A 144,179-nucleotide genomic window follows, 5' to 3' on the forward strand; every position below is an offset into this window, starting at 1 on the left:
CTTGAACCTGAGTTGTGGCCATCTGTTGCCGAGGGCCGGGGGGGGGGGGCGTCATTGCAGCCAGGCATGCGAAGCAGCCCCAGTATGCAGTGTGCAGGCTTCTGATTTAATCCACCCAGCAGCTGCCAAGATTTTATGCTGCTACTGATGAGTAGACAAGTGAATTGCTCAGCTCAGTCTCCTCATCACCGGGCTCTCTGGCAAGATGTCTGTCGGATTGGGCCATGTGTGAGAATCTGAACAATATCCCTTCTGCAACAGAGAGCTTTAGTCCTTGAAACATTCAGGTGTTAAAGCACTGCTCCTCAACCTACAAATATGACACTGTCTTTGTTTTAGCTTTGATTTTCATTTCCAAGTGTTACGATTGAAAAGTGGAAGCCTATAAGAAAACCAGTGTGGTGTAATGGTTAGCACTGACTGAGAAGCAAGGACATTCGGGCTCAAATCTACCATTGGCCACAAAGCTCAAAGGGATACTTTGGATCAAGTTCTCTCTCTCAGGCTAGCATACCTCACAAGGTTGTTGTAAGGATGAAGTGAAGAAGGGAGACTCTTGTATGCTGCCCTGAACTCTGGAGGAATGGTGGAATAAAAAATGCAGTAAAAATGTGGTGTGCTATTCTTTACAAACATTGTGAGAAGCCTAAAGACCACTCTTAGGCAAATCCTGGCATGATGATTTGCCAATTAGTATTTGAAGACTATTAAGTTTTATCCACTAAAAACACTGAACAGTTGGCATCCTCCAGCCTGATGCAGCTGAATAATTAAAAGAGAGAAAATCAAAATTTAACCAGTCTCTGGATCCAGCTCACCGTACAACTGACGACATTTCTGCAAACTGAGCTGTCTGTATGTTGCAAACAAATACTGGAAAATGTGAAGCACGAAGCACGACCCATGAGGCTGTATGATGCGACACAAGAGAGACCCACAACACAGAAACATATTGTGTGGCAATGTCCCCCAAAAGAAATCTGAACATCGTAATTTCTTTCAGATTACCAGACACTGAATTTCCTATTAAATGAAACTCATCCCAGATATGAGCAGAGAAAGCAAGAAAACATCACTGCTACTTAACCAAGCACATGATACAATAGAGCATTATCTTCAAAGACCGTCTTCTCTTGGGCACCTCTCTCTCATCCTGAACACCTACCCAAGGCTTGCCCCTTTGCCTTTTCCACTCTGGCAAGCCTGGGCAATTCCTCTTCTCTGTCAACTGAAAGACCTCGAACTGAACTGCAGGGGAGGGGGGGATTGTCCGCCATTCTCCATAGGCAGCTGATAGGAATTCTCCATTGTTCGTAGGAAGCTGCTGGATGCTGAGACCACAAGAAAACAATCCCTCACTCAGTGAGGCATTGGCTCATGCCCTGAGGTGTGTGCGAGGGCCGGGTGTTGCGTGGAGCGAATGACCCAGATCTGCTCTTTACCAGAAGGGAGGGGGGAGGAAAGAACGAGCCAGAACACAGCAATGAAAGTGGGAATGGGCAAGATGATGCAGGGGAAATCCAGGCAGTGCTTAGCTGTCAGGTCAAGAGAAATGGGGATGCTGAGACTGTGACAGACCTAATAAGAATTGCATCTGCTTTGCAGAGATGTGGGCGGTGGGAGTCTTCACTGGGCTTGACACAACCTGGGAAAATAAGGACTGAAACGTCCCATCATTTTCATTGGAGATGTGCATAGTACACAGAGAGCTTTTTGCATGTATCACAAAAGATTCTTGATTGATCTCATATTGGTGTAGGCCTGAAGCAGTGCAAAGGGCCTCTTTTAGACAAAGCTGGAAGAGGAAATCTCAGGCCTTTTCTGGGATACTTAGACTGAGGTATCGTGGAACTATTTACCATTCTTATAAAAGGAGAGTGTTGTCAAGTCACAGCTGACTCATGGCGACCCTGCTGGGTTTTTACAGCAAGAGACTACCAGAGGTGGTTTGCCATTGCCTGCCTCTGCAACCCTGGTCTTCACTGGAGGTCTCCCATCCAATTACTAACCAAGGCTAATGAGATCCGGCGAGATCAGGCTTGCCTGGGCTATCCAGGTCAGGGCCTTGTAGAAGGTGCCAGATACATTTTGGTTCCACCTCTTCTGTTATGGATGATCAGTTACCTGACTTCTTGACATGGAATGGTGTAATACCCTTGGCCCTTCAACTCATGACAGTCATTGGAAGCTTCCATGTGTGTCTGTGAGGGCGGGGTGTGAATGTCAACAGTTAAAACACAAATAAAAGGGCATGGAATTAAGAAATAGGGAACCTTATCTCGGAAAGATGGGTTGAAATAAAGGGGACTGGTATGTTAACAGCTGATGTGGTGGGCTGTTTAACAGGATTTAGATGAAATTCTCTCAGTGATAAACAGATCATCTAGAACCTCAAAGTTGACTCATCAGCCAAATGGTCTCTGTGCATTCTTTCCTCCCTCGTGGGCTGTCTGTCAAAGTAAACAAGCGCTGAAGAGTGTGAAAAAAATGGTATATGGCAGGGTAAATGAGGGACCACTAGTCCGATTAAAGAGCAGAATGTTTGGAATATGCACTTAACTTGATTATGACAAACAGAATGCTTCTGTGAGGCAGAATCATCTGGTCCTTGTTCCTGTCTGGGAATTCTTATGTCTTTTTCAAGGTGATAAGCTCTTTTATTGCTTGTCATTTATTTCCTGTATCTCAGTAAGACTGCCTGGCTGCCAGCTCAGTTCCAGGACTGCTGTGCTTACCTTTTAGAAGTTTGGCACATTTGCATGTCTTCCTTCCCAGAACACTCCCGCAGTTTTCAAAAAAACTTCCACACTCCTGAAAGACTCCAGGATGCAGAACAAGAAGTGGCCCAGATGGAATCATGAGCCACATCTTATTCCATGGTTCCTTCTAAATACCGGTTAGTTTATTATTCCTCTCCTCAGTTGTGAACAATTTCAACAATCAGTATGAAGCCATTTTAACCCTTAGTGGTTTCACCATCTTCTCCAAAGTACTTTACTAGAGCACAGTTTTCTCTACAGAAAACTTTGGTCCTGCTGAAGCATTTTGGTAGGAAAACTTCCTTAATATGCTTGCTCACCTTTTGCTCTGCAAATCAAAATGCATTTGGATTCCTGGTGTTTTCCTATTGGTTTGAGTAGAAAGAATTGCCTTTGGCACCTTACTACAAACTAGCAAATTTCCACACTTCATCTCTCCTGTACTGTATTCCCTAGACCTTTTTTGCTCCTCTCCATTCCCTTTTAGGCAGTCAACTGGCTTTGTATGGATTTCTGAATTGTTGGTTTGCAGTCAGTTTGCATTTACACCCAGTTCTCTTATAGTCGGAAACAGATCTGAACACATTCTCTTCTAGCCTTTTCTAGGATCACAAAACTATCAGCCAGGGAGCTTTGATGAGGGCCATCTTGACAGTTACCCAGAAAAACATCAAGTTACTGAATGGCAGACTCAATAGCTCATGTTTCAGCCTAGGATAGTAACAAGATGGTAGTGGAAAGCCCTGACAACTGAACACTTCTTTTTCTGATCTCTTTCACCACCATATGGTTTTTAAAAAGGGTTCTAAGACCACTTTGACTAGGAGAGGGACCTCAATTCAGATCAAAGACCTTGAACCATCAGCAGTCTTGTATTGTAGGGATGGCCAGAGTAATTCAGACGCAGCATCCAGATGCTAGAACTTAAAAATGTTTCTATGGGTACAAGTGAGAGCAACGGCATCTGGAAAAGAAAAACCCCTCAAGATGAATGACCCCTGCACTTTAGCCCCTTGACCCTTCCAAGCAGTGGTGCTTTAAACCAACAGTACACAGGTTTTTGGTGAGCCCCACCAAAAAGAATCCTTTAATATATAGTAATAATGAAACAGGATACACAAAACTCAACAGAGCTGTCAGCACTTGGGACACAGGGACTCCCTGGCTCAGGAAACCTGGCCACAAACCATAGTTTGGTTCTTTACAGTCAGGTAACCTTTGGGATTTCTTTGCCACCATCCCAAATGCAACCTCAACTCAAGTATGTTCCTGAGTGGGATGGAGGGGAATTGCAGGCTCACACGCATACACAGACACTCGCACGCACACACACACACCTGTTTTGGACTGACTTGTTGCACTTTTTTCTGGGGCTCAAGATTAAAATGAGTTAATACTCAGCATCCAGATCCTACTTTGGTGGGACGCACAATGTCAAATGCAAGGGACAGGCCCTGGCTATGGCTAAATGCATCAAGTCTCTGGATGGTGCACACAGCCCCATGTGGAATGGTCTATATTACAATCTAGGAAGCTTATGCACATTTATACAGAGGACTCTTGCCCCAAGGCTGGGAAGCCCTAGAGACTGTACAACAGAGTGATGCGCTTGTTTTTAAATATTTCCCCCTCCCTTCCCTCCCCCCTTTCTTTCCTTCCACCCTCACTTTTGTTTCCTTTAGTGTTTCTACATTATTTACATTGTTGTGCTTGTAGACGATCCATCGACAGATGGAGACAGTCTGTCAGGTTGTATCCAGGGAACTGTCTGTTCTTTCAGGCAGAGATGCGTTGCTGGGCCGCTGTAGTTCAGAGGGAAGCACTGGAAAAGTTTTCCAGTATGAACACTCATGTGGCTCTTTGATGGAAACCACCCCTTTGGAGTAGGGAGTGTGGACCGGTTTCTGAATCCCGATTCTGGCTCATTCTGACACATCCAGGACACTGGATGCTGCTAAGACCATTTTAGCTGCTATGTCCACATCTGGATAGGCAGAGCTGGCTCCTGGGGGACTCCTGGTCCAAAGACATGCAAGAGCAAAGCAAGCAAGCTCTGTCGACTTCTCCCAGACACCACAGATCTCTGCCCCTCCTGGCAGCTGGTGGCTTCAGAACATGAGGAAACGTATAAACAAGAGGTACCAGTTCTACTGTACTGCTTTACGCGCTCAGGCAGATCTGATCTTCCCAAGACTAAGACCCAGAAAGATGTGCAGGAAGAAGGTGGGAGCTGTCAGTGCTACCAACAGTGGAAGAAACCTTCAGCTTTATTCCTTCCTTCTCCGGCTGCAGGTTTACAGGATGTCTCTTGGGTAGATCATTAGGGACAATACAGCTGCCATGTGACCGACCAGATCTTTAACCTGGTCTGAGCATCTTGATAATACCAAATTCTTCAAGAACAATCCCAACCACCAGCACCACCATTTCTCCAGGGGTCAGAAGGCTTCCCAAAACAGCTGGAGCAAGTTGCCCCAGTGTCCACAGGATCACCTTCTGTAGCGTAGAGGCAATTCTGACAACATGGGGCTACTACCTGGCCAAAGTTCCTGGGCTGCCTTATTACTGTTCTAATTTGCTGGTAGGGCCCAGGGGGCACTGCCACTGTTCAAGGCAAGATCTCTCTCTTGATGAGAGCCTGGGAGATTACGGGATGGATTGTGTGAGCATGTGTGAGTGAGAGAGAGAGAGAGAGATGTGCAGGTGTGTGTGTGTACATGGTACATGGAGCTTGGTGACTGTGTTCCACAAGTGGTGGCTTCAGTTGTTCTCAAACAAGGAAAGCAGGTCATCGTTGCTGTTGTTGGGGAGATCGGGAGGTCCCAAGTAGGAGAGTAACTCATCTGGATTTGTCAGTTCAGGAAGAAGCTGAAGAGGACACACAGAGAACGGAGTTACTATTAAAGCTTTGAGCTGCATAGCAACACAAAAAAACATTCTCACATCATCCAGATCAACTGGGGAAGGACAGGCGATGCCCTTGCTAGGTGGCCAAAATGGGGCACTAAGCATCTTATGCATAGAGAGAACTGTTTTTCCAACCATTTTTGAAAGAGCCACCGCATCTCCCGCCTAACAGCCAAGCCAAGCCCTTTTGTCCTGTCTTACCAGTATGATTTGAACAGAAAATACTCTCCCTCCTGAAAGAAGTTTCATGACTGCTGCGACTGAGCCCAGAACAGTGTTCTATCTTCCCCTCACCACTGCCAGTTTATATGAACTTTGCTTTTAATGAGAGAGAGGGATTCTACATGCCAAGTCACACAGCAGATTCTGTCTTCATCAATAAGCTGAGAAACTGTCTAGTTTTGCAGGGGGAATTTGTTTCACCAGTGCTGGGATCTAGCCAAGCTAGGGTACAACCCTCATGCTGTTTTAAAAACAGGTATTTACTGTTTGTGTGGCTTTCCTGGTGGAAAAGGAATGCCTGCACAACAGAAGGAATAGTGGCTTCTGGCAGGCACCAATGAAACTATTGCAATCCCAGCCTTTATCCCAACTAGAGTGCATGTGTCTAGAGTGTTGTGAGGAAATCTGGAATCTAAAGGGTATGATCACTGTCCAGCCAGATCAGGATATGTATGTGTGTTTATGGGAGGTGGGATTCTGCATTGTCTTAATGCATTGCAATCTTTTTTATATCACAAAATGTGGAGAGTGCCCTCAAGTCATAGTTGACTTATGGCAACCCCTGATGGGGTTTTCATGGCAACTGACCAACAGAGGTGGTTTGCCATTGCCTGCCTCTCCAACCCTGGTCTTCATAAGTGGTCTCCCATTCAATTACTAACTAAGGGTGATCCTGCTTAGCTTCTGAGATCTGATGAGATCAGGCTCACCTGGGCTATCCAAATCAAGGCATATCACAAAATAAATACTGAAATTCTAAGCAAAACAGATAGTACTGTGCTATTACAGCAATTAAAAACACATATGAAGAAAAAGGAATTGGCCACCTGAGAGAATGAGTTAAAAGCTATCTGGAGAATCCTTCTACCTAATGCTTCAAAATGTCAAAAGCTGAGGTAATGTCATGCTGACAGGAGTGAGCCAGCGGTGAGCCAAGGCTGGGTGAGACAGAGATTTTCAGTTGCAGGTGCTGATACAATTGGCTGGAAAAGGCAGAAAGCGAGCAGCTAGCTAGATACTAGAGACAGAGCAGCCCTTCCTCTTGCCCAGCAGACTGATGCAGCCAGGTGGCTCGCCTCCTATGTTTTTAGAATCCCAATAGCCAAACAGTCAACACTCAGCTCTCAGGCAAGATCAGAGAGATATAGTGATTACACTCCAAAGTGGTCTCCTCCACCTATTGCCTTCATTGCTCTGAAGGAGATGGAGAGAAAGTGCATACATAGGGTTCTCCTGGACTTCTCAGTTATCATGGTATCCTTTTGGATTGCCACCATGGGTCTGGGTGGCATCATGTCAAGGTGATTCTGTTCTTTCCTGGATGTTAGGACTCAGAAGGTGATGTTGGAAACCAGTCCTTGCCCTCGTGGCCTCTAGCTTGTGGGTTTACTGCAAGTATCAGTGCTGTTCAACATGCCTGTAAAACAGCTGGAGAAGTTATTCCAGGATTTGGGCTTTGTTGGCAACATGCAGAGGATAGCCCTCTCTTTCCCATCTAATCTTGGGAGGGCAGTAAAAATTCTGCATTGGATCAGTCATGGAGTGGATGGGGGTGAGTGAGCTGAATCTTAATCCAGACAAAACAGAGACACTTTTGGTCAGAAACACAAGCGATGTAAGGTTACATCACTTGAAAGCACCATGCCTGCAGGATGTATGCCTTTGTGGATGCACCTTGCACCAGTTTTGGCTGCTTTTCTAGCTGTGCCTCTTCCTTGACAGGGGATTGGATTCTGATTGCGCATGTCGTAGCAATATCCAGACTAGACTACTGCAAGGCACTCGTATGTGAGCTGCCTTTGAAAAGTGTTCAAAAACAGCAGCTGGTTCAAAATGTGGTTACCAGACTGCTGGTTCGATTGGGTTTTTGGGAGCGCTTGGCCTATGCCCGCTGTCAGTTAGTTTCTGGGCCCAGTTCAAAGTGCTAGCCGTTGCTTTTAGAGCCCTCTATGACCTGGGGGTCACAGTACATATAGTCCTGCCCAGGTCTCATCTTCAGAGGCCATTCTCTTTGTGTATCCACAATCTTTAATATGGTGGGCAGAGGAGGAACAATAAAAAAGACCTTCCTGGTCGCAGCACTACAATTTTGGAACATCGTCCCAAGGGAAGACTACTTTGCCCCATTTCTCCTGGCCTTTCAGCAGCTGCTGCTATCAGTTCTGTTGAACTAGCAAACTGCCTTTACTGCTGACCAACCGTGCTCTTATTGGTTCTAGTGATGCTTCTTATTCCATTTCAACCCATGGGCTTCCTGCATCTCATTTATCTGTTCTGGTCTTTTAGCAGGCTTTTTAGCTGGTTGTCATACCCAATACTAGCCTGATCTCATTGGATTTTGGAAGCTAAGCAGGGTCGTCGTTGGTTAGTAACTGGATGGGTGACCACTAAAGAAGATAAGGGTCACTATGCAGAGGCAAGCAATGGCAAACCACCATTATTAGTCTCTTGCCTTGAAAACCTCAGCAGGGGTTGGCTACAACTTGACAGCATGTTAACAGCTGTGTATATTTTTACAGTTTTAAATTGACTGTAATTCATCCAATGATCCTTATTTGGATGGATGAGTGGGCTGGAGAATGGGATAGAAATGTTTCTAATAAAGAAAGAAAAGGGCAGCTTGAGGATAAACAAGGCCTCTAATACTGGGCAGCCGGGGTGGGGTGGGGGGCACCAACTTGTAAGGCATTGCTGATCACTGAGGGGACAGATTCCAGTGGGTGTGAATATGGGAAAAGAGAAGAGTTGGTTAACAGTGTTCAGGTTAGGTGGTCTCCAATCCCTGCGTATGGGGAATAGAACCTGACCTTAAGCATAGTATGATGCAGAAAAGATCCATGCAGAGAGACTGAAATGTGTGCTGCCCTTGTATCAGCCTACCTTCTCAGAACTCTTGGGATTCCTAAAGTCTTGCCCGAAAAGGTCAGAAGCTTGCTAGAAGAACTGTGCGGCATGGTGTAAATCAGCTCTCTGACAACCCAACCCATCTCTCAACCCATCTCTTTTGATGCAACAGGATGAGCCAAGGGGGATTGCTGAACCTTTCTCCAGGAAGCACAACAAATCACCCATCCTGTGTACCACGCTGTGGGATCGACCCAGAAGTCGGCTTTGCAAGCACTTCCCTGCAAAAAAGCTCTACACTGTCCATTTGCTAGGATAGGAACAAACCCTTGAGGGACCAGTGGCTGACTCTAGCTCTCTGCTCCATGATTTACACAAACTGCTCATGCAGCTGGAATATAAAAGACAGTAGCCAGTCCTTGGATTCCACCATCACTTCAGCCTTGACTTTTCAGATCCTCCAGCCCTGGGCTCCACAGTAAGGCCTTTTTAATTCCTACAATCTAGTCATAAGGGCTTTATTGCCTTTCCCAAGGCTTATAATATACCAGTAAAAAAAATGAGGGCGTTTGGAACAAGAGTCATACTACTTACATCAAGGGAAGGCTCTGAGCCTTCCGTAGCTCCGGGCATCCCTGGCTGTCCCACCATCCCTGGGCCAGGATTGAAGGAGAGGTCCCCGCCGTGCGCCTGACCTCCTGACCCTGACTGTCCAATGGGCTGTCGTGACTGTGGTGGGGGAGGGTTCCGATGATGCAGCTGCTGCCCTGGTTGGCTGCTGAGGTTGGGATTATTTAACCCCTGCTGCACAGGGTTGTGGGAAGGATCCATCCTGCTAGATGGAGGCATCTAATGGCAAAGAAGCACAAAACAGAAAGACACAACACTGTGGGCACAGGTCATTTTCTGGGCATTGTTGTGAATGCACTGGGTAGTATATCCACTTTCTTGTACCTTCATGCCCCCTAATTCCTTGTCAAACACATTCAGCCCTAAACACAGATACGCAGACACTCTTCTCTCCAAAAATGATGAGAGAGGTAAGATCTAGGATGGATCCCTGCTTCTGGATGGGGCCTCAAAGGAGGCCTTGTGTCTACAGTACTCCACGACAGGAAGATGCATATTCTGTCTCTGCACTGAGAAAAACATTCATTTTCCTTCTTCACCGGAGACATGGAAGCAACGGAAAGCGTAACACACATACCACAGAGTATTCCAGAGATGAATGGCATCTTTGTCATGCAAATGGCAATGTTGCCATCCAGAATTCTGCCTTTTAATTTTACTCATCTAAGACTTGTTCCAGTGTTATCGGCCATCAGATAGCTTCTGCATATTTTTTGGAAAAAAACTGTTGCCTAATGCTCTGCTACTGAGAGGCAAAACATCCATTCTTACAAAAGGCCCAGAGAGAGGCACAGAAAGGACAGATTTCAAAACCTGGGCTTTTAAAATTTTAGGTCATTTTTAAGCCTGATTATTTTGGGCTTTACAATTTCCCCATCTCCTTAAATCCTATACAGGTGGCCTTATAGCTGACACAGACTGTGAATGCTGCTGGCAATGAGAGACAAAATGTGAAAATGTTATCATTCTCCCACATTTCTATACCAAAGCGTCAGGAAAGCTTCATATGAGGGTCGGTTTGGCAGGAGCTGGGATAAGCAGCTGAAATCATTCGGCCGTGTGTCAAAGTAAAGCCATGTACAATGTTTCAGAGAAGCAGCAGCACCACCAAAGGGAGCCAGGGTTGCTCACAGAGATGCTAAAACGTAATATTCCATGGAAAAAAATCAGTAACTGAATTTACATATATCCATAAATCCTGAGGGGGGAAGACATGGACCTTGCTTAATGTTTGGACTCCCAGAGGCAGAAGCTGTTTAAAAGAATGTCTGAGAAGTATGCTAGAGGATATCTGGGTAGCTGCTGAGGACACACTGGCATTGATAAGGGGGATCAGGCATCATGGGCGTGTATTGCCCTCCACCTGCTTCTGTTGCCCCTATTAACTATAGTGGGTAATGCTTTTCATGATAATACAACAAAATAATGACACAATATCAGCAACTGCTTACACAATCTAACTAAGGGAAAACCATACATGCCATCCTAAGGACCTGGGAGAAAGGGAGGGATAAAAGAGTGATGACAGTGGATGAATCTTCTTATACTACTGGCTGAAACAACTGATCATTACGAAGGATGGGTGCCCCTGGGACTGCCAGGTAATGGCTTTGGGGGAGTCTGGGGAACACTAAAACAGGACATGTTCAATATTTGTTCATGTCCCTTCCAAACCAATCATAGTTTTTTAAAGGGAGAGGATTCTTTAAATGTCTCAGATTCCTACATGATGTACTTCCCTGTGGTAGCAAAATAATCATGGCAAATATTTCAAGACCCTTCCTAAGACTCCCAAGCCAGATTTTGAATAGGATTTCACCGTCGGCTCAGGGAGCCCTGTGCTGTCCCCTGGTGGCTAGTCCAAAGAACAAAAAGCAAAATCCTGTAACCTCTCATTCACAACTGTGGACGGAATCTACAATCAAATGCATTGGTGTCGCATGAAAATAAATGGCTGTATATTCATTACCTCTGAAAAGCAGGCCTAAGAAGGACTCTCCAATTCCAAAGCTATTTCTGAAGTTGTAAACTTTATTACAAAGTTGATGCATATATAAAACAGATCAAGGGGCTCAAATCCGATTCATGGAGAGCCACCAATGCATAACTTGTTTTTTTTAAAAGGGGAACCTTTCACAGATAGACAATGCAAAACTTATAGCTTCACCGACTCCCAAAAATCCAGCAGCATCAGTCATGCAGGAAAAAAACTGGCAAGTTGCAGGCACATCTGGAAACCCAAGAGGGTTGGGCAGAGATTCTGGCAAGAACAGCTGGTGCAGAAACAAGCCTGCTTTTCTCACCCCACCCTGTCTTCTGCTCTTAACAGAGATTCTTACTGACCTGTCCAGTGATAGAAGGAGCAGGTGGTTTTTCAGGAGTCAGCATACTGCTGGGAATGTCTGATTGGTAGGAAATCGGGGGAGGTCCTGGGTTGAATTCATTTAACGTTGGGGTGCTGGGGTTCACAGAAGGGAATGAATCTGGGAATGTTCCAGGGCCAGAAAAGCTTGAACCTACAAAATAAATCCAGATCAGCTGAGCAACAAGAACAGCCCACAGTGTGGGTCACAGCAAAAGTAATTTTCCTAGTACATGATACAAAGGTAGAAGATGGAAAGCGTCTTTGGACATGAGAGAGGGGAAGGGACATTAGTGAAACACTCCTTCAAGCTGACTGATGGATGCTTCTCCACATTTTAACCCCTTATGGGAGGCAGTGAACACCTTTCTAATTGATTAGTACTTATTTCTAGTGCATAGTGGCTGGGGGTTCAGGATCGCTACTAGAAACAGGCTCCTGCATTTGCTGAGTTGTTTGAAATCATATCAATTCTGAGACTGTACCTAATACTTTGTCTTCTCTGTTTTGCGATGGAAAAAGTACACTGTACATACATCAAATTTCTGACGACAAGGAAATGACAACAGCATTGATGCTTGCTGCATCAGTGGTAGTTGCAAAGCCAACTCCGTGTGGCATAGAAAAGGCGCATCCAGGAGCTGCAAAAGACCCAGAAGCTAAAGACTCCTCATTCTAGGAAGGCAACATTCCCTCTGAAGAGAGGGCTGCACCCTTAGAGGACAAGAGCCCTTCCCCTGTGGCCGATAAAGAAGTCTTTACGTCCCAGAGGCTGACTTACTTTGGCTGGTGTAGTCACTGCTTCCACTGCCAGCAGATGGAGGCTGCAGGGGTACAAATGGTGCAGGGCCGGGTCCCAGGGCAGCAATCATCTCCATGACATTCGGCATCACCATGTGGGTGGGACTCATGGTGCGGCAGCGCTTCAGCACAGGCCCATCCTGCTCCTCTTTGATATGGATGTCAGGCTTGATGGGCACTGGCTTCCAGCTGCATGTTGGATCAATAGTGATCTCTTCGTAATCGGAGCTAGAAGAGAAGACAGGTGCAGGTCAGAGGAGAGGACTCAGGTTGCTTGAGCCAGCGGAAAACCACCAGGCATGATTTCCTTAATCTGGTACCTTCATGGAGTTGTGCCCATGTGTACTAACACTTGGCAGTCATTTCAAGATGCCGTGGCTTGGTTCTAAGGTTGCTAGCTGTAGCTGGCAACCTGGCAAGAGCATGGGAGGGGGGCAATTTCTTTGATGTTGTGCCAACACTACCATAGAGTTCTGAATAAATCCTAGAGTGGTATACTAGGGTAGTGATGTCACTTCCATTTTTGCACTAAAAGTGATGCAAATGTGCTGGTGTGACGCCAAAAAGCCCACCTCTACCACACCCTGCCAACTTGTCAAGCAAGAGCGGGGAACAGGAGGCCTTGGTTGGGAGGTCTCAGTTCAGACATAAGGCAAAACCGCAGTTTCTCTTAATAATGGTGAGTTTGCAAAAGCATGATTTGGCTCACAGACAATCACTCGAATAATGAATGGCCTCAACAAATGCTGGTTTCATTGCCATAGCTCTGGCCAGGTGCCTCTGTGGTAGGGAGGGTGGCACTGCAGAATGAGTCATGAGTCCCTAGTTTGTACACCACGTGAAGCCATCATTTCACTCTCTGTGATTACTGACCTGTGGTTTAATGAATCTCAAGCCACTGATTTAAATTCTGGTTGGATGAGCCATAACTAACCATTGATAGTAGAATGGCTGATAACTAACCATAGATAGAGGAATGTCTGACATTTGCAAGATCGCACTAACTTCTGTTAGTTAATTTATACCAGGGTTTTGTGTTATATCAGAAATAAGTGAGAAAGCATGCTTGCAAGGTTGCTTGGGCAGCCACAGAAGGGAGGAACTGAGCCATTCTTGATGCCCAAATTTGTGATCAAGCAGTTTTGCTCTAAAACTGGAAATGCCAATCTAGGAACACTGTAACTCTTTAGGATACTGCAAACTCCATTTCAGACATCAACCACCCTCCTGTTTACAAGTTTCCTTAAACTGAGATGAACAGCAACGGGTATCAAAAGCTTTCGATAAGCCCTTTTCAGCTTCAGGAGAGGCCCCATCATCTAAAGGAGAGGCTGAAGTGAGGTCAGGGATTTCCATCACAAGGTAAAGACCTTCTGTAAACAAGTGCTCTCTCTCTCTCTCTCTCTCTCTCTCTCTCTCTCTCTCTCTCTCTCTCTCTCTCTCTCTCTCTCTCTCTCTGCAGAGATCTTGCATGGGGCTGGGTCTTCTCTGCTCAAAGGTTTGTCCTTGATAGTGTTAGATCTAGGGGGGACGCTGCAGTGGATTGCTCGCCAAGGCCAGAACTCTGTTGCCTCAATGCCCAGCAGGTTTGATCTGGTTCCTCGTTGTTTATGTAAAGCAATGCTGTCTTTTTTCAGGCAGTGAAAATTGGAGCGGGAGGCCCTCAAATGGCGGAAGGGAAGTTTTGCATGTTAGCTGAACTGCTCTGCTTTCTAGGACAGGAAGGCTCATGTGTGCTGACTGACAAGGCTGGTAATCACCTAACAGGATATTTGGGGCTGAAAGAAAAATTCAAAATTACCTCACTATGAGGCAAACGGACAGGCAAAGGAAGGGGGTGGGGTGGCATTGGTGAGGGATGGGGACCGCTAGGATGTGGGCTTGAGCATGTTAATGAATGGGATGAAGATGCTGCGCTCGTTCACTGGCAAGCATGGGCAGCAGGAACTGCTAACAGGGAAACCATTATATGAATGTGGTAGTATCTTTTGGTATACAAAATTCTTTCCAAATCATTGTTATTATCACATGAATCCTACAAGCTTTCCTGTACTATAAGCTTAGCTTGAAAAGCCCTGCTCAGAGGACTCTCAATATGAATTGTAAAGCCAGTAAAAGGCACAACATGGCATGAGCTTCCGAGTCATGGCTCCACTGCTTTAGAATTCACCACCCAGGAAAGTGCAAGGAGCACAACAAAACTAGTTTTTAGAAAAAAGGGGGGCAGTGGTTAAATGTTACCTGCTTGATATTCTGAAAGTATTCTGAGAACATGGCATTCATGTTTAGAATACATCAACAGCCATTTTTTTTTCACTTGGTGAGATCTTTAGGTTTTGTGCAATTGTGTTTAATAGTGCAATCCTATGAAGAGTCACCCCAGTTGTAGTCCCGTGATTTCAAGGGGTGCAAACTGGAATACCTCTGCATAGGACTGCAATGTAAGTGTGTAGGCTGCCTAGGGCGTTTGTCTGATTAGAAGGCATATATCTGAACCCTGTGAGAGGTTAGGCTGAAAATAACGCCCAGAGGGCTGTGTAGTTCAAGGGTGATTTGATTCCAGATGGTGAAATCCAAGATTCTATTTATTATTTATTACATTTGACTTTTATTCTGCCCTCCCCACACAAGCAGGCCCAGGGCGGATTACATCAGGTAAAAACATTTCTAATAAAACTTACATATTAAAAAAGTTAAAATATACAAGGCAGCAACAGTCAACTAATCGGAGGCAATCAATCTGCGAATTTAAAACTGGATGGTGGACGCCTCTAATAGGGATCTGGATCTTCCCTTGTACTGCACCATGCTGCTGCCTCTCACCATTTTAAAACTGAATTTTTTTGTGGGGGTGGGTGGGTGGGAAATCACCTGTCAGTCCCATCCACTGTCCTAAAATTGGTCTTTCTGGTCCACACTGTCCCCAACGGCTTGGAGCAAGACCACAGCCCATACTCCATACAATAACCAAGGAAGAGATAAACCACAAGACTTACTTCTGAATATAGATCAGAATCCCCAGCATGTACTGATCCACCTCTAGTCCCTCCAACAAGGCTGTTTTACTGAGAATAAAGAAGAGAAGAGGAAGGGGGGGGTGTCAGTTAACACAGAGAGAGATTTACAGCCGGGGACTCCCTTTGAGAGTCTGGCTACATAAAGCTATTGATTCCCAGCAAGTTCTTTCCATTTCCCTCTCTCTGCACACAAGCCCTTGAGGTTATTGCACTGTTCCTGAGGTTTGTCAAACACAACAAAGGGCAAAGAGTATGAGACACCTGCCAGAGTTACACAGCTGGCAAATGGATGGCTGAACCTCTGGTCCATGCTGCTAGATGTATTATTTAAGGCCATAAGTGGCCAACCAGAGGGCCCCTGGAAGATCTACAAGCAAGGCATGGAAGCCAAAGCTTCCCTCTGTTGCTGATACTAGCTTCTGGTATCCTGAGGTTCTATTAGCCATTACCGCTAAAAGCCATTGATATCCACAAATGGGTCTCAACCGTTTGCAAAGGCATCTGAGCTCGTGGCCATCACTACCATCCTGTGGCAGTGAGTTTCATTATGTTTGTTCAACATCTCCTGCATCTCCTTCTGCACGAGAACTTTGAATACTCACTTGCAAACAGGACACCTCCATGTCCCTCTTTCACAGTTCAGCTGCAAGTAGGACTCCAAGTCGAAGCACTGAGCAAAGACAGAAAGTGGAACAATATAGCTAGAGAGAGGACATCAGTAGTTCGGGGTCCCCCACTGGCGGGAAGAATTTGGATATGGGGCCAGCAAATCTGGCCTTGGAGCATCAGAGGAGAAGATGCCCCTCAGTGCAGGCTTCTGCTTAGTAAGAATGATCTGAAGGCAGATGACACAGTTCTGCTGCTGAAATTAAGCAGATTTAGCCCTATAAGCTACCTGGATGGAAGATCGCCTGAGAAACATACATGCCACTCTGTGCTCATCACAGAACAACTGGGGTGGAAGTGATAGATAAAATGTCTGTGTGGCTGGCAGGGCTTAATAAGGCATGTCTGTAATTATACCTCTCCAGAGACAAGGGGAAGCGGAGCTAGAACTGGAGACTCACCTGTATGTGTCTGCAATCATGACCCCTTGCAGGAAGCTGAATTCTCCGGAAAGTGATGGGGCACTTCAGAGACACCTTGATGGCTGTCTGCTCCACACCATCTTCGCCATTTGGACCTGGAGTTCCAGGAATCGTGCCACTGCTGAAGTTTCGCTTTACTAGGTGATGAGAGGGAATACTCTGTTCTCATTGCCATGATATTCACAGTAGCAATGGAACTTCTGCACAGGGATATTCCACACTGTATTTCCTTGTGCCTGCCACCACCCCTGTAGCAACTACATTGATAGAAGCCCCCCAAAGAACTGCTGCAGTCCAGGGGTGGGGATGTGCAGAAGCAACCCAGGTCTCTTGAACAGTTTTCTTATGCTCTAGACATTATTTTGCATTCCCACCCAAGTTCTGATCATCAAATACACAAACTTGCTCTCCCAGCCTACAAGGGGGATGGAGAGTCCACTCCCTCTGGTTGCCCCGAAAGGGGCACAGAATTTGATCTGTTTTTATAATTGATTTTAAGCTGTATTTTAATCAATGTTGTATCTCGCCCTGAGCCCGCTTGCAGGGAGGGCGGGTTAAAAATAAAATAAAGACATAAATTGTCACAGCCTCTTTGCTTCCTATAGAGCCAGTTTGCTGCAGTGGGTAAGAGCAGTGGGACTCTAATCTGGAGAACCCGGTTTGATTCCCCACTCTTCCACTTGAAGCCAGATGGGTGACCTTGGGTCAGTCACAGCTCTTTCAGAGCTCACTCAGTCCCACCCACCTCACAGGGTGATTGTTGTGGGGATAATAATGACATACTTTGTAAACTGCTCTGAGGGGGTGTTAAGTTGTCCTGAAGGGCAGTATATAAATCAAATGTTGTTACTATTATTATTCAATTTCAAGAACATCATCCCTGCCTAGCTCTGAAGTGGAGGAAGGATGAGAGGTTTTGTAGCTCAGTGACCAAGAGATAATTTGCATGTACAAGGCTTCAGGTCCATTCTCCAGCACTTGATCTCATGAAGTGAGGAAGGAAAAAGCCAGTATCTGAAACCTTAAACAAGCTCCGTTTGAGTTGATAGTGTAAGACAACATGGACTGCACATATTAATTCACTCTCTATGCAGTGTTCCCTAAAATGCAGAGGAGCACTGTGGACAAAGGAAACAACACATCTTTTTCAGAGCCATACTTCGTATGAACAAATGATGCTGCCAGCTAGCTTGATACTATAGTCCAGCTAGCCTGATAGTCTTTTCCAGGGTCTCAAGTTCCCTAAATCTGTTTCCTTACTTATTTAGAATATTACAGCCAGACAGACAAATAAAACAATAATAGTTTATTAAAAAAACACCACAATTGTTTGCCAAACCAATATCACAAAAATCGCAGCAAACAACCAATGCCACCTCAGTCCCAAATCCAGGCCAGCAGCCAGACTGAAATGGGTCAAGGGCAGACATGTCAACCAAGGGATATGTTCATCTGGTAACGCTGGAGGATGAACCTAGAAGTTTCAGTATGTGTAATTATGATCCTTCCCCTCCATACGCCCTCCCATTTGTTCAGGTCCCCAAATGCCTGCCATTGCCATCAGAGGTAATTTTGTAGAGAGAAAGATCCAGGACTTTCTTAGTGATGGTGTATCCAGCATGAAATGCTCTTGCTAGGAAAGGCTGCTGGCTCAAATCTTTTTTGTTGAACAGGGGTTTGGGATGGCTAAACTGATTTGTGAAATTCTTTGCTACTGATTCTCCGCTGCATTTCCAATCTGCTTTACTGTATCCTATAGTTGTTCTCTTTGTACTACATTTTAAAATGTTTTGTGCTTGCGGTTTTTAATTCATGGTTTCAAAAGCAGCCCTGAACCCCTAACTTGGATTGAATGGCAGGGAATTTGTAAATAAAATCAAACACCACCAACACAAAAGCATCCTCATGCTATAAAGCAGAAATTAAAAAGTCAGGAACAAAACTGCTCACAGTCATTCGCTCTGGAACAGAAAGAACTCAAGGGCTGCAGGGGTATCCTGTCAATGCACTTCACTTCTTCCTAGCGCTGTGAAGGCCCTGAAAGAATGGGCTCACAGCCCCTACTCTGCAAAGAAGGCTTTACAATCTTGAAGAATCCAGATGAAGAATACTGACCACCTGACCCAACATTTACAGATGCCGCGGATCGGAGCATACTCACTTTTGGTGATGCAGTGCTCAGCGGGCAGCAGACGCTTTTTTATCAAGCCTTGCAAAACAGAGCGCACAGAAGGCCTGTGCACCAGTTGCAGGACAAAGAGGTGAGACTGAAATGAAAAAGAAAGAGAGGGGGTTAGCTGGGTAGACCCCGTGCGTGCAGGTGAGCTACTGCTTCTCTGCGTCAACCATCAAGTCAGCTTTCCTGCTTTCTGTGAGAGCTGGGCTAGTGCAGCAGCCAGAAGTGTGAGCTTGGAAGTCCCTGATTCAAATCCCACTTGGAAATGCAAACTTGCCAAGTGGCCCTTGGCAAACCACCCTCGTGCCGTTTCGGCCCCTCCATCTGCAGTACTGGGTTGATAATACTGACCTAGCTGACTCAGAATTACTGAGAGAATGCTTGTGTGGTGCTCAGGAAAAGCATTATAGGAATGCTCCCAATGCAAACTGAGAAAGGTCCCATTGCAAATGAGTAGTAAATAGAGTGTCTATTCCATTTTTAGGGACCTGCAGCATCAGTGGAGAAGTGGGTCTCCAGTGCCAATTCCTGAGAATCTGAGTTCCAAACCCTTAACAGCTGCAGAGATAAGAGCGATAAGGACATGTTTTTAAAACGTTGTGAAAATATTTATATCCTGCCCTTTCTCCAAACTGCTGAGGCAACATTGGCATGTGCTTGGTGAACTCTCAGCAAGCCAGGTGATCAGGGGCTTCAGACCCTGCTCCTCCCTGGAACGGAACAGCAGGGATGTTTCTGTGGCTTGTTGGGTCTTTTCCATCAATGGCCCTGGCTCCTTCTGCCCTCTGGAAGAAAGAGCCTGAAACCCAGACTGCAGATGCTACCACCACATGGAGGTTTTGATCTCCCTCAGTGACTGGAGGGGCACTTCTATGCAACATCTTTGTGCAGTCTCCTATCTTCCCAGTTTTCCCTGGCTTCAGCATTTTCCTCCAAACCTGCTTTGGTTCAATTTTTCCCAAAAGATGATGCTCAAAGCAGGTTTAGGGAGTGTATGGGATCAGAACATGCAGATTTCCACACTTACCTGCCCACATTTGCCTCAGAGCGGAACCACAAGTGACAAAAGGCACAGGTTGGACACTTGTCAGCTTCCCTCAAGTTTTGATGGGAAATGTAGGCAGCTTGGCGGAATGTTGGACAAGTGACAGTTGAAAAGTCCATTGGACAGCAGTCGGAGAGCCAAGCTGCAAGACTAGGATGCCTACATTTACCATCAAAACTTGAGGGAAGCTGACAAGTGTCCAATCTGTGCCTTTTGTCACTTGTAGTTCTGCTCTCAGTTTCTTCTTTCATCCCCCTACTGACAGGTTTTCTGTTGGTTGATTTTATTGGGAGTAGATATATTGCCATAGCAGTAAGAAGTACTACGCTATAGCAACATATTGTATTTGTTTAAAGAGGGGAAAACAGCTCTCTGATGGTGCGGTGGTGGTGGTGACAGGCACAAAGGGGAAACAGAGGTATGAATGAAGAACGCCTCTGTGTGGAAGCTCCATTGCCACTGCAAACGCCTCTGCATCTGCTGTGGCAATGAGAGCACAATGGGAAACCATCTCCATATGGAAGTAACTGGGTTATCTACTACCAGGGAGCAAAAGAGAGGCACACACATATCCTTGTATCCTTAATATATTGTACCTGTATGTTAGATTTTAACTCTTTTGCTTTAGGAGCCAATTTTGGCTGGAAGGCAGAGGATACATATCATATCTAAGGGGCATAAAATAAGCAGCTGGAAGCAGATCAGCATAACTAATCAACACGATGGTATGACTTTGGGCTTTCTTCGGGACAGACAGAGACATGCTGTGGTCAATGAGATAAGAGATCGTTCAAAAACAGATGAGCCCAAGAGGTGACTTACACAGCAGCATGCGGTGACAGTGATCTGGATGGTGTTCCTCCCAGGCTGGCACACCTGCTTTAGGTAGAGCGGCTTGTGTGATGTCTTGTTGTCTCCTCGCTCAATGGTCAGGGGCGTCGCATTCACACTGACCTGGACAGAGGCAGGCCAGTTGGTGTTCATTTGTCGATCCTCGTGGTGGTAACATTTAAATTGCAGCTCTAAGTCAGGCCTAGGACAAGAGAAAGGACAATTGGATAGCTGTTCTTTAAAAAAAATCAGGAGGCCTAGGTGCAGGAGAAGGGAGTAAAGAGCAAGGGTTCAGGGCTGGGTGGGAGAGGTTAAATGTCTGGAGTATTCCTGCTCTGCATTCCCTAGTGGAGCAAAACGCATCTGTGCAAGGACATCCCACGTCTTACAAACAAGATGGATGCCCCAAAGGTAAGGAGCCAAGGGCTGATAGGCAGGGAAAAGATGAAAGTTTCTAATCCTTCAAATGCCAAACCCATGTCAGTTTCAGTCAGTGATACCAGTTCTCAAACCACTGTGACTAGTCTTGTGATACATGTGCAGCTGCCTTGCACCAAATCAGACCACTGGCTCATCTACCTCAGCCTTATCTACTGACCAGTAGTGACTTTCTGGGGTGTGTTTGTCTTTTCCAGCACCAGCAATCTCAGATCCAGGAATCCACTTGGTCCCTTCTGCATTCAAAGCACATGCCCTGCTGCTGAGCAATGCCACTCTCCCCCCCAAAGGAAAGGATACTAGGAAAATACAGCCCAAATGGCACATCTTGTCACAGCCAAGGAGCCAGTCCTGGAATGGTACAGGAAACTTCATATTAGAGAGGCCATCTCAGCTACCTCTGTAGAATATGAAATATTCTGGCAAGCTAAGAAATATTCATATCTATCCTGAAGGACACAGACAGACAGCTTGTTCTTTTAAAGAACATAGTCAGACATGCCAAATGGTAACTCATGTCTTCCTGTTAGTGCTTCAGAAATAGGCTCGAGCTATAGCAAACCTCCAGCAGAAGAGAGTTCCACACAAATATGGAGCGGTTTCTGAGAATGCCTCTCCATACACGTCGGACAGAGCAAAGAGGATACGCTCCTTCAGGAGGAAAGGAAGGAAGGAAGGATGCAGGGCCATGCTGTAAAGTACTGTGCAACTCATGACCAGCATCGTGAGTTGTTCCAGTGTGGACTCCGAACTGCTGCAATGTAGTTCCCAGTAGCTTCTGCCCCTCACTAAGGCAAACTGGGCCCTGTATTGGCTACACAATCTCTAATGAAAAGTAGCCCTACTTCAGTTTCAAGGCCATTTCTGGGCAAGAGAGAAACAGCTGCGATTCTCTTGCTGAGCTAGAGGTGGTGAAAAGGAAGCTCCTGCACAGGATCGACAGCCTCAGGTAGAGAAGGGGAAGGGAGAGAGAGACGGCTCTCACCTGAGCATCAGGGTCTTGTAAACGGAGTCCCGGAGCTGGAAGACATGGTTGCTGACCGCCAAGTTGTGCTGGAGGCGAAAGGGCTCCAAAACCACGCCATCTCGCACAGGGAAGGTCAGGCGCAATTCATCACAAGGGTTTCCTAATGGCGTAAGAGGAGAGGAAAAACTGGTGATGGGATGGGTTGACCAGAGGCAGAGCTGCAGGCACTGGGAGGCATCGCAGAGGCACAAAAGCTGGCATTGGGCCCAACCAGGGATGCAGTAACACACAGCTTGCATCTGGGGACCTGCATTCTGTGCCAAACAGCAGACTGTACAAAGCACAGGCCCCTCCCCTCCCCCAGCTTCCTTGTTGTGCCAGAGGCCTCCTTTCCCTCAGTACACAGTATTTCCCATGCATTGGGGGATAGGGGGAAGTTTCTACCTTCCTTTTATTCCAGATTACGTGCAATGCAATAAGACGCCTAGGTGCCCCTCTCCCCCTCCAAGGCGCAGCACCCAACCCTTCACCCAACTGTCCCTTCCAGCCATTGCTCCTCAAGCTACTAAAATTCAGTGATGCTCCAAATTGCTTCCCAACCTAATCCAGAGTGAAAGGTTCCCTTCAGTAGAATCAAGTGCTAAAGCTGTTCCTTTCTTGACATCAGGGGTGTGTGTCACAAAACAAATACCAAGCAACTTTCCGCACATTAAAACATTTGTTAAAAGGAGAGCTGAGCTAATTCATAACACATTTGTTTTCTACATGGTAGGAGGTTATTTATTTATTTAGTGCCATCCATGTACCTGGTGCCTTGCAGAGCACAAGACAGATCTCTGTCCCAAAGAGCTTACAATCTAAAATCTGAGACAAGGAAGACATCAAAAGGCCGAGAAGGAGGTGGGAATAAACAAGGGAACAATGTACATTCATTCCCTGGGCTCCATAGGGAATGTGGACTAAGGGGTTGTGTCAAAAAAATTTTGGGTAAAGCCTGAGTTTTGAGAAAGGATGTAGATGAAGTGGATAAAGTGGCATTGTGCAGGTAGGCAATTCCAGGCATAAGGGACAAGCACGGGAGAAAGGGAGGAGTCATTTGAGAGGGCAAGAGATAGCTTGTGGAGCCAAGGTCACAGGCAGGAATATATCCTGATATGAGAATGGAGAGGAGTTTAAGGGCAAGGAATTTGTAACGGAGCTGGGAGTGGCCTTAGGAGGCCAGTGTAAGATATAAGGATGGGTGTCACATAGTCCAATACTGGTTTTGGCAGTAAAGATATGAATAGTGGTGAGAGGCCAAGATAAGAGAATGAGGAGGTGGGAATAATCAGACAAGCATGAAACATAGTTTTCACCGAGGAAGCGGAAAGGAAGGGCTGTTTTGAGGGGGCAAATTTTCAAGCATGCAAAACCCATCCCCCACCAGGAGCCTGAAGTGACAATCCCCAGGGAGAATTTTATCACTTGATATGGTTGGATGCATAAACCAAATTCAAATATACTCCAATAAAAGGATTCCAAATGGAATGTTGCTCTTGCCTATCACATGAGTTGTGTGGGGTTTTTTTTAAAGCAGAGCTCCCACAGTTGCTTAATAAATGCTTGGTGAGACTATTTAATTACAGCTTCAGAGGCTTCAAGCAGATAAGAATAGTCTATTAAAGTTAACATTAAAGCAAATATATATTAAAATTTGTTATTCAGCAGCACCAGAGCCTGCACAAACAAAAGTGCTTTTAGTCGTGTTTCCAGTTACGCTGGCAGCCCAAATGGCCCTGGGGGAATGGGCATCCCCTCACATACCGGGAGGCCTCCTGCAGACTTCACCCAAGCTGCTGCTGCTGCCGCTGTAGCCGCAGTGGCGGCCACGGCCACAGCTACAGGCACAGTCGCTGCTCTGCAGGAGAAGCAGAGCCAGGAGCTAAGCCAATATGGAGCGGTAAGATTTGGGCTGTGATTCAATGTGCAGAGCTTCTCAGTGTTGGGGGTGTGTGTGTGTGTGTGTGTGTGTGTGTGTGTGTGTGTGTGTGTGTGTGTGTGTGTGTGTGTGTGTGTGTGTGTGTGTGTGTGTGTGTGTGTGTGTGTGTGTGTGTGTGTGTGTGTGTGTGTGTGTGTGTGTGTGTGTGTGTGTGTGTGTGTGTGTGTGTGTGTGTGTGTGTGTGTGTGTGTGTGTGTGTGTGTGTGTGTGTGTGTGTGTGTGTGAGAGAGAGAGAGAGAGAGAGAGAGAGAGAGAGAGAGAGAGAGAGAGAGAGAGAGAGAGAGAGAGAGAGAGAGAGAGAAGGAAAGAGCTCACAGGTTGTGACTTGATGCCTCAGGAGCAGCATGATATGGAAGAGACCGTAATAAATAATCCTGCACTGGGCAGGGGGTTGGACTAGATGGTCTGTATGACCCCTTCCAACTCTATGATTCTATGAAATGCTTCTATGAAATATACCCGGGTTAGGACTCTGGGGGGGATCTCTCAAGGTAGGGTGTTCCATAAAGGTGTGGCAGATCCCGAATGCCTTTTTACAGTCCGTATTCTTCCTTTCTGACGTGAGGGTGGCATTGAAAGGGCCTTTCGGTTTAGTTCAAGAGACAGTAAAAGGGCACACAGGAAAAGAAGCAGTTTTAAAGATATGGCGTCTAAAGACTAACTTTTTGAGGAAAGTTTCTTTTTGTATGCAAAGCTGTCTTTTTAAAAGGCTTGTTGAATTATGACCAATAATTCCAAAGGTCAACAGAGGTCATCAGCCTACTAGAAAGAGATTACTTGGAGTCTTTTCTTGGGATGTTGTGTAGGGAGGAGAGGAAGAAGAAAGCCAAATTTGGCCACCATGCTATAGGAGTAGCAGATTTTGAACTTCAAAAAGCAAGTGTGCGTGTGTGCATGTGTGCGCGCACATATGTGTGCTCATGCCCAGGGACAATAATAGGATTCTCTGAGCCTGATTAGGCTTCTATCTTATCACTCCACTAAGCGAAATCTGAAGACTACTCCTCCTCCAATGGGTGAGGAAGCTGGAGGAAGGCTCCTTATGCCATAGGAACTTCCCGTGGGCCATGGTTGGATACTGTCTTATATCTAGAGAAGAAAAGAAGGGGAAAATGGTGCATTCGAGGACCCATAAGGGCTCCCTGTTCCTCCACTGCCTTGAGTACCCTATTTGGGCAGAAAGGTGGCATCCAAAACTTTTAAATACATACATACATACATACATACATACAGTCAGAGTTGTGGGGCCTTTACTTAAGACTTACCAGAGGGAGAGGGGTGCAAGGAATTGATGTTGGGTTTGATGTCTGGAAGGAAAGGTGACTTCACATCTTGCCCGGGGGACATGTATGGAGGGATGTTACTTCCAGGTGTCATTGGAGGTGTGGGGTTACCAGGTAGTGGGGAGCTGGGGTAGCCAGGCATGGATCTTCCAGGCTGAAAAGAGAAGCCAGCATTAGGCTAACAACTAAATACACATCTCTGAAGAAAGCTCTGTGCTTGAGAAAGAGGGGAGGCATAGATGCAGTTCCATCTCAAGGAAGTTAGTGAACAAAAATGGAGGATGATGTTGGGGGACTGACAGACACCTACTCAAGATTACACAACACAGAACAGCCACAATTTGCTTTCTTTTTCCTATCAGGGAATAGGGGAAGGGCCGTGGTTCAGAGGCAGTGCATCTGCTTGGCAAGCAAAAGGTCCTGGGTTCATTCTCTGGCATCTCCAGTTAAAAGGACCAGAGAGTAGGTGATTTGAAAGACCTCCACCTGAGACCCTGGAAAGCTACTGCCAGTCTTAGCAGACAGTACTGTTTTCAATGGACCAATGGTAGAAGGCAGCTCCATGTGTTCAAAGAAGATTAAATCATGTCAGTGACAGAATGCAGAAAGCTGGGGGTGGTGTAATTCTGGACTGATTAACACAAGGGTATGGGTCCTGTGCGTGTGTGATCCACAAATGCTCCCACATGCCATTTTAGAAAGTGAAGAAACTAGTCCTACAACAACAGCTCTCTCTCTTTCTGTATGTGTGTAATGAATCTATGGCATGGATGATCTGCAACCTCAAACTGTGGGAATGACAGTTGCTGTTCAATAAAGCCTTGCAGACTTAAGGTAAGTTTGCAGGTGTTTGATTTCAGCTCTGAATGTTTCTTCATGTTAAAAAAACCAGTCCAAACATAAAATGAAAAGAGGAGGGGAAAAGGTTCCAACACACTCTGCTTTCTGTGCTTAGATCTCCACGAATCCTTTTAATATAAGGGAGCACTCCAAAATGTCATTCTCCGCGACCTCCCACTGTAATTTGAAAACTGAACCAATTCCGTCTCCTCAAGTTTCTGCTTCATTTCACAATACACGTGAACCAGAAATTCAGAGAGGAAATGAGGACCATTATCTTACAAGGCACTCATTTAGTGCCTTCATTACAGCTAAGCACCCAGGATATCTATCCATCTGTCACAGCAGTTCAGGGTAGCGTACACAGTTCTCCCCATCTCCATTATTCACCCTCACAACAACTCTGTGAGGCACGTAAGGTTCAGAGAGTGATAGGCCATGGTCATCTAACGTCCTTCTTGTTTGATGGAGATTTGAAACCCCCACCCCCCAATCTTCTGAGCCCTATTCCGACTCTCTAACCACACCACCACACGAGTAACACAAGACAACTCACTCCATTCATGGTAGCCTGCCCATAGCTGTTGAAGTTGCCTCCATTGAAGTTGGCGTTTTGACCATTGAACTGATCAGCAGGCTGAAAAAGAGAAAGTTCCAAAGACCAGAGTTAGCAGAGTGATCCATGCCTCCCAGACCACTCCAGTTTCCAAGACTGAAAATGGCTCTCTCTTAACCATGCTATTTTTCTCCTCAGCTTTTTAGAGTGGATAATATACTACATCTCTGGGCTGTCAGTGACCCACAGGGCAATCCTAAACAGAGTTATACTGCTTTAAACCTGTTGACTTCAATAGACTTATACCCATCTAAGTGGTTTCATTATCTAAAATAAGTCTGTTTGAGTGTTAAACAAATATGAAGGGCTGGATCCTTTTAAAATTCCTGTTACGGGGGGACAAGAAAGAGCCCCCTCCCATCCTCTTATACAGTGATGGCTGAATGGAAGGCTAATTTCTTAGGATGTCTTTGGATAGAAGGTAAACATCTAAAATAGACAGATATCACAAACATGGATGAGAAGGGGGAAACAGAACAGAGCTGACAATAACAAAAAAATTGCCTCACTACAAGTTAAACCCTCAGTCAGACCCATAACCCCTACCCCATGCCCATCTCACAGACAGATTAAAATGACTCAGTCTGGGCCCTTGATAACAAGACTGGAGCCTCTCTTGTGATATTATACTCATCATTCCTACCAAGGAGTCTCTTTCTCCTTTTACCGGTAAAATTTCTTTTTCACATTCACCGAGAATCTTGGAAGCTGTTACCATAGTAACTGGGTACCTTATAATACTGGCCACTAGTGCCAGAGGCAGAAAGATACTGGCTCATTCCCTGTTGAATGGGCATCCTGTGGCCAGGATACGAGGGGGACGGAGCTGATGGCTGAGGTGCACTGGGGGCATATTGTCCAGCTTGGGAAGGGTACTGGCCACCCTGTATGTACTGCTGTCCTGGATAGCCCTGGAAGAGACAAAGAAGACATGACAGAATTCTAATGGCTTGTACACCAGGGTGACTATAAGGTAACCCTTCAACATCAACAGAAACTCATTGAAAAACACAGCAACACTCACAGGCTGGGACACCTCCTGCACTGGGCCTACACCTGATCTGGCATCTAAGCACAGATGCAAGTAATTTTATCTGCAAAATGCCTTGGCAAAAAAATGGTTGAGAGTGAAATCTGATCAGTATTTAGACCAAGCTGTACTGGGCTTCTTCCCATTTGAAAAAAACTCCCCTGGATAGCACAACATGGAATTTTTTTCACAAATTCCAAAACAGGTCCCAATGCATGTTCAGTTGAGCCCCACCCCATTTTTCTGCTACTTCCTGTTGTCTCTGATGTTCCATCACTGTTTGGTCCCTGAAATACCAGGGGTAAAAACCTGGGAACTACTGTATATACCATCCAATGTGGTTACCTCTTCCAGAGATTAACTGGAACTTGTACAGGGTGATCAATGGGATAAATGAGTGTCCCCCACTATAAGGATGGGGGTGGTAGAAGAAAAAGCATTCCTTCACAGAACCACTTAACACAGATAATTTCAGTAATAGAACAGTAAGCTAAACACAGAGCTGGTGACCAATGTGATTTAGAACATTTTTATGCCCCCCTTGCCATAAAAAAATATGCTCAAGAGCAGCTCACAGGGGGAAAAGAAACAATAACACTCCATTTTAAAATAACAACTGAAAAGTGATAACTAAGTAAGGGCTAATATTCCTACTCAAACGCTTTAAGAATTTTTTAAAAATTTTTTATAAAGTTTTCCTTTGTTACTAGAAGGCCTGCAGTGAGGGAGCCAAGCGCTGCTTCTGGGGGAGGAAGTCCTATAATTTAGGGGCAGCTATTGCTAAGAAGTCTTTGCAAGAATCTAGGTTTTATGTACCTGTTTTGCGTGAAGTGTGTGGGCCAGTGTGGCGTAACCATTAGATTGTTGGCCTACATTTGGGGAGGCACAAGTTCAAGTCCTTATTTGACATGAACACTCAGTGGGCAACTTTGAGCCAGTCATTTTCTTTGTGACTAACCTCAATCACAAGGCTACTGTGAGGAGAAAAATGGAGGCAGGTGTGTGTGTGTTACATGCTGTCAAGTTGCCTCCGACCTATAGCGACCCTATGAATGAAAGACCTCCAAAACGTCCTATCATTAACAGACTTGCTCAGATCTTGCAAACGGCTTGTTTTATTGAGTGTCAAGCCATCTCATTTTAGGTCTTCCTCTTTTCCTACTGCCTTCTACTGTTCCTAGCGTTATTGACTTTTCCAGACAACCTTGTCTTCTCATCATGTGACCAAAGTACAATAGCCTCAGTGTTGTCATTTTAGCTTCTAGAGAATTCAGGCTTGATTTGATTTAGTACCCACTTATTTGTCTTTTTGGCCATCCAAGGTATCCACAAAACTCTCCTCCAGCAACACATTTCAAATGAATCCATTTTCTTCCTATCACCTTTCTTCACTGTCCAACTTTCACATCCATACATCATAATGGGGAATACCATAGTTTGGATTATCTTGATCTTGGTCCCCAGACAGACATCTTTAAGGATCTTATCTAGCTCCCTCACAGCTGCTCTTCCAAGTCTTAATCTCCTTCTGATTTCCTTGTTGCATGATTGAGCCAAGGAACAGAAAATCTTGGACGATTTCAATTTCCTCATTGTCAACTTTGGAGGGAGAACAACAATTTAATAAATACAGAATCCACATTTTTGTGTGTGTGTGTGTGTGTGTGTGTGTGTGTGTGTGTGTGTGTGTGTGTGTGTGTGTGTGTGTGTGTGTGAAAATGACTTTCACCAAGTTTTCTTGTCACTCTCACATAGTTACAGCTTTGTGTTTTGCCACGTGGTTACACAATCACGGTGACACACTTGCTTTCCCCTCCTCAGGCTGGTCTCTCTTTTTAAAAATGCTCTTTTAATTGTGGCCAAATGTAAACCTCCCACCAGTCTACTATCTATAATATTCAGTCCTCTAAATTAGGTTTTAAGCATATGATCAGTAAAGTTCAAGCCAAGGATTTTCAGGAGTTCTTTTCAACCTGCCTCATACCAAAGAAACATTATGACTAGGGGTGCTGTGCATATCTGTGTATTATTTCCATTTCTTTTTAAATTCCATTTATTCTATGGTGTTCTCAGTGTTTATTGTCATGTGTGCCACACCCATCTATACACTTTTTCTCCTCTCAGGATTTCAAACATTCTTTTCTCTAAAACATAAATCACGTGCAATTGCATCTGTACCAAAGTTTGTGATGATCTATGCACAACAAAAGAAGGAGCTGGGAGGGGAAGAACACCTCGAGACATCTCTGTTGTTTTGTAAAACAGCTGGGTAGTGCAAGGTCAAGACACAACCCTCTCCTCTGCCTCTTAAAAACGTGGTCATTGATGGAGAATGGCTGGATATGTGCAAAACAGCCTTGGTTCTTTTGAAAGGGTAAGAGGCTCTGCTAATGGAGGTAAGTGGGGAGGCACAAAGGACAGGATGCATAGCATCACAGACCATTTGGTCCTAAATAACTCAGGGAAATGATAGCACCTCTTTGATGTGCAGGGGAAAAAGAAGTGAAGTGCTAATCAGGGGGAATCGTGTCAGAAAAATAGGATGGGAGGCAGACAACCTTTTCAACCAGATCCCAGGCTAATGACCTGGTATACATACAGCCTTGGCAAACAATCCATCAGCAAATGGCCAGGTGAGCATGGCAAACAGAGTTGTCATCACAAAATTGATGGCTGGAGTCTGGGCTGCCAACTCCAGGTTGGGAAATTCCTGGAGAGGTGAGGGGGTGGAGCTAGGGAGGGCCTCAGCGGGGTATAATGCCATAGTCTCCCCCCTCCAAAGCTGCCGTTTTCTCCAGGGGAGCTGATCTCTGCAGTCTGGAAATCAGATCAGTTGTAATTCCAGGAGATCTCCAGACCCCATCTGGAGGTTAGCAACCCTAGCTAGAGTGCTTTCTTCTAATCTTGCCCACTATGCTTATTTTTTACATTACAACAAATACCATTGTAAGCTATATACAGGCACAGAACATCAAGACAGACATAAGAACACATTCCATCTTTAACTTCATCTTTTCAAAAAGTAAGAAAAGAGGCCATCTCTCAATAAAACTATCAGAATTTTTCACAGAGATCTCTATGCGAGTAAGTTTTGATAAAAGAGCTATTTTCCAGACAAATGCTTAACCAATCTGACATACCAAACGCTTCTCTAGATTTCCAAAATGCTGTTATACGAATTTTAGTTGCAACAATCAAACTGATTAGTAATACCAAATCTATTATCAGTTGTTGTTGTTATCAAACAGCACAGTAGAACAACCATTGGATCTAGTGGAATATCATGGCCAGTAAGTTACAAAAATCAACTTGAAAACCTTCTTCCAGCAAAGCTGGATTTGGGAACATAACAAAAAACTAATCTCCAGCATTTATCTTAGGATATAGGATATAAATGTGCCAACCTTCTGTGCTAGTGTCAAGTACAAACTATGAATATTTTTTTTAAAAATCTCTTTTAAGCCAGATGAAGTCAAGTTTAGCATTATCTTCATCCAAATCCATTTCTAATTATTTTTAAACTTTATGTAATGCCTGATTCCATTCTTCAATGAACTTCAGGTAAGGTCTTTCCTTGTCTAGAATCATATTATAAAACTCTGCAGCACTACTGCTGTTATCAAATAGAATTTCAAATATCTTTCTCCAATAGCCATTGTACTTCCTAATTAGAATAGACAAAAATGTGTATTTCTTGAAAATACCAATCAAAGGGTATTCACCTTTTGAATGGTGAAATTGAATTGTGAATTCAAAAGGTGAAATATTACATGATACAATAAAACAGATCACCCGATGATTAAAAACACCCTTTTAGTTTTTATCATAGTTTTGTAGCATGAGTGATTTTCCTCTAAGATTGTATAAGGCAGAAATCCACTATTAAAAAGATCTAGAACCTCTCTAACTCCTGGAAGAAGTTGACACATGACTTTCTATGACATTTACTTCCGGCTGCATTCCAAGGTCATAAGCGAACAGAGGTTTGTTAATGATGAGCACAAATGTGGCCTGTTGCTGTGTTTATGAACCGTGCCCCTGCCCACGCACAGAGTGTGCATTCTTGATTTTAGAATCCTTCAGTTGACCCCAATATGCATGATGTCCAACTGTAGGAAAATGGACAAAATGAAGCTTCTTTCTTACAAACTGGGGTTTCTAAACTAGGATGCATGCAAGGAGAAGAGGATGGAAGCAGGTGAGTACAGCTACAATCCAAATTTGTGTTCATCATGGACTATCTTGTTCAGGTCCCATGGATTTCACCTGCCAGATGATCTTGACCCTGAATATACACACACACAAGGAGCCTCCTTATGGGGAGGAGCCATCACCCGTGTGCCACATATGCCTGCTGCACTGCCATCTTGAATTCAATGAAGGTTAAGACGAAGCTGTGGCATTCTTTCCGGAGGATTCTTTGAAGCTACTTCCACTATGGATTTGAATAAAGGAGGGGGGAATAATGTTGAAATTAAGGTCGACAGGGTTGCCCTTTCCAGGCTGGGAAAATCCTGGAGAGGACGGGGTTCGGGCAGGAGAGGGTACATCAGCAGGGTACGATGCCATACAGTTTACCCTCCAAAGCAGCCATTTTCTCCAGGGTATCTCCACGGCCTGGAGATCAGTTGTAATTCCAGGAGATCTCCAGTCACCACCTGAAGGCTGGCAACCCTAAGCTGGTGCAGGACTCCTTATGGCATCTGCTTTTCCTTTAGTCTCAATCATTTAAATATATAAGTGCACCGTCCTAGAAGGCTTGGCAAGATCAGTGATAACACTTGCCAAAAGAGTCAGAGAACACTCTGTATTCATAGAACCCAGGGCAGATGGAGAACACAACTGCTGCACTTCTTTCTACACCTGGAGAGAATTCAAAGATTTCCTAAGCCTGAGGGAAATCTATTCGAATTTCGTGGCTCCACACTTTTTCAGCAGGAGGCACAGAGCATTTAGTTCCTAAAATCCACTTGAACATTTCCCGCAGAGAGACAGCTCACAGGTCTACAGCCTCACCATGTATACAACCCATACATAGAGAGGGGCAGTGACTCAGCGGCGGAGCCTCTGCTTGGCATGCAGAAGGTCTTAGATTCAGTTCCAAGCATATCAAGTAGACAATGCAGTGAAACACCTCTGGGTCTGAGCCTCTGGAGAGATGCTGTTCATCTGACAATACAGACCAGGATGGTCCAATGGTCTGATTCAGTCTAAGGCAGCTTCATGTGCTTACCTCACTGGAGTAGGTTCTCTTGACGCTCTGCCTGGGGATTTGCTGGCCTTGTGGTGGGCCGGGGTATCCATGCTGGGGCATCCGTTGTCCACCATACAAGGCATTGAGGGCAGGAGCCCTGGCTGCATTCATGCTCATGGGAGACATTCCAGACGCACCGATCACGCCACCCATGTTGGCTGGATTCATCCCAGGGGGTACTGCTGGTCCTCGGGGCCCCGAGTGAGGAAGAAACTGGTTGTTGAAGGGCTGTCCAGCCCCCATCTCGAGAAAGAAAAATAAGTTTAAACAACAGGACATTTTAAAAGACCACGTAGAAGCCAGGTGTCCAGAGAACACAAATCCTTATACTAATGAACCCCATGCAAACCGCCATCCCGGCCTATTAATGGGCAGCCAGCCTCTTCGCTGTTAACATACGTACATCTGCCATGGCACCTGTAAAGCCTCAGCGCCATCTCCTCCATTCTCACTGATTATGGAAACTGAACATTTACGTTCTTAAAAAAAACTTTGTCACAAATACACCAATTGCATGAATGGCAACTAAAAGTGAAACAAAAGGAAACTGCAAATATAAACTAACACAACCTAACACAGTAACAAATCACGATATAAAAATATTTTCAGCAGAAGCTTTTAAATGATATGGAACCTGCTGTCTCTGAACAACACTACAGGCCTAGCTACAAACTCAATAGTAATTGTTCCAGAGGACTACAAAGGAATAGCCAAATAATCCAGCAGAGAGACTTTGGGGTGTGTACAAGTAAATATGCATGCCAGGTCAGAAAATCCTCTTGCAAAGCTTGCTCTATCTCCAGTGACCAATCGCTATGATCAATAATTCTAATAGTTTGACCTGGATTAAAATGCTTCTGCTCATTCTCACAGAAAATATTTGGGTTTCCCAATCCTGGTTAACAGCTAGAAATTGATTGTTTTTACAGCCCAAGAGATCCATCGAGCAGCCCAGGTGCTGTGACTCTCTGCAGTCAAAATTTGCCTAAGGCATCTCTTTTAAAAGGATATCTCAGCACACTACGATGGCAGGTCATATAACTACCCACTGGAATAAGATTCTCTGTCCACTACTACTCAGACACTGATATAAAGGTAAAAGGTAAAGGTAGTCCCCTGTGCAAGCACTGACCCATGGGGGGTCGTCGCATCACGACGTTTTCTTGGCAGACTTTTGTTACAGGGTGGTTTGCCATTGCCTTCCCCAGTCATCCATACTTTCCCCCCAGGAAACTGGATACTCATTTTACTGACCTCAGAAGGATGGAAGGCCGAGTCAACATTAAGCCAGCTACCTGAACCTGGCTTCCGCCAGGATCGAACTCAAGTCATGAGCAGAGCTTGGGCTGCAGTACTGCAGCTCATCACTCTGCGCCACGGGGCTCCTACAAGAAACTGATGTGCTTGGTGGATAATTTGAATTTGTCCAGCCTTGCCTTCAGCCCATTGATTCTCGTAGTAGCTTTAAAAACCGACAAATCCTGTCTCCACAAGTACAGAGGAAGACAGAACAAACTCTGCCCCCAAAGTGTGTGCATTTCGGACCAGCCCTGGACGTCTTGCCCTCTGAACCTCCACACAGAAGACACCTTTTCCTCTGCCCCTGCCCTGAAGGCCTGTGTGCAGGCGATGAGGGCAGGTCACATGAACCTCCAGACTCGAGGCCCATTTCATTGCACCCCGCAATCTGCTGTTCAAAGCTGGGCCCCTCACCGCACTAAAGCTACGACTGCTTGTATTGGCATCTGTATGCTACAGGACTGCCTCTCCTTGTCCTTAACCCAATGATGCTCTTTGGGGAGGTGTCATGACATTCGTAACAAATTCACCCCCCCCCCCGCCAACACACACATGACTCACACAAATAAAATTAAAGCATTTCATAGAATCATAGAGTTGGAAGGGGTCATACAGTCCAACCCCCTGCCCAGTGCAGGATTATTTATTACGGTCTCTTCCATATCATGCTGCTCCTCAGGCATCAAGTCACAACCTGTGAGCTCTTTCCTTCACACACACACACACCCAACACTGAGAAGCTCTGCACATTGAATCACAGCCCGAATCTTACCGCTCCATATTGGCTTAGCTCCTGGCTCTGCTTCTCCTGCAGAGCAGCGACTGTGGCTGTAGCTGTGGCTGTGGCCGTGGCGGCCGCTGCGGCTACAGCGGCAGCGGCAGCAGCTTGGGTGAAGTCTGCAGGAGGCCTCCCGGTATGTGAGGGGATGCCCATTCCCCCAGGGCCATTTGGGCTGCCTGCGTAACTGGAACGAAAAGGAGGTTACAGAGAAGGCCATGTACATTCCTTCTACTCAGACAAGGGGTGGAATCTAGCATCTGAAATGGAGCTTGATATCCTTGCAAGAACAACGCTAACATGCTTTGGAAAACCAAGTTTCTTTCTTTTGTGGCAATCTAATAATCACCAGCTTGAAAATGCATAGGAAGTTCCAAATCCAAAGAGGAGCTTGGGGTGGATCATACAGCAGCTGGCACTTGCCCTCTCTATTCATCCTTATGGCTCTAGGTCTCTCAGTAGATTTTCCCCAATTTTCTGTATTACTCGAAAGCTAACATGGCACAATGGTTCTGTTTAGACCACAGAAACCTGCATCTAAACCATTCAGCCACAAAGCTTACTAAGTAACTTTCTGGCTAGTCATTATCCCTCTGCATAACCTACCTCACAGGGTTGTCAGGAGGATAAAAGGGAAGGAGATCTTGTATAGCCACCCTGATTTCTTTGGAGGAAGGCTGCAGCAAAAAGTCAATAAAATACATCTTCCTAGACCTTGTTCAACATACCCCTAATTTCCTTAAAATCCCAACAGTACAATCAGAACAAATTATACAAATGAAATAATAGCTAAAGCAAAGGCAGGCATGAATTTGGGCTTTCTTGGTGCACAGTCCTAGTTATAAAGCAGGTCTGCTGCTGGGAAACTTTACAAGCAAATTCACCTCTTCCCCGTTGTTTTTCTGATGACTGTTGGACAGGTCAGATTGCTCAGCCAGTCACTAGCCAGTGTAGTGGTCAGAGCAGAAGCCACAAGATATTAACGAAGATAATCTGGCCACAGTGACACAGGACCTTTTCTCAACCAGATCAGCTGACTGTAACATGATCTACTCAGGGCCCTCTCTCTGAAAAATGTTTGGAAACTGCAATTGATACAGGACGTGACTGCGAGAGTTCTAACAGGGAACTGCCGTTTGGGAACCCCCAATTAAGTTGATGGAAGTATAAAAGGATGCACTTCGTCATTTAATGAGTAATTAAGCTATGGGATTCACTGCCGGTGGATGCATTATTGTTATCAATAAAATATTTATATCCTACGTTTCCCATGTTTCAGGCTGAGTGATGCAGAGATGGCCACTAGCATAGACGGCTTAAAAAGCGAAGTAGAGAGATTCATGGCAGACAGGTCTATCACTGGCTACTAGCCATGGCAGATAAAGAGAGCCTCCACATCCAGTGGCAGCACTGGATACCAGTGCTGAGAGGCAACATCAGGAAGGACCTCTATGCCCTGTTTGTTCACCCTGCAGGGCAGCTGGTTGGCCACTGTGTGAGACAGGACGCTGGACTAGACGGACCACCGGTCTGATCCAGCAGGTTTCCTCTTATGTCCTTATGAACCTGTATCATCTTCACTGGCTTCCAATTTGTTTCTGGGACCAGTTCCGAGAGCTTTCATCTTTAAAGTCCTGAATGGATGAGGATCAGCCTATATGAAGAGCCGGGGGGTACCAAGTCTTAAAATAATTTAGGAACCAGTGGGACTTTTAAGAGCCAGATAGGAGGATCCAAATCTCCAAGTGACCATTGCCAGGCCTAACGTTTTAGGCACCAGCGGCTACTTGGCGCCTGGGCTTTGGCATCTTAGTAAGGAACACCGATACAGGCAACAATTCCTGTTGACCGTTTAGATTTCAGGAAGAAACATGTGTGTGTGTAGGGGGCCTGCTGTACAGTAATTAGAGGCCCAGACAGGGAAAGATGACGCTACAAGGATGCAGATTATGCAACCAGGATGACTCTTTCTGCAGCTAGTATGATGCGTCTGAGGGCTTTGCTTTTCATGCGTGTACCTCATCTTAAGTCGTGTTCTTCCTTTACACAGAGAGCTGATTCACAGCTCTCTGTGTATTATCCTCTTAATGAGGGGACAGTGTTTTCCCCCCCTTTTCTTTTTCAAATAGATAAAATGGAGGAGAGGAGAACCATTTTATTGTATTTACTTCATTTACACTCCACCTTCCTCCCCAATGGGCACCCGAAGCAGCCTAGATGTATAGCCCTGAGGAAGAGGTGCATAAAAATGAGGGCTACAGATCCACTGATTTGCCTTGGCTTGTTTTCAGATCCTGAATAAAGAAGCAAGCACTCACTGAAACTGACTTGTGCGTATTTGGGACAGAGAAAAGACAGCATTGCCTCATACAATGTGTTACTAACTCGTGGCCGCTAGTTTTAGATAGTTTTAAAAAGGGGATTAGATGACAGACCCAACAACGGTTATTAGCCACGGTGGCTAAATGGAACCTCCATGTTTGGTGGCAGTATATCTCAAAATACCAGCTGCTAGAGAGGAACAGCAGAGTGGGGCCTCCAAAGACATTTTCTAAGAGATTATGCTACTGAACACCAGTAATAGGGACAGTGTGGAGAGACGGGGACTTCTTGTCCTACTTGTAAGCTTCCCAAGGGCATTCGGTTGGCCACCGTGAGAACCATACACCTTTGGTTTGGTCCTGCATGACTGATGTCTCATCTTCCTAATTGGCATAAACAGGCAACAGGGAACTCTCAGAATCAGCTTGCCTGTTGCCTTTCACTGGGTTCCCAGAGGAAGAGAAGGCTGTTTCAGACTTTCACTGCCTTATTTACTACTGGTAGCAGCTGCGATCCGCTTTCTATTAGAGGTCAAGTACACCATAGCAAACAAAACCTGTCTAATGGATCCCGACTGGCCTCTTCCCTGTGCCATTTACCTGCCAAGTCCACCCCGTAAGAACACATAAAGAGATAGTCTTAATGGATGCCTTGCAGTTGTGAACCTGCCAGACACTCATGTTTGACAGGAGTGCTGCGACGTCTCTTTGTTCAGAGTGAGTTTTAATGGTTGTGTTAAGCAGGCATGAGGGATTTTAAAATGCAATAGAGAGTTTTGTATTTTTAATCATGTTTAGTAGCTTTGTTGGGATGAGATAGACTGGAAATATATAGTGAAATCCTACGCAGAGTTGTACCCTTCTAGGGCTACTGACTTTAACTCTGCATTGCCAAACAAACAAACAAACAAACAAACAAACAAACAAACAAACAAACAAACAAACAAACAAACAATTATTTATTTCTATGTATATGCTACTTTTCTCCTCAATGGAGACCCAAAGCAGCTTATAACACCATTCTCCCCTCATCTGTCTTATCCTCACAACAACCCCTTGAGGTAAATTAGGCTGAGAGTCTTTGACTGGTCCAAGGTCACCCACCAAGCTTCCATGGCAAAGTGGAGATTAAAACCTGGGTTTTCCAGATCCTTGTCTCACACTGTAAGCACTATACCATGATATAAAGTAGCTCATATGAGCAAGGCCTCATAGGAAATGCACGCCTCACTGGTATGTGTGTGTGTGTGTTGTGTGTGTATGAGAGAGAGAGAGAGAGAGACATCATAAATCAATTAATCCTTAACAATTCATGGGCATGGAACATACTCAAGTATCTGTGGTGGGAAGAGAACACATTTCCTACAAAGACACAATACACAATCCTCACTGAATAAAACTGAGGTTCTAATCTTACCTTGTGGTAAAGCCTGGCCCTCCTGGGTAAGTGGTGCGCCCGTACATCCCTGGCTGCACATAGCCCTTGCCGGTGGAGCCCTCTGGGAAAGGCTGCTGTCCCATAAACGGAGGAGAGTTCATTCCAGAGCCGCTGCTGGCCACGCTGGGCATCATGGGATTGCCAGAGGTGTTCCCCCCAGGGCCCATGGGGTTTCCGAAAACCTGTAAGAGGTTTATAGCCCAAGAGATGCCGTGTGAGAAAGCAAGGGAGCACAGCAGAGCTTTTCACATTTTTTTAAAACTATGTAGACAAATCCCATATTCATCTGGAGTGGCAGGTATTATTCTCCTTATTCTATACAAACAGTGACCTGAAGGGTGCAGTTAGGAATGTTATCTTTTTTTCCCCTCTAGTTTTTCTTTAGTGCCTTTAAATAGCAGTCCAAGTCACAGAAATGTAGCAGGCAAAGCTTTCCCCGGGCCAGAAAAAGCTTCATCTATCTCATTTCCATAGCAATTTAAAAAATGGCAACCTTAGGTGGAGTAAGAGACAAGCGTAGTAGTGTGGCTAAGGCGGAATGGGACCAGTATCAGTAGGACGGATGAATGGGGCACATGACACAATGAATGGCACAGATGAAATGATGGACACGTGAGCTGAGGCACCACTCCCTATGTTTGCCATTCCCTTCCGCCTTATCCTCAGTTTATCAACTGATACTAAAGATTAGAAAAGGCAGGGCTTTTTTTCAGCTGGAACATGGTGGAATGGAGTTCCGGAACCTCTTGAAAATGGTCACATGGCTGGTGGCCCCGCCCCCTGATCTCCAGATAGAGGGGAGTTTAGATTGCCCTCCCCTCTGTCTGGAGATCAGGGGGTGGGGCCACCGGCCATGTGACCATTTTCTCCAAGGGCAACCCACTGAGTTCCACCACCTCTTTTCCCAGAAAAAAAGCCCTGAGAAAAGGAAAATAGATACTCAAGATGATTGGATTCATTCAGACTGTCATGAGATGATTGTGTTCATACCTCATTTTGAGTCCTTTAAACTTTTCAACAAACAAATAAAAGTAGAAATGTTCAAAGGCCAAGATGGACAGAAAATGGACCAAGAGAGTCCTGGAGAGACAAAGGGGCATCTCCTGCTTAACTCGCTTGGAAAAGGAGCCAACTGAAGGGAAACTTTGCTAAACCCTAGTTGGCTAACAAAGGATTACCAATGCAGCTCTATTTCAATGGGCTCAGACTGAAGTAACTCTGCATAGGACAGCACCACTGATATAAGATATCTGGGAGCTTGCAGACAAACTGAGCTCAGCTGTGGACTGTATATGTATTTGCTTACCTCTAACTCTGGGCTTCCTTAATTTGTTTATGCAAAGCGTTTTTACCCTGCCTTCCAGGCCACAGATTTCCACGGCAACAGGAAGAAATTTAAACCTAGTCTACATGTGCAGTATGATGTGATAAAAGTTGAGAGGTGGTAGAACGGACTTCATCACCTGGAGCTACATGTGGATCACATTTATGGGTGCTTCCCTATAAAAACAACTCCCTGAAAACAGAAAACTAGCACAGCAGGAAACAGGCCAAGCTAGAGCCTCTCTTACTGATATGCTAGCTCTTTTTTTCCAGGAGGGAGTTGTTTATACAAATAGCATTCCTCACCTACAGTCTAAAGTGGTACCATCCACTTTATAGCCCAGATTCCACTGCTTCAGTCTAATGCATGCATAGACTAGGCCCAGCCTTTTTTTTTTTTTAAAGGAGATGAATATAGGAAAAGTAGGAGGAATTTTAAAAATCAGGTGCCTTTTTTCCAAAAGGGAAGGTCTGGCAGTCGGCAAGTAAATAAATCCTTTTATTTAAATGTGTCTAGGAACAGGAGGCGGGAAAGGGATGGTGCAGGGCTTCCTAGGAATGGGAAGCCCTCCTTGCCGTTTATGTACACGGATGAAGGAAAGCAGCAGGTCCTGGTGGGAAGTTCATTTATCTTATTTTTTACATTCTTTGCAGAAGAAAGGGAATTCCCCTTCCCTCCTCCTCACCCAGCAGATTACTGCCTGAAGAACAGGGGGACAAGGCAGCAGTTCTCACAACCCTCAACTGAATCAGGCTGGGGGTGGGGGAACAGGGTGGCCTACACTACTGTCCCCATTAAGCCGCCAGGATCATCTCTACCCAGCAGCAGGAAAGACGAAGAGAGGGCGGAAACCTTCACTCCCACGCATTCCCTTAGAGAGGGAGCCAAAGAGGAGCAACTTTCCATCCGAGAGCAGAGTGGGGGCTGCTTCAGATCTAGCTACAGGCAGCATGGGAGGGGTGGCAGCCACAGCAGCTAACACCCATTATACACACAACCCCTTTGCTATGGGGGTTGCCACTACAAAACCTTTGACAACCAATGGTATATAGATGCAGAGGAGTTAGCCGTGTTAGTCTGTAATAGCAAAATCAAAAAGAGTCCAGTAGCACCTTTAAGACTAACCAACTTTATTGTAGCATAAGCTTTCGAGAATCACAGTTCTCTGTGATTCTGCGTCTGACGAAGAGAACTGTGATTCTCGAAAGCTTATGCTACAATAAAGTTGATTAGTCTTAAAGGTGCTACTGGACTCTTTTTGACAATGGTATATAGAGTTCCTTCCATGGGGGAAAGCAGGATTTATAGGGGTATCAACAATGACACATACACACTGGAGAAAAAAAAGATTTAAAAGAGGGGTTCAGATTAATAATAAAAAGGCAGTGAATATATAGGGCTGGAGCCAGCATGAGAGAAGAGTAAGAACCACATTGGCTGCTATGTAAGTAGAACACCAACAACAGGTACTTAGCAAGTATATTTCACTTTCAGTGTTTAAAGAGCATCAGGTACATTGTCTCTTTCAATAAGGTAGACCTGTACTATTATCCCCATGTGACAGATGAGACAGAGAGAGGGGCTTGCTTGCCTAAGGGCCACACAAAAATTTGAGCTGAGTATCATCCAAACCACAGCTCATCCTTACAATACAATCCGAAGAAGAGATACGAAGTCAATGGGCACAGAAGGGTGTGATTCTTCTTAAGACTGCACAGTTAACCACTATGCTACTCCAGTTCAGGGAATGGTTTTGTTGGAGGGGGAAAGGCAAATTGATGTGGAAGTGACAAGGCTTTACTTCCTGATCCAGGGTAGATCTTAAACAAAATTTTCCTTTTAAAAAAAGCTCCGTGCTGCAAGAACTATCCAGAGCCAGGCAAACACCTTCCCCGCAAGTTTTACATACCATGTACATCAGAGATCAGATATTATAAAAACTGCTTTGCGACAAGAAGGATAAAAATAAGGCTGTGACTCGGTTAAGGAGATCCTAGTTGAGTCCCAATTAAAATACATAGGACCAAAGCTGCATGAATTTGGACATGAATTGTTCTAAAAGCAAAAAAGTACTCTTTGTTTTCAGATTTTGCAAGTGTGTGTTGCTGCAGGCACTCTAAGGGCCAAGCTATAAGTGACGAATGACACTTGAATGGCAAGTGGATTGAGTGGAGGGCAAGTGAACAGGGAGAAATGCACTTGCCGTTCAAGTGTCATTCGTCACTTGTAGCTTGGCCCTCAGAACAGGCATTCCGTCCTGTGTGAGGGAGATGCAGGAGTGCCTCCCAACCAAGTGCCTGTTTACATTAAAGCCATGAACAACTTTTAAAAATCTGCTGCCCTATTAATCAAGGGTGGGGTGGGGGGGCAGAGTTTAAAAACTTAGATTTTTAATACAGAAAAGCGACTAACCGCTGCAGCCCCATTTCAAATGTGGACCAGATAAAGAATTATCTCTGAATTGTGAGCCCGGGTCTTCTGGCAGCAGATGGGATTTCTAGCAGCTACTCTGCAGGGTAGTCAAGAATGTGCCGCTCAGGTGCCACGCTTCCCCTCTGGTCTCTCACCTTGTCTCTTTCACACACATCCACACACATCCTGCCCACTCCCATCAGTTTGGAAGGCCGTCTAAGCTACCTGACTCTGGGACGTATTGCTGACTCCCCACACCGTGGTTACCACTGAGAGAGATCCTGCAGGCTGATTGGTATTCTGTTGCCAAGGTACTGACTCGTAGGCATATGAACCATCACTAGGGGAGAAAAACAACAACACAAGCACAATTTAATTAGGAGCCTTTGGGGAAGTGACAGGAAAGCAGTGCAGAAGAAAGGCTAGGAGATTCATAGCCAGGCAGGGGGGAGGAGTGGGTGAGCAGTAGGATGATAGGAGAAAAGAGAATTCACACATAGAAGTTGATTGCTCAGAAGATGCAATATATCCAAACTGGCAAATGTGAAACAGATATCACTGACAGAACCTTCATCCACTTCTTTATTGGAAATAAACAAACCAAAGAGTAAGGCTCTCAGGACAGCTTAAGAAAACACAAGGAATATCATAGAAAGGCCAGATTACCATAATATATAAAACACACAGTTTAAAAAACTCTTCATTCCACTCGTAACAAAGCATTTGACACAATGTCAAATTAGCATAAAAGGAACTACTTAGGCAGCAGAACAGAAACTGTCAAAAACCCAACGCCCAAGCCAACCACTCACTCTAACAAAAGACCTAGATCAGGCGCACGCATGTGCGCGCGTACATGCGTGCATAGAGAGGCTGCTATAGAGGTCCCAAGAGAAAGTTCCCCAATTCTAAGAGCTTACCACATGATGTGGAATTCTCACGGCAATTATTTCCACCCCTGCCAGAGGCTCCTCCTGTGATGGTTGCATTACAAGGTAAAAAGTCGAGCACAAGAACATATAAAGCTGCCTTACACAGAAGTGGACCATTTGGCCTGTCTTGCTCAGCACTACCTCTAGGTCAGAGCTTTTGAACTAGAGTTCCATGACCAAGGTGATGTGGAAGGATTCCACCAAGCGTTGCACAACATTTTACAACATCCTACATGAGTTGGTACTTATCACCAGTTTTTATTATTTTTTTAAACTTGGGCAAGGGGCAGTATCAGATCTTCTCTCCGGACACTGCGGAGGCTTTCCTCTGCTGTGGCGCTAATTTCCTCTGCAGCTAGCACTTCCCTGTGAGCAAGATCAATGTTATTTAAGGAGCCCTTACACATGTGGAAGTGAAAGCAGCAGAAGCAAGTACCACAGAGGAGGAAAGCCTCCGGCAGCAGCCAGAGAGAAACACAAGGGGAATGCTGTCACAGGATCTAAGACTAAGAGTCCAAAGTGTACAACATGGTATTACAGAGGCTTCTCAACCAAAAGGAAAAGGTTGAAAACCACTGGTCTGCTCTCCCAGCAGCTGTCCTGGTATGCAGGAAGAGGAAAGTCCTTGCCCAACACTGGCTGCCCAAGAGCTTCATCACTGAAGATGCCAAGGTTTGAACTTGAGGCTGTCTGAACACAAAAGGATGTGCTCTACCAGTGAGCAAAGGTCCCTAACTCAAGTTTTCTGTTGGAAGAGAGATTTGTATGTGAAGGGAGTATGCAAAAACGTAATCGTCCACCTGTGCTCTGAAGTGGTATAGTCCTGGAAGGAATCTGGGCTGGGATTTTTCTGAACACATGGCTCAATCTTGAATTTCTGGTGGGAAATTCCTTAGATGGGCAGAGGCACCACAGGGAAAACATTGATTAATTAGGTAAGAGATCAGTGTTTGGTGAGTGTGTGGACTTGACAGAATACAAATCTGGAAAGAAACGAGCGCCATAGTGGTGACAAAGCAGCATGAGTATCAAATCCATGGCCAAAGAGGAAGAACTGTGGCAGGAAAGTAGGGTAGCGTGGAGGGCAGAAGTTTATGGCTGCAGAACAAGATCTGCAGCCAAGGATGGTGTATGCACATGTATAGACCTAAAACAGAAACTGAGCCCAAAGAGTTGCATGACTGTGTATAGCCACGCTCCATCCTCAGCTGCAGATCACTCCTGAGAGATGGAGGGGAGCGGCTGTGGATTTTGCAACTGCAGGGGAGATGGAGCACATGCCTTCTGCCAACTCCAGTCCAGTGACTATGCAATACCGTCCGAGACAATGGCAGCACTGAGCTGTGAGATTTCCACATTACTGGTGAGTCTGGGCCAGCTTTTGGACCCCTGCCTACAATACGAGGAGCCTATCCCTACAGCTTTTCACACTTCTTAAAACTTTGGCTTCAAGACAATCCAAATTTGGTAGCAAGAACTGAATTCAGCAACCTGCATATGTCAGACAAAATCAAACTGTTACTTTGTATAATTATTTTGTTTCTGCTTATCTTAGGGGAATGGCAAGAAGTCATGCGCAGCTTTGAAGCTTTGCCCCTGACTATTGAAAAGCCCCTCTGTCTTTTTATTATTAATTAACTTCATTTATACCCCATCTTTCTCTCTCATGGGGACCCAAAGCTGCTTACCGCCTTCTCCTCTGTTTTATCCTCACAACAACCTTGTGAGGTAGGTTGGGCCGAGCATGTGTGACTGGCCCAAGGTCACTCCGCAAACTTTACATATTTTGCATCCACTTTCATGCTTCCTTGCAGTCCTTAAGTGCTGAAAACCTGATTTCCTTTAAATGAAACCTACAGTCCTCAGGCTGTTCAATTCTGTGCCCAGCACCAAATTCTCCTGCAGAACCACAGAATATGCCCAGCCCAAATCCTTCCCAAGGATGACAAAGAGGTAAGAAGATGTTCAGAGCGTGGGGATAGTGTAGGCTCAGCCATACTCACCCATGCGGGGTGGGTGGGAGCGATGGTTTCATTGGGTTCATTGAGTTCATTGGCTGCAGGGAAGTGGAGGGGTTGGGTGCAGGATCTTCCCAGGCAACAACGGCAACAGCAGCCTCCGAGTGTCAGCTCCAGCCGGGCTAGAGAAAGAGACAAAAAAGAAAGCAAGACATTAACCGCCATATGACAGCAGCCATGTTGCAGGAAGAGAATGCAAAGCTATCCACTAGCACATTCATCTGGAAAGTGTGCAGCAGAAGCGTGCCCAACGCTGGCTCTCGCAGAGCTCTCAGTCCCACCCACCCAAATACCTCCGGAGGCTCCAAAGGAAACAGACAGTAAAATCATGATATGCAGAGAAGGGCTGAGAATCGTGGAGCGTCGTGTCTCAAGGCACAGCCGGCTGAATTTTAGCATACGTTACTCAGAAGCAATTTTGCTTGAACGTTTAAGCAAGGAAAAGCTAGCACTGACCAAGAGGAGTATTAATGCTCCACCAGTGGATGGGGACACGTTTTAGTCTCTCTCAGCAAACAAACACACAGCGACATGTACCATACATAAAGCTCTCTAAAAATATCGCCCAATGGCAGCTGATGCTCAAGGCTCCACCCAACAGATGCTTCCTAATGCCATCCTCCAGAATCTCCTATCTCTGCCCATCGGGCCCCAGCCTGCTGTCTTCACCTTCCTTGGCAACTCTTGCTGGCAACTCTGGCACATTTTAAATTATCGTTTACTTGGAGTAATACAAAGCATTGCCCAAAAGTACCAGGATGAAGAGCTCAAACAGAAATGAGTAATTCCCAGGGATAGGGGTGGGGAGATGAAAGACCAGAAGAGACCTCTGAAGAAAACTACTGACATCCTGTCTGACAATTGTAAAATTTGCAGCTCTAAAGCAGACGCTCACCAAATTCAATCTTCCAACTGGAAGCTGAGTCAAGAAATCTCTTTACTTGGAAAGAAGCAAGTGTGCAGGCACTGGCTCAAAAGGCAGCACCAGGCACAGGAAGAATACACAGCTCAGCTAGTGCAGCATATCCAAAGAACAAACCTGTATCAATTTATGCTTTTCCAAGCTCTTTGTAGGTCATCTTACTTCTCACTAGTCAGAACATGGATTGCGCTGCAGGTTTACCCTGAAATCACTCTCTGTATCACGCACACACAAATACACAAAGAAAGAGACTGTCGTCATGCGTTACAAAGTATAACTGTGGGAAAGTTGTTCTGCCCCAGTTGAGTGTACCTACGCTGGCTGAGGTCACTCCACTCCTTTCTGGCAGTGGGCTTCTTCGTTTCAAAATGGGAGTACATCTAGTGTTGTTCTGGTGTCATCTCAAGCTGCAGTTTTAATCCACACCGCTCCCTTCTGGTGTATGCACCATCAAAACGGGGCTGCTTCTCAGTCACAACAGCAGAACAGCTACAAATCTGAAGTTGGGTGCTATTAAACTTCCCCCACCTCTCCCCACACAAAACCCTCCCTACAGGCACAATCACAAACGGAGACAACTGCCTTCAACAGGAACAATGCAGAGGCTCTGTCTCTAGGCCTTGATTATATGGTTGGATCTCCCTGTCCTCATATACCCTCCTCTAGCACCGTGTCAAGGACAGGAGCGGGTGGCAGACCTGGTGCCTACTCCGCATAACTGCCTTTTTTGAGCCTTTGTTTCAGATCCGAGATACTCCCTTCTCCACTGTGCCCCTTCCCCACATCTCCGCCTCTCAGGTCACTGCTCTACATTTCGATGGCCCCTCCCCAGACACCTCCAGCCGGCCAGAATGCATTCATCCTCTGCCCCCTCCCCAGTGACATCTTTGCCCCTAGTTTTCCTGAGGGGAAGTGGTCACATTTGTTCAGCAGAGGCTTTTGCTCTGACTACGTCAACTTTATACCGCGGCCAAAAGGAACTTGGCGTACTGCCCAGATCTGGCAAAACAAGGTCCTGGCAGGAGCCGGCTGGAAGGCCTGGCCTAGTTACACCAGATTAACTCTTTACTGTCCATGGATCTCTTTACAGATGGAACTACAGCTAGACAGCTGGACTTGTGGATGGAGTATTGGCTTGACTAGGTTCAAACCCCCACCCAGCCATGAAGCTTGGTGGCTGCCCTTGGGCCAGCATTCTCTAGCCTACCTCACAGGATTGTTGTGATAACATTTTATGTTCTTTGTAGGAAGGAGGGGTATTATAGTAAATAGTAATAATAATAAATAGTAATGATTGCCAACACACTACCAAACATGCTAAAATCTATATATTGCCTCTGTCCTTTAAACGAGTACATCTTTGGTACTCAGAAGATGGAACCTGAGATAATTTGGGGTAACAATACAGGGAGTGCCTGACCTTTACGGCAGAGACTAATGATGAATTTTAATTTTTACTTTGAGAGTTCCCAGAACTCAACTCTGCTGAAAAACATGCCATTACAATCAGGGCATAATTTCTCTCCCATTCCCTGTTATGATGAAGGCTGGTTTTGATTCATCAAGTAAAAGCCTGGTCGGTAAAAAGGCTGGAGTAGAGGAAGAAGAGATCAGACTATTCAAGATCCCTGAGCAAAACTTTTATTGGAAGAATGCCTGACAACCTGTGTGGTGCAATGCCCAGAGTGTCAGACTAGGATCTGGTGGATTCAGGTTCGAATACCATGGAAGCTTGTTGAGCGATGTTGGCCTGTAGCAGAAGAGCAAGATTAGGATCCAGTAGCACCTTAAAGACCATGAGTTTTTGAGAGTCAGAGCGCCCTTTGTCAGATACAGGTATCTGACAAAAGCTCATACCTGGAAGCTCATACTTGGAAGCTCATACCTGGAACCCTAGTTGGTCTTTAAGGTGCTACTGGACCTGAATCTTGCTCTAGACAGAGGAGAAGAGAATGATGTAAGCTGCTTTTGGTCCCCATTGGAGAGAAAGTCAGGGTACAAATGAAGTAAATAAAATAAACCACAGAATATGCAGACCCAAGGCAGACTCTCACCAAATCCAGTCTCAGTGGTTACTCAAGGGTAGGTGTCAAAGGCTCAGAAGAACTCACTCTGTCTCTCTCCTATTCTGGGGCTTAAACCAGGCACTGAGAATTGAATCTGGAGTATAGATCAAACAAAGTTTGGATATGAAGCAGGAATACTGGTGGGGCAACTGGGAGCACGTGTTGCCAGCAGTGGGATCTAAGCTGTAAGCTGCTAGCTGGAACACTCCAGGAAGATTATTAGAAGTAGTACTGACGACAAGTAGATGAACTGTCCATTGTATTCAATACAATCCTTTGCAAGTTTTGTTGCTTACCATCTATGTGACGAAATATCAAAATTGCCACTTCCCAAATTCGAGGGGCAGGAGGAAGATGCACCTAGTATTAAACTGACTTGCCCAAGGACAGGCCACACAGGAAGCTTCTGGTAGAGCTGCAAAACGTAACTCTGCTTGAAATCCCTGGCTGCCTCTGTTTCTGCTTCCCCCACTCCTGCTTTGATCATAGGTCTCAGCTTTGAGTGAGATAGGAAAGTAACTCTGGCTAGAACTGCTTTGACAAGGTCTTGGATCCTGTTTTTTTTTTAAACAAAAAACCTCAAGCTGAGCCAATTGCCCTTTGGCTAAGAACTGGGGAAGCAGGAATATCTTTCTGCTGCCGTTTTGTCCGCCTCCCAGATTATCTAGGCCACGAGAGTGAGGAGGAGGGATGGCAAGTCAAATGCCACTCCTAGACAGAAAAGGATGTTTGGCTATGCTGGGTCTGAGGCATGACCAATTAGGGAGCCTTCTCCCAGAGGCCTCTGCAGTAGGGCGGGCAGGGGGTTGGGACGCGGGCAAAGGGGACCCCAAAGAGATATGCCAACTTCCAGGGGGCCTCTTACCACACATCCTTCTGTTTTTTTGCTACATAACACCCGAGGGGCTGAAAGACCCAGCTGGGAGATTCTACACACTCCTATGGACCCAGCACCGGAGGCCCAATGCTCTTGGTGCTGGAGTGTCGGAACTTTCCGAGCATACTCCTTTCCTGGGGAAGGAAAGATTCCACCAGTGAGAAGGCAGAGGGGACATTCCATTCCTCCATCTGCTGGGTGAAAGAGGAGTCACTGGAATCTGGATTGGAGGGGGGGGGAGGGAAGAAGGGCTTGGAATAGCCCCAAAGGCAGGCCCCTCATTTGCTCGTGTAAGGGGGAGGGGGGCTGCCCAAGGAAGTCTGCCAAGCTCCCTCTCCCCTGGCTTTGCGGAGGCTGATTTTTTCCCCAAGCATTTTTATTTTGCAATGCTTTAGAGAGGGGCTGGCCAGTTGCTGATATTGTAGACTTGGTAGCTTTGTGCACTCTGGCTGGCTAATCTGGTGTAATGATGGGATGTTTTTCATGGTTTTGAATAGTTTGATTACTGTGTAAACCAGCTTGTGAATATAACGGCAGGGTAAAACCTGAGCAAAACAAGAAAGGCAAGATGCTAGGTCCAATGGAGGTGAGGAAGAAGAACTTCTGTGTAGAAAAGCCCTAAGCAGCAGTAAAAAGCTGTGGTACAAAACTCAGTTGGCCTCAGTTTCAGAAACGTGGAGAAGAGATATGAATTCACGTATCTTTGACATGTATATGGATTTCATTTCCATCACCAGCCCGGTGGAAACCCTCTGAATTTTCATCAGAAAGAGCAGTCCCATGATGGCTTCCAGGTAATGATTCCCTCCAGGTTCTCCCCACACAGGCTGATCTCATATGAGATCAAACCATATGATTTCCCCATTTCCATGGACCGCACCCCCCCCCCCACAGGCCTCCAGAATCCTTTTATCCTTTTAGTTTCCCTCTCTCAGTGACCTGGATGAACAGCTTACACCACTATAGCTTTTTCTTCTCTTTTCTTTTTAATTTGCTTGGCTCTCTCTTTTTTATTGACCACACACATGCACACCCTTCAAAGATGAAGTTTCAAATGAGTAGTATATACTGCTCTTCTTCCAACATGCTCAGGGTGGCATGTATGATTCTCCCCTGCAGTGCTTTATTCTCACAACAAGGCTGAAAGAAAGATTGCCCTGAAATCACTCAGTGAGCTTCACAGAGCTGAGTGGGGATTTGACCCTGAGAGCCAAGCTACAAGTGACACCTGACACAGGTTGGACACTTGTCAGCTTCCCTCAAGCTTTGATGGGAAATGTAGGCATCCTGGTCTTGCAGCTGTAATAGAGAGCCAAGCTGTAAAACCAGGACTCCTATATCAAAACTTGAGGGAAGCTGACAAGTGTCCAACCTGTGGTAGGCATCACTTGTAGCTTGGCTCAAAACTCGTCAGTCCAGCACTCTAAGCTACTACTCTACCCCACTGGCTTCCTACGACTAGCTTCCTGCATGCTGCTTCTCATCAGCTGGGTAACAGGTCCCTTTGAACCACACCCTTTGGCACCAAGGTGGCATGCTAGAAGCTGATGGCAACCATTAGGAAGTTAATCAGGCTGGTGGCGCAGGAGCATACGGGACAAACACACAGGACAGCTGAATCTGTGGCCCTTCCTTGGCTTATCTAGGATGCAGAAATAAATTAATAAATCAAGTCATGCCTTCCTCTGAGCCACTTCTGCAGAGCTATCGCTAGCCTTCTTTGATGGATGGCGCTGCCACATTAGCAGATTAATTTTTCAAACAATGAATGGGAAAACCAGCAATTTTTCCCTGATCTCATCACCAAGCCTACTTTTCTCCTCAATGGGTATCCAAAGCGGCTTACATCTTTCTCCTCTCTTCAATTTTATCCTCACAACAGCCCTATGAGATAGGCCAAGCTGAGAGTGTGTGTGACTGGCCCAAGGGTACCTAGCAAGCTTCCGCAGCAGAGAGGACATTTGAACCTGGGTCTCTCTGACCCTACTCGAACACTGTAACTGACTCTTAATGGCGGCGGGGGGGGGGAACCATCCTATGTTGTAATTTTACATCTAGGAGCCAACTAAGATTGCCAACTGGCCAGGAAAAAATGTCATGACCCTTTAATAGAGGTTTAATGAATGGAAATGGGCCGCTGAAGCTTTTTATGACAAAGTTAAATAGCACAACCTAATAATTGCTGGCAGTTCAAAATGATATTAAAGAGAAAGCTGGAAGGACTAGTTTAAAAGTTGGCAACTTGAGAAAGCAGCTTGCACACCAGAGCGTGCACATCCCTCACGATCTGAACGATCCCCGTGTATATTTGAGTAACCACATGCAATCCTAAAGAGAGCTACGATCTTCAAAGTCCAATGAAGTTAAGGGGCTTAGAAGGACACAACTCTGTTTAGAGTCCACTGCATGAGTGTCAGAACCGTAAAATAACTGTTTTTATTTAAAAGGAAATCCAGAAGCTTGCATCAAGTTATATTATACATTTTCCTTAAAACTGATGACTACTTTGTTATCACTTATTATATTTACAGTCATAAGCAGCTGAAGGGAGAATTTTTATTTTCAGGATGACTCACATATGAGAAGGGTAATAATGCTCAGAGTGAGGGGTAATCATGGGTGGGGGCACAGTGGGACAGGTCAGGTGGGTGAAATTTGGAAAACAACCACTTTTAGGGAGCACGAGAATGAATGATTCCTATTCTTCCCCCATTCCCCAAAAGCACAGCTCCTTCTTTAAAGGGAAGTTGCCATATCACATATTTTAGGAGCCCGTTTCCCCCCAAATTCCTAGGTAGGGAATATCAGGGCTTCAGGTTGGGTGGGGTGCGGATACACCTGTTTCAGGAATCTAACCATGGCTCCGTATGCTCAAAACTGCCTTATGAGCCATCTATATTCATAAGTGATGATTTTATAGCCAGAAGCTCCTTGAATGAATATATCTATGAACAAAAAAAAAAAAAAGCAGAACATGGAAAGGAGTTCTCCGTTTGAGCTAAACAAATATATAATCTGACACAGCTCCCAACCGTCAGTTCAAAACCCCATTTCCCCCAACCAAAGCCACTGCCTCAGCTGGGAGTGACCACAAGCCCTCTAACGGCTTTTTCTGTCCATTAAATGAGAAGGATGCTCAAACAGGCCTTTTTGCAAAGCAGCTTGCAAACAGAGAGGGAGAGAGGGGGGGCACGTACAACGGATGCTGCTCAGAGGGAACTCCAAGCCTCCTCTCTGCAGGTGGTGGAGAGCGCAGCGGCGAGCAGACACCTGGTAACCCCACAGAAACAAGGTGGCTACCGAATTCTGAGTGGCAGCAATCTTGAGGGGCAGGGGCAGGGGCACGGGAGAGGGTCAACAGAACAGAGGAAGAAGCAGCCCCCTCCCCAAAATTTCGAACACACAGTGGTGCATTCAGATGTTTGAGGTTGCAGCCCAAACCCACCAACCCCCCCCCCAATTAAAGAAAAAGAAACATGAGGTTTACAGTGTAATCCTAAACAGATACATCCTTCTAACCCCACTGATTTCAATTGAGGGGTATAACTGCTTAGGATTGTGCTGTTATTGCTTTAGCTGATAGGAAAACTCTACAAATCTGCCCCTTGCTTGCCTGGGAAAACAATCATTGCTCTGCCGCTGCCTCTACCCCAGATACAACTGCCAACTTTTAAAACCAGTCCCTGTGCCTTGACTCACTTCTTAATCCACAAACATTCCCGTCTGTTATCTATGCCATGAAAGGAGACACCACCGGTTTCTGTATACCAAGCTGCTAATGGCACAGGGGCAAGCCTGGCCTATTGGCAACCTTACTTATATATCGTATTCTTCTGATATTCGTTTTGTCCTCATAACAACCCTGTGAAGTAGGCGAGAGAGTGTGACTGGCCAAATGAGCTTTGGGGCAGAGCAGGTATTTGGTTTGAACTTGGGTCTCCCAAATCCTAATCCAACACTAACCAGTTTACCAGACTAGATCTCCCCTCTACTTTGGCAGCAAGCCCTTCAGAGGCCAACAGCATAGTGAAAAGCAGCACAGCATCTTGGGTCACCAGCACCTGGGGCAACTCCTGTCAGGTGGCGCCCGTCACCACACACGCGTGCACACGAAGTGCGTGCATGCTCCCAGGACCGTGATGACATCACATCCAGGAAGTGACATCACCTTATAGGGTGTGGCCACCCCCCGGGAGTGCTCCCACAACTTGGGCCGTGGCTCTCCCGCCGGCATGGCAGGCGGCCAGGGCAGCACAGGCAGCCTCCCAGCCCTTCTGCACAGCCACCAACGCAGCCGCTGCCAGCTCCATGCACCCAGCGAGCTGCCCAGTGCCCAGGGCAGCGCAGGCGGCCTCCCAGCCATGCTGCCACCGCCAGTTCCGTGCGCTCCTGGCCAGAAGCCATGCCTGGCACCTTCTCACTGGTGGTGGCCAGGGCAAGCAACACCCCCCTGCCCCCCTAAAGGGAAAGGGGAAAGGCAGGATAAAATATTACTAAAGAGAGAGCCAGTGCAGGGCAGTGGCTTTGGAATCCAACTAGGATCTGGGCCCCCTGGTTCAAACTCCTCTTTTTCAAGAAGCTTGCTGGAGACCTTGGGCCAGTCATTCTCTCTCTGTCTCACCTACTCCACAGGGTTGTTGTTATAAGAATAAAATGGAAGGAACCACATCCATTGACCTGAGCTCCTTGGTGGCACTAAATAAATAAAAATAAAACAAAAGGCTACCAGCGAACATGTCAGGAAACACAAGTTCCCATCCCAGTGTATCTTGCTTTTATTTATTCACTAGCATAGCGTTGCACAATGTGATGTGAATCCACATCAGGTGGCACAACTCACACAGGGCTTTCGGGGGCACAAAGGCAGCTGCCTCCCTTTTCTGTAGGATCTTTATCAGCTGTGACCCAGCCGCCACCATTCCATGATATCAGCCCTCTGGTGCAAAATCAAGGATCCAGCCAACACGGCAAACATATGAAGACCATTGGTACCCCCTGCTGACTATTGACTGACAGCAGTTCTGCGGGATCCCAGGTAGAGAAAAGTCTTTCTGAAGACTCCACTTTAACTGGAGCTGTCAGGGATTAAACCTATGACCTTCAGCTTGCAAGGCATGTGCTCTGCCACTGAACCATGGCCACATTAACAAGGACTCTGGAGAAGTCACAGAAAGCACAGTGCACACCATCTACTGATGGGTGTACCACAGTGGAAACTCTGTGAGAGTAATCAACTTAATAGCGTGGTACTTTCCTGGAAATCATGCTCAAGTCTACTCAATAGGGCTCCACTGAGTAGACTTGAGTATGGTTCTGAGTAGACCTGCTTAGGGTTGTTCTCTAAACAGCAAAAATATGTGTCACGTGCATAATATACACATTGCTTCATTTATTAAGAAAGTCATTGGTCTGAGAAAAAAAAAGCAACAAGTCGAGTTCTGAGGGAAATGTACATTTTTGCTGTCCTTTGTTCTCTAAATGAAGGTTGAGTTAACCAGGGTACTTTTTGTTTTTTTTAATGGCATTTCCAAGGTTTTTCATCATGATAAAAACCATTGCTTCTGCAAATTCTTTCAGCCAGCTGAATTTCCTGAAGCTGTAGCCCACAAGTAGTTTCAAGATGAATCTGCCATCTTAAAGTAGCTGTGCAAACTTGCAGGGAAAAAAAACCATTATTTCTCTCTCTCTCCCAGATTTCCCCCCAAAACAAAGCTAGCTAAAATAAATGATAATCTTAATTCTCTTCTTTCCCCTGCTAAAAACACACCATTTGCAATAACACCACAATCTTGAACCAGAAAAACAATATACATTTTAAGAAATGCATAGCTGAGAAAAGGAAATGCTAAGGGAAAGCTTTGCTGTCCACACCTTACTGAAACCAGAAAACAGAAACTAGAGGACAGGATTATCTTAAGATTCACTCCCTGTAGCAGTCACTGGAAATGATGACTGAGTTCTGAGTATGCTGGCATTTTAAAGGACGCCCCCACAAGTTAGCCACTGCTGTGAACCAGAGCTCTAGCCACCCTTCCTTTCTAAGGAAGGTTTCCGTATTTCCAGAAGGGGCTTCAAAGAACCTCTAGAAAAATCCTCACCATCTACAGAATCACCTAAAATGTGTTTATTTTATTTCAGTATTTATTAGCCACCTTTCCTCCAGAGGTGCTCAAGACAGCTATTCACTTGTCAACCTTTCAATCTATGCATACTTTGAAGTTTTTAGGCATCTTTAGCAAAATCATACTTGCAGAATATATGTCCAGAATACAACCTGCAGAATACAATATTTTAAAAACCTAATGTACCAATAAGCAGTTCTCTTTTGTTAAGTGGAATTGCTACAAATTTAAAATCCGGCTGTTTTCTTTTTTTTTTTAATACTTCACCTTTCCTCTTAGTTTGGCTAAATCTGGCTATGGCCCTGGAATGAACTTGCTAGAGATCTTGGTTAGAGATCCTGCTCTTTGTGCCCCCATCTTTGGAGGAGAGATGGGTGAGACAGGTCTTTTTCTGCTGTGGGGCCTTTTGCACATCAATTTTTAGGTATCAGGCATAGCATCCATTACTTTTCAATACTTTTGGAAATAGGTAGTTCTTGTTTATGTTCTTGCTCCTCTTTTCTATTGTGATAATTACAACTACTACTGCTACCATTTGGGAGAGGGGCCACAGTTCAGTGGTGGAGCATCTGCTTGGAATGTCCCAGGGCTCAATCCTCGGCATCTCCAATGAAAAAGATCAGGCAGCAGATGATGTGAAAATTCTCTTCTAGGGACCCTGGAAACCTTCTACAACTCTTGAGCAGATACTACTGACCTTGATGGACCAAGAGTCTGAGTCTATGTGCTGTCTGAGTTTCTTACCAGTACTTTTCAATATAGGCAATTTATTGTTTTTCATTTTTAAAAAAATGTTTAAAAAACATAAGCTGAATTCAGAATTGAGGTGAGATATAAATGTTTTCAATGAAACAAATAAACCACAGGTGGCAATGCAGAAACCTTATGCTTTGGAGCACAATCACATTTCATGTGAAAATGGTAGGCGTGCTGCACTGTATCAGAGTAAGTAAGCCTTCCCTTGCTGTTGGAGAAAGATGTGGCAGAAACCAGTCAGTGGATCCAACTGAAAAAAAGTTATAGGCTCCAGCCTATAAAAAAAAGTTACAGGCTTCATATAGGCTCCAGCCTATATGAAGGGCTGTGACTTATCAATGCATGTGTGGACAATCAATTATCCAGTATAGCACATCCAGGAAGGAAATACTGCTTAATTCAAGCAAGAAGTCATACCAAACACTAAACATTGCTACTATTTACTCTGTAGGATTAATATTCTTTCTTTAAGGGGGAGAATAAATACAAGGTGGTAATATCTAACAACACTAAGGCACATGAATTCCATGGCTTCTAGATCATATTTATTTTTCCTCAATGGGGACTCAAAGCAGCTTACAAAGTTGTTCTCCCCTTCTCCATTTTATCCTCACAACAACCACCCTGTGAGGTAGGTAAAACTGAGAGTGAGTGACTGACCCATGGTCACCCAGCCAAGCTTCCATGGCATGATGTGCATGCGGGAGGCGTTCCTGTAAGAGATGGAGGTTATCTTTTCTAAGGTGATGCTTGTCTTCTGCAGTTTTTGTACATACTTGTATTAAAATTAACATTTTAAATGATGCTTGATTCATCAGGTACACCTTTGTACAGGAACCCCCCTCCCTCCAAGTTTTCAATTAATTTATTGGAGTAAACACTGCAGCTGTACGTTTTCTCATTACTAGACTCCGTGTTCAGTTCCTTAAAATGAAATACAGCAGCACTCAAGATGGAGGTCATGCAGTTCCTTCCTTCCATACAGTTAACAGGAAAGATGTTCTGCACATGCTCTCTGGCACTCTCTTCTATTACTTTACATCGCCTTGGAATTGAAAGCAGATTGAACAGTCAAAATCCTGGACCAAATTAAGCCCTGATTAAATTGCATCTCTTAAGACTGCCCTTTTCCCTTGTATAACCCAGCAGGCTTCCAAAAGTCTTAGTGGAAGACAGTTGAAGCTGTCTCCTGTTAACTGAGATAATAAGATTCTTTTCCCGGTAGAGACTGGCCTACTCCCAGGGGACAGGGGTTGAAGCCAAGGAGTTAATTGAGGACAAATATATCCAAAGTCCAAAGTATAACAGCTGTTTATGACCCACCCCCAGCATCTCTGAGTTCCCAGTCTGGCACTTCTTCCATTTAATTCAATTAAAAGAAGCTTTATTATTTTCCATTTTTTTGTCCCAGTAGAACTGTTATTCCTTTAAGAAAGGGCCTGTCTGGTTTTTAACCAAAAAAACCAGTCAATACTAGGAAAAACTAGAATGCCGGTGGTGGTGGTGAGGAGAACAAGAGACACTTGGGTTTTCCATATCACTCAGTTGTATAAGGGCACAACCCAAACCCCCACCATCCACACCCTGGGGACAGGAAAGGAGTTTCCTATCTCGCCCTAATTTTTTTTTTTAAAAAAAACTGAAACAACAGCAATTTGGCAGGATGGAGGCAAACAGTACAGGGTAGACAGATAAAAAGTGTTCCTGCTAAAAGTAGCTTATGCCCCATTAATTCTTTTAGCCTTTGAAGTGCCACATAGCTCTGCTGTTTTTTGCAGTAGATTAATATCTGAGAAATATCATATAGCAATTTTGAGTGTCAAACCTAGCTTCAAATCCTCAGTTTGCTCTCTTTCTCTGTCTCAGACTCATCTACTCAACAAAGTTGTTGTAAGGTATAAAATGAGACAAAGAAAAGCATCTACATAGCCTTGAGGTCCTTGAAGAAGGTGCAAGATAAAAATATACTAGAGAGAAAACCATCACCCCACTTTATACCATTGTTTTCAAATACAAGGAACTTTAACAGGTATCACTTTCTTCTATCCCCCCACTCCAAGTATGACCAGAATGCATGAGAAATGCACCCTAAAAACCACATCTAGACTTAAAACCTTTTCCTACAGTAGCCAGTGAATTGTGGAGGGTGCGTAGAGTGCTTCCTATTCCTCTGAGGCAGTGCTGGATTTATGCAGAAGCTACAGTTTGGAGCCTCTAATTACGAGGGGCCTCTAAATTTAAAAAAATACTGAAAATTGCTATTTTTAAAATGTTTTGCCTTCAGCAATTCTTCATGGTAGATTTCTGAGAATTCCCCATCAGGAAAGATTCCGCCTCTGTTGGGCTCAAGTTCCTGAATAGCTACCTCATGTTTTATTTTCAGGTGGATAGCCATATTGGTCTACAGTTGAAAGCAAGATTCGGGTCCAGTAGTACCTTAAAAGACCAACTAGATTTCTAGGGTATGAGCTCATATTGTGGAACACGTTGGTCTCTTAAGGTGCTACTGGACCTGAATCTTACCCTTTTGTTATACTGTAATTTTTATACTGAGTTGACGAACTCTACAATCAGCCCTCTTTTACATAATTTTAAGGGTCACTCTGATGAGTGATTAGTCTTTAAATCTTTTATCTGACTGGAACCCTTAGATTACCAATCAAGTCGCTTGGTATCTTCCAGCTGCTCTGAGATGTTGTGAGTTGATTGTGAATGATTTTAGGTAACTTCTTTCTGCTCTTCGTAAAGTTTTTGATTATCTCATAGTGCCATTCTTGTAGTTATGTAGAAATTGGACATTTTGTTAAAAAAATATTGATTGTAACTAATGCCTAATAAAGGTTGTCGCTATTTTTTAAAATTTGGGTATTGAGTCTCTGAAACAAAGCTAAGTCCTCTGCAGGGCCCTGCTTTGTGGGAAACCAGAGTGAAGAGAGGACAGGGGGCCCACACCTCTCACACTGGTACAGCCAGCAAAGGGATTCTCCTCTCTTTGCATCCCTAGCCACCCTGCTGGGAAGGTAGGCTGGTTTCTCGGAGGCAATGACAGTGTCAGTCCACTCCCCCTCCAGGCCCCAGCGTCAGGCGGCCTCTGGAACAGCACGTCCTGCTCGCTCAATGCAGCCTCCTCCAGCTGCAGAGAGCCAGCCAGCGAGACCGCAATGAAGCGGCACCCAGCAGCAGCCGGCTGCCCTCTCCTCTGCCCCCCACCCCAGCCAGGCCGGGCAGGCAAAAACACAGCACGCCTCTCCCTGTCCCTGACATTCCAGAAAAAGAGCGAGAGAGGCAGGCCGGCCCAGAGAAGAAACAAGGCCTTTGCACTCCCACCCTTGGCTATGGGGTTCCCCCCTCCCCCCAAGCAGCAGTGAAATATGACTCTGCAGGCTCAACATGCCTTGTGCTGTCATGTGAGAGACAGAGAGAGAACAGCAGGATTGGAGTCCAGTGGCACCTTAGAGAGCAACAAGATTTTCACAGTATGAGCTTTTGAGAGTTAAAGCTCCCTTTGTCAAATACACACACACACACAGAAAGATACATTTTGCGCATCAACACTGCCTCTTTTAAAATTCATCTCCAGCTTCGTTAATAAGGGGTTTGTTGAGGTATCATTTATTTATTTATTTGGTACATTAGGGTTGCCAACTTCCACTGGTGGCTGGAGATCTCTTGGAATGACAACTGATCTCCAGACTGATCAGGAGAAAATGTTCCTCTGAGGAGTGGACTCTGAGGCATTATATACCACTGAGGCTCCTCCCCTCCCCAAATCTCCCTCTATCCAGGTTCCACCATCCAAATCTCCAGGAATTTCTCAACCTGGAACTGGCAACCCTAGCACATTACCTTTTTTTTAAAAAATCCCCTTCTTCTTCTACAGAGCTCAGGGCAATAAACAGCATTTGCTCTTGCTCCATTTTACCTTCATGAGCAAACTGTAAGAGGCAAGACAGACACTGGGGCTGGCCCAAGATCAAGCAAGTTTTATGGCAGAGTGGGGGTGGCAACATTAACTTCTTATATGCATAACAGGTCAAACCAAGAATTTCAGGGGGGAAAAAATCATTTTTTAAAAAAAAATGTAGCTGTAAACTAAGGAGACTTAAATATAAGTAATATTAAAACAGATCAATTGTTAAGCTAAATAGTTAAGTTAGCAAGCTAATATGCTGAACATAATAAGACTGAATATAATGTTGAATATAAAATGTAAAATATAAAAGGTGTGCTTGCCTTTACAAGGGACTCTGGGACTGGATCAGATCTAGGCACCAGATTCAAATAATAGTGATGTTTAGAATTCCAGATGGATAATAAGCATGTTAGTCTGTTGTAAGATCTACCTCTAAATCTGCTTTCTGGGCTTCTGCCTTCAGAGGTGAGGCTGGTGGTGACTAGAGGTAGGGCATTTTCCTCTACTGGCACCTCACATTTGAAATGCCTTACTCCTTGACGCTATCTGCTGTCTACCCATGCTGTCTTTTAGGCGTCAAGCCAAAATATTTTTTTACACCCAGGCTTTTAAGTAAGGGTTTTAATTTTTTTAAGCTATTTTATGATCTGAGGTCCATTTTATGGATATCTTCACACTGTTTTAATGACCCTGGCTGCATAGGATTTTGGCTGTTTTTAAATATTTGCAAGTTTACATGTATATACCCTATTAACATTGTTTATTGAAATGTATTTGAAACTGATGGTACTGACTGACACTGTGTAATCTGCCTTGAGTCAGAGTAAGAAAGGCAGACTACAAGTAACATAATATTGGTAACTGATGATAATTTTATATTGTTTTTCCTTGTAACCCCCTTGAACAGGTCCTCCGGAGAAGGAGATGAACATTTTCCTAAATAAACAAATAGAATAATAAACAGTAGCAAAATAAAACAGGAATCCAGGGGCACATTTAAAGACTAACAAAATTTATTCCATCATATGCTTTTGTGAGTTAGCGCTCACTTCATCAGATGTGTGAAACGTACATCCATTAGATAGACACATTTATACTAAAAGCTGCAAACAACAGCATGGGAGGAGATGATACAAAGCGTTCAAAAGAAGATTCAATTGGAGTATATTATATTTTTATTTTTCAACAGGCATGAGCATGGTCATTGCTTCTTGATCCCAGCAAGCTTTGCTGCAACCAAAAATCTTTTTGCATTTGGGGCTGAAATCCCTTGCACACTTACCCAGGAGTAAGCCCCACTGAACCCAGTGTGGTATAATTCTGAGTAGACAACTCTGCATAGTATTGCCCTGAGCAGACAATTCTGCATAGTATTGCCCTTCAAGTCTAGAAAGTGCCTCTCTCGTTCCATTTTAAGAGGTTTCAAATATCAGAAAGCAGAGAGTTTTATCACACCCTTTTTGCTTCCTCTCCTCCTCTCCGTTTTTCATTCTTACTTCATAATATTCAGTCTGACAAAAAGGGCTGAAAGATACACTTGCTGCGGCACTTTCATAAAGATCATTTTCTTTACTCTCTCTCTCTCGGCAAGATTACAAGCTAGTATTTTTTCAAAAATTCAAAATTTCACAGGGTGATGGGGAAAGGGGAAGGAAAGAGTAAAGCCCTTCAAGGTAGGTATTTCAGATACTTCTGTGTGGGGGATGCAAAAGCACTCACAGTAGCAACGAAGCCACCACCCTGGGGGATCCTTGGAATTCCCTCCCCATTCCTTTGCTCCTGCCATTCCCCACCTCCCATTTTGCCCAAGGTCTTAAGAAAATCAATAGTAGGTATATCCCTATAGGGTTACAGTGATGTGTGTGTAAAGTGCTGTCAAGCTGCAGCCAATTTATGGCTACCCCATGGGATTTTCAAGGCAAGAAATGAACAGAGGTGGTTTGCCATTGCCTTCCTCTATGTAGCAACCCTGGACTTCCTTGGTGATCTCCCTTCCAAGTATTGACCAGGGCCAACTATGTCTAGCTTCCGAGATTTGATGAGATCAGACTCGCCTGAGCCATCCAGGTCAGGACACATTGATACACCCACCACTTACTACCAAAAAAAAGCCTGCTGGCAGCTGAAGAAGAGGAATGAGACTGCAAAGAAATGGAGAAGGAAAAGTGGCACCAGATGTGGGTTCCAGGTTTAGAAATCCACACCCTTCTGTCCACTTGTGAGCTAACCTGCTCGGACTTGAATGTTTCTGGAAGCAACAGATCAAGGAAGCAGGTGCTGGGGAACATCCAGCAAAGGAGAAGGAACCATGGAAAAGAGAGACAACATTGTGCAGATGCTTCCCAAAAAATCCTGCTGCAATTTGAGAGCCAGGGTGGAGCAAATCATCCTTGCTGAAACATCCTTCCACTTGGTGGAACCAGATGCAGATGCAACCAGATGCAGAAGAGTCGTTTCCCACACAGGAGCAGAAGAGGGAATTTTGACAAGTTGCTTCTCCCCCTGTGTGGCAAAGCTGCATCGCACCCACACCTACACAAATATCCTGGAGCACAGGCACACTCGTTATCTGCAAGGTATCCTTGAAGAAATGCAAGCTAGTTGCTCCCAATATAGGCCACTTCTCCCCCCCCCCCCCGACACTATCTTCCACACCTTTACTCAGTAAATTCCTCCAATAATTGGTATACCTTTGGTGTTTCATTACATAAATTAATTAAGGACAGTAAGAACCCCAAAGGCTGTGTTGCATAGCAAGCAGTTTTATATCTCCACTTTAAAGCTGTGGCGCTGGCAGGAATACCTTGCAATGTCCACGTACCAGAGAAAGGCTGAAGCTGTCTGGCAATATTGAGTCTACTTCCTTGAAAAATGACCTGTAAGGCAGAAAAAAAAAACCCAGGAGTAGAAATGGAAGGCTAGTAAAGTACTGTATTTATGTGAGGAGTTTTGAAGAGGTAAACCCGGTCTTTTTGTCAAACAACCACCACCGATACTAAGAGTCTAGCCGATTAGAGATTTGTACACCAGGCAATGTGATATGGATGAACGATTGGCAAAACACTGCCTGTGCTTAATTAATCTAAGTCTCCAAGAAAGGGTGAGAAGTTTCGTACTCAGCTGGTATATGAAGGGCTGCACCCAAGTGAAGAAGCAGGTGTTGGATGGGTTGTTCTGCCTGGACCCTCCATTTCTGTAAGGGGAAGGAAACAAAAACCACATTCCTCCCCTCTCCCCCATCATTACAGCCTTAAATTACCAAGTCACTAGTCTCAAAATATGAAAAAGGGAAAGAGCCATGAGAAGGCCTGTACTAACATGAACTAATACTCACTCATACGCATATTTTGTGTGGGGGGGGGGGTTAACACATACGCACTTGTATTTAAACATTACTGAGGCAGAGTTTGGCACTCAGTTTCCTGCTTGAAGGTACTGGTTCCCTATTATCGAGTCTAACTACAGATGTATTTTACAACCATTCTGCAACCCCAAAATAAGTTTTGGACCAACGTTAATCATATACCCCTGGGATCAGGAGCCAGCGCTCTGGAATTTGTCATACAGCAGCACCTAGTCCAAAGCATGGATTGTGCGCAAAGGGCTACAAAGTGGAGTGCCCCAGGAATCCCACAGGGTTGCTAACAACGGAAAGGGCCAGGAAGCTGCTGTCCTCCCAAATGAGCTCTGGGCCACTTGAATCCATACATTTCCAGAACCTGGAGATAATGTTTCGCTTTGGCCAACTTCAACCTCATCCCACATCCTACTTACTGAAGCTGAGAAGGAAAATAAAAGCTTCATAGGGGCTGGTATTTGGGGTGGGTTGGGGTGTTTCAATTTTTCTGGTGCGCAGAATGCTTTGTAATTCTTACCTCCTGTTGTTATAGTGCATCATTAAAGTAAAGTGGGTCCTTTAAACATAAGAAACACTCCCCGAGAATGTGAGGTTTTTTTTGGAAGATAAGCATTTAGGACTCCATAAACTGACATTTACTTGTACTTTTAGGACACCAAAAACTGATGTGTTTTTCCTATGCTTTGCTGGGATGACCTAGAATTTCCACCATTAAACCGCAATCCCATCGTATGGTAAACCCTAAATTAATTCTAGGCGAGGCTTTAGCTCCTATCCCTCCAGATCAGCAGCTTCCAATTAGTGATTTTCAGTCTACTGAGTACTAAGTTAGCCATCATCTGTGAGGGGTTTTCCCTTTAAAATGCCCAGCCATAAAAGCAGTGACACATTGGAAGAAACACTGAAGGGTGGGTGAGTACAGACCAAACAGATTAGCTAGGAAAAGTCAGCCAAGCAAGTTTCCATCAGAAAATAGCAACTCTGCCATAGTTTGGGACTACATAATATAAGTTCACCTGTCCGATCACAAAGCCTATCAGAAACCCCAAAGATTGGTACACAGGAGCACATACTTCTCGGCTTCTTGTATCTGAATGTGTGAACCAACTTCATTGCAAAACATGTTTTAAGGACATATGGAAGCTATCCCAGTGGACTTTTATCTGTGATGTGACTTCCAACCATGTCAAACCTGCCCTAAACTCTTATGAACTATTGCAGGGAAAAGTGTCTAAATGGCTTTTAACACAAAGTCCATTTACTCTTGAAGGAATGTTTGTTTTGTTAGATCTGAGTTTCCTCTTTCCCCCAGGCAAGACACCTGGGGGAAAAGCAGCAGGCAGAAATTCACCAGCTCATCTTTTTAGCATCCCAACCCCTCCGCAGGAAATGTAAAGATATGACTGCTAAATTTATGCCTGTCAGAAAACTTTTTAAAGCGCAAAAGAATTTGTCCAGAAATAGGTGGCCAGTGAGGAGATGCAAAGGAGGACAGGGCTTCTGTACCTTTAAATAGGTGTGTGATATTTTTACAGGTATAATTTGTCATGCAGAGACAGGTAAAGACTCACCTGCTTCTAACATACCTTTTGAAAGATACCAGGCACTCATTCTCCTTTGCATATGTTTATCCAAACATCTGCAGTTGGAATATCACTTTAAGGTTGCAAATCTTATGCATATTTTCTCAGAAATTGATTAAAATGGCAGTCACTTCATAGTTCAACATATGAGGTATAAAGACTCTTACAGTCTTTATCCTTGAAGCAACTTCAAGAGCATACAATTTTTATTTATATTGTACAGATGGAGAACTAAGGATGGGAATCGGTGACAAACACCCCAAGAGCTACTGACATTGAGCTGGTATTTTAACATTGCCAATTGGAGGGGGCCACACCGAGGGAGGGGTGATCAAGATCAGAGGCGGATCCTTCTCACAGGCTAACTAATAGGGATGCTAGAACCAGGCACCAATGGGTTAAGGGTCTGAGATTCTAAGCATCTGAAACTCATTCAGCAAACAGGCTGAGCCGCTTTGTATGCACAGAGGGTGGATAATGTCTCTGTCTCTACTTTGGAGTACAAGGTTTTGTTTGTTTTGGGGAAAGGCAGCAGATGATACAATCACTGCTCCCCGGTATATGTCTAAGTGTTTACCCAAGCTGGGGGGGGGGGGTAATCTCGATATTCTTCATCTTCCAGTGTTGCTATTTTTTCTCTTGCAGAAATCCTGTGACAATGAGTTCCGCAGCTCAGGTTAATATGCTTATTTAAGAACTCCCCCAATTCACATACTTTACTTTGTCTAATTAACGGGCTACTCAAGGAGTGAATACACAACTAGTCTCTCTCTCTCTCTCTCTCTCTCTCTCTCTCTCTCTCTCTCTCTCTCTCTCTCTCTCTCTCTCTCTCTCTCGTAACAACAGGTGAATTTCCTTGACAGGGTCACCATGTTAAACAAGAGAGGAGGCTCCCCTTGCTTACTGCACAAAGGTAGTATTTTGGCTTCTTGCATTACAGAGCAGTATTTGGTGCCCAAACCTCCATTTGCGGAAAATTATCCCTTCTAAACATAACACAGCTATTACAGGCACACAAGCTGTGTCCTGAATCTGGAACTCTTGGATGAGATGGATTATCTTGACCCATTTAAATCTGGCCTTTGGACAAGTTTTGTGATTGACACTGCTTTGGTCGCCCTGGCTTGTAATAGCCAGAGCACATGAGCTCGTCAATACTCTTGAACCTCTCAGAGTGGCTTCCAGTAATCACCTGATCCTTCTGGATCGCCCGTTTAGGTTGAGAGGCAGAGGCAGCACGTTACACTGGTTCTGATCCTACACGGCAGTCAATTTTCAGAAGATGATGTTGGCAGACTTCTGCTCAACTTCATGGGAGGCATCCAGGGAGAAGGTTCCACCTCCTCTCCTGTGCTGACATCTATCTCCCTGAAACTTCAGGGGGAGGTTCTGGGAAGTTATGCTGTCCTCAGCATATAGATAACCCCCAGATTTGTTTCTCTTTTTCCTTCAAGAATGGACCGGATGGCTTGAAACAATGCTTGGGATTAATATGGGCTTGGAAGATTAAACAAATTAGTCTCAATTAAGATGAATAACCAGTTGGACTGAATTGGTGAACCATCTTCTTCCTCATGAGATCACGTTCCTCCTGAAGGATAAGAGTCACAGTCCACGGATTCTAGATCAGTTCTACAGTTTGATCAACAGCTGCTATCTGTAGTATTCAAGATACCAAAGTCCCTGTCTCTTAGCAAAAAGGTACAGCTGGTACCCCTTGGATGGTTCATCAGCTGTACCTTCTTGTAGAAGAGGGGGACTTTGGCACCCTGAATCCACATGGCATGGCAACTTTGGGACTGGATTACTGTAATGTTCTCTATGAGAGGCTGCCCCTAAAGAGCAGCAGGAAACTGCAGCAGGGCCCAAACACAGGAGGCCAAGATGCTACCGGGATTCATCCGTACACACCTGTTTCTTAAGCTGTTCCTTATCGTGCTCTCCCTTCATTGCTTAAAGCACACAATATTTCACCATAAGTCCTACATCTAACAATGGATGCCAGTGGTGCAGGAATATTACTATTGCCCATGCAAACATACATCTTTCAAGGACTATTTTAAGGTCACTCCCCAGCCACCCCCTGACCCAAACACACCTGTACTTGTTGTAGGGATGAAAAGGAGGGAAGAATAATGTACACCACCCTAAACTCCTTGGAGGAAGGGCAGGATACGTATATACTGAATAAAATACTTTAAACATGGGATAGGCAGAAATCCAACAGGTAAAGTTTTCCCCGCCACTGTACTTCTCTGTCAGGAAAGGCTGCACTTGTTCAATTTAGAGAGAAACCACGGCTCAGTGGCAGAACATCTGCTTTGCATGGAGGAGGTCCCAGGTTCAGTGCTGGGTGACGCTGAAGACATCTGCCTGAGACCCTAGAGAGCTGCTGCCAGTCAGAGTAGACAAGCCTGACAGACCAATGGCCTGACTCACCACAGGGCAGCTTCAGGGGTTCATGTGAATTCCCACCTGTCAGGCAACCATTTAAGGAAAAGGGCCCTTGCCAGAAGGAAAGGAGCCATCTTAGTTGAGAAAAAAAAATTCCAGAAAGGATACAGCAGAAAGAATGAGTCAAGAGTAGTAGTTCACACTAAACAAACAACAAAAAGAATACATCCAAACGCAGATTATGTGCTATCTAAACTTTTTAAGATGGTAGTTTTTATGCATATTTTTAACAGCTGCAAGATAAGGTCAGCTTTTTGTACTTTGAAGTATCGCCATTAATCCACAGAAGTGCAGAAAAGTTTGCAATGCCCTTGGTTTGTGACTTTTTTCCCATGTGTTTTGGGAGACCACTTGTTTGGATGGAATGGCTCCCATCTGAACAAAGGGGGCCCGGTGGAGGTCCTCCGAGTGCTTCCAGCCGCCTTTCCATAGAGCGGTGCGAGGTAGCTCTGGCACTGCAGGAGTTAATCGGATCTGTTCCAACTGGCAAGGCTGGGTGTGGGAGGCTGGGAGTTTGGAATAGAGTTGGACATGGTATGCAGAGTTTTCTAGGGAAGTGGAGAGGGAGGGGGAAGGGGGTTTGCAGCAGGGTAGGCGAAAGAGGACAGACTAGCCCATCCTTTGCAAGGGAGTATCCCAGAGATGATTAGGACAGAAAAACACCATTCCTTTGCCATAAAACCTCAGCCCAAATTCTGCAATGATGGGTGCAGAGGCACGAGGCACATCTACCACCATAAATGCAAGATACATAGTGCAGTGATGCTAAGCAGTAAAGCTAGTACAGCTCACGGGACAGCAGGCACTGCATGCCTTCCCCCCCACCCGTCCCTTGACCAGAACATCTGGGATGGTTCACTCAGGATTGCAATCCTACACACAGTCACTTGAGATTAATAGGGCAATCCTAAACAGAATTTACACCATTTTATTAAAGTCAACGAGCTTAGAAGGACGCAACTCTTGTTTACAATTGCACTGTTAGTTCCAAAGAAATCAGTAGGACTTGCTTCTGAGTAGACATGTATAGGATTATAGGATATGGCTGAAAGGTTCCAGTAAGGATGTGACTGATTTCCAGCAAACTAGTCCTCAGGAAGGAATTTGAGAAAATACTACCCACTTTTTAAAGGCAACAGTAAAATACGACATGCTCTGCCTCCACTGGGATACTCGATTATGGCGGGGGGGGGGGAGGATATGCTTCTCTCCACCTCTCTCAAGATCCTCAAGCACTGGGGACTCTTCTGTTTTCTCACCCTAAAATGTTATGCATCCTTTATATTTCTAAAACATTTGAATTAGAATAGCTGCCATCCATTCCTGCCCATGTTGGAGTAGAACATACCCCATAAACCCCAGAATGGATTTCAGAGATTGATTTAGACACATTTTAATCCCATTTGGGAGCTCAGGGTAGCAGGTATGCTTTTATCTTCACAAGAACCCCTGTAAAGTTGCTAAGGAACTGGCTCAAGGCCATCCAGTGTGCTTCCTTGCCAAACTGGGATTTGAACCCAGAACTCCACCCTGTCCTAGTCAGACAGGCTAACCATTACAGCCCACTGGCTCTTTTGCCCATCACTTAAGGGAAGGTACAGGGGCAAAGGGATAAAAGATATGAAGCAGCTGCCTCCCCCAGCATCCTCTGCCTCGGGCCACAATATTGTTGTGGAGTACATGATTCAGCCTTGGAGACAGAACAACAGAGAACCCAGCTGTGCCCAATTCTAGGGAGACCAAAGGAAGAACATCACACAGAGTAGTTAGTTACTGCCAGATAACAAACAATAGTGCTCAGGGAGCAGCTGGATACCTCTTGGCACCTATCCTCCCGCCTACTACTCCCCTCTGGTTTGCATGCCAGGCCACTTTCAATATAGCATTTCCAACCCAAGTTGGAATGGATCCATGCTGGACATCGCTGCACTGAAGCATTAAAATCCAGCACAGAGGGGTATCTGGTTGCTTGGATCTGCAGGGCTGTGGCATGTGGTTTGGGGAAAGGAGAGTTTAAGCCACTCCTGCTTCTGTTCCTCAAGGGCCAGGCCGATATGGAGAGACTGAGGCTGCCAGAAGGCTGCATGATGCTCAGTTCCATCTATGCTGGAGATGAAGCCATAGGTTGTCCTTGCGTGGCTAGACACAGGCAGATCCTCCAGCCTTCTTCCATTCCCTGGGTTTCTGCATAATATCATGTGCCATGTTTGTTCCTGCAACCTGGCCCATATCATCCGGAGCAGAGTTCAGCATACGAGAGCGATCTGTACTGACAACAGACTGCCTCTTGCTTTATTCTATCGGCCAAAGCATTGCCAGTAATATTGGCCTTAAGCTGTGAACATCACGAAAACAATCCTACTGAATCAGTAAGAGGGTCCATCTAGACGCATAACGTCGTCAGTCAGAGGCCTACAAGCATCCTCCCTCTTGCATTCAGAGACAGGGTGTCACTGGAAGTACCACTTAGTCCATGGCTAATAGCAATTTATTTATTTTTATTTAGTTAGTTCATTTATACACCATATCGCTTACCAATGAGGACCCAAGGTAGCTTATACCATTCTCTGCTCTTCCATGTTATCTTCACAACAACCCTGTGAGGTAGGTTAGGCCAAGAGTGTGTGATTGGCCTAATGTCACCCAGCAAGCTTCCACGGCAGAGAGGGGATTCAAACCTGAGTCTCTCAGATCCTAGTTCAACACTAACTACCACTCCACTCTCTAACCATTGAATGGACCAATCCATTTTCATAATCCTCTTTTAGACTATACAAAAGCCCATCTTGTGGCAGAGAATTCCATGTTACACACCGCACTAAAATGTACTCTTTTCTTGGGGGGTGGGAGGTCGCCTGAATCTGTTGCCCATCAATTTCACTTGCCACCCTCAAATTCTAGCATTACGGAAAAGAGAAAAATGTTTATCCACTGAATCTCTCATTATCATCTTTCACACAACCAAAAAGCACCTCAAAAGGAGCACAGCATCTTCAATGAGTTGTTCACCATAAAGATAACTTGAACCTAACTCAGCGTCACTAGTCAGGACCTGCTGAAGAGCATGCAGAAATGTTAAAGAGAACAGAATTGCCGGTCCACTGCAGGCACTGGGTTATGATACCCTCATTCTGTAGACCCCTGATAACAAGGGCTGCATTTACAAGAACATACATGACCCAAGAACTTCGTGGCGGAGCAGTTCCTCAGTGGATCAGGCTTCCTTGGGGCATGGTGGGCTCTCCTTCTTTGGAGGTTTTTAAGCAGAGGCTAGATGGCCATCTGTCAGCAATGCTGATTCTGCGACTCAGTATGAATTTAGGCAGATCGTGAGAGGGAAGGCAGGAAGGGATGAGCCAATGCCTGGCTTTTGTGGTGCTTTCTTATGTGCTCAGGGTCATGCTGATCACCACTTTGGGGTCAGGAAAGAATTTTCCTCCAGGCCACATTGGCTGGGGATCCGGGAGGGTTTTTTGCCTTCCTTTGGGCATTGAGCAGGGGTCACTGGGGAAGTAGGGTGGGTAGCTGGAACAGGATTGTGCAGAGGGTTGAACTAGATGACCCTGGGGGAGTCCCTTCCAGCTCTGTTTCTATTATTCAAAGTAGTGTGGTGGTTATAGTGTTGGTTTAGGTTTGTGAGTAGAGACCCTGTATCAATTACCTGCTCTTCATGAAACTCAGTCAGTCATTTTATTCCAGTCATTGGTTCTCAACCTGATCTACCTCACAGGGTTGCTATGAAGATAAAATGGAGGAGGGAGAGACCATATATGTCACTCTGAGCTCTTTGACGGAAGAGTAAAAACATATTAAAAGTAAGTAAACAAGAATGCTGTAGGGGTTATTTAGGAGGGAATGCCTATATGACTCATGCATGTATTAAATGGTAGAGTACATGATCTAGTTTGTTTGCTTTTTGTCCTAGAGGTTCATGTTCTGTGAAGACACACACAGCTACTCCAAAATTGTTCTTGGCTCTGTTTCCTACAGTAAAAGTAACTCTCCTCTTAGGAACAGATAGAGGCACCTGAGAGTGGGGGACAGCAGGGCACTCTTCTGAAGCATTCACACACATAACCCCCAAACATTTTAAATCTGCACCTCTGATCCTTTGTAGTTTATTTCCTTTCTCAGTGTCAACAGTAGAGAAGTTAAAGTGTCAAAGGTTTGCACTGCTACTTGTTTGTGTGAACGTAGCCAAACTCTGTGGAAGTACAGACCAAGAAAGACTGAACCTGCCCAGCTATCATCAAATGCTGTTAGCCACTTGGCTAGCCTTTAGGTCTGTCAGCCAACAACCCAACTTAGTGGGCCTCTCTGCATGGGGCTGGGCCTTTCTCTGCCACTGGACAGAACAGAATTTCTGCCATTTCTGGAAGTCTAAACCAGCAGTTCTTCAGTTTCTGTCCATTTTGCACTCACAACTGTACTTTTCTCCTCACTTGTTACTATAATCTATTGAGGTGTAGTAGTTTGAGTGCTGGACTGGAACAAGGGATATTTTCGTTCCAATTCCTTGTCAGCCATAATGCTTTTACGGTGACTCTCTCACTTTGAGAGCCAGTTTGGTGTATTTAAGAGCGCAGGACTCTAATCTGGAGAACCAGGTTTGATTCCCCACTCCTCCACTTGAAGCCAGCTGGGTGACCTTGGGTCAGTCACAGCTTCTTGGAGCTCTCTCAGCCCCACCCCACAGGGTGTTTTGTAGTGGGGATAATAACAACATTGTAAACCGCTTTGAGTGGGCATTAAGTTTTCCTGAAGGGCAGTATATAAATCAAATGTTGTTGTTGTTGTTGTAAGGATTAAATAGGGAGAGAAGAACCCTGTACACCACTCTGAGCTTCCCAGAGGAAGGGCAAGATTAACATGTAAATAAATTAACTAAGCACTGTATTGGGAGTGGAAAGGAGGAATGCTGGCAGCAGTGACGGCTTCTGGCCAGTTTCAGAGGAGGAAAGACGGCAGAAGCAGTACTTACTTAGATTTGACTCCCAGACAGAGGTATGGTGGGACAACTGAACTGCATTTGACTCCCTTAGACTGCATTTATAGTTATTCCAGGTGTTATGGCCTTAGCATTTAAATATCAATGGCCAGTTTATAGATGCTTATCACTCACCATCACACATCTGGGCAAGAACTCCTTCTACGCTTATTTCATATCCTTGGTTTTTCAAGAGGCTTGTGGGAATGAAGCGTTCTGGAGTGGTTAAAGTAATGCTGACTTGAGCAGTGCACGTCTCCGATAGTAGAGCTGAGTCTGAAGGGTCCAGCTATATCTCCCCTGCTTGCCTGACGGCACCCCACTCCGTGTGACACAGCAAGTCCTTACGCTTTCTCTCTGAACGCCAAGTGCCTCTGTGCAGAACATGTTCCGAGAACAAGGAAAACAGACTGTTCCATTCCATAACTGCAGCCTGGAACTACGGCACTGCAGGAGGTGACCAGCTAGTCAGGCACAGCCCTTGTGCCCAGGGGGCAAAGAACGGCCCTCTCGCCTTCATCCACACCACCCACCACCCCTTTCCAGGCTAGATCCAACTAAAGTCACGTAGAACATTTGCATGACTTTTACCAAGACTTACAAAATGGGAATGGAAATATATAAAAAGATTCCAGGACAGAAGAGAGAGGGAGAGAGCCTCTGCTCTCTCTAGCCCTGGCCTGGCTAAAAATAAAACAATATTCATGAAGTTTGGTAGAACTGAGATACTCTGCAGAAACAGATATTTCTGGAATGTCAATCACAACTAAACAAACATACCCTGCTGTCCACCAGCAGCAGCAATTTGCATTCAGTCCTCTATAGCCATCTTTGGCTTTCAAAGTTGGGGTAATTTCCCATTCTTATCCATTTCCAGATCTGCTAAATTTACGGCCATTTTCTCTGCTGGAAACTGGGTTTTGCTATTCCCCCCCCAACAACCCTCCCCCCCCCAGCATCAAAGCCACATGCTACAGATCAAGGAGGAGCTGTGCCTCCTCTTTCACTTAGCTAGAGTGGCACTAGCAACCTCTCATCTCCTAGCTATACCCCGTTTCATACACAGAGTGTACACTCATTCATTCTCCAACACGTTAGATGCTATCACCTGACAAATAGGTTAACCTTTACACAAAAGGGCAGAAATCTGATATAAAAAGGGGAAACATTCAGAAATCAAATGGAGTACATTTCAATCTCCCAGCAGCCTTACTGCTGCCTCAAGAGCTACCGCTCTTCAAAGGGAGACTCTGGTGTGAAATTACTAAACTAGAATTTATCAGCAAGTTTAATTAGGGCTAATTTCAGACCAGGGATTTCTCTCCTAGTACATGTGCTAAATTTATATCACAAAGCAAGGAAGTTTGTGTTATTGTCCAATACCAGTATTGTCGATGGTCTCTGTGTTTGCCTTCAGTACATTTGAGATTTGTATAGAATTTAGCTAGCAATGTATCTTCTATTTATTGGCTTTTACGCCTGTTTACAATCCCCTCCCCCATATCCATATGTATGCCTGTGTGTGTCTATATACAATTTTATTTACACGTATGCCAGCAGAGAACATGGGATCTAATCTCGAATGCTACAATAAATTGCATTAGCTGTTACAATGCTGCAAGTGTTTTTTTTAATTTCTCACTTTGTATCTCTAAATTTCCTTGACTACCCTTTAGCAACAACAGGTTCGTTTTTTAAAACAAACAGGAAACTTCAGTCCTCTCCAGTGAGAACCTGACCCTGGAATATAGCAGCTAATAATGCAAAAGAACAATTATTTACTTGTCATGAAAGTAACTGCAACCAGCCTTTCATACATCTAGCATTCCAGGTTAGGCGGCATTAAATTTCCGGCATGTTTGAGTCTAGCTTACGAAATCTGAGCACAGAAAGGGAGAGCATGAAATGTCATTTACTACATGCTGGGCCCCTGGAGGGAAGGGGAAGAGAAAGGGTTAAGAGGCCAGGAAGTGCCTTCAGGCTTAAGTTCCTGTTGCTGGCTGCAGTGGTCTCCCGCCCCTGCAAGCAAGCTGTGTGAGGGTTGTGAAAGAATGCACCAGCGAGGGATGGAAGGAGGGAGGGAAGAGCAATAGAAACTGTGGTGGGTGTAATTCTGTAACTGGGCTGGGGGGGGCAGGAATCAAGGAACTTGGGACCACTACCTCCCTGCGCCCTCTCTCTTTCAGAACAAGGGAAAGCTGAGAGGGGCAACAATCTGGATAGCCATGGAGCCATGAAATATTCTACCAAGTGGCCTCCAGCCTCCATCAAATCCACTCCATCTAGATAATTTGCTAAACTCAGGATCAATACACGCACTACCAAAATATAAAGAAATCTGTTGTAATCAAGAATCAGTTACCTATTCACAAAAAACGGCGGGGGGGGGGGGTGAGAGGGACAATTCCCCAGGGTTCATGATGTTTATTGTACTTTGCACAGGCTGGCAGTCTTAGTAGGGTTGGGCATCGCAAGAGCTGGGAGAAGGGAAAGGCAAAGGGTGGAAGCAATAATCTTTGGTTTATGTTGTCCTAGCAAAATACAGGTCTTTCTCTTTGAAGGAAAAGGAAGGGCTCTGAAACAAGAACAGATGGGTCTTTCAGTCTTTGAGGCCGTAACCAAGAAAGCAGACTGTAGCTCAAGAAGTGAACTCAGAGTCCAGTCTGAGGTCTGCTTCACATATTACAAGAAGCGGGCACAGAGGTGATATGGGTGACACAGACATTCTCTTCTGACACTCCTGGGTATCGCATAAAAGTGGGCAGATGCACAGACTAGACCACCCAAATTTTCTCACAGAGCAGGTGCACTAGTCCCCCCCCCTTTGGGCATTTCCCAGAACTGTGAAAAAATAATATGCAAGTCATACTGCTTTATTACCGATGTGTACTGCTACTGAGGACAAGGAGGTGTGGGGAAAGGCAGTTTGGCTTATTCCTGGCAGAGGGAAGGAATGAAGAAAAAGCTATGTTCATCTCCAGCCAAGTCTCTTGGTCACAGCACTATACTTCCTAGGTACAGCCTGGCCCTGGGAGGTTGTCAGTTGTGGATTGTCATCCAGAAAGCAGCAGCATCGCCTCTGTGTGCAGCAAGCAGCAGCAGCAGGTCACCTGATCCCAGGAACAGCGAGACACCCTGGCCTTGGCACAGATGCACCCAAGCGCAGTTCCAGCTGAGAGCTCGCCTGGCAGTCTGCCAGAAGCCTGCAAGGGCTGTGTTGCGGCTCTCCTGCGTGAAGAGCAGATGGCAGTTCTCCTTGAGTTTAACATGGAGATGCTGGCCCTGGCAACTACAAGTCCCAACATGCAACGATTTCTGCTAATGTTAAGAAGGCTGGGTGGTACACTTGGGAGAGAAACACATCAGTCTCCCATTTGATCATCTACAGTTCTCCCAGAATTCATCTGAAAGGTTAGAGAGACATAAACATGGGCACCAACTCACACAAGAGCAAGGAAATGGCTGCCAAAAAAAACCCTCCCATATGAAATAAAACCAAAGTAAAATGAGAAAGACTCATAACTGCAGTTTGTGGGCACTGGCTAATTCTGAAAGCAGAATAGGATCAGCAAAGCAACCGTGTAAATTCAGCAGGGCTCTCTGTGAGCTATTTCATTTGCCCCAATTTTCCCCTCAGGGCAGCACCCTAACCCCCACCCCCACCCCACACACACACAACTGGGGCAGCACAGAAGAGTGCCTGGCACGGTACGCTTTCATATCATGTGCCCTAAAGCCTTTTCACACATGAGGAAGGTTTGATTGGGCAACCACAATCACTGTTCTACTTTCCCTGGTCCTTGCTGTCTTAGATACAATCAACCATAACCATTTTCTTGGTCAACTTAGATCCCTACCTCAGCTTACAAGCGAGTAACAGTAGCCTGCCTTAATGGGTCTGTAGAGAGCGCACATCACATAAACGAGCGTTAAAGCACTTTCCATGCAAAGTGTTGCAGAAATTATTAATAATAGAATCAGCTGGCAAATGTTGCTCATGCATTCCTGCATAGTTATTCACACACAGTCTTTTAGGCATAAGTGAATATGCCTTGTGCTATTACAGAAGAGATCGTGTCTTCTGATGGTCTAATAGTTCAACATTCCCTTGCCTCTCTCCCCTTCTGACATCTCTCCCCACAACTTCCTTTACATTTTCAAGACAATAGGATGAATTACATTAAGAAAGTACAAGAAAAGTAATTACTAAGCAGTGGAAAAACCATTTCCCTGTTCTGAGATCTGACATCTTTTTTGAATTATCTTCAAAATTAAAAGAACTGTTTTGCCTCTGATGTTCTGAGTTCAGCTTGGCGACTCAGTATAAAACAGGGATTAAAATCACACACACCAGTCTTAAAATGGGGGAGGTCATGGAAGAGGCAGTCCTTACAAAGGCAATATTCCTTAAACCCTGTTTGCTCAGGTCTCTGTTATCAGAGGGCAAATTGTCTGTAAGTTCATCTGCCTAACAACCCATGGACTGTTACCACATGGGAAAACTTGCCATGTGTATCATCATAACCAACAAGCATGGATAAGGAAGAGCCTTGTTCAGAAGTCCACATTGTTGGGGTGACTGCTCCTTCCCAACACCAAGATTTCTCCTCCCAGCCCAAGTTCTTCAGGGATGCATTGCACGGCACCTGTAACCAATCTCACCTTTCCTGTCCTAGACCTCTGGCAAATCCAGTTAATGGTTGGGGCATAACTGCTGGACTTCAATGAGACAGAATTGTGCCCTTTCTCAGTAGACTCACATGAAAAGAGATTACAACTCTTTCCAGAAGACATTGTGGGTAGAATGAATGTGAAGGGGGGGGGATGATCACTATGGCAGGCTCTGCCTGTCTTCTACCCATTGTTTTGAAGGTAAGCATGGAGCCTAGATGTGTATGGTTCTCTCTGTGCAATCAGGAACCCTGAAACCAAACGTCAGCACTGCCAATTGTATGGAGCAAGAATGAACATACCCACTGGCTCTATGCACACCTTCCAGTAAGTATATGTAGGTCAGGGTGGAAGCTGCTGCCAAACCTCATACACTCACATATATTTGCTCTATCCAGAAGGAAAAGAGCTAAGATCTCTTCCTCGCCACCGTGAGAGCGCTGGCGGATTCAAGGAGGACACAGCTTCGAGTACATGCACACAAACACATACATGCCACCAGAGAAAACAAGACACACAAACATCCCCTCTCCACCTGTGATCCCCGCATTCCCTGGGGTGCGGCGGATGGCAGTGAGACCTTTCCTTGAGCTGCCAAGAAGGTTCACATCCCGCTGCATTTTCCTGCCAGTATCCCAGTCCTAGCCCCCATCCCCATACGCTGGTGTTGCCTGACTCCAAACCCCCATAGCCGCCTCTTGCTTTCCTCCTCGCTTTCCTAAAGTGATTCAGTGGTGTGCAGCTCAGGGATCAGACTGCTAGGAAGGAAAGAGAGCCATTGTGGTGTAGTGGTTAAGAGTGTCAGACTACCATCTGAAAGGGCCAGGTTCAAACCCTTGCTCTGCCATGGAAGCCTGCGGAGTGACCTTGGATCAGTCACACCCACTTCGCCTAACCTACCCCACAAGATTGTTGTGAGGATAATATGGAGGAGAGAACAATGCAAGCTGCTCTGGGTCCCCACTGGAGAGAAAGGTAGGGTATAAACAAAGAAAATAAATGAGTAAAATGAAAGAAAATATGCTTTCTGATAGCCCAAATTACCACCTCCCAAACACTGCTCTTTGAAACTGAGGAGAGCAAAGGGGAGAACATGGAGGGCTTGAGGAGAAGGTAAAGGGACACCTGTGTTCCCTTCTTGCCAGACCTGATGTAATCTTAGCCATTGAGTATGAGGCTTAGTCATGAACAGAACAGATATTTATTATGTGAAGAGAAAAAAATCTACAGGCCAGTCCTTAGCCAGGGCGTGCACCTGGGCCCTGCTCTCTGATGGCAGAAATCAGTCATTGTTTGAGGGGAATATGCATGTGATTCCTTCTTTTGAGAAGCAGAAGGAGGTTGAGGTCTTTCTAACCCCCACTGTTTTACTCACAGGGATAAGGAACGTCTGCTACACTATCCCTACATACGTATACTCAAATACAGAAAGTTATTGACCTAAGTCAGTGGTACTCACACTCTGTGGGATGCAGAGAGCCACTTTCACAATTACTATCAATCAAAAGAGCCACATCTACTTCCATCCACAGGATGAGGCTGTACCTCAGGGAAGCTCGCAGTTTAAAAAAAAATCACTTTATTCAAATTCCAACTTAGGTTTCCTTCAGTGATTCAGGTTTCCTTCAATGCTCCTGGATAGTCATTCCAGAAAAACTTGTTATGAGTCAAGACATTGCATTTGAGAAAGTAAAACAATGGGAGATCTTCCTCGCTATTTGTCTGACTGTTCCTGCCTCATATATAGAGATATATACCTAGTCCAGTCTTTACAGTGAATCAGATTTTGGCTAGCCCAGCATGAAACTGTGTACTTGTTAGTTGGTGGCAACAGGGATCAAGAGGGATCATTGGCCAAGACACACACAAAAAATTAAGACAACGCCAAAGATTTTCTGATAATATAGTTGATTGTGTGATATTACAACACATTTTTCCGGTCCTGTGTTGTGCTAACTTTGTATATCTTTTATTTGTCATGACAATTAAGTCTTAACAATAAATTAAATTTGTATCTAGACCTGACTCGCTCCTTTTCTAACACTTCTTGTGCAATTCTTCACATTAAGCATGAGTCAGACTGGAAACCACTTCATTCTGCCAGGGAAAATCTGGTTCTACAGGCAGGTCTACAAACAACAATAGAAAAGAACTCAAAAAAGTGAGCATGTGAGTATGCAGAACAGAAGATCTCCAATACTGGCTGCCTAATTGAAAAAGAAAAAAAAACCAGACTGAATTGAGCAAACTTCATAGCTGATGTACCAAACTGGGCTATATGTTTGGTACAGGCCCATTTCCCAAAAAGTTGGAATCTATTTGGGCTGGAAAGGGAAGAAGAACGACATACTTCCCGGTGACACTGACTCTTTACTACCCTGCAAAAGCTATTTGCCAAGAAGATACCTTCCACCGACCCCAAGGTAAAGTGGTTGTAGGATGGGTTTTGACCTATAATCATTACAGGTCTGGATACCTGAAAGGGAACCTGCCTTGCAGCCCTAAGAATTTTGTTCCAAGCCTTCCTTGGTTTAAGAGTTGGGGGTGGGAGAGAAAGAAAGAACTTAGCCTTGTCATTTGCCTCCAAAAAGACCCTAAAACTAGCAGCCATTGCCGAAGTGAGCATGTAGCTTGCTTCATAGAAGGTGTCTGTTAAATAAAAAACACACACACCCCACATTTTTTTCTTTAAGCACTAGGGTGATTAATGCTAATGTGATTATTTTAATTTTGCAATAATAGAAATTGCAAATTGCAGGTTTTTTTTTAAAAAAACTCCAATTAAACAAATAGTCAGGAGTGGGGGGGGGGGTGTGGAACAAACCCAAACGAGTCAAGTCTGCTTTAAAAATATCTGCCAGGTGACAATCCTTGGCAGAATGTCCAAATGCAACATGGCAAGCTATCCCAACTCTATCTCATCCTCCCCCTCCTTCCCAAAACAAGCCTCAACCTGCCCCAACAGGAATTAGCTGGCTAAGGGAGACAGGAAGTCCTTGAGGTCCATTAAAGCTGCCAGAGCAGGAGCTGGACTGGTAGAAGTTACTAAAGAATGCTTGGGCGTGATACAAACATTTCTGTGCTAACAATAAGGCTGAACCATGTTGTTGTGTGCATTGTTCAGTGTGAAGACATGGCCAAGCAAGGCAGTGGCCTAAGCAGATTTGGGGAGACAGGAACCACTGCCTCGCCACTTTACCAAGCCATGACATACGGCCCCACTACCCATCCCAAGCTCTGGAGCAGCCCATGCACCTTCCCTCTTCCTTCCTCAAGCATCTTTTGATGCATGCTGCACAGTGTCCCATGCTGTCTTTAATAACAAGTGGGTGAGGAAGAGGAAAGGAACATTTGCTGCTCTGGCTCGTAGATGGGGGCGGGGTTCAGGTGACACACCCCTACTTGTCCAATCGCCATTGTATGGAGACCTGCAGTGATGCAGGTAGGAAAAGCATCAGTGGGAAGTGCTAGCTCTTGCCTCGCCCAAGAGCCTCAGGGCACCATAAATGCAGCAATATAGGGTCAGGCCACAGGCTTATCTAGTCCAGCATCCTGTTTCCTGCAATGGCCAACCCGATCCCTTCCTCAGTCCCCCACCCTCACCCCACTCCAATACTCAATATTCAGAGTTACACTGTCTCTGAACTGGGAGATTCCCATGAGCTATCATGGCTGATAAGACATTTATTGACCTGCATCTTCCATGATTTGCTGTGGCCCACGCAGTGTCCTGCGGCAGCAATTTCCATAAATTAATTACACATTGTGTGAAGAACAAGTACTTCCTTTTGTCTGTCTTGAATCAGCTGCCCATGAATTTCAATGGGTGACCCCCAAGTTCTAGTATCAAGGGAGATTTCGTCCCTCTACTTTCTCCACGCCATGTATAATGTTTTCAAGAACTGAAGCTGGAGCGGGAACATTTTTTTTTCTTGGAGATGGAGGAAGAAAGCCATTCTTCAGCCTTGTCGCAAATTAGCCTTGCTTCCTAGAAATAAAACCACAAGCACATTTGCGTTGTGCACTGAGATATACATCTTTGTACGCACGCTTACCATTTTAGCATTAAGATGCATATACTGCCAAAAATCTTCTCATTCGCTGTGGGAACAAATCGTCTCAACAGGTGCATTCACATCTAACTGTTCCCCCCTCCCCATCTAAACCTGCTACTCCTATAATAAAGTTTTATCAAAATTACTTCTCAATTCTGCCTTTATGTTTTAATTACTCCCAGTGTCACTTGTCCCCATCTGCTCTGATTTCCCCTCACAACTGTTCTTAATTCCAGAACTCTCGGACCCTTTCTTGAATGCTCGTCTCTAAGGAATGTTCGAAAGCACTGCTGGGGTTTATGACAGTAAGGCTGAGGGCCTGTTTTGCACACTCTCTGTTTAATGAAAAATACTCCCCAGGCAGTGCAGAAACCTCCCACTCTGCTTTAAAAACACTCCAGCCAGTGATTCGCAAAGCCCCAACAATTAGGAATATTTCCTGTAGAAAATCCCACAGCAAAATTTACCAAGTAAATGCTATGTGTGAATAAGGCTGGGAGAAAAGCATCAAGCCCCCCCCCCACCTCCCCAACAGTGTTAAAGTGCCAGTTAACCAAGTATCGTATCATCCCTTCCCAAACTCCCTCAAAACCAGGGTCTAATTTTAGGCAGCCTTGGTGTCAGCACCCCATTTTATTTATTTTTTGTGAAATTAGTTTTTCTGGTATTATTTGTAACAACCACATATGTATGGGTTGTCAAGTCGCAACAGACTTATGGCACCCCAGCAAGGCATTTTCAAGGCAAGTGAGAAGCAGAGGTGGCCTGCAATTGCCTTCCTCTGCAGAGTCTTCCTCGGTGGTCTCCCATCCAACTATGACCCTGCTTAGCTTCCAAGATCTGATAATATCCATGCCACCTTCCCTCTGAAAGATCCTGATGCCCAGAAGATGTAATCATGCACGCTGAGAAGACAGGTGGCATTTATTGATTATTTATCTAGATATCAATATCCTGCTTTTCTCCCCAAAGGGAGACCCCCCCCCAGGCAGCTTACATCCTCTTTTCCTCTTCCACTGTTATTCTTGCAATAACCCTATGAGGTAGGTTAGGCCAAGAGAGTGACTGAGCTTTCATTTACGTGGGGATTCAAGTGAGAATGAAGAAAAAAGAAGTCAGTGGTTGACCATGGAAAGCTGTTATCAAGTGGTAACTTTCCAAAGTGTGTACCCAAGGCTAGTCACCCACATCATTTTGCAAAGCAGCAAAGAGAATCTTATCACTTCCGAAGCTGCCTTATACCACATCGGATTGCTGGTCCACTTAGTTTGGTATTGTTTACATTGAAGGGCAGACTCCTCAGAGTTTCAGGCAGAAAAAGCACTACCCTCAACACCCACCACTGAATATGCCAGAAAACAGAGCCATGGGAGGGGGGCTAAGGAGACATAATTCTAGAGACACTGATCATCCCAGGAACACATGGAGATGGGGAAATCATGCAACTTGTTTTCATATAATGTCTGGATTTGATCTCGGTAGCATGAGAGGTGGCCCAAGGGGAATCTTACCTGAGAGCCCACGGTTGCTGTCTTACCAGGCAACAAAAAAACCTTGTTCCCTTCTGCAAGCAAAGCACAAACTTATGAGCTTTCTCCTACCACACTTCTGCACCAAATCAAAAATCCAGATAAGTGGTAGAAGAGCAAAATTCACCATAAAGACCAACTAGATTCCCAGGGTATGAGCTTTCAAGAGTCAAAGCTTCCTTTGTCAGATACCTGGTAAGTGGTAGTTTCCCCTCACAGCTTGGCAGGACAAACAGCCAACCATCTTATCAAGAGACTTACATACACACAATGGCAAATAGCCCTCTGGTAAGCAGCCAACTGTATTCACCCAGCACATCTGAGCATGTGCTAAGAGCCTTCCCGTCATCACGGAACTTAAGAGCAACAAGTTTCAGGGCCGTGGACAGCCTAACACACATTTTAGTGTAAGAAGCCAAATATTGCTTTTCCTGTTTTTGGCTTCTTACACTAAAAGGGAATTGTGCACGCACACGCACACACACACACATCCCTAAAGCCCAACAGTTGGCATTTATTTTCTCTGCCTGGCATGACTCCTACCACCTACCTTTTCAATAACACAACTCAGCTATTCGAAGAAGAAAGCGGAGCAGCTTATTATATCCTTCAGCCCAGTCATGGTGACTGCTGTGCGTTGTGCCCTCGCACTGGGGGAGGATGACACAGATCAGTGGGCTAAGGCTAATCAGTATTAAGAATGTCAAGCGTGAGCAAAGCTACCTTCTATCCCCACCCTAGCACGGTATCCCCATTTCACCTCTGAGGGAAGGGCCTTTGAGAAAAGGGACTATCCCCTCTCGCTAGCAGCAGCAGGCAGCCAACAGTGACTTGCATATTTCCGATTATGCATTATAGATGCGTTTATCTCTCAGCTAGGGAAAGTGAATTGGCCGGAGGCCCTAAGAATCTCCCACCCTCCGAAGGCAAGAGGTGAACGTTTTCATCAGCCTTTATGAAGAGCACATCCAAGATACAGCCGGAGCCTCAAGGCCCCAGCAAGAGGACAGCAAGCTATCAATAAGATCAGCATCACTTCACATGAACATGGATGTTAGACATGGTGTTCAAGTGGCAAATTATGTACAATTTTGACCCACAACTTTTTTTTAAAAAAGCCATTAAATAGCTGTTTCCTGACACATGTAGCTTATTTATTTTGTAATGCTCGCTCCTCACTGTTTCTGGAGCTCAAAGCAGCAAATATAGGATTTACTCTATTTCATTCCCCTCTTTCCCTAAGAATCCTGTGAGGTAATTTAGGCTGAGGCTGGCCCAAGGTCACCCCAGCAAATGTTAGAGCTGAGAGGGAACTTGAATCCAGGACTTCTTAGCTCAGGTCCAACGAGCACTGAGGTAGTCTGTAATGTGCCATGCCTGACTGAAGGTGGAGGCTCACAGGACTGAAAGATCTTCTATTGTTTTAAACTCATCTCCACAGCAGACTAACCTGCCTTCTGCTGTTCCACTAGTAGCAAAATACTTCTTGCCCTTTGCAACATAAACTTGCAGGCCAAGGCAGCTGGAAAGTTTAATGCCTCTGATAGAGAGTCCGCCTGGAGGGTTAAACATTACTCTCCCCCCCCCCACCCCAGCACATGACTTTCAGCCAAGAAACACATTTTGCAAAATCAGTTGGGGGAGGGGGGGAGAGCTAGTTGCAAGGGTAGAGAGTTTTCCGAGGAACAGATATGGCTGTAGACTGGGGTCTGCAAATTGATTACCAGGGAAGGGGTCTCTCTCTCACACACCCCTCTTTCTTTGCAGTTGAAGACAATGAGAGCTCCATTAATATGGCACAATTATCACCCAGAGGTTTCATATTCAGCAATGGTACGGATGCTGTGAACGGAATAATAATAACAAAAAGAAATGGCAATTTAAAGGCAAACTGATTTATTGTGGCATAAACGTTTGTGAACTAGAGACCACAACCACTTGTGCCACAATAAATTCGTTTTGTCTTTGAATTGCCACAAGACTCCTTTTCCCCCCTTACTGTGGCACCATGCCATGAGCTGGACCTCACAACCACCGACACAAGCAACAATCTCCACTCATTAATAAGCTCAGAAAGAGAGAAGCAAACCCATCACATTACTCAGCAAGTAGCATTTGTTTTATTCATTTAAAACATTTCTAGGCCGCCTTTCCATGGAATTCAGGATCCCCAAGAGAGTTAAAAGGTATGGTGGGAACAGGTTCAGATTATGTGATTCTGAACTTTCCCTTTAAGAAACGATGAGCCTGAAATAAAATATTGAATGTGTGTGCTTCCCCACCCCTCCCGCCCCCAGGAATTTGGCCACCTCCTTTTGAACAATATTTGTACAAACAAAAGGAGTGGAGGTAAGGAGGAGGACTGCAGACTGATTTTCAGTATGTTGCATACATGCTCTGTAAACCAAGTTGGGCTTTTGCACCACGGAGATTCTCCAAGTCACCAGGTCCTGCCCTCTCCCACCCCACCCCCAACTGAGTTTGTATACTGAAGCCCGGACCGTGAGGTCAACAGGAACAGTGCAAACTCAGAGCTCAGGGGAGGCTTGAACAGAAGCAAAAACCTCTTGTCTGCATCCCTGATGGTCTGAAATCCAAATCCTAATGGATGCACGCTTTTTCCAACATGCATTCTTTAGCTGCAGCAGCCAAAATTTTGCCAAATTTCTCCAACCTATATATTTTATTTTATTAAATTGATTTCAGGTATTGATTTATCCTACCTCTGAAATGGGCCAAATACATCTAATATCTCCTCCTCTGTTATACTAATGAAAACAGGGAAACGCCTGTAATTCTCCATTTGCTAGTGTTGCCAGGTCTGGGTTAGGAAATACCTGGAGATTTTAGGGGAGGAGCCTGGGGAGTGTGGGGTTTGACGAGGGGCTGGAGATCAACAGATTATAATGCCATAGTCCACCATTTTCTCCACAGGAACTGATCTCCGTCATCTGGATATCAGTTGTAAGTCTGGGAGATCTCCAGACTCCACCTGGAAGCTGGCAACTCTACCTTTCCCCCCTCCTAAGCACCATCTCCACTGCACAGAGCTGAAGGCACTCTACAACAACCTGCCCTCAGAGGATTCAAGGACCACAGCATTGGATGCTTTCCCCCAGTGCATTTTTAACACATACTTAGCCCACAACGTGTTGCCATTAGTTCAAAATATGTATCTCAGCAGCTGCAGTGTGTGGCATGGCTGGTTGTGGACTAGATGAGATGCATGTACATGAGACAAGATAGCCAGGGAGTCATAATGATTAGACTACAAGGGAAGGCCCAAATTTAAATGCCCCTGGACCTCTCACATTCTCGTAGCCAAAACTACAAGTGCCAGATTAAGATCAGAGAGACCCAGGTCTGAACCCACCATGCCAGGGAAGCTCGCTGGGTGACTTTGGGCCAGTCATTCTCTCTCAGCCTAAGTTACCTCATAGGGTTATTTTTGAGAGGGTAAAATGGAGGATGAAAGAATGATTTTGAGTCCCCATCAAAGAGAAAGCAGGGTATAAATAACTTTCTCACAGGTTTCTTGAGAAGATAAAACGGAGTAGAGAAGAAAACTATGAAGCTTCCTTATGCTGATTCAGACCATTGGTCCATCAAGGTCAGCACTATTTAGATTGGCAGTAGCCTTTCACATTGCCCACAACCTGATCCTCTTACCTGTAAATTCCAGAGTTTGAACACAGGGCCTTCCCATGCCAAGCCGATGTTCTACCGCTGAGCTATGGCCCCTCTAAAGGAAAAGGTCATGTACGTTATGCCAAGCTCCTTGGAAGAAGGGCAAGATAAAAATGGTTTTGACAGAGGCATCTACCCCACTACTCAGATGCTAGAGGCCAAAGGCAACCCTAGTAAATGTACACTGATCATATTTGAATAAAGCATCCCCAAAAGACCAAACAGATACAGGGCCTTCAGGAAAGGGGGGTAAATACTTGATGAATATAACTTGTAAGAATGAGCTTCTTACGACTGCCTGCCTGGAAAAGCAAACCTAAGAATAGGCCAGATATCCCAAAGGATAAAGCTTAGAAGAAAATGAGGGAGGATGAGGCCCATCTGGCAAAGGGAAATTTGCCTATCCAGCACCTTCTTTCAAAACGAACATTTCCCTGTCAATCACGCTGCTTCTAACATTCCCTTTAAGGTCACTCCCTCTACAATCAAAGCTTAGTTGGGAGGAGAGGTGCTTTGGTTTGTTTCTCATATATGAGTCACCCTGGTGTGTGAGGAGGGGGGTTAGACAAAAAAAAACTAAGAGGGAAGTTTGGCAAGGCCTGGAGGGCCACTGGGAAACAATTTCCGCTTTCACAAGGGGGTGGAGATATCTTATGAAAGAAAGAACAGAATCCACAGGGAATTTTGGGTGAACGGAGATGTACATTGCTACTATTATCCGTACAGCACTTTTAATTTGCCTGACAATCTTTTGTGTTTGTGTGAATTAAAAAAAGTATTTATGCCCTGCTTCTTCTCTGCCACAGGGAACCAAAAGCAGCTTACACTGTTCTTCACCTTGTTCCTTTGATCTTCACAACCACCACCCTGGGAGGTAGGTTAAGCCGAGCGAGCGTGATTGGCCCAAGGTCACCCAGCAAACTCCAGTGGCAGAGTGAGGATACAAAGGCAGGCCAACCAAACCCAATACTCTAACCACTACACGATGCTGGCTCTCCAATAAGTGGCAATTACACTCCAGTCGAGTTGTGGTTACTTTCATTTTATGAATGGAGAAATGGAGACCAAGGGAGTTTCCCAAGGGAGAAGCTCTGGCTTAGTAGCAGAGCGACTGTCTTGCATGCAGAATGTCCTTAGTTCAGCCCCCCAGTACCGTCAGGATCTGAAGCGGGAGTTGGAAAAGGCTTTACTAGCCAGCAAGGTAGCTGTAGCCATGATGGCTAACTGGGACTTCTGGATAATATATTCCTGAATACATGTTGCTGAGGGGCATTAAAAGAGAGAGGCTATGACCTCTATGGGTCTTCTGGGTGACATGGGTGGAAAACAGGATGCTGGACTAGATAGGCTGTTGGTCTAACTCAGCAATTAGGGTTGCCAACCTCCAGGTGGGGCCTGGAGACCAAACTGTGGCTGGTCTCCAGACTACAGTGATCAGTGCCCCTAGATAATACCGCTGCTTTGGAGGGTGGACACTATGGCATTATACCCCGCTGAGGTCCCTCCCCATACCAAACCCATTCCTCTGCAGGCTTCACTCCCAAATCTCCAGGAATTTCCCAACCCAGAGTTGGCAACCCTACCAGCAAGCAGGTTCTTATGTTTCCAAGACCCTGGAGAGCCCCTGCCAGTCTCAGCAGACAATACAGACCTATATAGGTTAATAGTCTGGTAAAGTATAAGGGAGCTTCCTGTTTTGGGAGCTACACAGAGAGTCGGTCACAAAGGTAAGATATGAACCTGTTTTCCTAGATACAAGAGACAATACAAGGAACCACACTGTTGTAAGAAACAGATCATACTCCATTGCTGGATCACCTTCAGGCCTGCTTCATATAGAACATTTTTAACTCTGCGGACACAGGAGAAAAAACACCATATAAACATGTTTACAACATTGGGAATAATAATACCATATGGGTCTACTTTGAACCAATGATACATCTCAGAAATCTCGTGCCCATCCCCTATGCAGGCTTTGCTCTTGAGGGTCAGCGTAAAACAAAGGGGTCCTTTAAGACATCATCCAAAAATGGCACCGGATGAGCCCAATGCAAAAGGCCCCAAGGATAAAGCGGAGATCACAGGCAAACACTTGCTCAAAAAACCAGTCTATTGTTTCTGTCAGGGGATGGGTATGCATCATCCATTAACTGGTCCAAACCTCCAAACTGGTTTTCCATCCTAAGACCTCTCATAGATTAGTTGCATCCTGCTACAGGAATGAATGAAGGAGCTAACACTGGACAGAGACAGGACATCCTATTTATTTAGCTACCAGCGATCTGAGCACTCTCTGATGCTAAACCACAGCTGTGCTTTCGAAATCAAAAAGGGATCTCAGGTCAGAATTGGCTCAATGGGGCCCAGGTGGAGTTAAGGAAATTTGAAACCTCAGAGGGCACAAGCAGCCAGATGGCGTAATTAGGACTTCCCCTCCTCCCTTTAATATTTTTGTAGTGGTAGAGGGAGGCCTCCTGTTTTGGCTATGTAAATTCAGCATAAAACAGCCAAAATGTGTGTGTATTTCTTAGCATTATTTAAAAATCATTAAACTATTAGAATTGTTTTCCTAAGTTATTTTCCAAAATTATTTTAGGCAATGTTACTATAATATTTGTTAGCATGCACATAAAGTGACTTTATTAAAACAAAGAAATCCTGCCAAGATCAACACTGTTCTTTGGTCTTGAGTCTCTTAAGAAACTTGCATGAGATTTTTTTTTAATTTACTTACGTTTCTAGCTCTTGTGATAAAGAAAAAAACCCCCTTTTTTTAAACCATTCCTAAAGTCACGCAAACAACTAAAAAGGATCCATACAATAGGATATTGATAATTCTCTCCCTTTCTTGTCTGAAGAAGGGAGTTCTGACTCTCAAAAGCTTACACCCCCAAAATCTTGATGGTCTCTAAGGTGCCACCGGACTCAAATTCTGCTGTTCTACTGCAGACCCACACGGCTACCCACCTAAAACACACACACCCTCTCTATGTAAATAAAAGCCAACATTTCTGTTTTTATTCTTAAAAATAAACATGAAATTAAACATTTTGGAGGAAACCAAAGTGTTATTTTTGTAACTTCTGAGCAGCTGATAAATACCAAGATTCATCAGCAATCCAGACTGCAGAAGATTTACAATGCATATCTAAATAGAGTTACACCCTTCTAAGCTCAATGACTCCAGTGTACTCAGAACAGCATAATTCTGTTTAGGACTGTACTGCTAGATGGTGGGAAATGGGAACAATTCAGAATTCCTCCTGGTGTTGAGTGAACAACATTTAAAGAAGCTGTATATCAGAAGCTCTTTAATCTCAGGCATGTTTCAGCGGGAATGGCAAGCTGCAGTGAAACACCTCAGAAGGAGCAATGCTCTCAGTTCCATGAGCCCTCCTTCCCATCCTTACTATATAGGCACCTCCTTCCCATCACAAACTATATAGGCACTTCGTGGGTTTGGGCAAACCAAAATTTGCCATTAGAACCAAACTTGACAACCAATAGTTTCCACTTGCCCTGCAAACTACAATTGCAAAATGAGAATAAACCATGGTTTGCAATCCTGGTTGAGCAACTGTATTTTCCCAATTCGGATGTACAGACAATCAACAGTTTGCCAAATACCAGGAAAGGGCTTGAGGCAGACAAAGAGAGGCGGGAGCTCCTTCCAAGCTTCTTCATATACTGTCAATTCACAACTTGGGCTTTACCCAAGTTGCCTCAGAGTTGCCCTGAGAGGCGAAGAGAGGACTCAGCTTCTCATTCCAGTGTTGAGCATTTCTTTCCCAGCACTAAGTGCATTTTGCACACTTCAAAATACAAGCTAAGAGGCAACCTTTAGTTGTGTTGCCATTGTTTATTCCACCTGAAAAAGGGGGCATGGCATTGTACGCCAAGCACGTCCCAGTCTGCACCCCAGAGCAGGTCCAACCTGTTCTGGTCTCTTGCCCAGCCTTCCTCTGCCAGGCAGCACACAGTTCATCCCAGCTGAAGATCAGATGCTGGGGAGCAGTCAGCAATCAGCAGGTGAAGGAGCTGTCTGTGTATTCCGCTTGTGGACTGCTGTATGGCATTTAACTGGCCACTGTTTGAAATAGGTTGGTGGGCAAGATGGAGCTTTGGTCTGATCCAGCATGGGTATTCTGATATTCTTAGGAGAAGATACGTAGAGCTCACAACTGAAACCTTTCAACTGAGCTGTGAAATCTCAGTTGCACAAGGAAGCAGGATGCAGAGGGCTCCTTTTTAGCTGGCATCTTCCTTCTCAGCTAGACAAACCAGTTTCTTTTTTTCTAATCCCCTTCAGAGCCCTGAATCACAAAGAGGCTCCCTTGCAACAGCTAACCTCCAAATGCTCTTTTGCCACACCATCAACGCTTGCAAAACAGTGGGTAGATAAATCCAATTGTTCTAAGTGAGCGAAAACAGAAAGAGTCCGTCCTCTGATGGGGAGGGCCTCCCAAGCATGAGTTTAGAGCACACCCAGATTGCTGTGGGTACCCACCGCTGCTTCTCAGGTTTCTTTCTGTGGCCAGGAGGCAAAGAGCTGGAGGCCGCTAGAGCACCCTGGCCAGGCCCATGCTTGGTACACAGCCCAATTTGTTCAGCGGGGAGGTGGTTCAGAGACTGCACATCCCATCCCCCAGCACAAGGAATCCGGAGTTGCTCTGACCCAGATTTCTAAAAGCCTCCCAGGCCACAGCTGATCAGATAATGACACTCTATGACTGCTCCCCCCCCCACTGCCTCTTGTCTGCAGAGCTTCTTCTCTCTTGGCTCATGTGCATATCAGCCTCTTTTTTCTCATCCCAGCCCCCTTCCTCACCCTGCCCCCCCAAGCGCTGGAGAATCTCTTTCTCTGCAGCTTTTTTGCAGTCCCCCGGCCTTACCCTTCTGTTTCTCATTCTCTGAAACTATTGTGTAATTTTAACACCTGAGCCAATGAGCTAAAAGGAGCAGAAGCAGCACCCACCAGGGAGCATTCAGCCCACTCTCCCTCCCTCCCTCCAGGCCATTTCTACACAAGGGTGGGAGCGGGAAGGGAAAGTCGCCCAAGAGATAACAGCCCTGTCCCACTACCTGCAATATGAATGCGGCTCTTTCCATGGTCATAGATCCAGAGGAGTTAGCCGTGTTAGTCTGTAGTAGCAAAAGAGAAAAGAGTCCAGTAGCACCTTTAAGACTAACCAACTTTACTGTAGTGCTACTGGACCTTTTCTCTTTTGCTACTACCGACTAACACGGCTAACTCCTCTGGATCTATGACCATGGAAAGCAAGCATCACATTCAGCCGAATGGAGAGGAAATCCATCAACCTCACGAAGAAACTGGCACAAATACAGACATCTGCTACAGTAAAGTTGGTTAGTCTTAAAGGTGCTACTGGACTCTTTTCTATTTTGCAATATGAATCGGGTCTATGCTAGTTCCCCCATAAAACCAACAATCAGATTTGAATCTCCACGTTGCTGCTATGGGTACACCCAAGGAGCAAGAGAAAAACTCACACTTAAACCAAGTCCCACCACCCTAACAGGATGGTTAAATCAAATGCAAGATGGGTCCACACTCAAGGTGTTTGTTCACAAACCAATGGCTTGAAAGCTATTTCAAACAGCCGTGGTAAAAAGATATTTTGGGGGGAAGCCAATCTCCACGAAGTGATCTCACCTAATCAACCCACGGTTGGAAGGTTTAAAAGTTCCCCACAACATACTTCCCTACATGACAAGAAGTAAGGGTCATTGCTAGGGAGGGAAGGAGATGGTGGGTGGGGGAACAGATTGCTGTGATGAGACAGCACTGTCTTTGGGAATCCCCATGTATGGGGATTCCCACAAGTAAGGGTAAACTAGGTGCCCACAGGGCCTGTTCTGAGAGGGGATTTTTTTTTTCTTTTGCTATTCTTGTCTGACTTATTTGCCTTTCCTTGGAAAGGAGTGGCCATGGACATTTTTCAAAATGCACGCATTAAAATATACAAATAAAAACAGCAATGGCCTCTCTTAGCACTGCAACATTCAACACTGTTTTCAGAATTAGCGTTTTTGTTTTGTTTTAACCAACACTATGTTCCCTCTGACAAGATGGATGTCTCAGCACTGATGGACATGTACACGTAAACGGTTTCGGGCAAGCTGGTGGCTGTGGTAGTCTGTAGTAGCAAAACAAAATTCATCTCCAGTAGAATCTTAGAGACTAACAACATTTTCCACACATAAATCATTCTGAAGCAGGCTGTGTGCCCCTGCCTCTACAAATGCAGACGAAACAGGCTTTATTTTTGTTACAGTGTCAGACTAGGATCAGGGGAACCCAGGATCAAATCCCCATGGAAATTTGCTGGGTGCTTTTGGGCCAATCACACACTCTCAACCTATCTCACAGGGCTGTTGTAAGGATAAAATGGAGAGGTGAACAATGTCAGCTGCTCTGGGTCCCCACCAGGGAGAAAAGCAGAGTATAAATGAAGTAAATAAATAAATGATAGTTCACCTTTCTCCCTGCCACTCAAGTCGCATAGCAATTGCTTTGGACACTCCAAATAAGGAAAAGGAAGCACCACTTCTCCCCCACGCCCCAATACCCCAAGCTATCCTAAAGTCCAATTTGTATTTTAGTTGTACTTTGGGTTACCCTAGTACAAAACAAACGAGCGTGACAGAAGTCGCATATAAGACACAGCAGATCAATTGCTCTTTCCCAATGGCCCTTCGTCATATTTTAAGAGTGGCATGTCTAAGCATTCACTTTGCACTTGACAAAAAGGCCCGTGCACTTTGGTATTCACACTAGACTACAAAATGTTTAAGTGAGCCTTGGCCTTCAGGACAAGTATACTCTTCTCCCTGCCAAGGCCCAGTCTCTTAGAACCTTGAGAGACATTAAATGCCTTGGGAGCATAGCTCCTGTCACAAAAGGACCAGCTTTGTCACCAGAGATGCCTTTGTCATGGAAAAAGGACTAAAACCTTGTCAAAGCAACTCCCACCCCACCACCCCCAGTACTGTGCACCATATTAATGCCCTGACAAAATCCCCTCCCAGATAGGCTGATATCCTCACAATCTATCACAGACCAAGGACTCCGATTTCAATTTTGTTCCAAACTATGAGCCAAAACACACGTTAAGAAAAACCTAGGTTCAGCACGTGTTCTCTTACCTCAAGGTTTGCCGGGATCTGTAGGAGTCCTGGAAGCTTAAAGTAGGCGTCCTGGAAGCTTAAAGATCTGTAGGGGTCCTGGAAGCTTAAAGTCCTGGAAGCTTAAAGGATCTGCAAGCGTCCTGGAAGCTTAAAGGTGTCCTGGAAGCTTAAAGCTTAAAATACAGGCGCCTGTATTTCCCTTTCCCTTTTTGCTGCTCTGCAAATGCTAAACTTTAAGCTTCCAGGACGCCTACAGATCCCAGCAAACCTTGAGGTAAGAGAACACGTGCTGAACCTAGGTTTTTCTTAACGTGTGTTTTGGCTCTATATCACTGGGTTTTTGTTTTGTACAACAATGAAAGGGTGGGGACATTCAAGTTAAAAAACAACCTACTTTGAACCTACTTTGGAGGCCCTTTTACACATTCTTCCAGTGTCACTCTGCATTTCTGGTTATTTAGGTAAGTGGTTATAGAGTGGCTGTGTGACTTTTAACCACCCCCACCAATCCTTTAACATTCAGGGGCATTCACTGGTGTGGTTATGTATTTAGATAGCTATATCCTGCTTTCCTCCCCAATGGAGACCCAAAGCAACTTAGAAGAGCGTTCTCTCCACCTTTGTTTTATCCTTACAACTACCAATGTGTGGCACAAATCCATGGGCAGGTCCTTCAAAACAATCAAACTTTCCTAAGCAGAAAGCATATTACTGCTCTTGGACTGTGTTCTTTCCAAAAAGCTCAACAATCAAGCAGGTTTGATTAAGAATGCACAAAGGATGGGGGAAATTTGGAAAGCCGACAATTAGAGGAAGGTGTCTGCTGATACCATTCCAGTTTGGAAGCAAAGGTTGAGAAAAACGGAAGCAGCCCGTTCTCTCTCTCTCTCTCTCTCTCTCTCTCTCTCTCTCTCTGTTCCTTTCTGCAACCGAGCACATTAGCGGCCAACTGACCAGCTGCTTAATATTAGGGCCCCAGGAAAGAGGACAATGCTAGAGAGAACCTTTCGATAGAGAGACTAACCACACTAAGCTGCCTTCTCCCCACCTCCATGCCTCGGTGCTTTCTCTTCCCTTCCTTGTACTACTAAAGTGTGTAGATGCATATGTGGACCACACACATTCTCAGGCATCTCCACATGCTGGAGAAGAGCTGCTATAACTCAGGATGAAGAAACAGCTATAATTTGCTGGCAGTTGCTGTACATGAATTTCTATTTACTCTTTAAGCCGAAATAATTTGGTTGCAATGCAGCTGCTGCATTTTCCAAGGCAGCTACTGATATGGCAGCATCAATGTGTGATCACCCAGAAGCCAAGCAATTATTTTATCCTCAGCCAACTTTATAATCAGATCCATCTCTGTACTGATTTAACAATCAAGAGTGTAGCTGCCACCATATCAAGACATATTAATATGTATTGTCGAAGGCTTTCACGGCCGGAGAACGATGGTTGTTGTGGGTTTTCCGGGCTGTATTGCCATGGTCTTGGCATTGTAGTTCCTGATGTTTCGCCAGCAGCTGTGGCTGGCATCTTCAGAAGTGTAGCACCAAAAGATGTTAACATAGTTAGCTCATGGTAGCTATAACATTTATGGAGATCTCACTGGGCTTATCCAACTCCACAGTCTTTCACCAGGGTTGCCAGCTCCAAGTTGGGAAATTCCTGGAGATCTGGGGGTGAAACCTGGAGAAACCTGGAAAAAGTGGGGTTTGGGGAGGGAAAGGACCTTGGCATGGCATAATTCCATAGAGTCCACCCCCCCAAAGTAGCCATTTTCTCCAGGTGAACTGATCTCTATGTCCTGGAGACGAGTGTAATTCCGGGAGATCTCCAGCCACTACTTGGAGGCTGGTAACCCTAGTCTTCAAGAATATCAATCATCTAATGATGCAATCCTGTGCAAAGTTACTCCAGTCTAACTGCATTGATTTCAAAGGATTTTAAATGGATTGATTTAAACTAAACAGACAGAATAATATGTGGATATGGGCTAGAACTTCTGAGCAACCTAGGGCAAAATAGATACCCCTGGGGTGGTGGAAACTGCCCTCAAGTCATAGCTGATTTATGGCAACCCCTGGTAGGGTTTTCATGGCAAGAGACTAACACAGGTAGTTTGCCATTGCCTGCCTCTGCAACCCTGGTCTTCCTTGGAGGTCTCCCATCCAACTACTAGGCAAAGCCGACCCTGCTTAGCTTCTGAGATCTGACAAGATCAGGCTCACCTGGGCTATCCAGGTCAAGGTCTGGGGGGTACCCACAGAAAAATGTAACTTATAAAACAATATAAAGCAAACAGATGATATTTGCATGCTGTTTAATTTAAAACCTTGTTAGAGACAGGAAAACATTAAAATCAGGGCAGGATCTTCAACTGCTAGAATTTTAAAAATGTTACTAGAATATTTCAGAAAGTTGCCATTATTCTCAGATACAAATAATAGTATGAGTAACATATATTTTTAAAATCTTCATTACCCTCCTCCCCAACTGCCTCTGTTCCCCAGAATAAAAACAGGTTTTATCTAAGTTGCTAGTAGGAAAAAGAAAAGTCTTTAATAGGGGGCAGGGGAAGATAAGTGTATTTTGTGATTTCCTAAGACAGGTTGTTCAGCCAATCAAAAGCATTTTGGTTACATCTGAAAAGAATACATGGGTTTATGCAGGAGTCATAGTGAAGAAGGAACAGGGCAATTTTCTAGCTGGAGATCAACAGTTAGCCAGGAGTGTCTGGGGAGAATGTCTGCTAATTCCAATTGATGTAGAATCTTTATAACGCCCCCCTCCCCTGAGCAGAAATAAACAAGTCTATCAGGTGAAGATATTATCCGTTGACAATAGTGGGTTTTCAAGCACAAATTAAGCAACTTCAGGGCTTTTTTTCTGGGGAAAGAGGTGGCGGAACTCAGTGGGTTGCCCTTGGAGAAAATGGTCACATGGCTGGTGGCCCCACCCCCTGATCTCCAGACAGAGGGGAGTTGAGATTGCCCTCCGTGCCTCCCCTGATCTCTAGACAGAGGGGAGTTGAGACTGCCCTCCATGCCGCTGAGTGGCACGGAGGGCAATCTCAACTCCCCTCTGTCTGGAGATCAGGGGACGGGGCCACCAGCCATGTGACCATTTTCAAAAGGTTCTGGAACTCCGTTCCCCCGCGTTCCCCCTGAAAAAAAGCCCTGAGCAACTTATTTCTTGGTCAAGAAGAATACCCATATTTAGATGCAGAACAATATGTTTTTCTGAAATATTTAAACCTGTGTGTGTGTACAGAACACCAGACTGGAATATTTCAGATGTGCAGCTGAGTTCATTCGTAGTAGCAGAACAAAACAAGAGTCCTGCAGAGCCCCACAAAATTTATTCAAGCAGAAGCTTTCATGAGTCAGAGCTCACTTCATCAGATGAATGAGCTGTTCCAACCGGTAGGCAGAAGGATTCATACTCAAAAGGTTACCCTGATGATTTGGCAACCCCAACAGCCATCAACTTGGCAGGTAGGCACAACCCACAATCCACACTCAGGTGTCTCTTGTGCAGACCCAAGGTGAATATACTGCGGGAATAATCATTACGCTTTGCCACTGAAAGTTGGAACTAGAAGGAAGGGGGCAAAGGCAGAACAGTTTCTCTCCTCAGCCCGGTATCCTCCCTCTCCAGTCCTCACCCACACCTCTTGACTTCATTACTGGATTGCCAACTCGGGACTGGAAAATTCCTGGATATCTGGCGGTGGAGGCTTGGGAGGCCATGGTTTGGGGAGAGCCAGTTTGGTGTAGTGGTTAAGAGTGCGGGACTCTAATCTGGAGAACTGGGTTTGATTCCCCACTCCTCCACTTGAAGCCAGCTGGGTGACCTTAGGTCAGTCACAGGTCTCTGGAGCTCTCTCAGCCCCACCCACCTCACAGGGTGTTTTGTTGTGGGGATAACAACAACATACTTTGTAAACCACTCTGAGTGGGTGTTAAGTCATCCTGAAGGGTGGTATATAAATCGGATGTTATTATAATATTATTATTATTATATAATGCCACAGAATCCACCCTCTGAAGCAGCCATTTTCTCCTCAGGGGAACTGATCTATGCAGCCTGGAGATCAGCTGTAATTCCAGGAGATCTCCTGACTCCATCTGGAAGTCAGCAGCCATACTTCATTGGGTGAGCTCTGGAGATGGCCACTACAGCTCCCTCTGCTCCTAGCAGGAGGTGGTGATCTGGTTAGCTCTAATTCAGCTCTGCTGCTGCCTCCCTTCTGACAAGGGGAGTTTTGACTCTTGAAAGCTCGTACCCCAGAAATCTACTTGGTCTTTAAGGTACTACTTTACCCAAATCTTATTGTTCTACGACAGACCAACACAGCTACCCATCTGAAATGGCTACCCCTCTGTGACTGATGTGCTTCTCTGAGAACTTCCAGGCATTCTATTTTGCTGCCTAAAGGTTCCAACTTCAAAGAGGATGCCTGCCACTTGCCCTCCAAGGACAGTTTGGACCCAGAACAAAGGAAATCAAATGGAGCGCGGGCTCAAGCCACTCAGGCTAGCCTGCAGGGTGCTCCCTCTAGCCAGAGGCTTCACATGCAAACACCCAGGCTTTTACCAGGTTTTTTTTGGAAAGGTGGGAAATAGAAGGTTGCTTAACCCTTCTCATAATCCTTATTCAGACTGGGGGGAGGTGTTATAATGATTGGAACCCTTCTCCTATCCTGCCCTGCCCACCCCTCTCCGAGTTGGACATGGTGTATGTCTCAAGGTGCAAAATATCTTTGCCATTCCGCTTTGTAAAAAGGCCATTATATCAAGAGCTTGTATGGCTTTCACATTAACAGAAAATTAGCCTAATAAAATATTTCTCTAACATCACAAATGCAGGGTCAAAGTGACACTCTGTACTAATCTAAAAAGTGTGGAGGGACAACTCTTCGTTTCACATTCACAACATGGATTAGAATACACAGTCGTCCATTTTATACACACACACACACACACACAAATTCTAAATTTTACCATTCTTTAACCTCCCTTGATTGTGAGTTAACTAGGGCAGCTGAAGGATTCACAACTCTGCATAAAATAATCTTGAATAAGCACTTTTAACTTTCTGGGATGCACATTCTCTATACCAAATTACTGACACGCCTTAATGGGCGCTCTTGGCCAGCAAGCTCTCTTCAAACACATCCTTGCCGCCCTGCCTGTTTATTACAGTTAATCTTGGAAAAGGCATGTTACAGTGACATCCTAAGCAGAATTCTACCCTTCTAACTAAAAAGACTTCCCCAAGAATAAGTCTTAACGAATAGACCCAAGTAGGTTCTAATTAGATCCGCTTAGGAATCCACTGAAGTCAATGGACTAGGAAGGGCATCATTTTGCATAAAACAGCAGTGTTCAATAACAGCATCTAACAGATTCAGTCTCTGGAATTAAATAAGTTAATTTCCCATGCATATAAAATATATTTTTCCACCTCACCAGTATAAAAACTCTGCTCTGCTTCTCTGTAGCAATTCCAGTGGTGAGTGGGCACAGAGGGGAAGAGCTGGCAGCCGTTAAATGCATCTTTGACTCAGAGATGGAGCTTTCCTTATCCCACTGTTTTTTTCATTTCCTAGAGAACTTGGCAGGTTACTAGGAACTCAGAGCAACAACTTGCGCAACCAACTCCTCACTCTTCACTTTCTGGCCAACCACCTACACATCCAACAGCACCATATTCAGTGGGCAACCTAAAGCAAGGACCAAATGGTGACCAACAGGAGAGCTGGCTAAAATAGATAACTAAATGGAACCTCTACAAGGAGGCAAGTACACCTCTCAATGCTAATTATGGGGGTGGGGCTGGCAGGGAGAAGATTTGGCCTCTGTGCCCCACCTCGTGGGCTTTCTGGGGCATATGCCACTGGTGTATACACACCAAAGTCCCCCCGCATATAGCAAACTAGCATACAAGGCAGATGGCTATAATTTATTATTTATTTACTTCATTTATACCGTTTTCTCAACAATGGGGACCCAAAGCAGTTTACAACGTTCTCCCCGCCTCTCTCTTATTCTCACAACAACCCTGTGGAGTAGGTTAGGCCGAGAGTGTGTGACTGGCCCAAGATCACCCAGCCAGCTTCCATGGCAGAGTGCGGTTTTGAACTTTAATCTCTCAGACCCTAGTCCGGCACTCAAACAACCATAACATGCTGGCTCTCTCTTAGAAGGCTTCTTGCTAAGCTTTCCACATGGATTCATGGGTGCTTTCAAACAAGCAAACACCCCACTTCATTTAGAGGTGGCAGAATAGTCTATGAGCAACTGGAACATGTCAGAAAATACACATTTGAATCGGCAGCTTTTAGAAACAGTTGTTCAAAGGTCCAGAGCTGTTTCTCTTACGGCTACTGATGTCATGATAATCACCTTGAGGAAGAATAAGTGGACAGATACGTCAAAACTGACACACCTGTTGTCTATTGATGATTCATCATTTTTAAAGCCTCTGGGCAGGTGAGCTAAATATTCTCCTCAGAATGTCATCACAATGCTAACCTCTACCACCAACATGTCAAGGAAGCACATCCTTCATACAGTCCTTGAAACAACGGGCTCCTACAAATGGCTGTATGCCAGGACCCTGAAGATCACCCGCCCCACGTTGACAGATCCAACATCTACCTCAAGATCGGTTATTTGTTGCTTGGCCCTGTTGCTTGGCCATCACAGAAACTGCTCTGAAGAGTAACCAACACCGTTTACAAGATGCCGCACTAAGAACTACCTTTGACACCAGAGAAGTCCACAGGTCTAAGACTGCAATCCTAAATTCACTCACTGGGGAGAAAGTCCCATGGAACCTCTAAGAAAGAATGCTTAGGGTTGCATTGTAAGCAGTGCAGAGCAGCTTGTAAATCAGGCCAAGCAAAACCTTGCCAAAGCGATCTAATTCTGCCTGAAGAGTGGATTAATTCAAGTCTGCTGCTTCTTCAGACAGGCCAAAATCAGGTCAAATAATTACAGACAGATGCAGGCCACCAGTGAAAGAAGTTAAGAGATTGCTCGAACTCTTCAAAAGTTGATTCCCCCCCACCCCACCCCACCCCCGGTTTCTCAATCCACTTCAGGTTTTCCCAAGTCCACCTACCAACTATCTGTCCCATAGGGGTGAACATGCAGAAGGCCCTCCTACATGTGGAGATCTGCTGCAGGTGGTGAGGAGTAGAAGAAAGCCCACAGGCTCTTCTCCGTACTAGAAACTTCATACCTCCTAAATTCTCACCTCAGAGCTGTTTCACCTGTTCCTTGGAAGATAAAGGATGGCTTCACTGTCAAAACACAGTTAGCAGAGAAGAAGGCTGTTTCAAGAACCTCTCCACCTCTAGAACGTTACGCCATTTTCTCCTGTTATCCTAAAACAGACACCCTCCCATCAAAGAATCAGAGAAACTAGACTGTATTCAGTTATGGCAAACCCCACTGAAGAAAATGGCGACCCCAATTAAGATTAAGCTTATGAGGAAATCATACACTTTCTGGCTAACAGAATGTCACCATCAGCTGGAGAGGAGAGTTCCCCCAAAGCATGTACACAATCCACTGAGCTAGAAACAGAGAAGATGAAAACATAAGAGCAGAACTGCAAAACCTGCTCTACAGAGGCAGAATAGTAAGTTAGTAAAAGCCTAATTATTGGGGATAAAAACACTGACCTCATAGGGCTGTTGTAAGGGTAAAATGGATTGCAGGAGAATGATGCAAGCTGCATTGAGTCCCCATTGGAGAGAAAGGTGGGGTATAAATTAAGTATATAAATAAATGTGTCTGGTTATTGCAGACAAAGAAACTGAGAATCCACTACTCACATGTAGTTGTGTTACATTTGACACAAAACTTACAAACAGTCATGATTTCACACAGTTAATACAGATCTTACTCAACAGGCCTCTCTGACAAATGTCCTGGTGCCCCAGCCAAGGTGCAGGGCTGGGTTGCAAAGAGGGCAGGAAAACATCATGGTATGATCATGGTGTTCTCTGAAAGACTGGACAAAATAATTGTGATGTAATCACAAGAAGGCACTCCAGCCTTTTTTCACCCCTAAGGCTACTGTGAACAAGGGCTCTTGTACCAAGTAATGTAGGTGGTCACTGGGCAATCAACATCTGGTGAACAGTTAAGAATTAAGGCCTGCAAGCAAAAGCTTTTAGTGAATGCCGAACAGAACAGACAGGGATACCAGCCCATTAATACATGCTAAGAGCTGTCCGCCTGTACTTTGGGCAGCCAATTGAATGATAACCTGACCATGAGTTGTTTTTTTAGATATGTGTATAGGGGAGGGAGAGGGGGTTACTTTGATGCTAGGTATTTGCAATGTGTACAAAGGGTTTTTAAAAAATAATTTGGTATACAATGTGCATATAATGATTTTTTTCCCTAGGAGCAGCCTATACTTTGGGGGATCCAACACTGCTTCTTTTTCTCCTTTCCACATGCCACTGCAAACCTGTTCTGAGCAATGTGTGAATTTTAAGAGTATTAACCAACAAAGTCACTAGTGCAGAGCATTTGTTTCTATCAATTACATTTTTGTCTCCTTCTGAGGATCTTGGGGGAGTATATGTGGTTCTCTCCTCCACAATTTTATCCTCACAACAATCCAGTGAGGTAGACTGGACTGAGAAAGCCTAGCAGTGCAATTCTGCACAGAGTTATTCCAGCCAAAGCCTACTGAAATCAGTGGTCCTAGACTGGATTAACTCTAAAATAAGGATTGCCGTGGCCCAGGGAGTAAGCCTTTCACAGGACAAGATGCTGCATAGTAGGGACTGTTTGTTTCCAGAGCTTTGATTGTTAAGCTTCTACAAACTGGCCTGATTTGCTAGGTAGTGAAGTTAATAATAAGTTTGCTTCACACCCAGTAATACAATATAGGGCAGGACCCGTGCAAAGAACTCCAGAAAAAATGTGCAAAATTTCTTTCCTGCACACGCATGCCGCTGTCAGGACCAACCCACCAGTACCACTTCTGTTCCACCTCCACCGTAGGTAGTTACTGCTGCAAAGCACACAACCTTCAGAGGCCTCTGCCAAGAGCCCGCCCAGCATTATATAAATGAGTGGGTGGATGGCACCATGCTTAACCTAGTTACCTAGTGAACTATTTCAGTCAATGCTAGGACTACCCAGCAATCTCCCCAGGGAAGTGGGTATGAGAGCACCCTGTCCAGGGTGTAAAAAAAGAGACAACCCCAGTTTGCCCAAGAAAAGAGAAGAGAGCATTATGCAACTGGGTTTGGCAGGAGGTTTATAAGGCTTGAGCAAATAGTCCTTGCTACATTAACCAAGCAAGCCTTAATATCTGAACCGAGAAGTACTAAGGTCAGAAAAAAAGGCACTTCTCACAAGTCGCAGCCAAGTCCTTTGAAAACAGGCTGTGGTATGTCCTAGTACACGTACACAAATGAAGCTGTCTTACACTGAATCAGATCACTTGTCTATTGAGACCAGCACATTCTACTGTGACTGGCATCAGTTCTCCAAGGTCTCAGGTGGAAGTCTTTCACAGCACCTATTACCTGATCCTTTTAACTGAATTTGCTACATGATGGGAATTGAACCTGGGACATTCTGCAAGCAAAGCAGATGCTCTTCCACTAAGCCACAGCCCCTCCCTTCTCATCCCTATTAGTTGTGTAGTTCCATTTACATGTGTGTACAAAGTGCTGTCAAGCTGCAGCCAACTTATGGCGGCCCCATTGGGTTTTCAAGGCAAGAGAAGTTCAGAGGTAGTTTGCTATTGCCTGCCTCTGCTTAGCAACTCTGGACTTCTTTGGTGGTCTCCCATCCAAAGAAGAACCAGGGCCAATCCTGCTTAGCTTCCGAGATCTGATAAGATCGAGCTATCCAGGTCAGGGCAGTTCCTTTCATAGCCACCATTTTAAAAGGACAACAGCTACAAAGTGAAGTTTCTGTGTTGAAAATTTCTAATTTCTGAAGGATATGAAGTATGTCTAATTTTTTTCTCTGTTCCATTATAGGCAAACTCTCCTCCCCTCCTTCAGTATTTGAGAGGAAAAATATATCACTTAGCAGATACGGAAGTAAAAAAAAATTGACTGCGGAATGATTTGTATCTTCATACCAGATCAGACAGTTGGTTCATCTATTCCATTTCTTACTCTAATAATCTCAAAGATTCAGGTCTTTGCCATCCTGGCTACTTGAAATCCTTTAACTAGAGATGCTACCTATTGAACCCGAATGCAAAGCAGGTGCTATAGACCCTCATAACCTGTCTCAAAAGCCTCACAACTGATCAACATTCCAGGAAAAGCTTCTCAACAGCCCAAGAATGAGCTTCCAAGGCCTTGTACAAGTGGAGGCCTTTCCTGGTCGGAAGTTCCACCAGTGCAGCAGAGACAAAAGCATCTTGACTTGAAGGCACGCAAACCATGTGTACATTCTACTGGCTTTTATTCACAATACAGGTACTTAACTTCCTGGTAAGTGGAATAACAAAGAATGGAAAATGAACAGTCTTAAGAGTCACGGTCACCTGAAAGTAGCTCCTCGTCAGTGAGACGAACTTTTAACAGAAACACATTATACCATATACAGACCTACACAGGGTTACCTCCAGAAGGCACATCATTGGCTAGGACAGAATTGGGGGTAAAATTATATAAGCTGTTGGCAAACAATGTGTGATGGTACATGCGACTCACTGAGAGTGAACCTAAGCAGATGTATTTAGAAGCAAGCCCTATTTCAATCTATGGAGCTTACTTCCCAGAAAATCTCTCCCCTCCACACACTTACTCATGCCGTCTGGAAGGCGAAAATTGTAAAAGAGCTAAGGAATTTGATGCTAGCCTTGTACATGGGGCCTTTTCTAGTTTTGGAAGGGAAATTCCCACATTTTCAACGTCAGGGTTCTTATATTTAATTATATTTGGTTTTCTCTATTATATTTAGAGAAAACTATAATCCAACTTTGGTCAAGCAAACAAGTGACCAAACAACTGGAGATGTACCTCTTCTGTCTTAGACTGGGTTCAGAATCAGTCTCTCTCCCCTCCACTTCAGAATAATAAGAACAACCTCCTGATTCCATATTTACAATCTCTAACCTCATTATAGTAAAGAGTCCAGTAGCACCTTTAAGACTAACCAACTTTACTGTAGCATAAACTTTCGAGAAACACACTTCTCTTCGTCAGATCTGACAAAGAGAACTGCGTTTCTCGAAAGCTTATGCTACAGTAAAGTTGGTTAGTCTTAAAGGTGCTACGGGACTCTTTACTATTTTGCTACCACAGACTAACACGGCTAACTCCTCTGGATCTATAACCTCGTTATGAATCACACCACGCCCAAAAAGGACATGCTGGAAGTGTGAGAAAAAAAGAAACCTGTTGTCTTCCACTCTTTTAAGCCACCTAAGAGTTGCCAGATTCTTCCAAGCCCAGGACTAGGCCCTGGCCTTGTCTTCAACTGACTCACACACAGAAAACGAAGAGATGAAACTTTTTCCAACTCCGAGGTCCATAGCAGGAGAAACTGAGCCTGTGATGTTTCAATCATGCAAGCAAGAGATGCAGCAATTCCTGCCTGTTGTGTTCAGGAGGGCTCTACAGGCGTGAAAGATGATGGTGGGTTAAAGGACCATGGAAAACAGGATAAGTGCATCCTCTCTTGGTGCCTTGAAGTGTTTAGAGATGCAGGCATTATCATGGGCTGAGGACTTAATAACACTGTCCCCTTCAGCTACAGGGCAAATTGATAATTTTCACCTCAAAAATACTGAAGAGACTGTTACTTGTTTTCTACAGCTCTGGAAAGGGACCTGTTCTGAAGCATGGAAAGCAGCTTCAGGCATAGCAGGTTATTATGGGGGAAAATCTCTTCTATCTGTTGGAACTATTTTGCTTGAGGAACAAGAAGAAGAGGTTCTGTGTAGCTGTGTGCCAAATGACGGCCATTAGTCAGATACCCCTGGATATAAGTAATGGAATACATCCTGCTAAAGTTGCCAGGTTTTTTACTGTACGCTGCCACTGTGCTTTCACCACACACAAAAAGTTTCACATTCCTGTTTCTGTAGATTGAACAGATGTTAAAGCAGTCAGAACAGGGTCACTCGCTCTCCCCTCAGCTAACAATCTTACATCCTGCGCCTCTGCCATATCTCGGTCAAGTATTACTGCAAACCACCCATTTCTACATATAACACTAGGAAGAAAAGCCAGATATGAGCGCCCCGTAAGAGCCAAACTATACGATCAGCCGACTACCAAATTCAAAACTCCCTGCATGAACTCACACACAAGGGAGAAGGTGAGAATTCAAAAATTTCATTTCCTTACTGTAGCCCGAAGTGTGTACTGTACAACAGGTACATCACACAAGACTGCCAATTGTGTAGTCTATCTCCAAGCCCTTCCTAAATCTGAGAGACAGAACTTTGTTCTGGAGGGCCGGATACCAAACCCTCCAGCAAAAAATTCTGCTAAGTTTTAACCAACTTTCTGTCTAGTGTGCTTTGCATATTTATTTCCAGTCACTACGGTAAGTCCTATTATCATTCGGCACCTCTCTCATCTTACCTGTGTTCTGAGAAACCTAACTGTAGTGACGCCTACTTCCTAGGAAGTAGATCTAACAGGATGGAGGTTGTAGGAAGGAGGGGAACTGAATGAGATTGAATGAAAAAGCTCATTGGCTCCAATACAAAATGTTTCGTTGGATGCTTATGACAACGCATTCAACATTTTAAACAAATAAACAGATGAGCTGACCAGGTAGCCAACAGTTGCAACAAGATCTATCTATTTATTTAGGCTCTGAGCACCTATGTCTAAAGAATATCGTTTCAGCCAATTATTTAGCTCAAAGAAAACATTGTATGTTCCACAGACTATTCCTCTGCACCTACTATTAAAGAGTCAACACTACGTAGAATTAACAAAAGACACAAAAATATTTCCATATGTCCAATTAGGGCCTCCTACACATTACCATTTTTTCAGTTCTTTATTTTCAATTTTATTTATTAATTACAATGGCTGGTATCCAACTACACAGTTCACGAGATGTTAACTGCCCTTAGGTATTCTTTATTTATTTTCTTTATAATGTGTCTTTATTGCTGAGACTCAAGGAGCAGTAAATGCCTCAGTTCCCCTCCTGTTGCAGTCAGCTGAGCCCCTCATTGGAAATTTTGTTCCTAGAGAGCAGCAGTTGCTGCCATCTTTGGAATGTGGCTGGATATAGGCCAATATGTATACCCTGACTTTCCTACTGCAAGAGATGTGAAGACCCAGAAAACTCCTGCAAACATTTTGGGGAATGGGGGGGAACAGCGCCCACCAAACTTTTTAAAAATTCCAATAATAAAAATGGGAAATGCTGGGGCGCACTAAAAAAACCCTGAAATATTTTCTCTTTTGAAATTAGAGCGGAACTACATGTGACAAAAGGCACAGATTGGACACTTGTCAGCTTCCCTCAAGTTTGGATGGGAAATGTAGGCATCCTAGTCTTGCAGCTTGGCTCTCTGACTGCTGTCCAATGGACTTTTCAACTGTCACTTGTCAAACATTCCGCCAAGCTGCCTACATTTCCCATCAAAACTTGAAGGAAGCTGACAAGTGTCCAATCTGTGCCTTTTGTCACTTGTAGTTCCGCTCATAGTGGAATGTTTTTTAAAACAAAGTTTTGTTCATTCTAGAGTTTGAGGATTCTTTTAGTTTTTCCAATGGGAAATTTTGGGCCATGCTTGGGGGAAAAAACTATTTTTGTTCCCTTTTGGAATGGGTGAAATAAAAGACAAGGATTTTACTCAAAATATATAGTATCAAATGTTTATGTAAGACAACCTACAGCGTTAGATCATAATAATTCCTAAATATACTGTAGACATTTACAACAAACATACTTTCAAGAATTTTTGTTTAAATATAAATAATTCTGGCAACAATTAATATGCTATAAATCTGCTGAATTCTTACCAATTATAAAGAGTTCAAGGTTTTCAACGTTATAAAATTTAACCCGGTATCCAAATATGTTGGTGGTCCTACCGAGTCTGACTGTACGAGAGTGTTTCTGTCCAAGCGTACTTTCATGTTCGTTGGATACATCTTCCCCAATCTCTGAAAACATCCAATGGAAAGAAGTCCTACTTCTCTGTTCCCTGTAGTTGATCATATATACAAGGCTTGAGCACAGCCTGACAGTTAAAAAGAATTGTTTAAAGACTGTATGGATTATGGCCTGGGCTTGATCCTATTTCTCTGCTCAGCTAAGCGTGGACCTTTCTGTAGGAGGCCATGCCCTTTCTGCCAGAGAAAAGCTCCACACTTAGTTAAATGCTGTGGTAGGATCCAACCCATAATGTTCCATTTGCGGTAATATGGCTTATGTCATTTTAATCCCAGCCTTCCTCCAAGAAATTCAGGGCTGCTTCTCCCTTCCTTTTTATTCTCGCAACAATTCTGTGGAGTACATTAGGTGGAGAAAGGTAACCCTCTTTCTTGGCTCTCCCCCTCAAAATACTTTGTTTGCTGTTCTAGCAACTACACCATACAGGCAAACACCAAAATGTCCTCCAAAACCCAAACCATGCTATGACCACAGGACTAACTAGTAACACATTTAATCCTGCATGACTTTTTTATCCACTAGTCCAATAGTTCCTAGCCTTTTTTAGTATGGTTACCCACAAGTCCAAATTTACTTGGTATGGTGACTCCCTAAAATAAACCAAACATCATCCACAAATGAAAAAAACTGCATAAGCCAGGGTCCCACTTCCACAGGCGCCACGACTCACTCTTGGGTTAGGACGCAGAGGTTGCGAAATACTGCACTAGTCCACTTCTGAAATATGAACCTTGCTTATTATTTAACAGTTCCTACAGAATGTATCCTTGGTTCTGATCTGCCCTTCACCCTGAACTTCATTCAGTGCTGATAACCTTTGCAAATGATTTCCCTGCTGACATTCTAGCTATGAAAGAGGGATGCTACAGTCATGAATTTCTATCCAGCAAAAAAATTAAAACAAAATAAAACAGACTTAACTAATCCTTGCCTACCAGATCATTAGAGAAGAATCTTGTGGGTGCCAGCTTGTGTTGGATCTGAAAGTTTTCCTTTTAGAAAATATCCCAGATTTCTGCCCTAAGCAACAGTTTGCATGTGTGAAGCCACCTTCACAAACCAAACATTACAAGCGCTACAGATCGGACAATCTTCATATCGCCTCCTCACAATAACAGTACTTTTCAACGAAAGTACTTCATCGCTTCACTTGAACGTCATGAGAAACTTATGCACATGTGAATCAGCTTCTTTGAAATTTAGGAGACAAAAGTTATGATGGTCGCATCCATGCAACCAGCTCCTGTGCACAGAAACCAGCCCTCTTTGTAAACAGAACTCACTCAAAGATAAGTGTGCATACAATTTCAGCCTTAGGGTCCTACGGGAACCATGAACTTGGAGGTTACTACCCAGCCAACAACACAGCCTCTTTTAAAAAAAACTTTTAAAAACTGACTCAAACAGAACAGAAACTTGCAGAGCAGCGGAAGTACCTAAGTTGAAGGCCAGCAGGATACTTAAATATCTACTTTCATCAGGCTGTAACAACTTTCTTTCTTTAGCCTTTACTGAGTTTCTCTCTATATTCATTGCAGTTTTGGAGTTGGTAGTTTTAGACCAATGTAATGTAAAAGGATAAATACTAAAGAGCATTTGGACAAAAATCCCCTCTCTGAGCCCATATTCATCTTCCCTTTATATGTCTTTATTGGTTAAGGAAGCAAAGAAAAATGGCCAAAGAGATGGAACTTCGCAAGTTATGCAACTGGCAAAGGTTCTCCAAGCTGATGTATCACATCTGTGAATCTCGCTCTTCCGTAAACACTTGTGCCTTCCATCATTTTCTTCCCACTCTATACGTACAAATAAAAAAGGAACCACAGATTTCATCTTTATCCAGCTCCCAGACACAACATGCACCAGGATATGGTTCCAAATATGGAACTGACCAAGGCAGTTGCTGTCACATGGAATATGGCAACACTGGCAACAGCAGGCATTGCACAAACACTAACATGGTGTAGTGGCTATAATATTGGGACTAGGATCTGGGAGAACCAGGTTTCAATCCCTACTCTGCCATGGAAGCTTGCTGGGTGACCTTGGGCCTGTCACACACACTCAACATAACCTACCTCACAGGGCTGTTGTGAAGATAAGATGGAGGATAGGAGAATTTTGTAAGGTTCCTTTGGTCCTCATAGGGGAGAAAGGGGGGTATATATAAATGAATAAAAATAAATGTGTATGTATGTGTGTATGAAACTAAGGCAGATGAAAAGTTCTGGAAGAACTTCAAAACTTGCGCAGTTTTGTATTTTTTGGCTGGACCTCATTAAAAGTATTTATTTAAAACCTTTGTTAGCTGCCTTTTTACCATGCAGAAACTTAAGGCGGCTTACAACATAAATAAAAACAATTGCAGATAAAAACAAAGTTTAAAAACAACACAGTTTAGGACTGCCAGCAACATAAAAAGCATATTAATTTAAAGCAGTCCTAAATAAAAGTGTCTTCAGCTGCCTCCTGAGAATCAGTAGTGAAGGGGGCTAGGAGCACTGGATGCTGTTCCAGAATTGTGGGGCTGCCTCTGAAAAGGCCCTGTCTCCTGTACCCACCAGATGAGATTCTTTAGCTGATGGGAGAGTCAGAGACATTGGCGAAGTGCTGCTTATTAGAGTAGAGAATATGGAGCTTGAAGAGCCACTGATTTGACTGGGGTCCAAGGCAGCTTCAAAGGTCTGAACTCGACCAATGTCTTGGATGTCCAAGCTGACCGGCAAACAGAGTAAGATCCTTTGCTCAAAGACTGGACAATTCCCCTTACCCCCAACATGCAACCCAGTCAAGGGACTGGGGGGGGGAAGCAAATGCTTCACAAGCTTTCTCCAGATCCTTCTACATGCTGGTAACCCAGCATTACCGCAGCTGCCTTGCCATACACATGCACTAGCTTTACAAACAAGCAGTTTGGCCAAAGAAACCGTAATGCTAAGGTACAAGAATGGGCAACAAGCGGGACCGGCCGCACAGGCTCCTGTTCCCTGCTCTGCGGTTTCTGTCTTCGTTCAAACTCTCATGAAGCCTCAGTGCTTCTGTATTTATAGATTCAAGCAACTTCCGGGGGCCACATTCTCTTCTTCCAGTCAAATCATGGGTTAGCAAACCTCCAGAAGACGAAGGTAGCATCAAATCAACTTAGCAATCAGAGACAGACCCGTCCTTTTCAGATAAGCTGGGAAGTTCTCTTCCTGGGTGTTCCGACTTACTGACTGTTCTTCTCCAATAAAGTTAAAAGAAACCCTGAGGAATAGTCTAACCCAGACAGGCCAACAGTGCCTACGGAAGCCAAGCGAGTCTCAAGTGGCTCGCAACCCGAAGAAGAGATGCTCTTTCCCTTGGTGGCTTTCAACATTCAAGAGCAATAAAGCAAATGCCAGAAATTAGAATGGTGGGAGAAAACATCTGGCACCTGCTGTGGGTCTACAAACCCTCCACGCTAGCAGACCGCAATCTGTGCACAAGAACGTGGGGGAGGCATTCTTGAAACCAAAGGAACTTTTTCTGCTTTAAGAAGCTAAAAACAACCCCCCCATCTCCGAACTTGCTAGTGGAAATTAATTGGAACGGTGCAAATATCACCGGCCAAGGCTTTCTGGACACTGGACAGTTCCCTTGAATGCTCTGACCTGTTCCCATTCTGCCTTCACCCTCCTGACCATCAGCTACAGTGTCTTTAAAAGTTAAAAATACATTGGTGGGTCTGAAATGGGAAAGTCTCTCTGTCTCTCTCTCTCTCTCTCTCTCTCACACACACACACATAAACACAGACAAACAACCTTCAGCTCCCCCCGCCCCCAACACAGGGTCAAATATGGTACAAGAATCTTCAACAAACAAGATCACTCTGCTATTTAAAAACAAGTGACCCGATGAAGCATCCTCCAGGCACCCATTTATAAACGTCACTGTCATTTTAGGGGGACAAAATGATAGACACCCCCTTCCCCCTTTCTTGGCACTGAAGTTTTGTCAACCGACATCCCGAAACACTGGTATAGCTAAGGCAGGGAATTGCTCCCCTAGTACCAAAATTATACAGGAGTGAAGAGGCACCTTGAAGACTTTCAAAATTTATTCCAGCATCAGCTTTCCTGAGTCAGAGCTCACTTCTTCAGGTGCATGAAGTGCACAACCTGGGGCCTGGTTTTGTCTATCGTGGGGTTAAGAGTCCCTCCCAAAACAATACAGGCACCCCCATTCCCAACTTCACAATTGACCCAGGAATGACACTGCCTGGGAAAATGCCCCAAGGCTTCTACCCTCCCTCCAGAGGGCACATGTGAAAACAGCTGGCCGGCCAGCAGGTGCTCGTTGCAAACACCCCGCCAAGCCTCTTACGCCTCCCCCCAAGTGCCCACATCTCCCATGGCAGGTGCCACATCGTGCCCACATCTCCCATGGCATCCGCTTCTGTTGCCATAGAGACCCACTTTCCCTTGGCACGGCTTAGCCAAAAACACAGTGAGCCAATCGTCAACACCCCCCAAAATATTCCCTCTCTTTTCTTCCCCCTTCCCCAAGCGGCAACAATCAAACATGGCAGCTTAGCTGGGCTGGATGCCCCCACGACCCGGCAGCTCGCTCGCTCGCTCCCTCCCGGTGCCCACCAACTCTCCCAGTGGCCAGAACGCTCCGCACTGGGAAAGCCCAGCGAGCTGCGTCCGCGGTGCGAACAGAATGAGAGAAACCAGGAAGGTTTGAGGACACCGTTCGGGTGTCTCAGTGGGGGGAAAAGCAAGAGGGGTTTAAATCTCTCTCCCGCTGCCCTTCTGGGGCAAGATCCCTTTCTCCTACGAATAAGCGCCGATCGGCCACCTTGCCGGCCCCCGAAGCGCCACCCTGCCCCGCTGCCCTCCTCCCCAGCCCGAGCCTGCCCAGTACCTTCGCAAGGCGACGAAGATGGCCCTTGCCTCGCTCTGCCTCTCGGTGGCTCTGCCTGGCGGAGTGGGGAGGGCTCCGGCGAGCCGCTCTCCCGGGCTGGCTGCTTCTCCTCGGGCTCGCTGCGTGCGCGCCGCCTCCTCCCTTCCTCCCTCGCCTTACAGAGCCGTCTGCCCTTGCTCCATCGTGGCGATCGTGTGCAAACTAACAAAGCCCCGTGCCGCCGCCTCCCTCCCTGCTTCCTTCCCTCCCCTCCTTCCTCCCTCTGCCTGCCTGCTGCTGGCTCACTCGCTCGCTACTGAAGCCGCCAACCTACGAGCGCAGCGCGCCTCCCCACCTCCTCCATCCTGCCTGCGCTTTCACCTCGCAGCTCCGATTGCACAATGGAAGCCCCGGCAGGCTTATCAATATTCATTGCCTGAGCCCTCCCCCCGCCGCCGGTTAGGCGAGAGCAATGGAGCTCCTATCGCCTGGCTGGGGAGGGGGGAAGTGGAGAGAGAGAGAGAAGGAGCCCGGCCGAGCCTTGCCTTGGCTCGCTGCGCGCCTGGGAAGGCGGCTGCCCGGGGTGGAGGAGAGTCGGGCGGGGGGCGAGCCCTGCATTTAATGCTTCTGCTGGGGCTTCGGCTCTGCTGGCTGCTGCTGCTGCTGCAGCCCATCCCGAGATGGGGAGGGGAGGGGAGGGGGGCGAGGCAGACAAAAGGGGAAGGCTCGCGCGCCCTCTCTTGTCTCCATGCGCTCCCCTGCTGCAAAGATTACAAGGCGGTGCGTTTGCTGCGTCTTGCCAGAGGACGGGGGATGGAGGCAGCCGGGAAAGAGGGGGACAGGGTTGCCAACTCCGGGTTGGGAAATTCTTGGAGACTTGGGAGTACAATGCCGTAGAGCCTGCCCTCCAAAGCAGCCGCTTTCCTCACGGGAACTGATGTCGCTAGACTGAAAATCGGTTGCTCTCCAGGCCCCAGCTGGAGGGTGGCAACCCTGGGCTAGGCTTGCTCGGGAGGAGAGAGAGGTTGCATCACAGTCAGGAGAGAGAGAGACTGCAGCCCTTCTGCGAAGCCGCCGGAGACGCCCGTGAGGGTTTGAGGACAGGGCGAGTGCCAGCCTGGAACTCCCCCGGGCGGGATGAAACCGCAGCGAGGAACACATTGCAGCAAGTCGTGGCCGCGGCATCCGGCATCAACGTCTTCCTCCTCTCAGCATTTATATAGCGCTTAAAATAGCCACATTATCTTTATTGCCAAACAGCCTTGTAAGGTAGGCCGGTAAGTGATGCCCCTATTGTAAAGGGAAAGGGCTCAGATTGCAAACATTTATATAGTGTTTTCAGTATTCAAAATGCTTTGAGTGCATTTATCTTATTGCAAAACAACCCTGTAAGGTAGGCCAGTATTATTATTTCTATATTACAGATAGGCTGACAACGAGTGGCTTCTTTGCCACCTGGTGAGTTCCTGGTTGAAGCGAGATTTGAACCAGGGAACGTCTTCGCCATTACACCACACCAGTATATACAATAGTAGTGACCTACCTTACAGGGTTGTTATAGGGATCGTTGAGAATAAGTCTGGGAAGAGCTTTGATCACTAAAGAAGTGCTGTCAAATGATTGCATCCTACTAGGATCCAGAGCCTACGTGAAAGCCGCACTGTTGTTTTTCAGCTCACCTGTGGTGCCCAATATCATGTATATAATCATGTACATTATTATCATACACAGAGAGAGCGTAACACAGACTCATCCCTCCACTACACCCTGTCTCTGTTTTAACTGCTCCAAAAGCATATGTATGTGTGTATATACAGAATTCAGTATAAGGCAGCCTCATGGTTTATGTATATTTATTTGTCCTGTGTTTCCTCCAAGGAGCTAAGGGCGGCATTTTAGCCTCCAGTTTAGCCTCTACTCCAGTTTAGCCTCACAACAACCCTGTGAGTCAGAGTAGACTGATAAGTATTCTGGAGCCAGTGATTCTCTAACAAACTTTACAGCAGAAGGGGGATTCAAACCCAGGACTGATGTTCTGCAGTGACAGGCTGGCTCTTGGATATCCATGCTGGGTATCTGCTCCTGCTCCTTTCAGGTGCAGAATTTCTGGAGGGTTTTGCTTCAAACCCCGGGACCCACACAAAGGTGATAGATAGTCCCCCTTTGTGTGTGTGCGTAATCTGCTCACAAACCTTGAAGGGCTTTTAATATCCAAGTGGGTCATATTACTGCACTCAGATACCATGGCAGGCAATTAATGCAGTTCAGTAGCAGGGAGAGCTGGAGGTTTGGAAGTGGACTGATGGATTCATTCTTGAAACTGAGCAGGCCTCCGTTTCCCAGATGCTATTTTAAAGCAGACGGTTAAGACTTCAGTAATTATAAAGTGATATTATATTTATAATTTTTAAAGGACATTCTTGAGAAATTAGCACTGCTATTATCGTACAATAGAAACACACATGATACCCTCCACGCACTCTGGGTTAACTGTGAACCCTCCAAAAACTCTTCTGTTCTATATGAATGGATAGTGGTTGTGTGACTCCCAAAAAAGCAATCCCTGAGAACAAAAATGCCAAGCTGCAACCACAGGGGTCACATCCTGTTTCAAAACACTGTTCAGATTCACAACCCTGGGGAAAATGAACAGGTCTTAGGGTTGAGGACTAAAATAACGTGATTGATCCGGGAGACCCAAAATTGACTCATTTTTCTGCATTGAACTTGAGACTGAAGTAGATGCGACATTTGGCTTGAGTCGGATCTGCGGGTCTCCTGACCTATATTAGTTTACATCCATATGTTACTGTCTTGAAACAACATTTGCAAACAATATTGGAGCCTGATTTGGAGCAGAACTGTGGTACTAGGGGAAAGGAGGCTTCAGCTTCCCCCCACCTCCATACACCATTTTCCTCAGGCCAAAAGCAGCCCAGAGAACTTACTGTTTGCTCCATCGTGGGGCTGCACATGCGCCACTGACCTTATCTTTCATCCACTGTTCTCCATCAGCAACACAGGAATAATTATTTACCTTCATGTAGTTTTTCAGAGGTCAAAGCACTTTAACACCTTGCTAATTAAAAGCGATAAATGATAATGTTACTCCACCACCCCCCCCACATCCATTCTACAAAGACAGAAATTGTTTGGACTTTATATATATTTGGTGCATTCAGGTAGTCAACATTTATACCCTTCCTATGTATAATGACAAAACCCACTAAAACATCAAAGAAAAACAGAGAACAGCAGCAAAGAGAGAAAGCAACAACTGTAAAATATACAGCTGATTTAGCGGGGGGGGGGGGGAATCTGAACTACCCTTAAAACAGCTTTAAAAGAAATCTCTTAAACCACAGCCTTAACAGAATGAAAATGTGGTGGTGGGGGGGGAATATGGTGGGGGGGAGAGCCAAATCTGTCGGGGCACCTGCCCTCTGGAATGAATTGCCCCCGGAGATACGTATGGTCCCTGACCTACACACCTTTCGCCGTGCCCTTAAGACGTTATTATTCCAACAAGCGGGGCTGGCCTAAATGTGTTTTAACTGAACTGTCCTGTTTTGAGTTAAATTATTTAATATGTTTATTTTATATTCTTAGTGTTTTATATTTGTATGTTTTACTTTTGCTGTACACCGCCCTGAGTCCTTCGGGAGATGGGCGGTATAAAAATTCAATTAAAGTAAAGTTAAAGTAAAGTTTCAGAATTACGGCTGATGTCTTAAAACTTGCTTTGTCTGTAGACATATTTTACGAGATCTACTCCTTCCAATCAACGTGCTTATGCACAATTGCACCCAGTACATTGTAATGCCCAGTGGCCATGACCCCCTTGTACCTTTTCCTTTTCCTCATGTAACTGAATCCATCATGTCTCCGGCCTGTCAGTCATTAGACTTCCCAGTATCTCAAACCAATTTTTCTTCCCTTCTAGCTTGCATAGTGGTTCAAATCCTTTATTCTTTCTTTCAGACATATATGCCCATATTTCTGTTAAATCATGGTGTTGGCCCTATGCACTTTTTACCTGGGGGTACGCCCTATTGAATTCAGCAGAGTTCAGGCATAACCATGCATAGGATTGGGCTGCAAGTACACAAGACCGCTAAACAAGTAGTATTGCTATTTGTTGCTTTATTTGGAAAATGTGTATGCTATCTTTCCAGACCTGTGGAAGCAGCTGCAAATAACAGTAAAAACAATACAAAGCAAATTATACCAATGAGAACAAATAAAAACACAATAAAATCGGCCTCATTAAAAACATGCCAATAAAAGCAAGCCAGGGCATAAAAGCTCTTATAACAGTATTCTAAAATGGTGTTGATAAAACAGCCGATCTGTAAAGAGAAATATTTTGATGTTGAACTTAAATGAGAATAAGAAAGGTGTCAGGCAGGTTTCAAGGGGGAGGGCATTTTGAAAGCAAAGTGCAAAAGTGAATCACCACCATTGTAATCCTATGCACTCCTATGTAATCCTGTTACTCCCATTGATTTCAGTTGAGTTAGACTGGAATAACTTTGCATAGGATTGCACGATACATCAACAAAGCAGTAGAAAAACAGCCAGTATATATACAAAATCCAGCTAGCAGCCAAAAAAGAATTCATTTATAATCCCCCTTTCTCACAGATGCTCAAGGTCCATTACAAAAAGTAAAAATCAACACTACACCAAAGACTATAAACACAATAGGAAACTAGCAACACAGCCATGCAAGAACAAGAACTTATCCCATTTCAGAACAAACAGGTCTTCACAGAAAGGCCAAGACAAAATGGGCTCCTCATCCTATACAAGAACCCACTGACCTCAGCATACTTGAACTCCCTTGAGGCCTTCCATTTTTTCCAGAGGCCATTTGGGGGAGACACCCTGCTTTCGAAGGAAACGACACTCTCTTACCCACAGCTTCTTGGTGCTGCATTGGTAAGTCCTAACTGCAGAACCTCAATCCCTCTCTCTGCTGCGAAGCAAATGAGAAGGTATGTGGTCAAGAGCCAACAGCCAAACCTCTTGTTTTGGGGCAGATAGCTTCTTCTCTGCTGTTACCACCACATAAATGAAACATAGACCTTCAGAAGGTGATGTTCATGGGCACCTGGCCTCATACATCTGACTTTCTAATCATCTAGCCAATTTGGTTGTTGTGGATTTTCCAGGCTGTATAGCCGTTGTCTTGGCATTGTAGTTCCTGACGTTTCGCCAGTCACAGCTGCTGGCGAAACGTCAGGAACTACAATGCCAAGACTACGGCTATACAGCCTGGAAAATCCACAACAACCATCGTTCTCCGGCCGTGAAAGCCTTCGACAATATATCTAGCCAAGTTGTTGTTCTCCAAAGCCATCGCTGCTGGCAGAGTCATTCCTCTGCACAGCAAGACTTCAGCCTTTTGAGATGCATGATTCACTTTTAACCTCAACACAGAACCCATTTTTTATTTCTTTAAACTCCGTACATACACCTTTCTTCTCTCTGATGATGCCAAAGAAGGTAAAGCTCCCAGGCCTTTATTAAGGAAGGAATGTTGGCAGCCATTTTTTTCCACCGCGTAACTTTGTAACTGCCTTAATTGCCTCTGTGAGGTAAATGTTCAAAGAGTGGGGGCTCTATTTATTTGTACATTTCGAAAAATTCTAGACCAACCGTTGTGTAATATCTTTTTACGTATAGCACAAAAAGTAGCAAGTTTCGGAGTCTTCCAGAACTCTTTGTCTGGTTGGATGTTCAGTATTTAAAAAACGGAAGAGAAATTTCAGGGTTTGATGAAGCTTCTATTTGTCAAGTCTTCAAATGGAATAAAAGGCATGTTGCCATTTTAGATGGCACTGAGTGCAAAACAGATTTCAAAACATACCCAAGGATACAAAGCCAACAATCACTCAGATGTCTCCTCAGCGCCAGTCAAAATGTACAGGTCCCTTGTAAGGCAGAAAGAGGAAGATGGCCTGAAGAATCTGCTTTCCATCCTTTATCTTTTTAAAATTTTGTAACATTGGTGAAGCGTTCTGGCGTGCTCACAAGCTTGCACAATGTTTTGGGTCCATTTGGTTGATCCTAATAAAAGGTATTACATTAATTTTGTTGTTGTTTTTAGGAAGTGGAAGAAAAACTTGGTAGCCCTTATATTAATGAAATTAGAGGTTAATTTTTAGATTTAGAGATGTGCTAGAATAGTCAGTTGTGTACACATTACACACACACACACACTATAAATTAAAGCCAGAAAGTATGAGATGAAGATGGTGATAGTGAAAAGTGCTGTCAAATCGTAGCTGAGTTATGGCAACCCCTGCTGGGGGTTTTCAAGGCAAGAGACAGAGGTGGTTTGCCATTGCCTCGTTCTGCTTAGCAACCCTGGTCTACCTTGGAGGTCTCCTATCCAATCATTAACCAAGGCCAACACCGCTTAGCTTCCAAGATCTGACAAGATCAGGCTTGCCTGGGCTATTCAGGTAAGGATATGAGAGGAAGATGCCAGAATGAAATGTCTTTTGATTGGTTGCCCTTCTAGCTTTACTTTTAGCCTAGCTTTCTGAACCATAGAGCTTCATGTATCTGATGCAGCGGGCTTTGAATCTTGAAAGCTTCTGCTACAGTCGATTAATCTTTAAGGTGCTATACAATATTCTTCAGTTTTACTTGGTAATGCAGAACGACTTAACATTGCATTGACTTGAATATAGCGGTAGTTTCCTTCTGTATGCTACATGTTTGTGACCATTGTTTACAAAAGTTACTGGAGCTGGTTTCCCCCCTTTCTTCCTAACTTCACTAAATGCTGAGACATACTCCCTTGTGAATGATGTTCTCCAAGCTGATAGAATTTCCAAGAAATGGGCTACTGTCGTCCAAGCTGCCAAAACTTACTAACTGTAGAACAAGTTGAAACAAGCCTCTCTGTCAAGAAGGGCTCATTCAAACACTGTGTTTGGGCCATCTCTGCACAGGTTTAATGCTTTGGGGAATAATTTTTCCTGCTTCCTCACAGCATTATAGGGGCATTCATACACCTCCCGTGGGTTCCCCGTGGGCAATAAATCTAAGCTTTCTCACCCATATAGCAGCCATGTTCCCTGATTCTGTCCTTCAGCAGCCATTATCCTACTACTATATTGGGGGGGGGGGGGAGATTTAAATCTGCAGTTTCAGATTGTTGTATCAATATACCATTATAACAGTGTGCATAAGGTGTTACGAATTCCCAGCTTTCATTTTTTTTTCAAGCAAGTTATTAGACCCTACTGTTGCAGAGATACAAGGGGAAAGGCATAACTCCACAATGAAAAAGGCTAGTGATACACTTTTTAAAAAAATGAAAGCTGGGAATTCACAGAACCCGTTACATCTATTGTTACCATGGTATATTGATATAATATGAAATTGCTAATTTTTTTAATTGAAAAGTCCAAGGGAGAGGGGATAGATGCTGCTGAGGGAGTGGGCAAAAGGAACGGCAGGGAAATCTATCATGTGGAAGTCCTGTTGCCACTGAGCTGCATAGGCAAGAGAGAAATCATACAAGCCGGCTCCCTTTTGTGGAAACCACCCGTGTATCTTGGGTAGTTTTGATCTTCCAAGGGCAAATGCTGACATTAACAACATACGTGAACGGGTTAACAAGGGATAGGGGAACGGCTGTGGCTCACTGATGGGACAGAAGGTCCCAGGTTCAACCCCTACCATCTCTGGTTAAAGATCTGGTGATAGCTGATGTGGAAGACTTCCTCCTGGGACCTGGAGACAGGCATTGCAATCCTAAAACCACTTTCCTGGAAGTAAACTCCATTGAATAGACCTGATTGGGATTCTAAGTAGATCTGCTTAGGATTGTTCCCAAAGTGGAGGGTCTGACAGTGTGTTTGTGGTTGGCGACAATGCAGATGATTAAGGCAGCAGTTTTCCAGGCATTGTGACCATGGAAATTGCTGTAGCCATGTCTCCGATTATCCAGTTCACAAGTTACAGTTATCTTTATAAATGCATATTGGGAACAGGCAGGAAGTCTCCTATTGAGAAAATTGTATTCTCCTGTTCTACTTAACAGCACAAAAAGAAGCAGAATATTGTTCTGGCTTGCTTGTGATACTGTTTTGTTTAAATTTGTCTAGATGGTAAAAATCCAGGGCATCGCACCTTTTGCAGATCAGTGGCCGAATCCACACTACCTATTTGATTCTACGGCTTTTTCGCAAGTGGCATGCTATTCACACAGATACTCACACGCTTTCCCGTTTCGCGTGTTCCCCGCTATCACTGCACCACTATTGCGCCTTCCCTCCAAACCACGTGATATTCGTGGAAATCCGTTTTCTTCTCCTTTTTTTTAACAGTGCATAATGGTCGGTATACCGGTTAACCAACCCTAGTGAGCAGCGGTTTGCGCGAAAAAAGAAACGGTCACTGGAGCATGTGCATGTCGCATGGGGAACGTTTCCCTATTGAGTTCCCCAATTTTCAAGAGTGCAAGGTGCTAAGCTGAGCAATCCTGTATTTCCAACAACGGTCGTCTCCAGTGAACGGCAGGTGCAGGAAACAAATTCAAGATATCGGTATACCAGATAATTGACCCCTTTTTTTAAAAAAAAAAAAGGGAAGTGACGTGCGCCGTCAATTCTGACGGCAGAGGATGGAACTGCCCACGGTAACGCTGTACTCGGTGGCGTGTGGAGAACTGATTGCGCCATGAAGACACACCGGAAGGGTGGATGTGAGGATGCACAGACTGGTAGTGGAATAAAGGCGATTGCCACGACAGCGCAAGATAAGCAGAAGATGAGTGAGTGTGGATTTGCCCAGTTTCCTTTGGAGCGAGCGGGGTGGGGGGGGAACAGGAATGAATTAAGCGAGAGAGCGCTCCCGAGATTTCTGTAGCTTAGATTTTATTTAAATCGCCACACAACTGTTTACTATTTATTTATATGCATACAAACAAACTATATGTACAGACTAAGAAGAAAATTAAGAGAGGCAGCAGCAAGGTCAAGAAATGCTTCTCACAAAAGAAATAACATAGGACTCACAGCAGAACCACAAGTGACAAAAGGCACAGATTGGACACTTGCCTGCTTCCCTCAAGTTTTGATGGGAAATGTAGGCATCCTGGTCTCGCAGCTTCGCTCCCTGACTGCTGTCCAATGGACTTTTCAACTGTCACTTGTCCAACATTCCGCCAAACTGCCTACATTTCCCATCAAAACTTGAGGGAAGCAGGCAAGTGTCCAATCTGTGCCTTTTGTCACTTGTGGTTCTGCTCTCAGAGTCTCACAAAGTCTGAGCACACTAAGATTTGCTTCTCAGATTTACATTTTCAGGTGTGTACTTAATTAGCATGCACTTCCATGTGTGACTATGGCAAACCTATGTTTTCAAATACAGGTACATGGGTAAGGGAACCAGCTGGTCCTCCTCATCACATATTCAGTGGCATACCTAGGATTGCGGCTCTGTAACCCATGAAACAGCTTCTTCTTAGTGTAGCTAGGACAAACTTGATTTTTCTTTACTGAAATGTCTATCTCACTTTTAAAGTGGATAATTATAAAATAGTTATTAAAATTTCACAACAGGGTAAAAGCTCACAAGTCAAAACTCAGACATACAAACTAGCCACACACACACACACACACACCCCTCAGTTTCCTATCTCTGTTCATGGAACGTCTGACTACAGGAGAAAATTTAGACTTCCTATAGGCCAGGCTTCTCTAACCCAGGAACGTCACAGAAAAGACTCCACCTAACTGGTCTCGGCTCTTTACAAAAGAGAACCATCAGCCAATCCTTTCCAGTTGATCTGGATTTCCAGACTCTACTGGAAATCTGGTGTGAGACGACAGTTTTTCCTTTTCCAGAAAAACGGGTTGCAACAAGATCTTCAACATGATGGCCTCTTAATCTACATGAGTCGCTTCTCTTAGCTGGTGGGGCCCACCCTAGGTAGACTCGGCTCCAGGCAGGAGGCAGTGCTCATCTGGCCATTTGCAAAAGAAATGCAGCGACTCCTTGTTCTGGGTTGCATACAATAATGTCTACAGCTGCCTGAAATATTTCTCCCTTTGAGACTAGTTCCACTAGATTACATCTTAAAATTCTTTGGTCCAGAGATCCCTTCTTCCCAAACCTTCTATTTGCACTGCCTTAACACAAACGATCAGGTACCCATTAAGGGGAAATGCAGGCTTACGCCCAACCTTCCACAAATGAAATTGGAGACATTTGTCCTGTATACTTGTAACACCCCTATTTTCACAGCTTGAGGTTTCCTGCGTCCCAGTATACCTTTCTGAAAGATCTTGTCTGCCTGCTGTGTATAGTATTCATTTTGCAATAGCACAACTAGTGTGGCATAGTGGGTAGAGTGTCAGATGCGAATGTGAGAGACCCAGGTTCAAATTCCTGCTTTGCCATGGAAGTATGCTGGGTGGCTTTGAGCATATAATGTTTATCTTAACCTACCTCACAAGGTGGTTGTTAGGAGGATAAAATGGAAGAGAGGAGAATAATTATTTAAGCTGCTTTGGGGGAGAAAAACAATATAAATAATATTTAAATAAAGTAATTGATGATCATAATAGTTCCAGATGAACCAGCTGCAGAAGGTGATATGGCAGGTGTGCACTAGATGATGCCTCAGCATTTATGCGTGCACACTGTCATGCCTGTGCATGAAGATCAACTCCATTCACAGATTTCACTTCTAGAACACTAGCTTCCAACCTCTTTTGATAAAGAAAGTACTGTAATATTATGATGCCTTGGGTAACCCCTACCCCTTCTTCGTGTCCCCTCCCATAAAGAAAAAGAGTAAAAACCAACAATTTATTTAAATTCAGTGATAGAAATTTGTGCTGATTAATAATGATAACAGGAAAGCACTCCAAGTAGGAGGCTGGAAAATTTCATAGAACCCCAAAAGGAAGCTTTGGAAGAGGAGAAAGTTGGGTGCAGAAGCAATTTTTAATTTTTTTTTTAAAAAATCGCTATTTACACTCCATTTTCCTCCCCAATGGGAACCCGTGGTTTTCAGCATCCTTCTCCCCGCCTCCATTTTATTGCCACAACAACAATCCTGTGAGTACATTAGGCTGAGAGACACTGATAGGCCCAAAGTTACCCAAGTGAAGTTTCCACAGCAGAGTGTGGATTCAGCCTGGATCTCCCAAGATGCTAGTCTGCCATTCTAACTACTAAACCACTCTCTTCACTGTACCAAAATCTCCACAAAAGGGACAAAGTTGTGACAATATTTCAGCATAGATAGGTACCAACAAATAAGAACTGTCCATGGTTCATAAGGACCATTGGATTGTATGAAAAGCTATTAATCTTGACCAGAGCCAGTTTGGTGTAGTGGTTAAGAGTGCAGTACTCTAATCTGGAGAACTGGGTTTGATTCCTCGCTCTTCCACTTGAAGCCAGCTGGGTGACCCTGGGTAAGTCACAGCTCTCTCAAAGCTCTCTCAGCTCCACCCACCTTGCAGGGAGATTGTTGTGGGGATAATAATAACATACTTTGTAAACTGCTCTGGGTGGGTGTTAAGTTGTCGTGAAGGGTGGTATTTAAATAGATTGTTGTTGTTGTTGTTATTAAGATGAAGATCCTTTCCAAGTCTTCCAGTTTCATACAGATGCAGGTTGTTTTATAGTGCTATCTTAAGGAGTCTGAGACCATCAACTTAGACTGAAGTAACTCTCTTTAGGATTGCACTGTTAATGACCCAAAGCAAATAAAGTTTCTTTAGCACATTGTAAAGTCAGTGCATATATAAAGTCTGGAAAGAAGGAGATCACCTGACTAAAACATTCTAAAATGCAGTCCAAACGCTAGAGTTATCTATAAGTTTTCTTGGTGACACTTTCTCTCTTACGAAACCGACAAACAAAAGCAATTGATTTGGGCAGCAATAATCAGGGATCCAATCCAGCACACAGAACAAAAGACCATCTTGCACAGAGATATACACTCCTAAGAAAAACTATGCTTTCGGTAATGCCCTTGCATGCTTTCAACGTCATTGCCATCCTTAGCATTTGAACAGCATTTCACAATGCTTCCCATAAATTAACTTGTGATTCTTACAATAACCTTGTAGAACAGGTGAGTATTCTTATCCCCATGTTGCAGATTGAGCTGGGAGTGCTGAGCCTCAGAGAGAGTGGCTTGCCTCAAGGAACCTGATGAACATGACAAAGGTAACTTTTGAACTTGGGACTTTCCTGATTACCAAGAGAGTCAAGTATTTTTTTTTTAAAAAGCACCTGTTAATCTTGCTGAACTTTTAAAATGATGATTGTTTAGTGATCTGATGAACTTCCTACGAATTTGGCATAGATTTCTACGTGATTTTACTGAAAGATAGATTGACACCTTGCCTGGTTTATTCTGATTGTCTGAGGACACTTGGTGGGTGTTCCTTAATCCCTAAGGTACATGGGAGAGCCAACACTGGTTTCTGGGAGCCACACCTAGCTGCAATTTCAGATGTGGATCACACATGCATTGCAAAGAACAACTCTTAATAAAAACAAAACAAACCATGAGTTTCCATGCAGTGTAACCTCAGGCTTGTTTGCCCAAAGTCAATCTCATTGTATTCCATGAGATTTACCCTATGGAAACATATGTAAAATTGGAGCTTTCATTGCAACAAAATTAGCAAATCCAGGGATGATTGACAAGTCTGAGCAAACTTCTCAATGTGGGTAGGAACATCGCCTACATTATTCCTACTCTGCATTGGTGCAATCCAATCTTGGTGAGGCCACACAGATCTACATTTATCAAATTAGGAAAGCTATGCAAAATACACTGCACTCCCTTCAGGGGTTCTGATCACAAAAGGACAAATGTTGTGGGAAAAACTTAATTGGGTCCCACATCAGGACAGGCATGTGCAGTGTTCCAATTGTTGGTACGTCTGCTGATAAAGTGCAGTGGGATGGGGCTTCCACATGACAGGTTTCCCTGCACCTTCAGCCCCAGCAATCCCTTCTCCCCTGGGCCACCAGGGCTTTTCCTTTTTTAAAAATCAGCACTAATACAACATTATAATACTATAATATTACAACAATATCTGTAACAGGCTCTCTGAATTCCCAGCTTTCATTTTTTAAAAAGTCTCTAGCTTCTTCTGTTGCAGAGATATGCCTTTCCCCTTATATCTCCACAATGGAAGGGACTAGAAAGTTACCTTTTAAAAAAAAAATAAAACCTGGGAATTTAGAAAACTGATTACACATGTGGTTACAATGGTCTGTTAACAGTGTTATTTTTTAAAAAGAAGCCTACGGTGGGGGGGGGGATACTTGCTACAATGACTATATTAGGAAAAATGGCTATAATGTGGAGAGGGAAATCCAGATTTTCCCACCCATACGGCAGCCAGCCAGGCTCTACTGAGATCTTTTTAAAACTTTGTAGCAAAACAGGTTTGAGAAAGATCTGAGAAATTCTGGAACCCCCCCAGGAGGTGCATAAATGCACCATGATGCTGTAGGGAAGCAGGACCCTCACCCACTTTCCAATAGCATTGAACCCAGGGCTGATAACCCATGCTGACAAGGTAAAGGAACAACCAAGGCAAGGATTAAAAGACAGAGGCAAAGATTGTTTTACTAATGTGCAAGGGAGCATGCAGCATCAGCAAAGCGTTTCACAGAGTGATATAATCATCTCTACAAATGCATCTCTTTGTTGGGGTATTTAATTGGTGCCTAACAGTGCAGTCCTAAGAAGAGTTACACTTGTCTAAGCCCATTGACTGCTTAGTACTGTGCTGCAAGATGCACAGCCTCCGTAAGGTCTCACAGGCAATTTGTTATTTTACATATATGCAGACCAGAAAACTGAAGTAGTATACAGAGCATTGCATAAGGGCACACAGGGTGTGACTTTAAAGAGGACTTTGACCCGGATAGATCAAATATGCGCAGGCCTTGGGATAGCTGGTGCCGGCACCCAAAGGTGCTTCGAGGGCCTGTTGAGGAGCCTCTGGGATCAAGCAATTCCTAATCCGCCATACTAAACTTTCCCATACAGCCTACTGGGGAAGTTGGATGAGTTGCTCTGGAAGTGAGCGAACAGAACAGTGTTATTGTAGGTTCAGAATTTTTGCCTGCTGGATAGAGGATACTACTTTTGCTGAAGGCCAAGTTATATCTTGCGCTTTGTTCAACTTCACTGTGAGGACTGGTGGCAACTCCTGTGTAAAAGAGCAGCAGGGCCCAACTTGGATCAGAACTGCAGCATGTGGAAGAGGGGCTCCTGTATCCCCCCCATGCCATTTTCAGGAGTCAAAATAGCCCCTGTCAAAACAGGGATGGGGGAGGGAATTGCCATGCTGGGGGTTTGCTCAACAGGGCAAATAACACCTTCTATGGTTGTGGGATGTTTCAGTTCCTGAAAATGACATGGGGGGGGGGACAGGAGCCCCTCCTCTCCCCACACCACAATCTTGTTATACACAGATTTGTGTTCCTGTGTATTTCGCCCAATTGAAAAAAAAATGAACACAGGGATGAAGTCTAGTGAGGGAGATAAAATATATTGTTTATATAAACAAGGAAGAAAGCACAGGTCAAGGCTAAAAGTACCCCAGAAGCACTTCTTCAGAGCTCTAAAGCAATTACATGAATTTTTATACCTTCGGATTCATTCGCAAAAATTACAATAAAAGATACATAATTGGCTGAAAAAGTTTAAACATATCAATGATCTGGCATAATTCCATTGGTCAATCAAACTTTGGGCTGTCCATTCACACATTGGTAATTGTTTATCATATCAAAGAACATTCTTGTTTTCCCTGGCACCTTCTGATACCAGTTCTCTGGCAGATGCAGGCCCCATCAAGCCCATAAGATGTCAGTTCTCAAAACAACTAAAGCTGATTACCCATCATAAACCTGTCTGTGCACCATAGGGGGAGTTTCTCTCATGGCCATAATTTGAATGTGAATTACTGAGGATGTTTTGCTTTGACAGGTTTGGTCCTAATCTATTGCGACCTTGATGCCAATGTTGTTACAATTTGCCCCTTTGGGCTTCGTGTTATCAGTTGACACCAACCAGGACTCAGACAGCAAGACTACTTTCACTTTTAGAGCCAGATCAAACTTCTAAAAGGACCCTTAAGGAAATTACTAAAGACCCCTTTGTGTTATACTATTGTACTATATACGCTTACTGTGACAGGCAGACTATATTTAATTCCCATGAAAGCATGAATATGCAGATATGCTAAGGGAAGCGAGTTAAAGCTATTCGAATCTATTAGGATAGTATACATCAGAAATATGTGTCCCACAGTCTTGACCCAAATTGGGTCCTTACTGCAACTGTACACAGGAGTTGCCTCCTCAGACTCACACCTGCAATGTGACTGCCAATCCTCCCCATCAGCGACTCTTGTAAAATGCAACATATAATTTGGCTTCAAGCCCCCTCCACCAAAAAAACCTCCCAAGTCCCACCTCCTGGTTTTTAGAGTCAAGAAGTCCTTGCACTTTTTTCATTTGTTCTTTTTAACCAAAGAAGCAGTTTTGCCCCAATACAAAAGATGTCGCAATAAGAACATAGCAGAATGCTCTGGTCATAGAATGAGGATGTTACAGAATCTTCAACCCTGCTGCAAATCCTTTCGCAAAGTAATGGAGAATCCCTGCTGCTGGCCTCATCTACTCATCCCTGCTGCTCTGCTTTTAGCCATCCTGCTTTCTCATGGCAAGGCAGGCAGCCTCCAGGTGGAGCTGCGTAAATTGCCCTTGGAACCACACTACAGCTCTCTAGTTCCCTGGCGGTTCCTGCAAATACAACCACACCCCACACAACACTTCAGAAGCCCCCCACCCCTCCGGTGCCTAGAGGGCAATTCTGTGGAGGGTTCAGCACTTGATTTCAAAGAAGGCTCCTTTCCTCCTGCTGCTGAATGTATGTGACGAACATCTCCGGAAGCTGAGCAAGGTGTGTGGCTTTCACCTTGGATGACCTTCCCCTGCATGTGTCAGAGAATGTTACTCAGCAGCCTCGCCTGACGTGGTTTCAATCAGAACATCCTAGTTGGGGGGGGGGGAGCAGAGGAGAGATGGGTCAAATGGAAGACATGAATACAGACTCCTGCAAAACCCCCAAGAGATTTCTGCCACGCTAAACTCTGCAAAGAAGGGGATTTCTTGCATGTATCCCTTGGTCTCCAGTGAAATGAATTAATTGAATTAATTCTTCAGTCTCAATGTCCTTGCTTGACAACCCTGATACAAATTTCTACCTTAAATAGCATGATTAAATCATAATGAAGAGGCATTTCACCATCAGCTCTCTTGTCTTGAAAGCAAGAATTGCAGGCAAAAATTCCACAGGTGAAACTCTCCCCTCCCCCTGTGCAAAAATGGAGCAACGAGGATGTAATATTGAGCTCTGGTCTGTGATCAGTGGCATTACAGACTCTTCACTCTGACCAACATGAAGGCCTGAGAAGAGAGGAGGAAAGAAGAGTGCTTCATCTGAGTTTGCTTAAAAACAAATTTGATGGAAACAAACTGCTGGAGAAGAGAGAAGATAGAGGACTCAGAAGACAAAGAAAAGATGGCAGGTTCTGTCTCATGGCCATGCCATTACCAGTTGCCTGATCAAGATATCCGTAGCAAATGCCAGCAAAGGCCTATGTTGGCTGGGTTCAGCTTTGGCCCGGGGCCTCCATGCAGTTAGAACAGTGATCCCCAATGTGGCACCTGCCAGTGGGTTTCCTGACACTGTTGGTTCCTTCCCCAAAGCAAAGAACCACTCCTGGTTTTCCTGCACTTCATTGGACCAGGGGAGCTTCCGAGGACCCCAGGAGGCATCTTTGTTTCTGCAGGGAGCACCCATTCAGAAACAGCTTCTGCCATTATAGGAAGATTGCCCAGCTAGGGTTGCCAGGAGGCCTGGGGGAAAACATCCTTCTTTAAAAGAAGCTTAATTTGCTTCAGAGAGGCAAAATGTGCAGAAAGGGGTAGCTGAAGCTTTTCATGGGACAGAGGTAAACAACAACACCTGATAAATAACATTCCATTAAACCTTTCTTAAAGGAGCATGATATTTTTCTCCAGGCTCGTTGGAAACCTTAAGTGGGGCTCTCAGTGGCAAACATATCAAGAACAGAGGGGGGAACAGAACTGAGGCTAATTAAAACACTTCTAAGCAGTCTTGCTCCTTGAAGATCTCAACTTAGCTTTGGTGTGTTTCCTACACAGGGAGAGGTTTATGAGGTTCCCTGTTGCTGCTGTGGCTGACAATATAGCACAGCAACAACAGGGCTTCCACATGGCAGGTTTCCCCACATTTTCTACATCCAGTTCCCTGCAGCAGCCATTCCTTGCACCACCAAAGGGCTTTTTTTTAAAAAAATGGCAATTTGACATATTGTTATCATTATAACTTTACCATGATCTGTCTAATAGATCAAGATGGGTAGCCGTGTTAGTCTGTCTGTAGCAGTAGAAAACAGCAAGAGTCCAGTAGCACCTATAAGACTAACAAAATTTGTGGTAGGGTGTGAGCTTTCGTGAGCCACAGCTCACTTCTTCAGACGCAGCTAGAATGTGAGTCCATCTGTCCTTCTATCTTGGAGAGAAGAGCGATTGCAGAAGCCGAATGATAGTAGCCAGGGAATGCCAATGGCAGGCATAATTGAATAGGGTGGGGTATGCAGAGGGGTAGTGGGTGTGAAGAAATCAGCATTGGTAATAAAACAGGAAGCCAATGTCTTGATTCAGTCCGGGTGAATGCATTGTCTTGAGCTTCGTTATCAGTTGCAATTCAGCAGTCTCTCTTTCTAATCTCTCTTTGCAGGATAACTGCTACTTTTAGGTCAGCAACTGAATGTTCTGGAAGGTTAAAATGTTGCCCCACAGGTTTTTGAATGTTTTGTTTTCTGATGTCAGACTTATGTCCATTAATTCTTTTTCAAAGGGACTAGCCAGTCCCTGTAACCTGCCCTGAGCCTGCTTGTGGGGAGGACGGGCTAGAAATCTAACAATAACAACAACAACAACAACAACAACAACAATTTGACCAACGTAGAGAGTGGAGGGGCATTGCTGACACGTGATGGCATAAATCACATTGGAGGATGAGCAGGGATATCAACGCGAGATGGTATGACTGCGGTTGTTGGGTCCACTGATGGTGTTGCTCAGATTATATGAGAGCAAAGTTGGCATCTTGGTTTGTTACCAGAGTCCATGTTAGTTTATCATTGCAGATGAGTAGTTGTTTCAGGTTAGCAGGCTATCTGTAAGCAAGAAAAGGTACCCCTCAGTGCCTGTGTGAGGAAAGTGTCACAATACAACATGGGTTGTAGGTCATTAATAATGGATTGGACTGGCTTGAGTTGTGGGCTGTAGGTGACCATCAATGGTGTTCTGTTGTTATTTTCTTTGGCCTTGTCTTGTAGCAAGCTGTCCCTGGGTGTCATTCTGGCCTTTCCAGTAATCTTTCTCACTATGTCAAGTGGTCTATCATGGTTACTAAATCCAGTGTGTTTTTTTTTAAAGGAAGTCTCCAGCCTCTTCCACTGTGGAGATACAAGAGGAAAGGCATTATCTCTGTAACAGACTTTTTAAAAACGAAAGCTGGGAATTCAGAGAAACAGCAGACAGATTGTTATAATGATATACAAGTAGATTTTTAAAAAATAAATAATGCCTTCTAGTGGTGACTGAGGAAATGGCCACTGCAGGGGCCTGGGGCAGGGGAAATGGTACCCGTGTGGCAGGACCAAGAAGATTCAGACTTTCTCATCCACATGGGATCCAGTCTGGTTTTGCTGTGATCCCTCCCAAAGATTGAGGAATGGAGGTGGGAAACCCAGCAGATGCACAAAAGCACCGTGATGCTGTAGGGAAAGAATGGCATAATCCTGCATCTCAGCAGTAACCAAATCAAGGCAAACAATTTGTGGTGCAAAAGAAAAAGGCAAACAAAGCTGGTGCAAAAGAATCTGTCTGGGAAAAAAAGAGTTGGAAAAATTGACCACTTCAGCTAAAAATCATAGGCAAACTTTACTGCTATTAACACTGGTACTAGTCTATTACAAATTAACGTAAATAAGATTGTAGCATTGTTAGACCGGCATTCCTGTCATTCACTTTTAAAAAACAACAGTTCTTCTTGTATTAATGCCATGTAACTCTAGCCTATCTTCTGTCCTGAAGTGAAAAGGCCAAACTAGAGACATCATTGGCCTATCAGTTACCACTATGCAGGGCCGGATCTATGGTTCCCAGCGCCCAGGGCAACTGTAGTCAGGCTCTACGCGCGCGCTATGCACGCGCGCACGCGCGCTCCTGGCACTGCATGATGACGTCACTCCCGTTACGTCATCACGCTGGGGCGCCCCCCTGCCCCCACAGCAAGTCGGCTGTCCCGGTGCACCGCAGAGCTGGTGGCAGCGCAAGTGGCTTGGAGGCTGCCCACACCGTTCACCTGCCCCTCAGGACAAGGGGCGACCAGCTTGCCGTGCGCCCCTTGTCCTGGGGAAAGGCAAAAGGCAGCACAGGTGGCTGGGAGGCCGCCCACGGCGTTCGCCTTTCCCCAAGCGCGCTCCCAGGGCTGGCAGCGCGCTCCTGGGTCTGGCAACTGTGCCCGGTGCCCCCTCTTTGGCGGCACTGGGGGCAGACTACCCCCCCTGCCCCCCCCGTCGATCCGGCCCTGCCACTATGCTCAGTTCAAGGTATTGGCTATCACATACAAGGCTCTTCACGGTCACGGTCTGGCATACCTACGGGAGCACGGAGGGCAATCTAAACTCCCCTCTGTCCGGAGATCAGGGGGTGGGGCCACCAGCCATGTGACCATTTTCGCTGAGGGCAATTTAAACTTTAAAAAACTCCCCCCTTGTTCCAGCTGACCCAAAGTGACGTCATTGTGTGGTCCTGAGTTCCACCACTAAGTTCTACCACCTCTTTTTGCAAAAAAAAGCCCTGTTTAGGTTCATTCTGGCCCCTCCCTTGGAGACTGTAGCAGCAGTCAGCCAGAGATGGGAATAGGAAGAGGCTCCTTTTCACCATCCTCTTCTCCTTTCATACTCCATCATGGGCTAGCAATCTTGCAGAGGGGACACAGAAGAAGGATCCTGCCATTGAACAGCAACCAAACAACTGTACGATACTGCTGCTCTGATCTTATCAGAAGTGTGGTCTTCTTCTATTATTATAGACTGCTTCATGAAGTTTTGAAACAGCACAATATAAATATCTCAAATAAATTATATTTAGCTATCGTGGCAAATAGTTTTCAATAGACTTATCCCTCAGGAAGAATGTACCACCACACACGTGTATGCATTGTACCGACTGGATGTTTTCTTTCCATGCAAAGCCCCTTTGTCAGGAAAGAAAAAAGTGTGAAGCCTTAATATGGATGTACAAACCTCGTTCTTCAGAGAGAACAAACCACAAAGCTTAACAAGATACAATTGGCTGATAAACCCAAACAGGAACATGGTCAGAAAACGGGCAGGCTGACGGTAAAAGTATTTCCCAGCACCCCACCCTTCTAGCATCGGATTTTTCTCTCAGCTCAACAAGGTGGAAGAAAAAGGCATTGCCGATAGACTTGAATGCTGCCTTTCAAAACACAGCATGAATGTCTCTCTTTCCCCTTGTAAGGGCAGAATACAGCCTCCTCTTCTGAAGGCAGGAAACATCCATGATGGTCACAACAAGGCAGTGAAGTTCTGTTTCCTGATCCTAGCAAGATAAAGGTCAGCATTTTGCAAAAAAGAAGAAAAAAGGCCTTCTAGTTTTGCCCATAGAGATATTTTTGCATGTAACAAGCTTTGGGCCAAATGCTGACATTCCTTCTGATGCATTACACCTGGCCTATGAAAAATGAGATCTGAAACGCGAATGCTTGGAGAAACAGATGGGGGCTTGCCTTGTCTTATTCATCCTTGACATGATGAGAGCCTGTAATGTTTAGAGCAGAAGGACTACAGCAATTCACTGGACCTGGGAGCTCTGTCTTTTGAAGGGCAGATTCTCGTCCTAGCACAGCTCGTTTGCACAGTCAGCAACTCCCTGTGAGGGGTGTTAAGGTAACATGGTTTGAAAGCAGATCGCCATGTGAATCACTTTGACACAACAGACCGTCCGTTTCCAAGACAGCACCATATAACACATGCTTGCCCCAAAGTTTCATGTGTTTGGAATAGTCAAACACTTTCATACAAGGTTTCAAAGAGGGTATAAATATCTAAAAATAAGGGGAAAAAACCTGTGTGAGCTTGACCACCAGCTATTTATTTATGCTGCCTTTCCACCCAAACTAGGGTCCCCAAGGTGGAAAACAGAGTCTCCAAGGCAGGGACCCTATTTTTAAATCAATTGCATTTACTGAACTGCTTTTAGTGCATCTCTAACCTTGCTGTATTGGGCCATTTCCACACGTCCTTTAAGGGATGGCCCACTCACCCAATGCTAGCAGCTTTTCCCCTTCACTCCAGACGTCTCTGTTTTCAAAACAGTTGCAGACTTTGGCTTCCTTTTTTTGGTGCCTTTTCAGGGACTATGGGAAAGTGTGTTCCCAGAAAAGGCGCCAAATAACCTGTAACTATTTTTAAAAGGGAGACATCTGAAGTGAAGGGGGGAAATCGCCAGTGTTCGGTGAGTGGGCCGTCCCTTTAAGGACATGTGGAAATGGCCTTATTCTGCCTTTTAGTTGCTTTCTGATTTTATGGACTTTATTGATTTTATAGTATGGTTTGTATGCTTTTATTTTGATTATATTAACAGATGTATGCTACTTTGAGCATTTCTTTCCAAGCACGCAGCTAAATATCCTAAATAAATAAAATTTAGGATGTAGCTTTAAAGATGGCATATGATGTGATAAGAAAGAAATAGTACAATATATAGTCTAGTTGTCATTACATTTCAAATCTTCGCCTGTATTCCAGGCTCTTCTTCACATTGGGACGAAGAGCCAGGAATACAAGTAGGCTTACAAAGAAGTCACTCCCATTCACTTAAATGGGGCTTAGTCCAAAGTAAGTATGCATAAGGCTTGCAGCTTAAATCTCCTCCTTTGGGATTTCAAAATTTGACAGATATGGAAGGTTCAAGTGGAGGATGCTGCTTTAAGCTATCAGGTGGATTCAAAAACATGCTGACCTCTACTGGACAAAGTTAAAACTGTATGTAGAGTTGCCAGGTCCAGGTTCGGAAATTCTTGGAGATTTTGGCAGAGGAGCCTAGAGAGGGTGGGGTTTGGGGAGGGGAGGGTACACGATGGTAAGGTATCTTCCTCGCTGTCTAGTCCAAATGTTACAGCAGGGGAAAGAAGATTCCAGAGTGTAAACTCCACCGCCCAACACTCAGGGCCGGCAGTTGCCTGGTGTTTCGTGTTGAAAACACCTCCTCAGGGGCGGCAACAGTATCCCCAATACCATGCACATAGTCAAAGGCAATTACTTTACCGGCAAGAGTCAAAGAACCAATGAGTCTAAATGGTGGCAACACAAAACACCAGGCAACTGTCGGCCCTGAGGAAGATACCCAAGCGAGGAAGATACCTTACTATCGTGCACCCTGTGGAATTTCACCTCATTCTACATTGGGTTCGTGGATTCTTCAACTTCAACTTCGACAGAATGGAGACCAGACAATTGGTGGACTTCACCTGTTGGACTGCAAATAACACAGTTTTTCTTGAGCGGCTTGCCTGCACGTTATGCTTGTGTATGAATTTTGTTTGAAAGTTTTTCCATATGCATGTTGACTAATTATTGGATATTACCTGACTATTCTTGTTTCATTGGATGCAACTTGATTACTATTGTTCTGAATATAGTGTTTATTTTGGTAATTGTTTGTGGATAATGATTCCTCCCACTGCGATTATTTGCCCCCTTTTTCCTGTTGCTTGTGTGTGGAGGTGCCTCCTTTTGTCACCATCTGGAGGCTGGCAACCCTGTGTGTCACCAAGGCCTTGAGAAAATCTCCATTTAGAGATGGGCTCTTGTGGTGTTGGGTTACAGAGTTTTCAGGTGCGTCCTGGAACTGTGTGCCCATTTTTCACCTGAGGACACTGCAAAACAAGGAGAAGCTAAATTCAGAGGGACTGCTGCATTTGTCTGTGATTTTGCAGCACCTGAAGAACAGGTTTATCGCAACAGAAATCATCTGACAAAGTGGGTTGGGGGGGGGGCTCACAATTTATGCTCCAATAAATCCATGCAGCTACGATTTCTTTGCTGTCTTACTACTGAGCCCTGGATTATTCCAGATTTCCTGCAGTGAAATAGAAATCCTGAGTTAAGTCATGCCCTGAGCACATGACAGCTCTCCTGCCAGAAGCTATCTGAAATCTCTATCATCATGCTCTTCAGGGTTTCTCTGGTACTTTGTACCCAATCATTAACTGTAGCTGTGATAGTGTCCTTGCAACACTGCTAATATAAGGGAGGGAGAGACTGTCTGTTTACTTGAAAGTGTGCTCCTGAGAATGCATTACGGAAGATTTCCATGTTGAAAGAAGCTCATGTGCCAGTGGCCCTAAAGGTACTAGGATTACATTTAGAATACCATATGAAGCTTTGGGACTCACCTCAAAGAGGCAACTGTGGTGTTAAAAAAGGTGCAGAAAAGGGCAATCAAAATGTTATCCTACTTTATTGTATGTATTATACATTTTTATAGTGTATTCTCTAATTTTAGATTCAGGTAGGTAGCTGTATTAGCCTGTGAGAGCAAAACAAAATTTGAGTTCAGTAGCACCTTAGACTCCAGCAGAATTTTCTAGGTTAAAAGCTTTCATGAGTCAACACTCAAGACAGCTTCTACCCTGGCAAATTTTATTGGTCTCTAAGGTACGACTGTCCTGACCTTAAGGGCCTAGGCTAGCCTGATCTCATCAGATCTTAGAAGCTAAATGAGGTCCACCCTGGTTAGTACTTGGATGGGAGACCACCAAGGAAGTCCACACAGGATTTCTACACAGAAGCAGACATGCAAACCACATCTGAGTGTCTCTTGCCTTGAAAACCTTATAGGGTTGCCAGCTGTGACTTGACAACATTTTTTACACACACGCACACGCATGCTACCATGACTTTTATTCTTTGATTTTAACCTGGGGGGAGGGGTTGCATTATTTATTGTATGTATGCTACCATTTCTATTGCATTGTTTTAAAGCATGTAGCTGGTCTGAGTCTCCACAAGAAAGGTGGACTATAAATGAAGTAAACAAATAAATAAATAAAATCAGCAGTGTTAATCTGTTATAGGAAAATTAAACAGGACCTCAGTAGCACCTTACAATTTATCCCAGCATCTGTTTTTGTGAGGCCAGAGATCACTTCCCCAGGTATGTGGAGTCTCCAATCCCAAGCAGTTAAATTTAATAGTTGAAGCAACAGATGGGGGGTGAAGTGACGAGAAGTTACCAGTAAAAAATTAATTACTCTTTGATTGGTTCTTGGTTTATACTGGCCTTTCCTTGTTACTTTCCTTGTTCCTTGTTACTTCTCCTCACTCCAGCCTCCCTTCTGTTGTTTAAACTCCTAAGAAAACTTTATGCTGGAATAAATATGCTAGTCTTTAAGATGTTAGGGAACTCCTACAAAATGACTGAGGTGATGGCAAGCTTTCCCTGCAGAGAAAGGGTGTGTGAGACTTTTAAATCAAAAGGGGGGTGGGGGTGGGGGTGACACACATGATAGGAAGCTTCCAAAATTACATGTGGGATAGAAGGATTTGGATAGAGAGAATTTTTTTCTCCCTCTTCCAAAATACTAGAACCTGGGGGCACTCAAGGGCAGTAGATTCAGGATGGACAAAAGGAAACACTTCTTCACTCAAGGAGTAATTAAATTGGGTAATTCACTGCCAGTGGATCCCTTTAAAAAGAGATTAGACAGATTCATGGAGGATAGGTCCAGCAGCAGTTACTATCCATGGTAATTTGGCGCCTCCATGTTCTGAGGCAGTAACCCTGTAAGTATCAGCAGCCTCCAGGTGGTAGCTGGAGATCTCCTGGGATTACAACACATCTCCAGCCGACAGACATCAGTTCCCCTGGAGAAAATGGCTGTTTTGGAAGGTGGACTCTATGGCATTATACCCTATTGAGGTTCCTCCCATCCTCAAACCCCACCCTTTCCAGGCTCCACCCCTGAAATCTCCAGGAATCTCACAACCTGGAGCTGGCAACCCTAGAGGTGACAACAGAAAAAAGGCTTTGATCTCCATGTGCTGCTAGTAGGCCTCTTGGGGCATCTGACTGGCTGCTGTATGAAAGGGGATGCCGGACTAGAGGGACCATTTGTCTGATCCAGCACAGCTGCTCTTATGTGGTAATAAATGATATGCTCGATGGGTCTTTAATTACCAGCCCTGTGTACCAGCTAGTGCAGTGCCACTTTAACTAGTTCTGTCAGAGAAAGCAGAAAACAAACACTCTTCTGAGGGCTGTATTAGATGTTACGCTACAGACAGACTGTGGGAAAGACCTTATTCATGCTGAAGAGGGGCACCTAAAAGGCTGCCTGTCTTCCAGTGCTATGTGGCCCCGATGATGGTGGGAAATAACTGTCATTGCCCCCCTCCCTAATTTTTGGCATTATGCGTGTATGTTTTTTATTAAACTACTGTATCTGTATTTTAAATGTTTTGTAAATGTTGAAATATTTTAATGTTTGATGTTTGTTGCCTTGGGGATCCTATTTGGGTGGAAAGGCTTTCTCTGTGGTGGCCCCCACTCCGTAGAATGGCCTGTTTGAGGAGGTCAGGAAAGCCCCCACTCTCCTGGCTTTCTGCAAACGATGCAAAACCAAATTATTCAAAAGGGCTTTTTACTCCCATAGGAGGGCTGTATTGTAGGGAGGGGATCTCAGATGATCCGCTAATAAGTTAGGAACCATAGACCTCTCCACTATGCTGTACCAGATTCCTAGTAATGCTATGTCTTTGTGAACTTGTATCTATTTACTCTATGGCATTGTTTATGAAAATGTTCCAGACGTTGACTGTACTAATCTCACACTGTGTAATCCTCCTTGAGTCTCAGTGAGAAAGGTGGACTATAAATGACATAAATAAAATAATAAATAAATGTAAACACTGTGTATGAGAGCTGCATATACAATATGGAGCTTCTATTTACATATCTCACATGAAGCTTCAACAATAACAGCTCTTATACATGACATCTAAATGGGCCCTGAGAGCACCTCCAAGATCAACCTGGTAAACAAATGAACCGTTTTTAAAAATTTTCCTATATGGAAGTATTTGGCAATGTATATGGATTACAGGTCAGTGGGGAGGGAGGGGTGTACCTCACTGGCCTTTTTTTGGGAAATCTGGAGATGTAACCAGTGTCATTTTATCTCCTTCATTTTATCCCACCTTTCTGCCAAGCAGCTGAGGTGACATACATGAATCTCTCCTCTTCCATTTCATGTTCACAACCCCCTGAGGTAAATTAAGCTCAGAGAGGATGACTGACCCAAGGTCACCCAGTATATTTCATGGCAAGCATGGTTACAAACCAGCCAACAGTCTAACCACTGCATCACACCAGGGCTTGGTGTATGAAACAGCCCAACTTCTGCATTTACAAATGCTGAAAACCTGTGCCTTTCAGATTACCAATTTAGTATTACAAAGTGAGGGACCTGCAAAGAATCTAATTGGAAATCCCCCCACAGTATAGACTACTCTAAGGGCCAAGCTACACATGACGAATGACACTTGAACGGCAAGTGTATTTCACCCTGTTCACTTGCCCTCCACTCAATCCACTTGCCGTTCAAGTGTCATTCGTCATGTGTAGCTTGGCCCTAAGATTCTATAAACTGTCAGGGACTTGAGCAGGGCCCTCTCCACATCTTCCTCTTTTTCTTTAAATGGCTCTTAACTTCTCCAACATTCTGTCTCTCCTGGAACATACTCCGTCTTCATCAGACTGTTGTGTGTACATTTTCATTTGCTTTAGCAAAGGTATATTTTCCTAAATACCTGCAGAGTTCCCAAAATATGTAGCAATTGTCCACGGATGGTCCTGTTTTGCTGCTTTTATGATTGGCATGAGCCACCCACATAACTATTAGATATAGCAATTTAGAACATGTGTAATCTCACTCGCAATCCACAGATACTGGAGGAGACTAATTAGCACCAACTATTATAATATTAAAAGCATAACACAATAAAATAACCACAATCACCTCACAGAAACTGCAAATGCAGAAACTAAAAACTTAAACAGCGTATTCTTTAAAGCCTGCAATAATCTGAAGCAGTATAAAAGCGGCATGTAAGAGAAAAATTCAAAGCCTAGGTCATGAATGCATTGGCTCTTCTTTTTTCATCTCCAAACAACTGGTGTCTAAAGGTACACTGCCTCCATATCTGGAGGTTCCACTTAGCATGGCTAATAGCCGTTGATTGTTCTATCTTGTATCAATTTGTCTAATTAAAATAATCTAAACCAGCAGCCAAAACCCAGAAGTGAATTTCGTAAGGTTTGTGTGAAGTTCTTCCTTTTGTGCATCCTTACAACTAGGAATTCAGCAGCTGAAGCTTTCTATCTCACTGCATCCTTATATTGGCCAAAAAAAAATATTATAATCCTTATCTGTTGAATTTCTGGCTGCAACCCAGCTGTTCGAGACCCTTGTGTTTAAGAGCCAATTTCAGACACAGTCAACCCTTGCACAACTGGAATTCCCATACAAGACAATTCCAGGCCTGTCTGCAATCTAATAAATTCTTCCCCTCCGAACTCAGACTATCTTAACTGCGCTGAACGCTACCATAATTCCACACCTTCCACCCCAGTGCAGATCTCCTGGAGAACCTCCAGGGCTCAGCTGAGAACAAAGAGCGATGGATCCATTCCTTCCTTTGTTTCGAGGGGCGGGAAGAGACCAAACGGGGGAGAGGAGGGTAAGAAAAAGGATTCTGCTGGCTGCAGTGGAAGCAAGATTTTTGGCTGGAGTAGGGAGTAAGGAAGACCCCCTGGGGCAGGCACTAAAGGACAACCTCCCCTCGCCTCTGATCATGGGGAGCCACACATTCTGCACTTATGCTGGATGCCCTGGGGTTGGGCTCTGAAAGGAAGAGTCCCAAATGTGCAGTTGCTTAAAGGGTCTCAGCACCTTTGTGTTGTGCTGCCAAAATCCTAGAGAAGCTGCAGGCAGCATCTCTGTGTGCAGCCATAGTTAGGTAAATTAGTTTAGTTTAGTTTTAGTTTATTCGGTGTTTAACCCGCCTTCCCCACAAGTGGGCTCAGGACAGGGACCAACAGTCATAAAATACAATTGCATAACAAATTTTACAATAAAATCCAGCAATTAAAATCATATATATACAAAAACCTCCAATGGTTGGCTACACATTCCTGCCCCCAGCATACAAAGAGGAGACAGACAGACAGACGAGCTGTACTCGAATACCGGAGACTGGTGGGAGGCTCAATGATGGTCCTCCTGACGCTGGCCTCAACCGTAAGCCCGGTGGAACATCTCCGTCTTGCAGGCCTGCTGAAATGATACAAGATCCTGGTGGGCCCGAGTGTCCTCAGACAGAGAGTTCCATCAGGTTGGGGCCAGGACCGAAAAGGCCCTGGGCCTGGTCGAGGCCAAATGAGCCTCCCTAGGGCTAGGGATCACCAGTAAGTTCTTACCCCCTTGAACAAAGGGCACATACGGGGAGAGACGATCCCTCAGGTATGCTGGTCCCAATCCGTTTAGGGCTTTAAAGGTTAAAACCAACACCTTGAAACGGATCCAGAATTCCACGGGGAGCCAGAGAAGCTCCTGTAGGATTGGTGTAATATGTGTCTTGTATGGAACACCCATCAGGACACAAGCAGCAGTGTTTTGGACCCGTTGTAGTTTCCGGATTAAACCCAAGTGAAGCCCTACATAGAGTAAGTTACAGTAGTCCAGCCTGGAGGTGACCGTTGCATGGATCACTGTCGTTAGGTCCTGGGCTGAGAGATAGGGGGCAAGTTGCCTGGCTTGCCGCAGGTGGAAAAAAGCAGTCCGGGCAACAGATGCTACTTGGGTCTCCATAGACAGGGAAGAATCCAAGATCACGCAAAGACTTTTAACTGATGAGATGGGCACCAACGGGGCCCTCCCAAAGGCTGGGAGACAGAACCTCACATCCGACAGCCCAAGGCCCAAGTACAGGACCTCTGTCTTCACAAGGTTCAACTTCAGTCTGCTCTGCTTCACCCAACCAGACACGGCCTCCAAAGCTCTCAGAAGGGCATCGGGGCAGAGCCAGGTCGGCCGCCCATCAACAGATGGGTGTCATCTGCATACTGGTGACAACCCAGTCCAAAACTCTGCACCAGCTGGGCGAGGGGGCACATATAAAGACTGAACAACAGGAGGGAGAGTATCACCCCCTGTGGGACACCACATACCAGTGACTGGTGCGTGGACACCCTCTCCCCCAGCGCTAGTAAAGAGTCCAGTAGCACCTTTAAGACTAACCAACTTTATTGTAGCATAAGCTTTCGAGAACCACATGCACCTGACGAAAAGAACTGTGGTTCTCGAAAGCTTATGCTACAATAAAGTTGGTTAGTCTTAAAGATGCTACTGGACTCTACTATTTTGCGACTACAGACTAACACGACTAACTCCTCTGGATCTATAGTTAGGTAAGGATTCGTTCACACATGCAGGAAAATGAGGGGGCAGGGAGTAAAATAGACTTCATCACTACAGAAGGCAGATCATTTTGGACTGCTCCCTCTATATTAAAAACTCCTTGCAAATTGAAAAACAGTACAGCAAGCCAAGGGAGAATGTAGAACCTTTCTACTGGCTCTGCTCGTTTTCTGTTTGCAGAGAGTTTTCAGTGAGAAACAACATGGAAAACTGAAATCCACCACCTGCGATCTGTTGCTCTAGCATGTTCCCACCTCCATTATTTTGCTTACAGGAACCAAATCTATAACAATGAAGTTTACTAAAAGGCAAGATAACTAAATAACTAACTAGTGTTTGTGCGCACTCAAGAGAGAAAGCGATTTAGAAATAGTACTGCTACCTCTCTTTCTGGTAGAATTCCTGTGTCATGAGTGGTTGGATGCTAGAATTTCAACAGGTAAAGCACAAGCCTACAGTGATAGGAAATTGCACATCTGCTGAGTAATGCTGCAGTTGCGGGAAACACACAGGAACTTTGCTAGAAAAAAGTAGCAGTGGTTTTTTAGAAAGCAGGGAGGATGGACGGTGGAAAAGATGAGCAACCATGGGGATCACAGGAATTTAGCCTTCAGTGGGAACAGGAGAAGTAATCTAAAAATAAAGATTTCATCTAGGCAAGTGCCAACCACCTTCCTTGTGTAGAACAGCAGTCTTCAGCCTATGGGGTCAGAACCCTCAAGTGGGTTGTGTTGCCCCACTTGCTTTGCTGTACGCTCCCATACACCTGTATTTTGGCTGTCTATTAAGAAGTATCTTTGGATAGCATACATGGGTATGGAGCAGGGCTTTTTTCAGTGGAATGGTGTTCTAGCACCTCTAGAAAATGGTCACCTGGCCGGTGACCATTAAACTTTAAATTGCCAGTCAGCTGGAGCAAGGGGGGAGTTTAAATTGCCAGCATGGAGGACAATTTAACCCCCCCCCCTTGCAGGAGTGCTCCCAGGGATGGCTGTGCCCTGCATGATGGCGTCACTTCCCGGTAGGGTTGCCAGCTTCCAGGTAGTGGCTGGAGATCTCCTGGAATTACAACTGGTCTCCAGGCCACAGAGATCAATTTACCTGGGCCGATTCCAGATGACTAACCTTAAGGCGTTTCATGCCGCCCTCTTCCGGATCGCGACGGGGAAAATGTGAAATATCGCGTTTCCTCGCGCGAGTTTTGCGCATCGTCGCGCAAAACTCGCGCGAGGAAACGCGATATTTCACATTTTCCCCATCGCGATCCGGAAGAGGGCGGCATGAAACGTCTTAAGGTTAGTCATCTGGAATCGGCCCTGGAGAAAATGGCTACTTTGGGGAATGGACTCTATGGAATTATGCCATGCCTAGGTTTTTTCCCTCCACAAGCCCCACTCGCTCCAGGTTTCACACCCCAGATCTCCAGGAATTTCCCGACTTGGAGCTAGCAACCCTACTTCCCGGAAGTGACATCATCAAATTAGTCAGAAACCCAGACAAGCTCAGACTAGGCTTTGTACATGCACATATGGCACCCAGTGAGTTCCGCCACCTCTTTTCCTATAAAATAGCCCTGAATAATGCCACCCTCCTATCTATCTTTGCGAGCATGCCAATAGGAGCAGCAGGACATCAAAGCATGGTGGGAGGAAACTGGCCCACGGCCCTGACCTTTGACTAGTTCCCCACGTGGTGCTGTTTAGCTTTTGCTTCCAGTCCCCAGCTTTCTTG

The 144,179-nt window shown here is 44.9% G+C and overlaps 1 protein-coding gene across 5 annotated transcripts; it reads right to left on the reverse strand.

Moving 5' to 3' along the window:
• Nucleotides 1-3,822: 3,822 nt before the first annotated feature.
• ZMIZ2 (zinc finger MIZ-type containing 2) lies at nt 3,823-113,139 on the reverse strand. 5 transcript variants are annotated; one of them, XM_054997412.1, is made up of 19 exons: nt 112,784-113,139; nt 45,596-45,732; nt 42,886-43,000; nt 38,904-39,106; nt 35,160-35,352; nt 33,068-33,331; nt 27,536-27,715; nt 26,745-26,825; nt 25,331-25,502; nt 22,106-22,247; nt 20,674-20,884; nt 18,792-18,897; nt 16,610-16,767; nt 16,145-16,212; nt 15,522-15,590; nt 12,506-12,753; nt 11,706-11,878; nt 9,327-9,581; nt 3,823-5,627 (listed from the first exon to the last, which is right to left on the reverse strand). In XM_054997412.1, exons 2-19 carry the CDS (start codon nt 45,643-45,645, stop codon nt 5,520-5,522), a joined length of 2,796 nt encoding a protein of 931 aa, XP_054853387.1. In that variant the 5' UTR covers nt 45,646-45,732; nt 112,784-113,139; the 3' UTR covers nt 3,823-5,519. The 5 variants fall into 5 exon arrangements, with proteins under 5 accessions (XP_054853387.1, XP_054853390.1, XP_054853389.1 ...); XM_054997415.1 differs by lacking the exon at nt 42,886-43,000 and having other exon boundaries at nt 112,784-113,026; XM_054997414.1 differs by lacking the exons at nt 42,886-43,000; nt 112,784-113,139 and adding an exon at nt 72,784-72,808.
• Nucleotides 113,140-144,179: the final 31,040 nt, after the last annotated feature.

Source organism: Eublepharis macularius, chromosome 14 (genome assembly GCF_028583425.1).
Source record: "Eublepharis macularius isolate TG4126 chromosome 14, MPM_Emac_v1.0, whole genome shotgun sequence".
Taxonomy (NCBI): Eukaryota; Metazoa; Chordata; class Lepidosauria; order Squamata; family Eublepharidae; genus Eublepharis; species Eublepharis macularius.

Bases quoted from the DNA above. Each gene is read 5' to 3' on its own strand.
- ZMIZ2 (XM_054997411.1), bottom strand. From the start codon at position 46,009: ATGCTAAAATTCAGCCGGCTGTGCCTTGAGACACGACGCTCCACGATT. The intron at 45,733-45,903 runs GTATTTGGGTGG...CTCTTTCTCTAG, and splicing joins TTCCTTTGGAGCCTCCGGAG to CCCGGCTGGAGCTGACACTC. The intron at 33,332-35,159 runs GTAAGATTCGGG...TTCTTTCTCGAG, and splicing joins AGCTAAGCCAATATGGAGCG to ATGGGGGCTGGACAGCCCTT.